The 144,179-nt window shown below is 33.4% G+C and overlaps 1 pseudogene; it reads left to right on the top strand.

Moving 5' to 3' along the window:
- The first annotated feature begins 21,281 nt into the window (after positions 1–21,281).
- LOC124079531 (U6 spliceosomal RNA) lies at positions 21,282–21,381 on the top strand (annotated as a pseudogene).
- Positions 21,382–144,179: the final 122,798 nt, after the last annotated feature.

Below are 144,179 nucleotides of genomic sequence, written 5' to 3'. Positions count from 1 at the left end.
GAGATGACACTAGAAGAAATATTTTTGAAATATACTTTGAAAACACCATCTGCTCATCATTTTTTAATGAGAAATACAGGCCACAGATCCACATTCTATCTAAATGCTTGAGGGTCAGGCAATGATAGGAAACCTAGATAAAAACACCTCTAATCTTTGTTCATGCCTAAAATCTCATTGCATGAAAATTTTTCATAGTCTTCAAATGGTGGGCAAAGTGACCTGAGTCTTTATGTTAGGGTGAGTATATCTGACTCATAATGACATAAATTGCCATAAACAATGGGAATTCTATGTGAAAATAGAGAAAATGGAATGACCCAATATCTTGGATAAGAGGTAAAGATATGAGGGTCAGAGAGGTGGAAGGAAAGATCAGAAGTTAGTGGGGTTCTTCCACTGTGCTTTACAACTACACTAGAAACTCAGGTGTGACCTCCAGACTTACATGTAACTAAACAGACTCAATGTGTTTGCATAATGTTTCCATTAATTGTGGGATGAATTTTTAATCTCTGACTCCAGTTTTTTTTGTTGTTGTTGTTTTAGTTCAACACATAGCTCACAGTACTCTTTATCAGTTCCTAATTTTATTGTTATCACTGTTATTTTCAGAATAATAGCTATATTCCTTGTGATTTTCCACCCAGAAGAAGAATGTGTTCACTATTCATTCTCTTATTTGGCAGTCTAAAGAAGATTTGAAGCTGCCTATTGACAAGAAACTACAGCAAATTTCAAGCTATCAATATAATATCACTGAATACAAACTGAGAAGAAATGTGTAATGGCATATCATTACATAACAAATACATTATATTTATACAAAAGTCATAAAACTCTGAAAGAATATATAACAAGAAAATGGAGAAAAATAATTGAGGAGTGATAAATTTTGATTATGTATAGTGTTGGCAATATAAATTATTTAATTGCAATTTTATAAAATTTATCTTAGGGAAGTGTTGAGCAGTTGCTGTTGAGCAGTTGCAATGTTAAAGTGCTATGTATGTGCACATCTGCTGAATTTGGCAGGTCAGATTAAATAGACAACAAAGACACTCCTATTATATGATATAGCATTTATTTTAGTAAACATACAGAAGCAAGAGTAAAAGCAAAAGTGATAGGTGAGAGAGCAAGAGAAGAAAATACATCACCAGACTGGGGGAAACACCAACACCTAAAGTAATGTAGCTGAGGGGTCTCAGGGCAGCTTTTGGGGGTCCCTACTGGGAAATCTGGGGCAGAGCATACTCTCCACATGTGAGACTCAAAAGTATTATTCCCAGTTATTCCCATTGGGGTTCCTTAAATACAAGTTAGAACAACAACAACAACAACAAAACTCCATTATAACAACTGGGTAACCTAGTAATCTCATCAAGGACAGTTCACCCCCTAAAGACTGGCCAAATCCCTGAAGGGAGGAAATGATAATCCATGAGATAATTGAATGGCTGAGTTCTCATGAGTAACCCAAACCCATGAGAAGTCAGCATTCTTTAGATGTTCCATCAAAGGTGTGTGAAGGTCACAGCAGGCACATGGACAGAGAAGATCTTTAATATTTTTCTTAGCCCTTTAGCAATCAAGCTAATTTTTTCCTAATTTAAATAACTCTTGTTTACAGTCCTAGAAAAAGCAATTATGATGTCATTATACATGAAAAGATTATTCATGAGCACATATTGACAAGGCAGAATGTAAATGAAAGCAGGTACCAGAAAGCCTGCTTTCAAGTTCCAGCCAAGTTACAGGAATACGAGTAAATTCCTCACGAAATCATCTTGTATTATCAGATCGTAAGATAGTGATGCAGAAAGTGCTTTGAAAATGTACACATTTCATAATTAGTGGAATGTGTAAAACAATGAGTGGAATTTCTTTTTAATTTGTGAAGTGAAGTTATACAACTTGAATGCCTTTTAGCACAAACTTAAGAACATTGTCTTTGTGGTATTCAAAGGTAGAAGAATTTGTCACTATAAACAGGTAGTATCTTTTTATTGTTAGTTCAAGTCAGAACTACACATTCTTCCTATACTTCTGAAGCTTTCAACTCACTGTTAAACTTATGTATGTTCATCTGTGAGTGGTAGGTAAGTTATAGCTGAGTTAACCCACACACATACATGATCTGAGTTGTCTCTAAGACATTCCCTTGTCGGTTCTATTTCTGTATTAAATCATTGAATGCTCACTCAATGGTCTGCATCATTTTCCTCCTCATAAAACACCTTCAGAACGGTACTTCTGGAGCTGCGATCAGCAAATTACAACTTCCAATCCAGATATGGTATAATGCCTTTTCTTACAAGTAAAGTTTTATTTGTACACATCCATATCCATTAACTTAGAAATTGTTCATGGATGCTTTTGTGCTAAAATGGTGAAGTTAAGTACTTACAACTGAGACTGCATGGTCTGAAAAGCCATTTTTCCCTCTGATTCTTTACAAAAGAGGTTTTCTCAGCACTGATCTAGACAGTGTGATTCCAATACTGACTGCCACTGTTAGGATGGTGTTGGGCAAGTTTTCAATGTCGTGTGAATCCCAATAGTTTACATCATTCCAGGAGCATTAATGGGAGTATTATTTATAATATACAACTTCAAAGATATCCAGGCCCCACTGAATTACTTTGGGACTGCCCTGAACAAAACACTGAAGGCCAGATAGTCTGGCCTCCATATCCAACCAAAGCAGTATAATTTTTATGAATAAATATATATTCATTTAAGGTTTCTTTGAAAATAAAGTATGGGTTACTGCTAAAAATGTATATATCCATTTAGAACACCAGAAATAACAAATAAATACCATCCAAACTAAATTTGAAAACTTGTTGGGCTGGGAAATAGCTCGTTATAAGGAGAATCATAAGCCAACTTGAAAGCAATCATCAAAGCAGAAATTGTGGCTAAAAATATATTGTGACATGAGTGAGGGAGGTTAATAATTAACTTCCTCATTTAACACATTTTTCTACATTTTCTTCACGTTTCTCAGATTTATCGACCACTATAGTGCATGAAATTAAATGTTAAGTTCAATGTCAGAAAATTAATGACTTATAATAGCAATAAAAAGATAATTATATTTAACATTTAATTGGGATTTTGCATGTGTGAAACTTTTACTTATTAATTCATTATAATAGCATTTTGTGTCATACATAATACTTTTTTTTCAGTCCAGGGACTGGTAGCTCCAGGTTTGTTTAATCTTTACTATGATAATAATCTACTCACAGATAGGAGGATGAAAGTTAAATTGCTTAAATTCCCAGGATTCCCTTAGAAAATCCTACCCCTGAGAATAAGAAATATAGCTATTGGCTTTGGTCTAGTTCTGACTTCATTTAGAAGAAATTAGACACTAGAGATTGACACCAATAGTGTCCCTGGAAGATGGGTGGCATGGGATGAAGAATAGCCAACAAATAAGTGCTGTTTATGTAAAGGAATGGATTGGAACAAAATATATTGTGTAGCATTTTCTATCTGGAAATCATACCCATTTGTTTCTTCTTATAATCCCTTTTGGAGATTTAAAAGCTTATCTGTCCACGACCCAGGAGGGAAGTGAACAGCTATGTGGGATGCCATTTGGTCCCTTCATATTATTACACAGGAGAAAGTTGTTTGATCCTTTACTCCTGACCAAAAAGCTGGACAGCTCTTTACTCAAATTTTCTTAAGAAAAATATCTCTACTGCTCAGATAGCAGAAACACGGAATAGAACGCCCAGTGGAGGGCTAACTGGGAAATCACAGAACATGCTATATATTCATTACTTAACATTACTTAAGTTGAAAATAAAAGGAACTCTCTGTTTAAAAATTAAAAATATGCAACAGAAAAATGACTAATATGTGTCTTTAAAATTTCAAAGCTTTCATTTCTGCCTCATATTTTAAAAACTAGGTAAAACATAAAGACTGAGGTGAAAAGAATCTCCCAAATGTTAAGGCAAAAGTTCATAAAATACCATTTATTTATAAATTTTAAGCTATACAAGGCTTTACCTGTTTTATACCATAAAGCAACTGTACAATCAGTGTATCCAGGCACGTGCAAACACACGCCTGAGAGGCTGTCTAAGAGGTATTCAGCAGACTTTGTTGAAAGGGAATTTGCATAAATGTCCAAGGCATTATATTTTTCTAATGTTTGTGAAAATACATTCAAGTGGATAAATTGAAAGGGGACATTGACATATCTTTTTCAGAATTAAGACTTTACAATGACCCGAAGATTGTCATAATATTTAATTTATTTTATAGTGAAATAACAATGCAATTTCACCTTAAAAAGCTCATTTACGTATAGCGCAAATTAATAAAGTTCTCAGGTATTTTCTTCTTTGAAGCTTCAGAAAAAAAAAGTGTGTCATTTTCTTTAACTCCTGTTTTACTTCCTGAATTTATTAAAAGGCATTGTGTTTCATGGAGTTTTAATTAACTATAGTCCTCATTCTTCAATTAGTCATTTAACTAACATTTCAATAAATTCCCACTGTTTCTACACCCAGCCCTTGGTTTGAGTAGATCCCACATCTAAGTAAGATCATGCAACATTTGTCTCTCTCTGTGTCTGGCTTATTTCATTTAGCCATATTGCCTGAAATGACAGAATTTCCTTCTTTTTTTAAGGTTGAGTAGTATTCTACTGTGAATGTGTGGTTCTTATGTTAATAATAATGTACTCCATACTAGAAAATTGCCAAGAGAATAGATGTTAAATCTTCTAAACACATATACACAAAAATCCTTTATGATTCGATTAATCCACTCTATCAATTTTAAAACTAACTTGCTTTCAAATCTCAAAGGAAAAATGAATTCCTTTATCATTTAAGCAGTATCTTGTTATTTGCTGGCAAATGCATTCTAACAAATATTCTACTATTTGCTTCACTTGCCACAGAAAAGATGTTGAACATTTCTGCAGGTTGTTTTAAAATCATATGATGCTTTGTGCTATATGTGTGTTTCCTGGTAAGGTAGACAATATTCTTATTCAGTTTTTGAGTCAGAACAAGAAAATCTCAGGGCACTGAAGAAACATTATCCAGGGTGTATGACAATATGCATAACTAAATTCCACAGGCCTGAAGCCTGAAATAAACAAGATTAAAATAGAAAGAAGACAGGTTTTAAGCAACAAAGGAAAATTCTGACATGCTAACTCTAGAGCATAATTTTACAATGTTTATTGGGCAGACTGGAAAATAAAGTTTCCTAGCTTTATATCTAACAGTTCTCTACTCCCTTGATCATAGTTACTACTAAGATTTTCTCTAATCCTGTTTGTCACACCCTGACATCTTTTTTTTTTCCTACTTGAAAAGTCAACACTTAACAAATGTAAGGAAATTCTTGCCCATAGTGAATTCAATTCACAAATATTGACCAGAAATGTTCTAACATGGAGGTAATATTTTCTAGGAGATGAATCCTTAGATAATCTCAATTCTATTACTATAATCTGAGTCACCTAAATCAGTTCAACATTAGCATTTCAGAAATTGTTTTTCTGGCTTTGATCATAATATAACTGCAAAAAATAAACTTTACCAGGTGAGCAATCAAGAGTGTGGAAGTATTACTCTCCAGTTCTATTATAGCCTACAATTTAGCTCTCAGCAAGAAGAAACAATATTTCTTGAATAACTAATGAATTTTCTTCTGAAAAGATTGGAGGGTATTGGATGCATTACTGGCTGGAAAGCAGTGCATGAAAAGGTTTTGTGATTTGTCAAATTGATGAGAAGCATAACAGTTGTCCACAGTTGCTGACCAAGGCTCTATTTGCAGTTACAGCGGGAGCTGCTGGAAGCCAAGTTCTAGTTGTCAAGGCAGAGAAAGTTTCTTTGGAGAGCACCATTTGAAGTGACAAGTGGAATTGCAGACAGCCAAAGCACTTGCCATGTTGATTTCTTCTCCTCATCTTACCTCTCCCTAATTCAAAGGTATCATCACTTAGGCTTACAGATGTAGTTACTCAAGATCTACTTGAAATATTATTGTATTCCAAAGGCTATGTAGGCTTAGAATGTAGCTCAGTGGTAGAGCACTTACTTGCCTAGCGTGTGCAAGGCGGTGCATGGTTCAATCCTCAGTACTATAAAAAAAAAAGGTCAAAGAATACACTGTATCTCTTGAATACAGTTCTCAATTTTATTAGTACATAAAAATAACTCATGGTACTTATTCAAATGCATATTTCTGGATTCAGCCTTTTAAGATTTCATCTCAGAATTCACACAATTCAAGGTACACTTTTTAACCATCACTCCTCCTACAATCGGTTCTTTATACATATTCTGACCTTCTTTGAAAGGCATATCTGACTGATGAAAAAAGTACATTTTATCGAAATATCAGTACAATTTTAAAAGGCTGTTATTGCCAACCTGGGGATATGGATTTTAAAGATATAAAACAAATTATATCAAAAGTACTAGGTAGAAAATTATGAGATTTAACAAATAAAATTAGAGGACATATAGTTAAGTTTGAATTTCTGAAACACAAGGAATTTTTGAAGTATGAGAATATGCCATGCAATATTTGGAGAACAATTATGTTAAAAATACTAATCAAAAATATTAATCACTTTTTATCTAAAATTCATATTTAACCAGGAAACTTATATTTTATCTGGTAATTCTGTCTAGGCAGGAGAACCTCGCCATGGTTTAGAATAAATTTGGAGAATAGTTTAAGAATAAAGTTACATAGGCTATTAGCAGAATTCCTTAAAAATTATGACATAGGGATCTATCTTCCACTAATATTTTCTCAGTCTGAAATCAGATCTCAAGCTTACATAATCTTCAGAGAGTTAGATTTCCTAATCCATTGTTGCTAACTAAATGTTTAAATTTAGGTTCTTAGAATATATTTATCAAATATTGACAGTTTATATCCCAAGAGGTTAGGGCAAAGTTAATGTCCTTGTGGCAATTTCCTACTTAATTTTCACCACCCTGCAACTGCATTAGTAAAAATAAGTGCATCAGAATACTACAGTGATACAGCCACATCAATGTTTATACCAGCCCAATTTACTATAGCTAAGCTATGGAACACACCTACGTGCAATTCAACAGATAAGTGGATAAAGAAAATGTGGTATACATACACACAATGGAATATTACTCATCCGTAAAGAAGAATGAAATTATGGCATCTGCTGGTAAATGGATGGAACTAGAAACTACCATGCTGAGTCAAATAAGTCAATCCCAAAACACCAAAAACCAAATGTTTTCTCTATATGTGGATGCTAACACACCATGGTGGCGGGTGGGGATGCCATGCAGATAAAAGTTCATTTGATTAGACAAAGGGAAACGAAGGGAAAGGGGATGGTGGGAATAGGAAAGTCAGTAAATGAATCATTCCTATGTTCATATATGAATACATAACCAGCATAATTCCAAATTATGTACAACCACAAGAATGGGAAGTTATACTCCATGTTTATACAATGTGTCAAAATATACTCTGCTGTCATGTATATCTAAAAAGGACGAATAAAAAATGTAAAAAAAATAAACTGTAAAAAAATTAAGGCAAGGTATTTTGCCTGTTTTTACTCTAACACTTTGATACTTCATTCATATTAATAGAACAACTTAATTTATTGGTGCTCAATGACACAATCAGTTTTATCCTATGTTTTAGACTCTCTCCTTTGAACTCTTGTCTAAAAATGTACCTGCAGCCTGCCTTTGAATCTTATTTAGATTGCCTTCTTTATTCTCAGTAGCACAGAAGTCAGTGCTGTGCTAGGCTGGAGAACTCTTGAAGGGAGGGAACAGAACAGTATCTTCTCCTTAAGCTTCTAGAGCAGTAATACTGTGAGTCCAGAACTACAGCTAGAAGAGAGGAAGGAACACAGAGAAGGCCACATCTTCAGGCCTTGAGGCATGATGCCTAAGATTTAGGACCATTAAGACTAGAGCCTATTCTCCTCTCCTGTGCTCACTATACAGCAAACATGTATCAATTCCTAATAAGGCAATTCTGCTTGGAGAGTTGCAATAGTATATAACCAGACTATCTCTCAGGCAAAATGCAAAGAGAAGACCTAAAGCTGAATGTAAAGCAGATGTCGAAAAAACAACAAAAGAAAGCCATTAACAAACTAGCTCCTATTCTAAACACAACATATTGATGATACATAGTGAGTATTCACAGTGCTTAAACTCAGCCCAGTTCCTACCCAAATTTATTCACACACTAAACTAGTTTTAGAAAGGGGAAAAAAAGTTGTTTTCATATCCAGAAATGATATGAGATATATTTAACTCAATTTACTGTCTTTTACAAAATATCTAAATTTCAACAACAACAAAAAAAGAAATTAGAGGCATCCAAAAAAACAATAAGAAAAAAAAATCATGCCATATGGAAAGAAATCAAGAAAACCAGATTCAGATATGACTTAGATATTATAATTATAAGACAGAATTTAAAATAATTGAGAGACAATGAGATAATAAATAACCAGCAATAACAATGACTATTAAAATACACCCGTTTTATTAAAGAGATAAAAACTAGAAGAAAAGATATATTGGCAATGCCAGATATTTTTAAAAGTTGACAGATGTGTGCCTTTAGTGAGCTCATCAATTGAGTTGACACAACAAACCCACTGCTAGGTATATCCCCAGAGAAATGTCCATGAAAGAATATGCACAATTAAATGAATGGTGTGACCTGTGAATGGCATTTCAATAAGTGCTTTGTTAAAAAAATACTGACTTAATAGGTGACCTAAGCAAGATGTTACTACAGGAATTCCCTTGCTTATATCCCTCCATAGCAGTAAGAGTTTGGCAGCCATTTACAGACAAACATGCTCTTGTGAGAGTTTGACAAAAAGAACTGTTCTAAAAGGGCAGATATGAACCTAAGTGGCAGGCTTGCTGACCATGGTGCAGGCTACAGACCCTGAAATATGTTTGCCCTTTTATCCCCATTTGGCTTTGGAACTACCACCAGAATCCTCCACTGAGACACTTGAGTCGCACCCTCTTGTGCCTTGGATAACAGGCTTACTCACATAGTTCCCAACAGTAGACCACGAAGCAGTCATAAAACTCAGCTGTACACTTTCTCAGCTGTGGTATGACAGTAGTCCTGCTTTCCCAGGGATCACCAAAGGCCATGTCCATCTTCCCCAGGATGTAGTTTTGTTGAACTTAACTGCATGTGGATTCTGAAATGTTTACTAAACTAGGCTCTGGTCCATCTCGGCTATCACCTGAGAAGAGATTTGTCTGTTCAGAGACCCAATGGGTACCAAATCTATCCATGCTTATAAAACAAGTTTGCTGACCTTGGTCATACAGCAGATCCTGAAATGGCCTCAGCCCTGGTCCAGGATGATCAAGGGTTAGTCCTGCCTATTGATCAATCCAGCAGAAGTTACACTTATTCATGCCCTGTAGGTAGACCTGGTGACCTCAATCTCAGTTGTGAACCTTGTAGCAACCTTTAATTCAGTTCCAGCCCTTCTTAGCTGTGGTCTAAAGACAATCCTCATTGCTCAGGGCCCATTGAGTGACATAGTTGGGTCCCTACCATGGAGCTGGAGAGAACCGCATTTGTTCATACACTTGATCACAGACCTACAGTCTGTAGACCTAATAGTGGACCCTTGTCTCATCACTGAGCCTATTGATCAAGTCCCTAGAGGTAGCTCAATTAACCTAGTCACTGAACAGAATCCATGCCTGCTCAAGAACCTTATAAAGGATCTGCCAACCGTGGACTCTACTATTGAAACAACAGCAGAATGTGACCTAGTTTTGATCTCAATCAACTGAGTTCCCAGAGGCAATATAATCAGTCTGGGATGCAGCAGTAAAAAAAAAAAAAAAAAAAAAATCCATAAAGAATACAAGAGCTGTTTACTCCTTCTAATGCACAGACATCAACATAAGTCTATGTAAATAGCATAAAAACAAGCAAACATGACAGACACCACCAATGAAAACCAACCAGGACCTAGTAACTGGCTCAAGGTATGGAGTTCTACAAATTACCTGACAAAGAATGCAAAATAGTCATTCAAAAGAATCCCAATGATAGGCAAGAGAAAATAGATAACTAAATGGATTCAGAAAAACAATGAGCAAGAGTGAGAAGTTAAGAGGAAAAAAAAAAGAACCAAACAGAAATCCTAGTGCAGAATACAAGAATATAAATCAAAAATAGGACATAGAACTTAACTGCAGACACAAACAGAAGAAAGAAGTAGCAAACTGGAAAACAGGTTATTTTGATTTAGCCAATGAGAGGAATTATAACAACAACAACAAAGATTCACCTGGTGAACACATATACATTATGGGAACCTAAGAAGGAGAAAGAATAGAAAAAGAAACAGAAAGTTTACTCAAATAAATAATGGCTGAAAACTTTCCAAATCTTAGGAGAGAAAGCGATATGCAGATACATGAAGGTAAATGAACTTGTAGCAGTAACTGCCCAAAGAAGAAAACCCTGAGACACATGACCAAATTGGTAAAAGTCAAGGATAAAGAGACTCTCAAAAGTAGCAACAGAAAGGAGTCTCTGTCTTTTCAACATGTAAGTGATCTATCAAAACTCAGCAGACTATTTTTCTAAGTAGAATCTCTACAGGTCAGAAGAGAGTGAGATGGTATTTTCCAAGTGCTGGGGCTGTGGGGCATGGGGTGAACTCCCAATGAAGAATTATTATACCTGGAAAAACTTTCCTTCAAAAATGAAGAAGAAATAAAAACATTTCCAGTCGAAAAGAAGTTGAAGGAGTTCATCGCCACTAGACAAAAGCTACAGGAAGTTCTTTAATATAAAAGTGTGCTAAGTACCAACATGAAAATATATTAAACTATAAAACTCACTGGTAATTCAGAGTGCTCTCTCTCAATGATGGTGGGTCTCATGTAAAGGTTAAAGGCAAAGTATTAAACTATCTATATCTACACTAATTTATAAATGTATAGACAGTACAAAAAGTTTAAAGTGTGACACCAACAACACAAAATTCCAGGAGTGAAGACAGCAAAAATGTACTTTTGAAAGAAAAAAATTCTGGGGGGTGTGCGTCTGTGTGTGTGTGAGAGATGTTGTCTCCCTATGCTTCCCTGCCTCATCTTGAAATAGTGGTTCTTCTGCCTCTGCCTTAGGTAGCTAGGTTTGCAGGTGTGTATCACTGCATCCACTTAAAAGTATATTTTCTATGGAATTAAAATTAAGTTGTTATCGACTTCTAAAACATTGTTATGGCTATTCAATATTGTAAATAAGTCCTTCTTCCCCCCAAAAAAACAAAAAGTAAAACACTTCTAGGAGATACATAAAACATAAATGAAAACATACTGCTATTTTAAAAATCAAATCATAATAAAAAAAGATAGCAAGGAGGAAAGAAATGAACTGAGAAACTATAAAAACAAATAGAAACAGTTAACAAAATGGCCATAGTTAAATCCTATCAGCAATTACTTAGATGCACATGGATTAAATTCTACAATCAAAATTCTCAAAGTAGCAGAATAAATAAAATATATAGCAATGTACTGCCTACCCAAGATTTACTTTAATCTTAAAGACATGGATAAACTGAAATAAAAGGAAGGAAAAAATATTCATGAAAAAGTTAATCAAAGAGAGTTACCTATCCTTACATCAGAAATAAAAAAAAAGACTTTCTGTGACAGGACACAAGCAATGTCATTATGTAATAATTAAAGAGTGAATCCATCAAGAGGCTATAATAATTATAAAGACATATGCATCCTATATTGGAGCTCATGAACATATAAACAAATATCAACCAAATTGAATGAGTAATATGCAACAAAACAATAATAACCCAGGACTTTAATAACCTAATTTAAACAATGCATAGATCCTCCAGACAGAAATTCATATATACAAAACATTCCAAGTCTATTTTGGTGCCAATGACTTTAAACTATACTACAAAGCTATTTTCTTGAAAAAGTAATATTAACAAATGTTTAGCTACACTAACCAAGAAAACAAGAGGACTCAAATTTCATATGATATCACAGAAATACAAATGACCATAAAAACTACTCTCAGCAATTTTATGCTAACAAATTGGATCATCTAGAAGAAACAGATAAATTTCTAGAAACATATAATCTTTCAAGACTGAATTATGAAGAAATAAAAATCTGAAGAGACCAATAATGATCACAGAAATTGAAATAGTGATGAAAAATCCAGCATAAAGGCCCAGGATTAGGTGACTTCATTGATTAATTCTATCAAATCTTTATAGAAGATTTCTGATCATTCTCAAACTTTTCCAAACAAATTGAAGAGAAGGGAATGCTTCCAAATTTATTTTGTGAGTCTAACATTACCTTTATATCAAAGCTATCTAAGGATTAAGAAAAAGGGGGAAAAACCTATATGGCAATATCCTTGATAAACATACATGGAAAAATAACAGCAAACTTAATTTAATATAACATTAAAAAGATCCAAATCATGATAGAGTGGGGTTAGTTCCTGGCTATAAATGTGGTTCAGTATACACATATCAATCAATGTGATACACCACATCAAAATAATAAAGAATGGAAACCATATGACTATCTCGGTAGACACAAAAAAAAATTTGGCAAAGTCCAGCATAATTTCATAATGATGGCCCTCAGCAGACTGGGCATAGAATAAAGGTCCCTTATAAAAACCACCTTCTGTGATAAACCCACAGCTAACCTTATACTCCATGGCTGAAAGCTGAAAGTTAGACTGGAAATGTAGGTCACTGGAAGAACATGTGTGAAGCCCTGAGTTCAATTCCTACTACTGAAAAAAGAACAAGAAAAAGCTGAAATATTTTCCTCTAAGGTGAGGGGAAAAAAAAAAAAGGTACCTTTCTCAGCACTTCCATTAAACATATTATAGAAAGTCCTAGCCAGGGCAATGAGTCAAGAGAAAAAGTAAACGTCATCCAAATCATAAATAAAGAAGGCAAATAATCTGATTGCAGATATTAGCTTAAATATAGAAATTTTATGGCCATTTATGCACCTTTGCCCTCTCTATCTTAAATATATACTTAGATTTCCAATCACACAAAGCAGTGTACAAATTTTTGCTTCAGGTATCAAGCTTATTTTAGAAATCTCAAGAGGCAAAGCAAAATATATTTACCTGTATTTTTGTTCCTTCCATTGCTTTGTCTTCACCCTTCATATTCCAAGAAATTTATTTTTAGCATATCATTTAATTTTAAAAAACTTTCCCTAAGTCATTCTTTTTAAGATAGTCTATTGGTGTCAAATACTCAGAAGAAGCTTTCCTTCTTTTAGAAAGTCTTGCTTTTTCCTTTATTCTGGAAGGATATTTTTAACTGAGTATAGTAGTTTAGGGTGAAAAATCCTTTTTTTATCAAAAATTGAAAAATATTGTATCACTTTTTTTATTAAATCTCTTTTATGTATGTGGTTAAACTTAGTAAGTTTTTAACTATTATTTCTTTGAACATATTTTCAGTCTCAATCTTGTTTCAGTCCCAATCCTCTGAGACTCTGCAGATAGATCTCTTAGATCAGGGCATATGTCCTTTATATCATCTGACTCTTTAGAAACTTAATAATGTAAAATATCTCATATATATCATAGATGGTGCTTAGGAAAAAACTTAAAAGAAAGAAAATAGAAATTATAATTATTATAGTTCCAATTCATGCCACATATACTATGATTAACTTTTTCATCTTTATCTATTTTTTGGTAATAAATTTCTTTCTCTTTGAGAATAAATATGCCCCAAAGTTCACACATATGAATAAATAAAATGAACTCTCATAGCAAACATTGTGTTCTATGATCTGCTTTTCACACTTATTAACAGTCTTTTAACTACTTTCCTAGTTAATATCAGAGTTATGTTAAATTCATTTTCTTTGTAATTCACAAGATAACAAACTGGTTCCATTTGGGATGGATCCACTACATAATTGTCCTGCAACAATCCTATTTTCTGCTTCCAGACTGTTTGGAAGAATTCACTGCAGATTTCTAAACCTTGATTTTATCAAACTTTAAGCTTTGCCATTACTCCCCACGGTTAGCAGCTGACTAACAAATATTCTTCCCAAAATGCTGAATATGGCTCTTGACATCTGTTCTGCTGCTGTGTCCCTGCCAGAAGCGTAAAATGAAGGGCAAAGCTGTTTTACTTTCTTATTTTTCCCTATTGTCCTACAGCACCTAAACAGGCAATATCAATGACAAAGAGTATATTATCTCTCTTGCCAAAGAAATATTCTATTAATTTTTTGCCATCCTATCTGAAATAATTCATATCAGCTTTTGCCTGAATCGTTTTTTTAGCTCTTAAAGTCTATGAAAAAAAAGGAGAAGTTTCATAGCAAGTTATCAATGAAACATGACTATGTCAGTTTAATTAAATAGTTTTAGGCAGTTAAGAGATGGCATTTATGTCAAAATTTATATTTTATTATGTTTACTCATGTATTTTTATGAAATCAGGTAACTCAGTACTTTCTACCTGACAGCACTTCTTAATATAAACCCAAGTCTGAGCATCTGTGTTCAAATTCCTCTTCTTTTATTACTGCAAATAACACATACAACCACACGCATCCTGGGACAAATTATTTGACTTATTTGAGCCTTAACTTCTTCATTTAAAAAAAAATAGTTTTAACTTGAATGCGATAGTCACAAACTACAGCACACTTAGTAGTTCTTTAAAATGTGTGTAGCTTTAAAGTGGAAGCTCTTCCTAATATTTTTGATTGGTTCCAGTTATTCTACACATGCAAACTAAATAAACTATATTTGCTTAGATCTTTATCTATCAGAATCAATAATGATAAATTCATTTTTATAGTTATATGTATTTCTCTAGCATTTCTTCCTAATAAATATTTTTCTCAACAACAAAAAAGCACACGAAATACCCTTTATTTCTTGAGTAGATCACACACAAACTAAGTCAGAAACAAATCCAGGGAAGTTAAGAAATCAAGGAAGAGGAAGAATGAAGAACAAACTTCACCATGACTCTCTATATACATTTTCTTTCACTAGGTTCTTATAAAGAAGGGGTTCATGAAATGTGTTATTGTCTAAATTTTCAGGGTCCTTGCAGAGTAAAAATTTCCTATGTCTCTTGTCCCAGATATCTCAGATGCAATATTGCTTCCCATGTAAATGCATGCATCTTAAAGACAATTTTACTTCCCAGGGCATATCTGTTAATATCTAGAGACAATTTGCTAGTAGCTGTCTGAGAGGTTTCTACTGGCATCTAGTGGGTGGATGCTATGGATATGGCTAACATTCTGCTATGCACTAGAGAACACCCAATAATGAAGAATAATCCTGGGCTGGAAAGTAGTTCAGTGGTAGCATGATTGCCTAGCATAGGTGAGGTTTTTGATTCAAGTCTCAGCACTACAAATAGGGAAAGAAGGAAGGAAGGAAGGAAGGAAGGAAGGAAGAAAGGAAGGAAGGGAGGGATAGTTAGTCCACCCCAAAATGTCAATAGTGCTGAGGATGAAAAACCTTGGGCTAGAGAATCTCACAGATTTATAGTTGGTTCTGATTAGTTCTTTCTACTAAAGTCCCAATGAAAATAAACCAATGGGAACCTCACCTCTTTTGCCAGAGTTGTCACTTCTCCATCATCCTGGCTGTTATTTCCAATAATCAATCAAGGATCAGCACCTTCTTAGCATCTTGTCTTCTGGGTTTGATTTAGTTAGTCATTTTGCATGTCATGTACAATTGACCTTCTGTATTCAAAATTTCTGTATCTATGAAATCAACCAACTACAGAACAAAAATATTTGTTAATTGCAACTGTAATAAGCAGTTACAGACTTTTTTCCTCATTTTTATTCCCTAAACAATAAAACAACTATTTACATATCATTTACATTATACTAGATATTAAAAATAATCTAAAGATTATTTAAGTATACAGGAGCATGTGCATAGGTTATATGCAAACACAACACCATTTTAATAGTGACTGAACTTGAGCATCAGCAGGCTGGTATCTACAGGAATCTGAAGACAATCCTCTGTGAATGCTAAGGGACAATTTTATTTGATTATTTTTAGAGAGAAACTGGCTAGGTTGGTATAACTTAGTCAAGAGTCTCACTAATATTAAATCATAAGTACTGACCTATAAAAATTATATTAAAGACATCATATTTTTCTGGTTCCTTTTAAGTTCTTTTTATTTCTATATGATATCATAAAGCTGCCTATAAAATATTTTTTACCACAATCATAGTCTCGTTTTATTATTTGTATTGACAAATGCAATTTATTTTTTAAGTGATGCTACTGGTGATGCATAATGAATGATCCTCCTTCTACCACAAAAATTACGAGTTTTAGAATTCTCTTCCTATTTGCAATCATCTGGCTTATGAAGGCTTTTTCCAGGTTCTCGGTCTTTGCATTATGAAGTGTTTTTGAGTCTTGATATGTGATATGGCCACTTGCCATATTTGTTATGTCCTTTAATGATGGAAAAATATGTTGATAGGCTGACTTATTGACCCAAACTGACAACTTAAGGAAATAGTCCACATCAGTAAAATTCTGAGAAAAAATTGGAGTCAGGAATTTCTACAAAGATAAATTTCAAGAAAGTTTTGTTGTTTTGTTTTGTTTGACTTCTGTTTTGAATCCTGAGACTCTAAAGTTAAATCAACTTTTACAACACTTACGACACTTTGCCAGAGTCACTGCCTCTATAATGGGCTACAGAGTGAATCTAGTCCAGGATTAATGTCTTTTCCTGTTAAAAAAAGAAATATCTTTACTTCAGATTCTCCAATTTGGTGATATAACATTCAACACTCAAAAACAATGCCCTTAATTAGCATACGCTCTCTATATAAGTCACACAGTGATTTGAGCATTAGGTTTAAAGAAAGTCCTTAGAAGTGAAAATACTTTTATTCTTTTATTTTAAAAAAGGATTTTAAGGTAGAAAATACTGAACAGCAAATTACAAAATTATTGAATATTTTTGGAAAAAATGTTAAATTTAAAAAAATAATTTTAAATTTAGATATAATTTTATAAATTTTGAAAAATACTACATTTTTAGTTTCACTAAAATCTCACCATCAGAATTAAAAAAAAAAAAAAACTTTTTTTTTGCAGTTAAATGTTATTTAAAGCCAGATTTCTCTCATATAAAGAGGGGTTGTAAAAGTTTATACCAAATTTGTATTAAAGCATCTTCAAGTACCTTTCCTTTTAGTTTCTAGTTTACTTGACACATACAATCTTATAAAGCCCTTTGTCAATCCTTATACTAAATTATTTTATTAACGTGTTATGGTTTGTATACGAGGAATCCCAGAAAAGCTATGTGCAAGGCAATGCAAGAAGATTTAGAGGCAATATGATTAGATTATGAGAGCTTTAACCTAAATAGTGGATTAATTCACTGATATGGATTAACTGAGTGGTCACTGAAGGCAGGCTGGGTGTGGCTGGAGGAGGTAGGTCACTGGAGGTTATATTCCAATATATTTTATCCCTGGTATTTGGGGTTCTCTCTGCTCCCTAGTTGCCATGTAGAGGGGGTTCTTTCTTTTGCCTTGTCCTTTTGCCTCACCTTGCGCCCAGAGCTACTGTGTCAGCCAGCCATGGACTGAACCTCTGAAACTGTAAGCCAAAAATAAACTTTTGCTTCTCGCTGTTGTTCTTGTCAGGCCTGCTGGTCACAGTGGTACAAACCTGACTAAAACCACAGCATTCAACACTAATTTTTAAAGATTCTTTTTCCTTAGCTTGTGTTCTGACAGTTCACCTTTCACTTCACTGTTTTATTTTTCTCACTTTTCACATTCTTATTTTTCTCATTTATTGTAAGTTTTTCAAGGTTGAATCCCTAGGTCCTCCTCTCTTTCCAAAATATTCTCCCTGGGTATTCTCATCAATACCCATAATTCCAAATGCTTTCTGTATGTGTGTGTATGTGTATGTGTGTATGTATGTGTGTGTGTGTGTATATATATATGACTTCCAAAATATGAATCACTAACTTTGAGCTCCCATTTCACTCAAGATCTATATTGATGCTTTCCCCCGTAGACCTTGAAAGTAATTCTACCACCCACTCAAATAGGATCCATAATTGGTTTTTTACAAGTTCACCATTCTCTCTTTCATTATCTCAGTAAAGGGAATACCCTTCATCTAGTTTCACAAGCCTCAAAAATAGAATAGTCAAGTGATTTTATTCTGCTTTTTCTTGCATTTGAAACTCATCAAAACTGTCTTGTAACTCATTTTAAATGTCACTGAATGTGTTCACTCCTCTTTATCTCCATCATTAATTTCAAATACCAACCAACCATAATCTTTTATCCAAATCATTGAAATAACCCTGGGAAGGGAGGAATGAGTTGCAGACCTCCAACAATACTTTTTTTCCCATCATCTTATACAACAATTTTTTTTTGCATGAGTTCCTCTCATCTCTAGCTCTTTCAAGACTGCCCCCTCCTTAGCAGCTACAGCTGTTAACACTCACAGCCTTTTTTTTTTTCGGGGGGGGGGGGGTTGGGGGTGTGCAATGCTGGGGAATTGAACCCAGGGCCTTGTACATGCAAAGCAAGCTCTCTACCAATGGAGCTATATCCTAGCCCCCCTCACAGTCTTTATGTAAGTCCCCACACTGGTGCTTTTGCACATGCTGTTCTATTGGCCTGAAATGCTCTTTCCTCTCCATCATTACCTGATTAATTTCCACTCCTCCAAAATATCTCAGCTAATATAACACCTCCGGGAACCTTCTCTGACATCTCTATCTCTATGTTAAACTCCATTATTATATTTCTTACAGAGCAACATGACCTCTTTCAGCCTTATTATAATAATTAATTTGTATAGTTGTTTGATGGAATTTGTTTTACATTAGTGGGATTATATAGAATAAGAAGAAATAAGCCTAAAAATTTCTTGACCCACAATATGTGCTCAATAAATATTTGTTGGATGAATAAATAAAGCCATGAGCCACTATTAACATTTAATTGTCGTGATACACTATCTTTTATTTCACAAAATTTTGATTTCAAGATATATTAACTTTATGGGGCTGGGGTTGTGGCTCAGTGGTGGAGCACTTGCCTAGCATATGTGAGACAGTGGGTTTGATCCTCAGCACCACATAAAAATAAAATAAAATAAATATATTGCATCCATCTACAACTTAAAAAAGTATTTTAAAAAGATATATTAACTTTATGATACACCTTAATTGTAGTTTATAATAACTATTTGTACTGCTTTTTTGTTTGTTTGTTTTGCAGTACTGGGAACTGAACCCAGAGCTCATGTATGCCAGCAAGTGCTCTACCACTGAGCCACAACCCCAGCCCTTTGCATTTTTTTGTTTTGTTTTGTTTTAAGATGAAGTCTTAATACATTGCTCAGGTTGGGCTCAAATCTGCAATTTTCTACCTGAGCCTACCCTGCCATTGGGATTAGAAGCTTGTGCCACCATACCTGGCAATATATTCATTTTATACATAGTTAACAAAGGACAATGCATAATTACTCAATAGAAAACAAAACATACTGAATATATACTTTAAGATACTTCTCATTTGTTTTGGGTTATACTTGTACAATATTTCTAGAAACCTAGAAATCACCATTACATCTGATAAATATTTCCCTTCTTTTTACCCTCACTAATAAATAATTTATGCGCACATTAATAAAATTACAAGATATAATGTAGTTCAATACACCATACAACAAAAATGCTGTCTATACATGCTGTTAAATTAACATACTGTAATAACTAATTCTAATGTGCATGTTTGATTTAAAGTTGCAAAACATTATTTTTTCTTATTATTAATGTTGCAGCATTTTTAATCTGTTTCCTAATACCCATTCTATGAAGATACTTGTGCCAATTATGTCAACTGTGACATATGATAAATCAATTTTCCATCTCTCCATTTTTTAATTTACAAAGTAAGAAATATGGTGATTTTGTATGATCAGTCTAGCTCCTGCACTTAATTTCATAATTATTGTTATGTAGGATTGATCTGACATGGAGCAAAATAATAATAATAATAATAATAATAATAATAATAATGATTAATTACTAATACTAATTAACTAAAAATAATAATTAACTAATAATTAACTAATAATAATGAATGATTAATTACTAACTGTATATTATAGAAAAGCTTCATCACCCTTTAAAATTTATGAAATACTTTCAAAGTAATTGAGCATAGAAATAAACCAAGAAACCCAGGACTGAGTCTTAGGAAGGTCTAAAGTCTAAGCCTAAAGTCTCTTTATTAATCCAAATTAATTTTTCCAAATGACTATTTGTGGGAGATCAGTTAAGGGAATGAAAGTTTACTGAGATTACTCATTACTGAGGATTACTGGTATGTTTCCTCTTATGGAAGAGGCACAGAACTGATTGTTAATGCAAATGTTCTGAGAAGACCTGCAGTAAGAGCAGTCTATTTGACTTTGTTTAAACCACTGTTTCCTAAAAGTATTTGTTCTTATGACCCCATTTTATGTACCATAACATATTATGTAATGTGATGTATTACTCAAAAACACATTTTACATAACATATCACTAGCTGGGAAATGACAGCTTGTCTTGGGATTGCAGCTCTTTGGACCTTAAACAGTTGAATTATGTAACTTTCCTTTTGCTTTTATAAACTTGGTTGTTTCAACAAGTATAACCTGTGTCTGTGGGGCCCAGTGTAAGAAGTTTCACAGCATGGCCATCTGTTCCAAATTCTTGATATAAAATTTTCCATCAATTCAACTCAGAAGCATTTTCCTTACAGCAAATTTAACAGACTGGAAATTTAGAGTCAGTAAATTCAGGGTCATTTTGCTCAGCAACTCAGGTTTCTTTCCAGGGACACTGACAGGGAATAGGGGAGTTCTTTTGTCCTGCGGTCATCTCAATCTTAACTCCTGTAATGAGATATCTGGAGCCCAAAGGCTAATATCTTTAGCACTACTGCTTGCAGTTACAAATTCTCCTGATACTGCAATAGGGATAAACAGCATTGATCTCAAAATATTGCTTCAGTTCAGGGGCTAGCACTGAATTACAAGCTCAAGAAAAAAAACTATCATTTTACATTTCATAAAAGTGATAATTTCTTAACTTTTACTGGGCATTTTCTGTTATGTAAGTCATATTTTAATAGTGCTCACTTCGGCAGCATACAGTAAAATTGGAATAATACAGAAAAGATTAGCAAGGCCCCTGCACAAAGATACACAAGTCTGTGAAGCATTCCATATTGAATAAAAAATCTGAAATCTATTACATAGCATTTTTTAATTTAAAGTAGATTGGAATGTCTCTATATCTGCAAGTATATATTAACATGGAACTTTACAAGTACAACGTGGAAAATAAAAGCTGCCAATCTATTCTAATGGATTTTATTTTCTGGTAATGTAATTGCAGATTTCATTTCTCAAAGGAAAAAAAAAAGAGTAGTACCAACCACCAGAATTTGTTGCAGATACTATTTACTTTTCCTCAGTATGCTACAGTGTGCTACTTGCCCTTAGTGTGTGCAGGCATCCCTGTCAAGGACACACCCACCTTTCTATAGTCTCAAGGTCTTATTTTCCTTTCTTACAAAGTCAGGTAACCTTATTTGGGGTTTTATTTAATATTCATCCACTAATCTGTCTAATAGTTGCTGGAAACATCGAGATAAGTAGACTGGCAGCAAGGTTTGCCAACATGCTCTAATACAAAGAAGCGTACCAGTTTTTAATGTAGGAGAGAATGTCAAAAAGAATAATGAAAATATTTGATATTTCAATAAGCTTGGAAGCCAGAATTAAAAATGTTAAGTATAATAGATTGGAAAATTTTCAAAATGACTATGAGATGCTCAGAGACCTTATTATATACCCATATTCTGTGAATGTCTGACATTTTCTAAGCAGTCAATAAATGTGTGCTGATAGAATGAATGATTAATTACTAACTGTATATTATAGAAAAGCTTCATCACCCTTTAAAATTTAAGAAATACTTTCAAAGTAATTGAGTGTAGAAATAAACCAAGAAACCCAGGACTGAGTCTTAGGAAGGTCTAAAGTCTAAGCCTGAAGTCTAAGGCTTCAAGTTAAAAACTCAAAACCATTATGAAACACCAAGAAAGTACAGATAAAGAATGCAACCCATATATTTGTAGATATATTTTCCTTTCTTTAGAGTTCTATTTCTTATTTTGTTTGAACTTAACATTTTACCATTCAAATTTAACACATTTAAATCCCTATGTTAACCCCATCCAAAATATTTAACTTAGATTTAATTGATAATCATTATATTATATAAACAAGATTTAGTTAGATTGATCCCAAATATTTACCAATTGAAGCCCATTTAAAAGGAAGTTAAAAAGTGTGTCTTACTATTCAATATTACAGAAAAGTATATAGAGAGAGTTGTACTGATGAAACGTTATAGTGACTCCAAGTATTGACCAAGATTTTAATTTTATTTAACCCAAGAAGTGTTGAGGTTAAATTATCGAAAATGTTCACAATAACAAAATCATGAAATTGTCTATTTCATGTTGTTAACAAAATGGATTTCCAGGGCTTAAAAAATGAGATAAGTTTTGTTTTTCCCACCAGTCTAGAAGTAAATAATCAGGAGAATAACTCAGTGTAGTTGTCAAGGACCCATGCTCCCTTCTACACTTGGGAATACTTAGCATGGTCTCTTCGGGCTCCTGACCTTCTGTTGCAGAATGACTTCTGTATCTTCCAACTAGAAAAAAAAATACACAAAAGGCAAAACATGGTTAGAAGGCAATAGGAAGGAGTAGGACCCAAATTGGAAAACTTTCTGAGTAAATATCAACCTATATCTCATTTGTGGATGGCATGCTTCTCTAGATATAAGGCCATCAGAAGGAAAGAATTCTCTAGCTGAATACATTATTATAAAATAAGAAATTTAGGAAATTCCTTGGAATGAAGCATGTGGATAGGAGATAGAAGAGGCAACTGGCAATGCATGTTAAAATTAAAAAGTAAGTTTATGCCAGGTGTGGTGTACACTCCTGTAATCCCAGTGATTCAGGAGGCTGAGGCAGGAGGAACTCATGTTCAAGGCCAGCCTCAGCAACTTAGCAAATCCCTAAGTGACTTAATGAGACCCTGTCTCAATATAAGAAATAAAAAGGCTGGCATGTGGCTCAGTAGTTAAACATCTCTGAGTAAAATCCCTGGTACCAAAAAAAAAAAAAAAAGAGAGAGAGAGAAAAAAAAATGACAAAAGAAAAGTAAAGAATACAACAAGTATCACTGCAAAGACCCCAGAGATTGACTGTCTCTCAAATATTCCTGAAAGCATTCATTGTTTTCAGGCACTGCTTACTTCAGAGCAGTATAATCTGAAATTGCATAATTGTTTATATTATTACCCAGTATATAGAAAATTTTATATGACCCTATTCAGATCTCACAATTTTGGTAAGTTTTCATCAATGGTTCAAATTAAAATTCCTTTGTCTAAATGTTTAGTTTTTAGTTTAGTTGTTGGAACATAGATTTTATTGGCAAACTCACCACCATTTAGACAAGCATATTCAAGTAACATCAAGGAAAAATAAAGAAGTTCTACAACTCATCTTCACCTGTCCGATATATGAAACCTAAGAAAACCCACTGGAGTACCTGGTCTATCTGGCATCTTGCCCTTACCTGCCATTGCCTTTGGCCAATATTTGTTGAACATGACTAGTCAAGTCTTACATTCCTAATGACACAACAGATACTCAGAGCACTGAGATCCAGATGGTGGCCAGGTGTGCATTAAGGTAGACCAAAGAATTAGCTGAAGATGCTGTTTCAAGTGGGAAAAAGGATGGAAAATAATTCAGCCTTGAATCACTAAGAGACCTCATCAAGATGACCCTCATTTCTTGGTTTCTGTCATAAACATACATCAACCATCTTTCTGCAGGTAGCACTATACAACAAATTATTCACTTAATAAAAAATTATGTCACTCCCTGCCTACATAAATGGAAATAGTAGGCAATTTCATTTTCTAGGCTGATACTAGGCAGATTGAGAAGGTTTTGTCAACTATTTTATAAGAAATCAGACTTTCTGTAATGGGAGTTGGTACTATGCTGGATGGATCTATTATTTCTGTAAAAACAAAATATTTAGGCAAATACTGTCGTACTTCTAATGCATTTTTCAAAAACTAATATTTTAGTTAATATCAACATTTATCATTTTAATTAGTTTAAATATGCACATATATATATATATATATATAGAGAGAGAGAGAGAGAGAGAGAACTTTTAGCATCTTATTGTATATTTATATTTATTTCTGTAAAATAATGCATAGAATGGCTCTGTGTTTCAATACAAATAAAATAGTCATTTATTTATAACCAGCCACTCTACAAGAATGAAGTCAGGAGAAAGTAAGAAGAAATGAGCCATTGCCCACCATCAAAAAAACTTACAATGATATAAAATTTTTGTACTTTATGATTTTATCAGATGGTACTGGTGATCTGCTGCTTTAATTAAAATCTAATTACAAAACTTGTCCAAAGAAGGATTTTTTTTTCTGATAAGATGAAATCCAAAAATAGAGCAGTGCTGGTCAGCAGCTCCACAATACTCTCAATATCATAAGTCCCTTCCATTTTACTGATCCACCATCTTTTGCACAAAACTTACACCCATGATTCTCATGGCCACAAGATGACTGCTCAACCACTAGATCCTGTGTGTTTCATTGAAAGCAGAAGAACATGTCAAGAAGGTTCTGATAGTCCTTTATCAGGCAAGGAATACCAGTGCTTAAAATTTTATCTTGTTTGTAATGGATAACTAGGTTATTGGTCACAAACTGAGTGAAAGTAGATATTTTCATAAACAAAAATAAGGAGAGTGAATATTGTGAAATCAACTAATAGAATCTCATAATTATTTTCTCTTTTCATTATATTAATGTTTCTCCAACAAAGAATGAAATTTCAGCAGTTAGTTTAATGATCTAATTAGGTTTTATTAACAATTCATGAATGGGGCAGCATCCCATCTATCAAATAAAAAGGCATTCCAATGAATCAGGCAAAGGAGGTGGGTTTATAGAGAAAAGCACTGAAGAAAGGAGAAACAAGGTAAAGGAAATGAATTAGTCATTTCTAAGTTACTTTGCCAACAGGGGTTAGGAAGGGGAGACTTATAAGGTCAGTACTGGTTGACTGAATCCCTTCTAATTTGGTGTTTTGATTCTCTTGTTTTTAGAAAACTGGCCAAGTGGCACTTAGCATGTGTGACTCCAATCTGATTTTCTTTGATGTGTTGGGATCCAATATAGAAGGTTACTTCAAAACAATGGTCTCTCATGAGTTTTATTTAATATTGGGGTAATTAGGGCTGACTCCCTCACGGGAAGTGAAGTTGCCCCTTTTATTTTCCAGATTAAATATTTTCCTGTATATTTGTTCTCACTTAACCTGGAATTCATTTTTGTCATCACCAAATCAAAAGTACTCTCTGGTATTGTTTGGTGACTCTACTAGGACATGTGCGACAAACTCAGGTGAAACCTTATGGGTGGAGTCTCAGATATGATCCTCACCAGTGACTACGTAGCTGCCTGGATCCATTTTCCTCCAGCATTTCTGTGTTGGATAACCTTCCCATATCCCCAGCTCACTAATGTTTTTTTTTTTTTCTCCTTTCTTGCCCTTTAGTCAAAGATCCCTCTCTTTTCCCCATTTTCTTCCTTCTACTTTCTTTCCTCTCTAACATCTTTCTCTCTTCCACCTCATACAAATTGAAAAAATAACAGGCTTAAGCTTATTTCACACAATTTGCCACAACTCCCCTCTTGGATGCTAGGGAACAACCTGAACTGTGTGGATACAAATGGTGATGGTTGACAGAGTCCTGGGGATCTGGTAGAGTCTTTGAACTGTAAAGGAGTCCACTGGTCTTTTGCCGCCTTCTCCTCCTCCTCCTCCTCCTCCTCCTCCTCCTCCTCCTCCTCCTCCTCCTCTTCCTCCTCTCTTCTTCCTCTTCCTTCTTCTCTTTTTTGGTGGCGATACTGGGGATTAAACCAAGGGTTCTTTACCACTGAGATACATCCCCAGCCATTTTAGTTTTTATTTTGAGACAAGGTCTCATTCACTAAGTTGCTCAGACTGACCTCAAACCTCTAGTTCTACTGCCCCAGCCTTCTACATTGTTGGGATTGCAGGTATACACTAGACCATGTAGCTGTCATCTTCTTAAAGTTTTTTTCCTTTCTTTTGTTACCAGAGTCCTAGGCAAGAGGCCTGGCTCTGAAATCCAACAAATCATGTTTAGCCACTTTCCCCAAAAGCATTAAAGGAACTTCAGTTAGTGTAGCTTCACTGGAAAGTTAAGGAGACCCATGTTCTTAGCCCCATCTTTGACAAACTAACAATGACTTCGAGGTTTTACAGAAAGGGAAGTGAGTGCAAGGATTAGAGGGCTTACATAGCCAGAAGGTTTTCACAATTGCCAAAGCAGATGATCTCCATCTGGTGTGGTCTGTCCATCATCATTTCAGGATTAGTCAGTCGGGTCTTGTCCCTGATAATATTAGGCAGATTGATTAGGCATGAATAAGTGGGTAGGAGAAAGGATGATAAAAGGCAGACATTAGGCATATACATTAGGAAAAATCCATGAGTCTTAAAACTGAAACCACTGGGGACCTTACTGGAAGAGGCAAGTTTTTGGAAAATGAGAGTTGGAATGTCCAACCTTCCCCAAAATGTAAATAAGTCTAATCCTTTGAGGAAGTTATTACTTAAGACTATGGAGAAGCTTATAGAAGCAGTTAAGCTTCAGGAAAGTTGGACCTGGTATGCAGGAATCTCCAAAATATAGTTAATTATAATGCCTTAGGGAAATTGCCATTTCCAACTTATGTCTTGTCATCAGGTTATCAGTACCCTCCCTTATTACCCTCCCTATTACCAAAATTATGTTAAAATAACCCAACTACTCCTTGTAACCAGTAATGCAGGGCCCTTATAAAGAAAGTTTGCTGAGAGTAATCCAAAAGGCAACAAACCAATTGAATAGTGTGAGAAATTGAGGTAAGGACAAGAGGACACAAAAATCCTTAAAATCTCCAATGTTGCCAGATGCATTTGTCCATGCCTATAATCCCAACGTCTTCAAAGGCTGAGGCAGGAGGATCACAAAGTCAAACCCAGCCTCAGGAGATGTCCTAGGTAATTTAGCAAGACCCTGTCTCAAAATTAAAAAAAGATTAGGAATGTGGCTCAGTGTTTTAGTGACTCTGGGTTTAATCTCAAATATTAAAAAAAAATGCTTTAATTTCATGAAGGACATATATGTCAATCTCTTTAAGGTGGTCCATTCAGCCTATCTTAAATATCTGTACCCTCTTTCTTTCTAATAAATTTCTGCCTACTGTTTTGAGCTACTTCTTTGAAATACTTCTGGAATATTCATAAAAACAAACAAAATAACCAAGAACCACTCTGATTAATTTGCCTCTATAAATGGTCTTGATCTGCAATGATAACAAGTTTGTTGATGGAGGCAGCTTCAACTCATTATAAAATGTTTATCAGATCAAACCTAATTCCTGGAATCCAAAGTAACTTGGAGCAAAGGAAACAGATGTAAAATTAAGGGAGATATGGCAAGTGTTTGATCCTGTATTATCCACCCACTGTATATTTTCAAACAATAACAAAGAGGGTTAGTCTTTGCTACCATCTGTACATTACTATCTCAGGATTGGTCAGGCAGGCCTTGTCCCTGATGAGAACGTTGATTTTGCCTGGGGGTAGCTTAGACTCACCAGGAGATATTTATTAGATTAAACTTTATTCCTGGAATACAAGGTGACTCTGAAACAAAGATAATGGATATGGAAGCAGAGATGTCAAGTCTTTAATCTGACTTTTAGCCACCCAGTGTTGTGATCTCCACGGCCAAACCCTAGAAACTGGCGGGAAGCCATGGGAGATTAAGGAAGACAGACACACATTTAAAAAGAAAAGTGGGATCAGGTAGGACACTGATCTCTGATAGAGAAAACATGGCTCTGCATGTTTATTATATATGGTCTCACAATCAGGAAATTAAAGACTATAGAAGCATTGTTCTTTGTGCACTAGAAAGTTACAGGACTAGAAACACCTTTGTAGTTATTCCACTATTGCAATGCTAGGGGCTTCCTGTGGCACCTAGGAAGCCATTGTCCAAAGTTTCTACTAAGTGGGTAGGCTCGGAGGTCACAGCATTGATGAAATGCTGTGGTTATCTTGCTATAAGATCAAGTATACAATACTAGATATAACAAGGTGTAATTTAAACACTGTATATATATATAGTTATCCACATAAAATAATTTTTTTCTTGGACCAGAAAAATCAGCTTTCATATGAATGAGTATCTTAAGATTATAAAATGTATTTTATTTTGTATTCCATTAAACTTCAGTGAAGAAAAAATAACAACCCCAATTCATCTACAGTTCAATTATAAAACTGTAGCTGCACTATGATTAATTTTTCTAACTCAATTACTTTTTGAATTACACTGGACCATCTCTTCCAATAGTAGAAGGCTGTAAAAGACTATCTCTGGACTTGTTAAAGTTTGCTTGACTTTTCTTGTTGAGTCAGATTAACTAATTTCAACATTCTTTTATTTTCATAATTAACATCTCCTTTGCTGGAATCAACATGTGAAAGGTGATTTTTTTAGTGGAAAAATAGAGCAGTCAGTCTCAAAAATGAACTGTTGACTTTTTTATGCAAAACAAAGGAGATAAAATACACATAAGGTCCCTAGGAAAGATACATTTCCATAGACCACTTCAGTTGCAGCCTTGTAAGATGACAAGATAAAAGAAAAAAAAAGTGCAGAAAGATGATACTGGGAAAATCAAAGTATTACAGAGAATAGTGACCAAGAGTTTATCTACAGAGTAACTAAATGGAAAATCTTATGTATGTCTAAGATAAAATTAATAATTTATATAAATCAGTAACTTTCCAATTTTCTATTAATCCCTTTTTCTCATTTTACTATTTCCCTATTCCTTGTTTTTAGGTCTACAGGGTACAAATAGTTTGATTTTGAGTATGTGGAGGAACCTGGCCATCAATTAACAATGTGGAGTGTGCACTGTATGCATTAAAATGAGTTTTTGGACCTTATCTTCACTGAGAGGGAATGAATGCGTTCACTATGTAACAGTGGCTTTTAAGGAAAGTGTATGTGTGTGTGTGTGTGTGTGTGTGTGTGTATGAACATACACACACCCACACATTTAAACTTAGAAGACCACTATCTGGACCTCACCATAATTCAGTAGAAAATATTTAAGTAAGAGAAATATAAATTGAGCAAGAAGGAAGACCTTTTATATGAAGTAAAAGGGAAATTGCATAGCATTTAGTTGAAAAGAGGTGAAAACCACTCTAAAATAAGTATATATTAAGTCCTAAGGAGCTGGAATTTTTGGTGCGTCCAAGAACTAAGAGAAAATAAGTAGCTCAGAAAACATAGATAGAATATTACACTTAGATATTGAAAGGCCAAGGATTGTTAATTTTATCCAAAGAGAATTGGAAAGCCATGGATGTATTTAAGTAATGTTTTAATATAGGATTCAGAATACTACAACGCACTGACTAAATCTAGCCTACCAAAAACCCATTTGTATAAATAACGTCTTATTGGAACACACCCACACTCGTTCACTTATGTGTTGTCTATGACTGCATTTGTTTTACCAGAGTAGTGTTGAGTAATTGTGACAGAGACCATATGGTCAGCAAAGCCAAACATATTCACAAGCTGAATCCTCAGAGAATTTTGCTGATGCTTGGATTAATATATGTTCATTTTGAAAAAGTCCATCTGGTTGAAATATAAAAAATCATTTACTGATGGAAGAATTTAAGTATAAGTACCAATTAGGAGACTTTGGTGGGGATGATAGAGAACTGGATTAGGTTGGTAGCAATAGATATGGAACAATACAAAAAAATAAAATGAAATCCACTGAACCTGGTAAAGAAAAATCAAATGAAGAACAATTGAAAAAAAAGGGGAGCAGAGAATAAGTTCTAGGTTTATCTTTTGAAAAGTTTGATAGATGATAGTGATGAGATGACATCAATTTAGAGATGTCCGTTTGGAAGAACCTGTGAAATCTGCCAATAGAGATGTTGAGACAACAGTGGGATGTGTGACTCTGGGTCTCCCATGACAGATCTAGGTCGGGAAACAAACAACCACTAAAGAGCCATTGAAGTATCCAGGAAGTATTTAGAGTGAGAAGGCAATTGACAGGATAACTCTGCCCCTCTGTATAATTATATTTATTAATCTCCATGTGTTTCAATGAAACTTACACCTATTTAGGGGGGTTCAATTTCTTCATCAGATGCTACTCTAGGAATTTGAAAGGCCTTGTTGGTAAGTTCCTTACAATCCACATTTCCTTTTCTATGCCATTGTAATACAGCACAACTATTCACTGAAATAAACTCAAATTGAACTGTAGTAAGATAATATTTCATGAAGCTGAAATATTACCACAAAATTAGTGAAATAAATTATAGGAGTAAAGCATTGAGTCAACTGAGTCAATGCTTTACTCCTATAATTTATCTTACTAATTTTGAGAATTTTACATTCTGGTTATCATAACTAATGTTTATTTAATGCTACCCCTAATTGACATTTGTAGAGGGAAAAGTACAAAGAACTTGTCACGGTGAAACATTTTGTAAATGGTAGGTCTTGGGTATCCCACTTCTGGAGTTTTTACTCTTAACCTGTGAGGTGTGCAATCTTACTTTATTCATGTCCTCTAAACCCTGAGTTTCCTATTCAATTTCACCTGTGAATTGGGTCTTCCAGACTTTTTGGAATAAAATATATATTTAATGTTGTGTGACAAAAATCATACAGGGTTAAGAATAAAATTCCACACAGTCTGAAACATATTTTGTACAATGATTTAATAACCCTAAATTTGGATCCTAATGCATTAGAATATATTTTAAAATATTATTTAATATCATCTTTGACCTATCTATAGTTGAGAGTAATCAAAAGGTGATGTGATTGAAACACAATTAAGTATATATGTAAAAGGAATCTGAAAATATCTACTATTGTTAAAATACTTATGAAATTTAATTATAATTTTTTGTGGATCTGTTTTTGACCCAGAATTGAGTTGTTCCAAAATAAGGATGAAACAGCTGTTCTACAATTCATTTATTTCATCTTTCCAAAGGCAAACTTAGAGGAAAGACAGACAAGTTACTAGAGTTAATCTCCTTTTAAACATACTTAAAGCAGATCTCCTGAAGAAAATTAATGATATTTTCAGGCATGAGAATGATTCTAGCAAGATGGCCCTGATCTAAAAGTGCTTAAAATAATTAAAGCAGGAAACTATGAATTTATGGTACATGTTCCTTAACAAAATTTCATGAAGTCGTGAAACTGTCTTAATATAAAATGGATATGCTTTGTAATATAGATCATGAGTGGACAAAAAAAATATTCTGTAAAGTACCAGGTAGTAAATATCTTCAGTTTTACAGGTCATTACGTTCTGTCACTATTACCAATTCCACCATTGTAGTGTCAAATATATCACAGAACACAGAGAAGCAAACTACTATGGCTGTATCCAATAAAATCAATTTACAAAACAATAACAACAAAAAGAAATTTATTAATATATTTATTTATTTATTTATTTATTTATTTATTATTAGTTGTTCAAAATATTACAAAGCTTTTGACATATAACAAAAAGAAATTAAAAAAAAAAAGAAAGAAATTAACAGGTTTGGCCCATGAACCACAGTTAGCCTGTCCTTTTTTCTAAATGGTTCCCCTTGTGTAAGCAATGTGAATGTTTCTGGTCACCCAAAGAACTCATCTATTTCTGGGGCAAAGAACATAAACAATGTGGGAAGAAATGACCTGGGTCACTACATTGGAAATATTGGACCACTTTCTGTATCACCTGTATTTCAGGGTTATTTGAATCATTCAATTTCTTAGTATAAGACCAATGTAGTCTAAAAATCTCTGTCTAATTTGACAATCTAACCCTCTTTCTGTTTTGTGGTGGTGAGTAGGGTACTGGGAATTGGATGCAGGGCTTTTCTAGCACTAAGCTACATCCCCAGTCCTTTGTCCTTTTAATTTTGAGAAGATCTTGCTAAGTTACTGAGACTGGACTCACACTTGCAATCCTCCTCCCTCAGTCTCTCAAATTGCTAGAATTACAAGTGTGTGCCACCATGTTACCCTAATTTTTTTTCTTAATTCAGGTTTTCTCTCCACAAGGAAAAATGAAAAACTGATTAAAGGACCCAATTCAGTAAACCCATGCTAAAGAGATAGATGAATATTTTTACATCTATCTTATCATGTTGTAACTAGAGCAAGGTTTTCAAATTTTTGCAGTTTAAGATGTAGACTTTGGATTGCTGCCCTAATTTAATATATACATTCTCTAATTACACAATTGAATCATACTAAATTAAATATGACATTCATTTTATTTTTTATTTTTTTTAATTTTTTTGTTGGTTGTTCAAAACATTACATAGTTCTTGATATATCATATTTCACACTTTGATTCAAGTGGGTTATGAACTCCCATTTTTACCCCGTATACAGGTTGCAGAATCATATCAGTTACACATCCATTGATTTAAATTAAATATGACATTCATTTTAAAATCTCTGATTCCAAGAAGACTCTAGGAATATTTCAGTGTTGTCTAATTAGTCTTTTAACAATGACCCTTCAGCCATCATGAGCATGTGGATGCTTTGATCTCAACATTAGCTCTGGCCCTATCAGAACTTTTCATACTTACATGGTAGATAATAATAGTTACCAGGCACAGGGCCAACATTATATAACTCATGAAGCTATTTTCCCAATGAGTATAATTTGAACAGATTTATAATTTAATAATATAGAGTTGATAAATGTCTTATTTTTGAGAGTATTTTAGTATTGGTAGAAGATTTTATTTTTTTATAAAATTTGCATTTTCAGGAGCTAGAATCAATATTATTCCAGGATTGTAGAAAATCAAATAACATTTCATAATGTTACATGACATAGGTTTAACCTATATCCATGGCATTTCTGTTTGAAGAAATGAATTAAAATATTCAGACAAAGAAACATCAAGGAAAGAAAACTTCAGACCAATATCCCTGATAAACATAGATGAAAAAATTCTCAATGAAATTCTGGCAAATTGTATACAAAAACATATTGAAAAGATAGCGCACCACGATCAAGTGGGGTTCATCCCAGGGATGCAGGGTTGGTTCCACATATAGAAATCAATAAACATAATTCATCATATTAAAATAAACTTAAAAACAAAAATCATGATAATCTCAATAAATGCAGAAAAAGCATTTGACAAAATACACCATACCTTCATGTTCAAAACGCTAGAAAAAATTACGGATAGTTGGAACATACCTCAATTTTGTAAAAGCTATATATGCTAAACACAAGGCCAGCATCATTCTAAATGGTGAAAAATTGAAAGCATTCCCTCTAAAAACTGTAATGAGACAAGGATATCCTCTTTCACCACTTCTATTCAACATCATTCTTGAAACTTTAGCCAGAGCAATTAGGCAAAAGAAAGAAATTAAAGGGAGACAAATTAAAGGGATACAAATTAAAGGGATACAAATAGGTAAATAGGTAAGAGGAATTCAAACTACCATTATTTGCTGATGACATGATATTATACCTAGAAGATCCAGACAAAATGGTGCCTCCATACATCCAAACTATGCTATTAAACTAGACTATTAAGCTGTTCTGCGATAGTTTGTGTGAGAAATTGACATCAGCTGGCTGGGCTGAGGAGATGAGCTCTATTTAAAGGAGCTGGCTGCAGCAATAAATAAGAAAATGGTGAAGAAACCAGGCAACACAGAACATGAGTTTCAAGGGTGGGACTTCTATGTTTCCCCAAGGATCAGCTCCACACTGGGCAGCGCTGAAAAAGCGAAAGAGCACACCCCAAATCCGCCTATTTATTGGGAAAAGGACATTTGATAGAATATTTCACCAAATAAGGCAAGGAGTAGGGTTTCTCAAAGGGTAGAGTCTTTCTTGGTGATGTGTTGTGGTCAGCAGATTGATTGACATCTTGGCAAGTTACACCCATCTCAGGTGCTGTGTAGGACCATAGGCAAAGCAAGAGGAAAAGCACAATTACATCGCACAGCCCAATCATCGCACAACACCAGATCAGTCCCTTCATATGCTCAAATGTGCATAGATCTCACACACAGCCCATGGATGGCTCAGGACAAGAAAAGATTCTATCTTCCCAGTGGTAATCAGCAGAAGGGAGAATGAATACAGAGTGCTCAAGTCTGAGCATCAGCTTGATCTGCCATCATTATAGTTTCATTGAACTTAATGATCTGTAAATGAAGAAAAGAAACTAAAAAAAAAAAATCAAGGGAGATAAATGCATTTAGTCTAAAGAAATTATTAACTGCAGCAATTTTTGGAATAAGGAAAACATCTGGTAATGCTTTTCCCACTCAGGAGACTATCCCAGCATTGCATGTTTTAAAGGCAACATGAGCTAAGTCTATTGTTAAGACCCTTTATGAAGCAACCACATATTCTTACGATAACTGCAGGGTTCAGATGGAAAGCAAATTTCTGTTAAAATGCTATACAATTAAATAAAGCTTCTACTTCTATTCACAGCTTAAAAAAAAACTTTATATATGAATTAGAAAATCGTAGATATTAAATGTTCCCTGCCAAAGTCCTGGTACAAGTCCCTCATTTCTCATATGCAAACACGTGCCATAAAATATGTTAAGCTTTGTTATTTTGATTCATGCACATAAATTTATCTGGAAATTGCTAACAAAATCAACACTGAGTCAATTGTCAAATTGTTGTTAATAATTATCATCCACTATGATTTAAGAATATGGTAACAGGAAATATGAAATACCACATCTGAGGAAAAAAGTTTACTGGCAGAGTTCATAACTCCCCTCAAAATGTTCTGAATGAATTGGAGAATCCATCAGTCATTTAAATTCTTGTTCAGTTAGTCTTCCAGTTGTGCAACACAAATATGAAGCTGCTCCTATTAGTAGGGGATAAATTGAGTATTTTTAGAAGATTTTAACATGTTTATTTTTTTCGAGAACACACATCTCCTATTAACTTGTAGGGGAAAATTGTCAAAGTATCTTCTCCATTTCTCAAAACTAATACTTTAAAGAAAACTGCTAGGTGTTTAATTTAACAAAAGTTAAATTATGATTAGAATGGACAGGGTAGAGGCAGAAATAGAAGAGTAGCTATGAATAACCACTTCAATTCTTTTAACCAAGTAATTTTCTGAAAGAAAAGTAATAGTAGCCAGATATTAGCAATACAGTTATAATGTTTTCCTTGATGATTTCAGATGTCTGGGCTGGACATTACCTCTTTTTCTGGTATATTAGCACAAGTTCAGAGGAATAAAGAACTTTGAAGGAATTTTTAAAAATATCCCTTTCTAAAAAAGAAACATTCCTTCTTGTTCAGGAAAATAGCAACTTAATACACAGAACTCTGAGCAGAGAACTATTGTAGATGTTGTCTCCTTTCTAACCAGAGGTTACACTCTTAAGTAGCAGCATGAGCTTGGCATATCTTCAATTGCATTTAAGAGGAATGAAGGCACAAATAAAGGGCTCTGCATATAATGGTACGGAGTCTCATAAGTTAAAAAATATTGGTTTTTACTTTTGACAGCATTTTACATTAAATCGTGTGCTTTATGCAATTTACTTTTTATTGTAATTATTAAAGCACATTAATTGTACAAATTAATGGAATTCACTATGATATTCCTATAAATTCATGCATAAATTTGCTTTATTTTTATTTTTGGTGAAAGCCTTTAGGGGTGTTACAAACTGACAAAGGTCAATGATTTGATACATTCATAATTTCTTTTCAGTATATTTATAACATTCAGAAATAAGAGGTATATAGATGTTCTAACTGGACATTTAACAGTGACTAGGAAAGCAAGTCACAAAGTCAATAGTGTAAAAAAGATTTTCATGTAAATTGGGGCAAAATATCTTCCTATAACCTGTTCTTCACATTTAGTAAACTACCAATAATCTATCTTTCTAAGCACTAAGAGAATAATTCTTCACAAATGGTGGAGTAAATGCACATAGCTATGTGCCAGAATTCAGTCAAGGGACAGAATTCTATGTAAGCCAAGTAAGTCGCTCTGGCCAGTCATCCCCACAGCAAACCATTCCAAACTGTACTGGCTACAAGGACCTCTAGATTCTGTCACCTTATTTACACAAAATTAAATATATGTGTGCAATATTTGAGCCAATGAAATGATTTCTGTATCCATTATGCTAACTAATAAACCCACTTGCACTAATTACAGATAAATACAGTTGAAAATTTTGGTCTGAATTTTTCAACTTTGAAGGGCACTAATATTCCATCCTAGATTTTGTATTGTAAATTAGGAAACATCAAGGGTTAACTAGCCATTGATAAGGCATAAATTTAGATTGACACATTTAGATGCTTAATAATTATTGGCAAGTTAGCAAGAATACATATGAGTAAATTCTCAATATTATGAAAATTAATGCTTTGTTTCAAGAATACTTACTCAAAACCCATACTTTTGGACTAATGATTTTATTAAATAAAAAGATAAGTTCCATGTATATGACTGATAATTTATTTCCTTCCATCCTCAGAATTCCCATAATCTTCATTAAAAAAAAAAAAAAGAAAGAAAAGCTGAAGAGGTGTTGTTACATGGTTGTTGTGAACCTGATTGGAAGAGGGAAAAAATCAGAGACTATAAAAAAGGACAACTTGAAAAATATATATTATCTAGCTGAAAAAGGATGCGTCATACAAAATGCATACAAATTAAGTCTGCAATCAAGCTGTTCCTAATCCGAACACTATCTTCATGTAGTTGGCATTATGAAAATTAAGGGCATAAATATGTAAGTGTCTTGAAGACAAAATGAACTGAAATGAAACACATGATAAAGTTGGGTGGAATCTAAATAGTATATAGACAATGACTCCTCAGCTTGTGTAACAGGATTTAAAAGATATATAGTTTTAAAAGTTATTTTTTAATGGAAACCATGACTGCAACATTGATGATGAAGAAAGATGAACAACTATTTTAAACCCCTATAGTAAAAGGTGATTAATATTGTTCCAATCTAGTAAGTCATATATAATAAAGGAAAGTTGACAGGTTAAGCTTGTGTGTCTCCTAGCTCATCTGGTGAGCACATTTTAGCAATGGCTTGTTACCCTATAGTTATATTTTGTTGCACAATTATAGAATCATATGTAGGCAGAAGAAATATAAATACTTTATGCACATTCTGTAAAATAACCATTTTCCCCTCTTATATGAAGAACTCTTAATAAATTCATTAAAAGTAGCTCATAGGTCCCTCCACTAAAGGTATGGCAAAACAGTACTGGCCAATGATTATAAACTTCCAGTTATGCACAATGAATTGTTTCTAGAAATCAGCTGCACAATGTCGTGCTTATAGCTAATAACACAGTATTGAACACCTTAAATTGATACATAAAATTTGTTAAGAGCATAAATCCCATGTTTAAAATTCTTACCACAATTAATAATGATAAAAGAACATGGACTAAATGAAGATCATGGCATTGGAGACTGGGATCCAGTAACTCTCAGAGTTCCTTTGTATTTGAAATGGTTAAGATTAGACTTGTGTTAGACTGTTTCTGATAATATGAAAGATTTCAATTTTTTGAACTATAGTCTGAATAAGAGGTTCTTATAGACATTTTTATGTATCTTCACTTTCATTTTATTTTATGTCGTTTATGCTAATGTAAATAATAGTTGCTTGATTCTGTGATGATTGGTAATTTTGTTTTAATTATAATTAGATTTTAAGCCAGATAAATAGTATATTTGAAGGTGGATGGCTTTGATTTTACTCAGTGAAAGAATTTAGTGTAAAATGGCTGTCCTCTCCCACTTTATTTAAAAAGAACCTTCTCTCCTTCCTTCCTTCCTTCCTTCCTTCCTTCCTTCCTTCCTTCCTTCCTTCCTTTCTTTCTTTTTTTCCTGTACTGAAGATTGAACCCCGGGCCTTAGGAATTCTAGGCAAATACTCTTGTGCTGCACCATATGCCTAGCCCACTTTCTATTTTGTTTTGAGATAGTCTAAATTGCCCAGGCTGGCCTGGAACTTGTGATCCTCCTGCCTCAGTCTCCCAAGTAGCTGAGATTACAGATGTGTGCCACCATGGCCAACTGAACCATGAGGTTTTATTTTAGAACTAAGCAGAAATTGATTTTTAAGTCAATAACATAGATGCAGAGAAATTATATATAATGTAAACATTACATTTGATAAATGTTCCTAGGGCTTTATTTATTATGACCCAAAACCTGCCATTTAAGTTCTCTTAGTCAAAGCTGTTCTGTTTATAAGGTGAAAAAACGGTTAAATAAATCAATAAAAGCAACAGCTTGTCTTCCCTTTTTTGCTCCTACTTAACACCTACATTAAGCATGAACATTTCCTATGTTTATGTGTTTTATATAAAAGGAGTTCTCCAAAAATTACCTTCATCAAACAAGTATTGCTTTTGATTCAGTACTATGTTGCTAGGTCTTGTCCCTTGATCTTATTTGAATGTTTCTACGTAATATTATTCTTGGATGATTTATCTTCTAATAAGTTATTTTAATAGTTCTTTTTACCATTCATTGATTCATTTATTTAATGCTTATTGAGCTCCAGCTATGACAGAAGTTATCTATTCTGTGTTCAGTGAGTTCTGACTCTTAAATAATTGCTTTCTCTCTTCTCTAATAGAGAGTTTAGAACTTTTTCCTCTATTTTGCAATCAGTATCTTGGGTACTACCAGTTAGGACCACACACCACATTCTGCATGGATATGAATTTATTTTTTCCTAAAACTGTTAGTTTATTTTTTAGGTATAAGAAAATATTTGCAAAATATAATGCAGATAATTGTCACATACTTTTAGTCTATGTTCATGTTATCTTATATAGTGATACCACAATTATCAGAATGAGGAAATTATCATGTAGAACAACACTATTAAGTAATTTGCAGACTTTGCTTGAACTTTACACAATGTTCTTTTTCTGATTTAGAACCAAATCAGGATCATACATGGCATTTGGTTGTCATGTTTTCCAGTCCATTTTATGCTGTGACAACTTATTAGCTTTTCCACATCTTTCATTACCTTGACACATTTGAAGATCATTACTCAGTTACTTTGTAAATTGTTCTCCTATGGTAAAATTTTCTCATGGTAAAAATTGAGGTGATTTGTTGCTATTTTTATTGCAATAATAGTACAGATATGATATACTCTTCTCCATAGATTGTATCTGAAATACAAAACATCTATATTTTATTATTGCTGATGTTAACCTCTATCACTTTATCAAAGTGGCCTCTCCAATGCAAGTTAGTATTTTTGCCTTTTTAAATAGTAAACATCTTGGGGATATACTTTAAGACTGTGTTGGTTCCTTTCAGCTTTTAGCAATTAATTTAACAGTCATGGGTTGATCTTGTCTGCAACAATTACTATTGTGGTATTTGCTTAACGGTGATTGATTTATTTTCCTCTTTTCTGTTATATGTATTAATTGAAACTCTCCTATACAGAGAAGCTCTCTTTTCTTCTCCATTTATTAACTCCATTACTTATTTAATCAGTTTTGATTCATGGATATTTAATTTATTCTGTGAAATATAATACCATAATATCATTGCTTTGCTACTTATATAGCAATCTTCCTTGTTAGGTTCTTTTGATGTATCCCCACCACTTTTGAATACGTCTTATATTCATTCCAGCACCATATTTGTAGGAAGTTAGCTAGACATAACTGTAAGACACCTTGATGGCACCTAAGCAACATAGGTTAGTTGTATCCACATAGTTTCCAAGCATACTATTAATGTACAGAGCCATTGGAGTTGCTGGTATGTGGAGCTTCATGAACAGACCTTGTCTGTTAAGTAGATATCAGTCAGTAAACACAGTGCTCGTGAGCAAGCCTGACCTTTTAATTACTACTGAGCAATCTTCCTGTAGCTCAAGCTCGGATTTGTCTATTTTTAAGTTTTTGAAAATGTGTGTTGCTCACCAGACTTAGTTTTAGTGCCTGATTTCTTTCTGCTTTGCTCATGTAGCTTTTCCACCCCTTGGGGATTGCCAAGTTACTTCTGTCTGCAATGAAATGAGATACCACCCTCCTGCTCACTAGCAAAACTTTTGAAAAATAACTGGGAACAAAACTTGATCTCTTATCTTCTCCACCTCCCTCAACCAAGATCTTGTGAGGAAATAACTATAGAACTGAATAAGCTGCAACTTTGTGCAAAAATAGAAGTTTTAGAGAAAATCCATATTAACCCAAGAGAGTCACTGGAAGCAGGATATTCTTAGTAAGCAGAGCCATAAAGATGCTTCACATATAGATATTTAGTTAATAGGTACTGTAAGAACTCTGAAAGAAAAGTTCTAAGAGTGAGTCAGGTGATCATCTGGTTGAATAAATAAGAGGATATGATCATATCGGTTCATTGATGACACTCCTTTCCTACAGAATGAGCTGAGGAATACCATCATCTCCTCTCTCAATTTTTGTTTCTTTCCTGGTCTCCTGTAACAAATTCCTTGATTCTAGGAGACAAGGAGGTCCTCTTTCCTGCAATGTAGGATTCAGAGAAAATACGCCATTTCCAGTGCCTTATGGGAGGTGGTAAGTAGGTAAGAAAATCCCAAGGAAGCTGTACATTTCACCTTCACAACTACTCCAGGCTTCTCTGGGTTTCTTGATCTCCTTATCCATTAAATGGAGGAAGAAATCTTTTCAAATCTCCACCATGGGCTCTATTCTGTTTTTAACCATTAGCCAAACACACTGATTAATCTAAATACCATTTTTTGTACCCGTCCTTGATAAATACCCTATATCATCAATTATAATACTTTTTCTTCACATTCTAATACCTCTAATAGATGGATAAATGTGCAAATCAAAGTCAATTTTCCTTTTAAAAGGTATGTAAAATAATGGTGCATGTCAAAATCAAAATCATTTAGCTATCGAATATGTACAACAGTAGCTTATTTAGATACTCACTTCAATATATCAAAGGAAATTCTGACATGCATGGCCTAAGATCAGGCTTAAAATATGATCCTTTTCATTTTCCCCTCTCCCAGTCAATAATACCATCATTCCTCCAGCTATAAAAACCCTAAATCTTGTAATCATCCTAAAAGGCTACCCCTCCCTCTATCTCTATATCCATTTGTTTTCTGTCCCCAGCAGCTTTTCCTCTTCAATACCTAATGTTGACATCATTTTCCCCTTGAGTCTCTTTCAATCTTTGATTTTTTTCAATCATTGTCTGTTTTAATCAACTTTATTAAGGTATAATTTACATAAACACATCTGTTTTAAGTGTAGGGATCATTGAGATTTGACAAATGAATATACTCATATAATCACCACCATGATGAGAATATATATATATATATATATATATATATATATATATATATATATATATATATATAACATGTCTATCACCACCAAAAATATTCTACTAATCTGCATTCATTTCCCTACCCCATTCCCCTGTCACATGCAACCACTGAATTTCTTTAGGTCTGTAGCTTATTTTTATCTCTTCTAGATTATCATATAAATGGAATCATATAGCATGGATTTTTTTTTTTCGTGTGTGTATAGCTTCTTAGCATAATGCCCTTGAGATTCATCACATTGTGGCATAGGCCAGCATTTTCTTCCTTTTATTACTAAGATTAGTTATATGACTATGCACTAATATTTACTTATTAATTCACCAGGCAATGGGCTTTTGTGTTATTTCCACTTTCTAATTTGTTTTGTTGGGTTTTTTTGCTACTATGAATAACACTGATACAAACATTGGTGGAGCTCCTTTTGTAGTTATGCATGGTCTCATTTTCTTTGCTAAATGTCTAGGGATAAAATTTCCGGACCATATTCAGGTAGGTGTTTAATCTTTAATAGTTGTCAAAATGCTTTGTAAAGTAGTTGTATTAAAGTAGTTAGCTGTTCTTTCTCACATTTTATTTGATATTTTTTGTTATTTTTTTCAACTGTTAATCACTTAGCTCTGTAAGATTCTCATTTATCAATGTCTTTTTCTATGGTTACAGTTCTCCAAAAAACTAACTGTCCACCAACTGCCCAGAATAATGAATATATGGTACATATGAGCCAACGAAGACTATCTAGTCATAAAAAGAGAATGAAATCCTGTCATTCACAAAAACATGGGTGGAACTGGAGATCATTATGTCAAGTGAAATCATCCAGACACAGAAAGGAAAGTTCTGCATGATCTCTCTTATTTGGATTTCCAAGTCTAAAAAAGTTGATCACATAGAAGTTGAGAGCAGAAGGGTGGTTTACAGAGGCCTAGGATAATAGGAACAAAGGAATAGGGAAAGGTTGATTAATGGGCACTACATTATAGTTATACAAGAGTAAAGATTTCTGGTGTGCTGTTATTGAATAGGGGAACTCTAGATATTGTTAATATACTGTAAGGGTTCTGTGTTTGGGATTGAGGTCTCTGATAGCTTCATTACTGTGGCATGCTTGGTGGCTAGGAAGTTTCTGTGGAAAGACACAGAATGCCTGGTTACTGGGAAAACTTCTGTGCAGAGACACAGGAGACCTGGCTGCTATAGCAATGTCCTTCATGAGGAGGCTCTGTGTTAGAGTCTTATCAGTCTTGATCTTGATATCAGGCACACAGCTCCTGGGAATAAAGAAACTCTCTTATTAGACAACCACAATGTTTTGCTGAGCCTAAACCTGCCCACATAACAGTAATTTTATGCAATGGATTTTCTTGAAAGCTATACAAAGCTCCTATCGTTGCAAATTGCAGCTTAGTACATAACTGCGTAATGTTCCTAATTCTGTAACCAGCTTAATAATACAATGAACAGTATATACTAAGGATGCCAATGACCTAAGGTAACATATGGATAAATAAAGCTAGCAGCTTGGGCTAGCAACATTCTGCTTTTGCCTCTGCACTTTCCTCCTGTCTCCTTTTATTTTCTTTACATTGTACTGTATATTTTCAAAACCCAAAATAAAGATTTTTTTTAATGTTTTCACCGTAAAGACATAATGTTTGAGAAGATAGATATGCTTACCCTGATTTAATCGTTATACAATGTGTACATGTGCTAAAACATCATATGTTACCCCATAAATACATAAAATTTTATATATCAGTTAAAAACTAAATTTAAAAAATATTTTCCAAAATCACTATCATGAATTTTATCAGAGTCTTTATTTTTATAAGATGTGGAATTTTACCTCAAAGTTAATTAATTTGTGTTATAGTATCAAATGAACAATTAGAAGCTAACCAGCTAGGATTTGGACCCAAGATGTCTATTAATTGTTTGATTTTTGACCATTAACTATTCTCTACCTCTATGACCCCTCTCCACTTTTGCCATGCATCTAGGAGAGAAAACAAAACCCTCTTTCTATAGATGCCAGAGGAAGTTACAACACCATGTAAACTCATTCTGCTTGTGGAAACTTTTAACATGGATGCCACCTCTCAGCCACAATGTAAAACAGAGTACATGCATCACCAGCTTTATTAAGACCTTTCTTCTGCACCTGCTAGGCCCAGCTCTTCTCCTCTCCCTAGAAGTTACTTGTTCGAGCTGCTAATTGTGAGAATTTGTAATGACTTCACAGGAAAGGTCACCAGAGTCTAGCAAGTAGTTAAACTCAGAAGGGGGATTGAGTAGAGACTAACATTGTGTTAGCTCATGCCTTTGAGTTCTGGCAGCATTTGCTTTCTCAGCAATTGCATAGCTTCAGTAATGACAGTCATTTGTACTTAATCCTTCTGTTTTACTAGGAGTTTTTCCATGCAAATAAGCCTTAAGGTGGATTTCCCATGAGTTGAAAGAAACAAAAAGGGATGATTTTTTTTATAATACAATACATTTGAATAAGTCACTAAACATATGAAAATATCAAGATAATTAAGATCAGGTCCTTTAAAATACGAAGGATTACCTAAACCAGTTCAGCTTAAGGTGTGTCAGCTGGGAGCTTTTTAGAAGTGCAAATCCTTAGGCCCCACCACTTCACCAAATCAGAATTCTGGGAATGGAGCTGAGCTTGATGATTCTGATGCCTGCTGAGGCCTAAGAACTACTGCCACAGAGATATAAAAAGCAATTGATTGAACAAGAGTTGGAAAAGATAAAACCTTTGCAGACACGAGGTTTATGAACAGTCCCCATGAACATAGGCACCCTTTCAAAAGAAGATAGATTTAATAAAAGCTTCCAAAGAAAATAAATTATGAAATGAGACATTAAAAAGAGAGACTACCTTTAGTAAAAAAAAATTATGCATATTAAAGGTCAGGAAATCTTAAAAAGGGATATTGTATGAGCATGGTTACTATTGAAGTGGAAGCTTCTAATAGGGTATTTGTCAAAATGAATAAAGTGATTAAAAGAGAAAAGGGGCTTAATCAGCATAAAATCATTTTTGAGTGAACACTTTAAATATTTTGTCTACTTGTATATTACTCTCTTACAACAAATTATTAAATCCTAAATTTTGTATTTTTTTTTTCATTTTTCACTAGCACCATCCTAGACTAAACCAAAATCTCTCTCAACTGATTCCTGCAAAAGTGCCCTAATAGACTTTATTGATTCAACTCTTGCTGTTCTCTCATCTGTTTTCCACACAACAGTCAGTTTAAATTATATCATGACAATTACTAGCTTATAACTTTCCCAAATTTTACCAATATACATAATATAAAATTAAAACTTCTTACCATAAGTTAAATAGGTCCTAGACCCTAACTCTACCTGCTTTTCTGATCTGATTTTATCTATATCTCTGATTCAACTTTTGTCCTTACTTATTTCATGACATCTACAGTGAACATCTATTTCTCCAACCCAACTAACTTATTGTATCAAACCTATAGCCTTGCTTTTTCCTCTTCCCATAATACTGGGCTTACAGAGTGACATTTGGAGAAGCCTCCTTGTCATTCAAGTCTCATCACCATGTTTCTAAGAGAATTTTCCTGACTACTCACTTCATTTATTCTTTCTAATACTTATAAATAGTACAACTATTTTATTTATACCTTTATTTATTTTTTCTGTCTTATAACAATAAAACATAAAATAAATAACATCCCAGGGCCTTTCATGTCAGCAAATTACTTCCTCAGTGCATAAAATAAAACCTGACACATAAAAACTATTCAATAAATCTTTGTGGAAATATGTAAAGCTTAATCTTAATACTATTCTTTTGTTACGCATATGTTTTCATTCCACTTTGTATTGATAGTTCTTTTAGTGTAAAAATTCAAAACATTTTATTTCGTGTGCCCCAAACCTAGAAGAAACAAGTAGGATAAGGTAAAATTATCAATAAATTGACCATTATATACATATTTTTAGCATTATACAATGAGTGTGTTTACTGGTCAATAACGTAATTTGAAAACTATATATAAATCACTGCTATTGGACCTTTATAAAAACTCATTCATTAGGTTGTAAAAGTAGCCTAATGACAAATATCTTATATGTCAGTGTGCCCTTTGCATTTATGAGGTTCTACATTTGTTTGGTGAATGTGGATTGATACACATTCTCATAGTGTACTCTTCTCTAATATAACAAACAATATGCCTTATTAAAAAGGTTGTGTTTGTTTCATATTCTATCTTGTCTGTTAAACAATAAACTCCACAAAAGAGGCACTGCATGCTGAAATGCCTACCACCTGTTTTTGCTACTTAATATTTGTGAAAAGTTTGAAGAAAGAACACATAAATTTAAGATATGCAAACATAAATAATTTTTCTATGCTATGTTACCTTAGGATAACTTTTATACAGCTTGATATTCTTGACAAGAAGGAAAACTATCTTGTTATTTCAGATGTTAAATATTCTCCTTCAATTACTGACATGGTTATTTCATTACAAAAATGAACTCTGAATTCCTTACATAATACAAACTACTACACATGAGACAAGGTTAAATGCTGAGAGCTTTCAGCTTAATTTTTTAAAATATTAATTCCATTTATTTAGATGAAGCCATCTATTATCTTCTGGTATTGAGCTACTTGTAATTATAAGACACTTGAATAAAAGAATTCAGAATGGACTTATTGATGAGTAACTGATTATTCTGAAAGATGATCAAAGACTGAGAGTTAAATCTCTGTAATAGAAAAATTATCCAGTGAGGTCTATATTCTGCTATTCAAATGTTATTATTTGAATACTCATTGTTAGAGTTAAAATATAATTAGTTGAAAGCAGAATTAAAGCTTAGTCTTTCTTTTTCTACCCAGAATGACTACGATTAGTAAAGAATCTTTCAGTACCAATATTCATTTATGAAGAAAAGGTGAAGGGAATAAAAAGATTAAATGATTCAAAAAAGAGTCAAAAGATTGAGATAAATATACTAAAGAAAATGCAGGCTTGTTGAGTTTATTTTTTTCCTCTTATCAAATTAATGTATATTATTCAGATGTTTGCATATCGAAGTCACCTAAGAAGCTTTCCTGTTCATATACATACTATATTAGTTCTTATTATTTATAAGAGATACTTAGTAAAGATTTTTTTTAATTATATGAATACAATCTATATGGTCCATTCTGTGAACTGGTAGATACAATGTAAGAACCCATTTTTCCTGTTTTGTTTAGCATGGGCATGTTTATGTTCTTTCTTGCTTACCAAAAATTTCTCTTCATTTATAGAAATTCTGAACCAAGACTTATGTTCAAGGATAAATGAGATGTAAAGTTATTCCAGTAACTGTTATTTTAATCAGCTTTTTGAAATATTTCTTATTCCTCTAAAGGAGATAAACATGCTTGAGCTGTACATTCTACTTTTCTGAATAGGTAAGCTGAGCATCATTGCTACATCTTGAAATATCACATCTCTCCAAACAACAGCAAACTTTTCTATTGTGTTATGCAAGAGATGAATCCAGAATGCAACAAATTGTAGTTACTTCCCCACCCAAGAGGAAAAAACTGGCATGAAAGAAACTTTATCTCTCAAGCCAAAGTTTAGCCTTAGGCATACAGATTTGATCAGAGGTCCATGGGGCTTGGAGGACTATTTATTAAAACCTCAGGAGGTATAGTCATGCATTATCTCAAAGAACTCAGATCATTTCTGAAAGCAAACAGAGTGTGATCCAGAACTCAAAGGGATTTACTGCCCCCAAAGTACTTCAGATCACAGAACTGTGAAACTAAAATGAAAAAGGATTTATTGATTTGTTCAATATCCTACATCTAGTAATTACATTATTCTGGGCCTAGCCTTTGATGTTAGCAGACCAAATAATCAATCCATCATTTCTTCTTTTACTATTTATGATCTTTTGAAATATTTGAGACAAAAGTTCTATGTACTTAACCATGGGATGGGTGTCAGCAAGGTAGAAGGCTCAAGAAAACATTTAAATTCTCCCACTCTGATTCCATATTAACTTCAAAGCACTGTATTTAATCAGTTATTCCAAATTCATTTTTCTGGACACTCAGAATCTAAGTACTAAACTTTATAAATAAGTTTGGAAATATCAATATGGTCATAGACATTAAAAATATATACCAATTTTAATATAAATACATATATGTTTGCTCTCTGATTCACTGGGGGAAATTATGCAGTTCGGATAAAAGCCTCTGCCTATAAACTTAACTTTATAATGACAGGCACTGAGTAAATCCATAGGAAAAAGAAAGTTCTGAGTAATGGTTATTTATTTAAGTGAATTGGTAATACCTGCACTGAAAACACTTCGACAGTTATTTGAAAAAAATTCCCTCCCTCCCTCTCTCCTTCTCTCCCCCCACCACCTCTCTCTCTCTTCTTTCATATTGCATAGATAATGTTGTAAGGATTCATTGTTGGGAAAGAACTATAGAGTCTCAGAAATGATGAAACTGCACATTGTCTGTGATCAGTGCTAAAGTCCTATCATACTAGCAGTAATCTCAAAGAAGCTTGATTTCCTTAACAACTTCATTTTAAAATATCTGGAAAAAATATTTTCAATAAATTTCTTTCCTAAAGACATAAAGCTCTGAAACATTCCTGGTTGAGTCTACCTTTGCATATTTAACAACTACACAATTCTACAGCTTTTGTTTGTTTGTGTGTTTGTTTTTGAGGCAGGTCTCCCTCTGTCACTCAGGCTGGTCTCCAAACCCTGCCTGAACTCCCAAGTAGCTGGGACTACAGGCCCTTACCTCCATGCCCAGCTTTGCCCTTTTAATCATATTTTCTCTTAAGAAAATCAGGAAAACTGGAGACTTTGGGGGCATACTTACCAAGACTAAAGTTTAAAGGACACCAAGAAATTGAGAAAATGCACTATATTAAGGAGTATTTATTTTTAAGTCTCTGTCTTCTAGCTAGACTCAAATGTTACAGCATTTTTAGTATAAAAAGAAGAGTAGGGTACAGAAAAATTAGTGGATTGTACAAAGTAATACAGTTAATGATAAAACTGTAACTAAAACTCAGGTTTTCTAACATTCAGATTCCTAAATTTTCCATAGAACAACATGAAATAACGTCTAACATTTTTATGGAGTCTTTATGGAATTCAGGACTTCATACCCAATAGGCAAGCATTCGACCACTGAGCTGCATCCCTGGAACAGGGCCTTATATTCATAGAGGTAATTTAAAATTTTATTGTTTAAAAATTTACATAGAAACTGTTTAAGAAGATAGTTCAAATATGCCAATAATCAAATCTAATTTTATGAGTGAATAAAATAAAAGGCTGAAGAAGGTTAAGTGACAAATGCCATCTGGCAAGTACACAAACTCATTCTTTTTAATTCTTGTATTTTTAAAAATTATTTATTTATTTTTTATTTATATATGACAACGGAATGCATTGCAATTCTTATTACACATATAGAGCACAATTTTTCATATATCTGGTTGTATACACAGTATATTCACACCAATTTATATCTTCATACCTGTGTTTATTTCTTCCAGGTTCACTTCATTGCTGTCAGTTCAGTGGCTGAAAACATTTGGTGGGCTTGCCCCCGGTAAGCATCTATTTATTGAAGTGAATCTTCTAGTCCTAAAATTATCCTGCAAGAACCACCACATTCACCTGTTGTGGACTGATCACTCAGAAAATACTCAGTCTGAATTTTGTTCAAATTAGAGAGTTTTTTTATTTAGCCTGCTCCCCTGCAGAACCCAAATTGTTTCTGCCAGAAACAGAACCAGGTCTGAGTTCTATGGGGTTTTTAAGAGGAAAAACCACATCCTCGAAAATGTAGGTGCAGGCAAGGAAGCATGATACAAGAGTTGAGAAAGCAGTTAGCAGAGCAAAAACAGACAACCATATCCAGAGTTTGAGCACAATTGTGGACACATGAAGAATAAACAATTTTTTAATATCTTAGAAACAGCTTATATAACATTTTCACATGGGAGTCATAAAAATGGAGCTATGATGGCTATATTTACTTATACTTGCCTATAGTTATACCTTATACTTAACTACTGTTCATTAAATATACTTATCTGTAACTACATTAACTTATGGGCTTATTCTTATCACCTTACACTGTTTTATATCTTATTTCTAACAACGTAAATTTTATGTCTTACAGTTAGTTACACAATTATGTTGTCCTATTATCACTTCTTAAACAAGAGCAGTTTAATATTATGTATTTTATAACACTTATCATATAATCTTATTATCCAGCTTATTCATATTTCATAACCTATATTCTATAATTTATAATCTATCTTCTATATTGATTAAGCTCAGACCATAATATACCCTGTTGAAGATGCTTCCTGTCACTTGATGAATCTGGGTTGCAGTTGTAATCAAAGAAAAGGAGAATTTGCCTGTTTGCGGAGTCCAGCACTTTCTACCTGACTGAATTTGGGGTTGAGGCAAGATTGATTGAGAATAATGTCCTTCTCCTTTGATATTTTAGTGATGTTGCTTGTTTGCTTGTTATAGTTGTCTTTGAGAAAAATCTATTTATTTTCCTCACATCACTTTGTATGAAAGAAACTCCCATTAAATATGAAGCCTCTGCCTCTTACTAATTTTACAATCATGGAAAAGTTATCTTCTTTACGGCTTATTGGCCTCTTCTACAAAGTATGATGTGGCTATCTTAAAGGTAATAATGAGAAGGTGTATGAAAATGTCACTGTGTAAATACTATGTAAAACATTAATTGTGATGATGAGGAGGAAACAAAAGAAAACGTACTTCTGTTGGCAAAGAAATATTTTCTTTAAAACGTGCATTCCCTTTCATTTTCATTCCTTTTTAAAATTTTTTTTTAGTTGTAGTTGGACACAATAGCTTAATTTATTTTTACGTGGTGCTGAGGATTGAACTCTACCCCTGAGCCACAACTCCAGCCCCAATTTTCATTCCTTTTTTACCTCTCTATATTTGACTTTTTCAGAGTGACCTTCAGCTAAAACTGGAATGCTCATTCTCTCATTTAGATAAAGAACTCAATATCAACTTTATGAGTCAATTGAAGTCATGTATGTTACACAAAAATTATAGAAAAGATGCAAAAACAAATGCCAAACACATTATCTGTTCCTTAGAAAATTTACAAAATGGTTTTGTCAAGGCACTTAATTATAAATGACTACAATTTTTCAAAAGTTAACAGGGTTGCTATTGTACTTTAATTTCTGGCCAATGGTTTTTAAATGTTCTCATATATAATAAAGTGAATTTGAATAGTAGTTAAATTGCTGAAGAAATCTTTTAACTAGGATTTTTTTCAAAAGTTAATTATAGCCTGTGGAATACTTTAAAAACTCATTTGTTCTCCTCAATTGTAGTAATAGGATTTTGATCTACTCCATAATTTAAATATCCTAGAAATGTGTTACCAAATAGTTATAATAAAAAAGACATATTACACATTGTTATAAAGGCCCTCAGATTTTTGATGAATGAAAGAAGAAAATGAGTAAATGATTAAATATGGTAGATACATTTTAAGATGCCTCCTAATGATCCTGACTTCTCATTAGTTATTTTTATCTGTTAATACTAATTGTCTATTTCACCATGTTTGCATAATAGTAAAATTATAATGCTTTTAAATAACATAATATGGCATTATGAATAAATTTTATTTAAAGGAATGAGGCTATATTTAAATGTTAAAAATAGTGAAGGTTATATTATATATGTATATATGTATAATAAAAAGATATATCTCTATATATTTTTGAAAGAGATAATTCACAAATAGAAAGTTAAAATATATATTCCATTTGAAAGTTAAATGTTTTTGAATTAAGAAAGAAAAATGCAAATTTATTTTTAATGAATGGAAAGCAAACTGACAAATTCAGAGCTTCTCAAGTCTAAATGTCTCTCAGAGGTTATTTAAATTTTCCTGAAGTTCCTCCATACCAAGTGAATCACAATTCATTTCAAATAAAGTCTGATCTTAAACCAACAAACCATCTCTAATGGAATTAAAATGGAACTAGACATTCTCATGCTAAGTACAATAAGCCAGCTCCCAAAAGTAAAAGGTCCAATATTTTCTCTGATATGCAGAAACTAGTCCAAAATAATGTGTAGGTGCTGAGAGAAAGAGGGAAAAAAAGGGGGGGGGGATCCATCAAAATAAAAGAAAAATCACAAGAGTAGATGAGAGGGTTGCAGGGGGACAGGATAAGGGAAGAACAGTGGAATGAATCTGAGTGAACTTTTGTAGGTACATAAACCACAGTGAATCTCAACATCAAGAATATCCACAACACAGTAAATACAAACAAACAAACAAAAGAAGTGTAAATAAATTACAGAAAGATCAGTAAAGTAGAGGGAGGGGAACAGAGTGGGGGAGTGCTGGGGACATATTCCATGTTTTTGTAATTATGTCAAAACAAATTGCAATGTTATATATAACTAAAGAATCAATTGCAAAAAAGATCATGGTGACAAAACCAAAATTACAGATATAGGAATTGTTTTTGTAAAGGAATTTATAAAAAAAAAATACCCTGTGCTAATGACTGTGAATACCCTCATCTCATACATATGCCATATATTTAAAAAAGTATTTAGAATTACAACTTCAAAGGTATCCTTTGTTAAACTATTCTTAGGTTGTCATTAGTGAATGGGTTATCTGAATGATAAAATAATTTTCAGTCACATTCTCAATTGAGGTTATGACAGGAATGTCATAAAAAAAGAAATGTGATTTCAAATTTGCTGAATAACAGCATAGGAGACCTTTCACAGGAGACCATGTGATGTAGTGGATCTCAGCTATTAGTGACTTTATGATGTGCCCTTAACTGGAAGCTATTTCAGATTGACCTAAGGGCACTTCATCTATTCTCAGCAATGTCAATATATCAATTAAGCTCAAGTTCACAAAAGAAAAAAGGCAATGTGAGTTATATTTACAGACGTTTTATTTCATTCTTCAACTTTTAAAAAAGATATGGAGACTTGCAACTTGAAGATTTTTAATAATGAAAAATATTTATTTATAAATTACTTGATGCCCATTGATAAACTGAAGCCCTTGAAAGATAGAAAAGCTGAATTAAACTCCAGAAGATACTCAATAAAGACTGAGAAATGTTACGAGTGATAAAAATTCATTAAGACTCAGTTTTGTGACAAAGCTTAAGGCTATAAACTATCCACCTAAGAGTTAGTATGGCTTATCACAGATTGTGAGAGAGAAATACATGACAGAGAAGAGGAAATAAATCAAGGAAATTAGGAAATCTCTATAGGATTGTGTTTCAAATATGGGTAATGATGGGGGAATTATCTGGAAGGAATTGGATCAGAAGTTGAATGAATGCTTGAGAATTTTACTGTTAGAGATACTATGTTCATGTACTAAAAGTTTTTTTTTTTTAAGCTTATAATAGGAGCCTAAAAAAGCTTTCACATCTGCAAGCATGTTTCAAATTAGCATGAGGAAGACATAGGTTGTAAAAGTTTCAGATCCTGCTAGAAGGACCTCTTCTCCATCAGAGATTGGAATGATACCTTGAATACAGATCAAACTCAATGTTGACACAAGGAGTGGATAGGTATTTTAAAATATAATTTGTGCAGTGCAAAACCATAAAGAAGTACCTCCAGATCTGAGGGGGAGATGTACACATTTATTAGGATTTTGGTTCTCAATCTGATTTACTAACTGCATGGAACTTCAGAGGATATTTTCTTTTTCTTTTGTTTTTTAATTTTTTTTAAGTTTCGATGGACACAGTACCTTTATTTATTTATTTATTTTTACTTGGTGCTGAGGATTGAACCCAGTACCTCATATGTGTGAGGCAAGTGCTTTGTCACTGAGCCATAATCCCAGCCCCAGAGGATATTTCTTAAAAAGAAAGTTTTATGTCTGGGTGAAGATGAAATAATCAAAAGGCAGGGTTAAAGCAGAGGTAGTTGATCACAAAATAATTTCCATTTTCTTCTAGGCCATAGTGCTGGACCAGTTCTCCTAGACTACTTTATTACCGTGGGGTGAGTTTTGGCTGCTGGGGTTTTAGTTGTGTCATTTCCACATTTGACCTGTGCAAGGTTCCACATATTCCTCTATGGTCTCTCTTTCCTGACCTTCTATAGGATTTTAATTACCAAGGAAACCTTGAAAGCCAACTAACATAAGTTTGTGTCCCTAAAAGATTTTTATGGAGTAGAACTTCCTCCACCCTCCACCTTGACCACAAATTGGATTTTTGGACAATAGGAAATTTTCTTGTGTTCCACCAAAGATTTTGTAGGTTCCTCTTTTTTTTTTTCCTTATTGGAAGCTATATTCATCTGAATTTAATAACAAAACAGCAAATCTGTGAGGTCATTTGTAAATATATATGCAGCAAATGCTTTATCTCTGATTTTACATATAAAATGGAGAGAGAGAGAGAGAGAGAGAGAGAGAGAGAGAGAGAGAGAGAGAAAGGATGTTTTTAAGTGCTGGGGATCAAACTCAGAGCCTTGCAAATGATAGGCAGGCAATCTAAAATTAAATTATACTATAACCCTGGCCCAGCAATAACTCTTAATTTTTACATAGTTAAATTTGTTAATCTTTTCCTGGGTAGCTAATGTTCTCTATATCATATTTAAGAAATACTTTCTTAACCTAAAGTCATACTCAATATTTTTCTATATTATTTTCTGAAAGACTTTCACATGCTATTTCCTAGTCTACTTGTAATTTATTTTTGTATAGGGTGTTAGATAAGGGGTAGGAACTACAAATCTCTCATACAGGAAAAGAATTCAGTCTAAACCAGGCATAGTGGTGCATGCCTGTAATCGTAGAGGCTGAGGCAAGAGGATTGCAAGTTCAAAGCCAGCCTTGCTGAAGCCCTGAACAACTTAGCCAGACCCTGTCTCAAAATAAATGTAAAAATGGGCTGAGAATGTGGTTCAATGATTCAGTGCCTCTGGTTTAATCTCTGGCCCACCCCGGACACTAGGAAAAATAATAATAATAATTCAATCTGTACTATTCAAAGTCCATTTTTCCCCTACACTTATTTGCATTGAATCAATTGTCTATCTAATCACATTTTAATTTTCTGAATTTTTACTTCTCTTAGATTTAACTTCTATTTCAAAGCCCATAGTGCAATTATGACATCTTAAAAATAGCTTTGACCTGTGATCTGATATATCTTCCCCCTCTTCTATAAGAACTCTTCTTGACACTTTGCAATTTCATGTATGCTTTCTAATTAACTATTTAGTGCCCCTAATTGCTTCATGCTATTGGGATCATGAAGAACATAAAAATATAAAGATTTGGATATTTTTGCTTAATTCATTTCTTGAACTAAGTATAAAACTTAAATATTCTAGGTCTTAAAAAAATCTCTGAACAATTTTATAACTTTCTTACATGACTTTTTATAAAATGTAAGCCTAAATACAAAACATATTTTACAATTTATATCAGTATACCTTTTATAGGTTTCTTTTTGGATAAATGGGTATTTGGGTATTGATTCTGAATTAGTTATTATTCTACACTTGAATATGAATTTTAGTAATTAGTCTTTATGTTGCAGAGGTGTTCTAAATATATACTTATAGTATTTGGGTACTCTGCTCTTTCCAGTCTTCATGCATTTTATTCCTTTTTCTTCCCACTGACACAGGCAGTCAATATAATGTTAAATAGAAGTGTTCAAAGTAAGTCATACATGACCTGTTTTTAATCCCAAAAGTATTACTATTAAAATTTCACTCACTAATTATAATGTGTGCTATTGATTTTTTTCTAACCATCCCATATTTAATTTAGAAGCCTCTCCATTTTTATAATCCTTAACTTTCTAAAATCAGGAGTAGGTAGTAAATTATTTTTCTACACCACATAACTATGTAATGATCATGTTTTTCCTCATTTTATTAATAAAATGGTGCCTATGATTAGTATATTTAAAGACGTATAATGTTGAACGTCCTTGTATTTGAATTTCTAGGGAGAACATTCTTTCTTGTTATATTCCTCCATTCAGCCCTGACTTTCCTTATTCAAAAGGATACTAGTAATGTGCTTACAAATTTTGTGTCTAGTTCATAAGATTGATAATCTTATATCTCCATGTATTTCATACGAGTTAGGGATTTCCTTTTATATATTCTCTGAAAGTATTTTTTAAAGTATTTTTGTAAAAATAGGATGATTCTTTGTTGGATTATAGTTGAAGTCAGTGATGAAGCTATCTAGATTTGAATTATGAGTATGTGAAGAGAAGAAATTTGGGGTTACTTGTTCAATTTATTAAGTACCAATATGAATTCCTAGGATTTCCTTTTCTTTTTAAACCAAGTTTGAGAATTTATATTTTACTATAAATTTGATTATTTTATCTAAATTCTCAAAATTCTTGACATGTAACAATTTATATTATTCTCATATGCATTTTGATATAATTATGCAGCATGAAATACATCTTATTCTAATTATTTTTTTAGAAGGACTTGATTATATGTCCAGGCTTAGAGCTTGGCATCCTTTCTAAACAACATACCTGGTTGGGGTGGAGTGAGGACTTGGGGATTAGAATAGTTACATTCTAGTGAATTATATACTACAATAGATTTTGAGAATATAAAGTTGAGGTCATGAGGAATTACTGATGTTATAATAGATAAGCTTTATAACACATAATACAATGGAGGCTATGTTTTTGAAGTTTGTTTTAACCAAGTGATTAACAGTGTCAAAGAAATTAGCTATACTCACCTGAAATCCAATAAAATTATGTTATGTACTCTTATAGCTAAAAAGTTTTACATCAACAGGCCCATTTAATGTTTTCATTCCATACCATTAGATAACATAATTTTTTTCCAGGAGCTTGTTTAACAAATGAAGTTATCTCAGAATATGAAAATAAGAAAGGGATGCCTGCCCAGGGGTGAGGATCCAGTGTTGGCTATTCATATGGTGTTAATACTGATTATAGTTTTAAAATTCTATTTTATTCTTTTTCTTTAAAATTCTTTATAAAATATCACAGTATAATTATATCAAAATGGACTCTAGTGTCATTCATAACTAAAAATAACCAATAAAAATAAATGAATATCATTTAAAACTATCTGAAAAAAATATCACAGTATTGCTTAAATTGCTTTATCCTTTCAGAAGCCATTCTTTATTTATGGGATGTTTGTTTTTAAAAAATATTAGATGTGTATTCCATCAGAGCCTGTTTGCATTGAGATTAAAACAACCAAGCAATTAGAAAAACATATCCAGAATGCCTAATAGACTTTACTGAAATAATTAATAATTTAATAATTTAAGGAATATATTGAAAAATGAATATATAGCTAATATCTATCATGTTCACTATTTTCAATAATTTGACAACATAAACTTATCCAAATACTAATGCCCAAGATAAATTTTATCCACCTATGTATTCCACTTCAAAAACTCCAATTTTATAAAGCTATTGAGGAAGCATGTAAACAGAAATAAGCTATTGGTCAAATGCCAAGAGTTAATATTTCAAGTCTTTTTTTCTAAGTTTATCACTTCCGATTTAATAATCCATGATTCTTGTTTTTAGAAGGCATACAGACATAAAGCTTTTTAGCCTCTGTAATGAGGAGGAGATAGAGAATTGTCACTAAATTAGAGATAACATTATTTTACCTGGAAAAGTATAGCGAGAATCTGTAAAGTACAAAAGTGATTTGTTTATCTCTTTTGCCTTTTCTGATTTTCTGAAATAACTCTTGAACCCATATCAGAGACTCTACCAAATCCCAGAAGCAGTAGTCTATTTCTTTAATGCTCTCATCAGAACATACTAAAGTATGTAATAGATTTTCTAACAAATTTATGTTTAAACAAGGTTTTTTATTTCCAGGAATGAGTGAGATCCATGCTGAGAAGGGATGTTCTGGTAGGAGTATTTATGTCAGAACCCCAATAAACACAATGACTTGGGATTTACTATGAATAGAGAAACATGAATATCCTGTATTTAAAATTATCCTTATGAAATGAAAAATGATCATTTTTATAGTTCACTTGCCTGTAAATCTTAATGAAGAAATAACTGAGCTGGTAAAGTTTCAGGGAGTGGTTATAAAACATGATCTCTTTAGCCTCTAGTGGCTGTTATTTGAAGCCCAGTTACAGTCCACAGTTAACCCTCAGGACCAACTGCATAGTGAACCCAGAGCAAATCCTGACAGAGGTAAGGGCCATTCATGTTGCAGCCTCTGCTTCTGGTGGGGCTTCATATTAACATAGTCACACAGATGGTCTACCTGCTAACTGACATGTTATTTATTCTCTTGGCTTTTGCTCACCTGATTCATAAAGGAAAGATTACTTTAGAAAATACTAAGAAATTTCTGAAAGAATAACCATCACTATATTAATGAGCAGAATAGCCTGTCTTGTCAAACTCCACCCAAAATATTGTATTAAGGGAATTATTATACATCGAGGGGACATTCTAAAAGTTCATTTTATTCCTACTTCAAGTAGGAAGGCTTCATAAGGATTCTGGGATTTTGCTTCTGTCTCTCCTGTCTCTCCGCTATTTGAAATTCCTTCCATTTACTGGAAGTCCAGACCCAATTATGTCTTCTCTGAAATCTTCCTCTGAATCCAGCCTACAGTAATTGTTCCTATTTTTCAAACTGCTGAAGCACACTGCCTCAACCTCTGATTGAACATTTATTAAGTTGTTTTTATTCAATTTTCATATGTGCATCCCATGTCACAAATGAGACTTAAAGGCAGCACTAGTCTCCATTATTTCTTTGATTGTCTCCTAACACTTCCACATAACAAGCATTTTAGATCTAATAAATGGGTAAGCATCTTCCCGTTGCTCATTTAAATCTATGACAATACCAATTCTACTTATTAATCATATGGTTAAAAATGTATATGGAAGTGATCTAAGAGAATTCTGTTCAAATTTCTAAATTTAACTTACCTTGCTACTAGTACTGAGATAGGGGGGAAAAGAGTAAGACTAGGCATGGGATGGTAATAAAATTATTTGGAAGTGTTGATAACATAGGTCTAAATGGTAGATTTTAAAAGAATCATGAGTGCAGGTTTAAAATTAACTTCACAACAAGAGACAGGAACTTTCACATTTATTTTAACTTTCACTGTTCTTTATTACTACCAGTCTTATTGATGTTTCACCAATTCCAGAAGGAAAAGAAATATAAATGGCACTTATGATTTCACTATAATTCTAAGAGAAACATTCTGTGTAAGGCCAGTTCTTTTGACCTTGCATAAGTGTTTCTCATACTTTAAAATGCATAAAAATTCTGTTAAGAATTTGCTAAGATATTCACTTATAAAGAAACTGGTTTAACTAGTTGAAGATAGGACCTGGGGATCTGCATTTAACAAGAGCCTGTTCACCACTAATCCAAAATGCTATCCTAAATTCTGTAAATAATATTTTCTCATGTATTATTGAATTAACTGAGCCACTCCTGGGTATGCAAAAAGAAAATAAATAAATAAAACACACAAGAAAACAGATGCAGATACAGATACAGTAATAAAAATAGATATAAAACTCAGAGATTCATTTCTCTTTACTTACCTGTAATTCCTAGTGTCACCTATATGAGCTAAATTTAAAAATCAAGCCACTGTGTTACTTTCTTCATTAATAATCATTTGCTCAGTAGTTTCCTTTTAAGAGTTGAGGCTGAGTCATGGAGTCTTGAAGAGGTCTAAAGAATGTAAGACAGTGAATGGGAGTCACATAGAATTGTCATTCTTTCTGAGGCTCAGATGATTATCACAGTGCCAGAAGGGTAAGAAAATAAATGAACCTAGAAAAAAAATATGCTTTCTCACCACTGCATTGTCATTATTTTTTGCAAGGTCAAAGTCATCCATCCTGATTTCAATTATATACAATAGGTAATAAGTTCCCTGACTGGGTTGTTAAGACTAAAATGAGAATATGTATTCAAGTCATTTGTAAATAGTAAATATATAAAAGAAACTAAGTAAAATAATATTTTAAGTTTGGGAATGTAGCTTAGCGGTAGAGTGCTTGCCTATGCCCTAACAAGTGCTAGACTCTGAGTTGGACCCCTGGAGGGTAGGAGTGGATTTAAACAGTGACAATGAGAAAAAATAAAAATAAAAATTTAAAATATTTTCATCTGTGACACTGTTCCTTTTGGGACAAGATAGATAAAATAGGTTTGAAAATTTAACAAAGTGGCTAGGTTTGGTAACACAGGCTGGTAGTCTTAGAACTCAGGAAGGCTGAGGCTTGAGAATCACTAGAGCCCAGAGAGTTGCCAGGGCAAACTAGTGAAACCCCTTCTCAAAAGAAAAGCAAAGTTAGCCTGAGAGGTGGCATATGTAATCCCAGCTACTATGGAGGGAGGCTCAGTTCAAGAGGATTGCAAGTATAAGACCAGCCTCACCAATTTAGTGAGGACCTGTCTCAAAATTTTAAAAAAATAAAAAGGATTGGGGACATAGCTCATTGGTAAAGTACCCCTGGATTTAATCTCCTGTACCAAAAGAACAGAAAAAATTTTAACACTACAGCAGTTACTGAAGATGTTTCCTTCTATATTATCTGACCAACTACCAAACATTTTATTTATATCCTGAAGTTATTTTCTTTTACCATGTTTCTATTTGAATAGGTTTCACAATAGGAAAAACACTCCTTTAATTTTTCCCTTGAAAATTTTGTAATAGCCCAGCACGGTAGCATAAGCCTATAATTCCAGCAGCTTAGGAGGCTGAGGCAGGAGGATTTTGAGTTCAAAGACTGGGAGAGTTGCTAAACAACTCAGTGAGATCTTGCCTCTAAATAAAATACACAAATGGGCTGGGGATATGTCCGAGTGGTTAAGTGCTCCTGGGTTCAATCCCTGGTACCAAAAAAAAAAAAAAAAATCGTTATAATCTGGTTTATCCAGTTTTACATTATTCTATTTGAAAAAGAAAAAAAAAAGGATTCAATGTTCTCAGCCTGAGAGCAATATTGCAATGTGTTAACACAGAGTCAAACACAGAATTTAGTTATTGCCTTAAATTTTTAACCCAAACCAAGCCCTTAGAGTGTTACAGTATTTGAGCAACTTTAATGAATAATTTTTACAGCCATGTCATCACACAATTCCATAGCTAAGGGCCCAGAGAGTGCTTATGGGTAAAGTTTAGACACATGCCAAACTTCCTGAATGAGGCATGTGTACATCTTATGACTCTTCCCTTATGATATAGGAAACCTTATATTTCAGTACAATTCAATTTAATATCATATTTGAACAGTTACAGCTAGATGTTAAATATAAACAATGTGAATATTTATGGCCAAAAATAATTTTATTGCCATGCAAAATAAAGAATTTTGCCCAGAACTTGTAAATTTTCAATAGTGATGTGATAGCCACTATAGTATATCTTTTAACAAACCTGTTTTCAAGAAAGCAAAGGAAATAATTTATGTATGCCAGCCTTTTAAATGTTTTTATTGAACTCTGAGTGAATAACACATTCCATTGCACTGATGTTAAATACAAAGCATAAACAAAGTAGACAATTATGGGCAAATATAATTTTGTTCCCAAATAAAGAAATGTTTTTGATTCACCTTTTCTAGATTATCTACTATGCTGCTGGCTTTGTGATTACTTTCAAAGCGTGCTTATTTCCAAATTATTGATTCTATTACCTCTTTTGTTAGTCAATTTTCTGTTGCTGTGACCAGAATATCTAACATAAACATCTGAGATCAGGGAAAGTGTATTTTGGCTTAAAGTTCCAGTTTGGTACATGGTCAGTCAATTCCATTGCTCTGGGCCCAAGGTGAGGCAGAATATCATGGTGGAGGAGCACTGCTCCATTCATGGCAGGAAGGAAACAGAAAGTAGGGGATAAGCAGCCACACAGTAGATGACTCCTTACATGGCAAGGTCTCAGTGACTTACTTCCTACAACCACAACCACCTGCCTAGAGTTACCACTCAGCGCATTCAAATTAGGAAGGACTGATTAGATTACAACTCTCACAATCCAATTATTTTACCTCTGAATATTCCTGCACTAACACAGGAGCTTTTAGGGGACCCTCATACATAAACCGTTAACACTTCCTTATTTTCATAATCTGCATCTCTGGAGACTGCAGTATCAGGGATTCATGAAATTCCAGCTTCTATCCTATTCTCTCAGTGGGATCACTAAGTGCTATTCCAGTAGCTGAGATATTAAAGGAAAAGAAAAGAAACAGAAAGACAACCATGGAATATACATGCCAACAGCCTAATCTCAACAAAGCCAAGCTATTTCACATTTCAAAAGTTTCCTAGAGATATGGATTTTAGAATCCTCTTTATGGATAAACCTCTGATAGGTGCAATTTTATTCTCCAGATCTCTACTGTATGACCTTGGGTGAGATATTTTGAGAATAACATTCACAAAAACAAAACAAAAAAATAATTGTAGAAAATTTTCTATCAAATATTCAGACTAAATGTTGGTTCAGAATAAGACTGTGTGTGACTTTAATCACAAAAACAAAAGGCTTATCAAGATTTTATAAGATAATACATAGATGTTGTACATCCTCTGTTTACAGAAAAAGAAAAAAAATATTGACAGAGATTTAAAACTATACCCCAAAATCTAAAATTTGTTTAGAGACTGAAGCATTTTTTTTCATCTTTAAAGAAACTAGAACCTGAACAGGAATTATCTGGTTTAATTTTCAGATTCTGAAATATTTAGGTAAAAATTCTTTCAAAGTCTACACATATTACATCTTTTAAGTAATTCAGACTCACCAAGCCTGCTATACTAGAAAGTTCAAGCCCAAGATGTTGAATTTGAAACCTCTGGATACAAACCTAAAGTCCCTGAGACAGAGGTTCGGTTTCCTCATGTGTAAAATGGATGTAATAATATTTTCTCTGGCATCCTTTTGAGGCCTAAGTAAGATAGTATATGTGAAAAATCCTGAACAGTGCCTGACTTATTACAGGAAATAAATGATACTTTCCTATTCTTAGGTTAATTAGTATAGGATACAGATTTCTGTCAGCATATTCTTAATAGAAAACATCACACTATTGAAGGTTATAAGAAAAAATACATATGATCATAAGTGCCCAGAAAACTTTGAAGAAAAATTAAATAGATGAAGTTCAACAAAGGGCATTTTTTTTCCAGAAACTGAAATGAGTATTGGAGAAATTGCTGAGCTATGTGTGCTGTCTCCTGATGTAAACACTCAAACATCTCTGACCCTCAGCATCTTTATGCATGAAGCAGTGATAGGAATATTTACCAAGGAGTGCCACCATTAAACTAAAAGAATACAGCATTTCTTAGATAATTCTATATGTATATGTTAATTTCGCCCATTTTAGAAAATTGCATAGCAATTTGAACTTAGTAAATTACATCTTATATATGTAGATTTCATAAAATTTTCTTCACTTTTCTTTTTGCAGATTTTTTGAAATTTTAAGAATAAAATATTAATACATTTTCGGAGACCATATTATATAGTATAGTATTATCATAGCACTTACTATACAAATAGGTATAGGAATAAATATGTAAGTTTGTTAGCTTGTGTATCTTATTTAATCTTTCTCACACTCTTAGAATATGTGCCAGATAAAATTTTCCAAAAAGGCTTCTGTTCCACATTTTCCTGTACAATATGGCTTCAACATGGATCCATTAGGAGGGATAGTGTGATGACATCCCTTTGAATCTGAACAGGCTTATAATGCTGCAAGTAGGTAGAAAGGACACCACATGATTTCTGAGTCTAGTCATAAGGAAAGTTTCCTCTTTTCTGGCCAGAACATTCATCTTGGAACTCTGATCCCCATAGGCTACCCTGAAACCACCATCCTATGAGGAAGTCATGCCACATAGAGATCACATGCAGGAGCTCTGGTCAGCAAGACAAGCCCTTAAGTAATCTTCACCCAGGTGCCAGATATGTGAAGAAGGCTTTACCCGTTCCCATCTCCCAGCTTCCAATTAACTCCCACATTGAAGTCTTTCAATGGAGGTCCCAGTTACTGAAATAAGCAATTCTTGGTTTGCTCTGAGTCACTCTTGTCTCGGAATCTGTGAATCTAATAAAAATGACTGCTTTAGGCTCCTAAATTTAAGTTACTAATATTATGCAGCAAGAGTAACTGGAACAAGACCCTTGAGTACCTTAATTTTCTCTTAACCAATCCGATTTCAATGTACTAGTAAAGTTATATATAAAGCAGGAATGTATTTTATATCAGCAAGGACTAGGATAGACATAAATTATCTTTCTGACTAGGTTGGAGTTATTAAAACAAATTAGGAAAACTTGTTCTGAAATAAATAAATAAATAAACCAAATAAGTCAAATTAGAAGTATCTGACTTAAGTGCCCTCTCTAAATAGAATCAATGACTATCTTACTAATAAGAGGATAATTGAGGTTAACCATAAAAGAAATCCCTTCCAAGTCTGTGTCTCTTTTCTTTTACAGGAGTGTATTGATGAGGCTGTGGTATTCACCAGTAATGAGATTTAACATTGAGCTTTATTTGGTGTATTAAGACCAGAAGAATTGTAAAATATTCAAAGAGGTGTCATTTAGCTCTTATTGAGGCTGCTGGGTAATGTATACAAAGGATTTCCTTAGGTAAATGTTTCTTTCTGTTTTAGTCAGTTTTCTCACAGCTGTGACTAAAGGATCTGACCAGCTAAACTGTAGGGGAGAAAAAGTTTATTTGAGGCCTCTGGGTTTCAGAGGTCTTAGTCAAAAGAAGGCCACTCCATTCCTCTGGGCTCAAGGTGAGGCTGTACATCATGGCAGGAGAGCGGGGCAGTGGGAAGCAGAGAGAGACTTTACCTCCAGATACAAAATATATACCCTATAGCCACATCCGCAATTAATCACTTCCTCCAGACACACCCCACCTGACTCTAGTTACCAGTTAATCCTATCAGAGATGAATTCAGTGATTGACTTTCAGAATATAGCCACTTTTCCTCTGAAACTTTTTGTATTGTCTCACAGGTGAGCTTTTGGGGGACACCTCACATCCAAACCATAACAATTCCTATATAGGGGAACCAAGCCATGATTCAAACAATGCAAATCATAGATAAAGCACCCCACAAACTTCACATGGATTGTTAGTTCAATTTGATTTTGAAAACTAATAAAACTGATATTTCTGATCTACAACACAGAAGAAAAATGCTTTAGATGATTGTGTGTGCATTTTTTTTTTAGTTGTAGATGAACAAATACCTTTATTTTGTTTATTTATTTTTATGTGGTGCTGAGGATTGAACTCAATGCCTCACACATGTGAGGCAAGCACTCAATCGCTGAGTCACAATCCTAGGCCCTGTTTTCATTCTTTCATTCCATCTTTATCCTTATTGTTACTTTCTTCTGATATACATTTAAAATTGTTTCTTATACTAAGCCTTTACATTGTTTCTTTGTCATATTATAAAGCACATAGTAAATAATAATAACAACAACAACAACATTATCTGAAACTGCTACTTATGTAAGTATAAGGAGGGTAATACTGGGTAAAGGTTTGACCTCTATTTTTTCTCCACCAATTTAAATACTAGTTACAAGATAGTAGCAAATACAATTTTATTTCCATTTAGAGTCCAAAAACTTCAAAGATGTTGGAAGTGGACAGATTTTCTTGCACTTTATGGAAGTTAGTTACTACTTCGAAGGCTAGGTTTTAAGAGGTTTGTGATTCCCAAATGTCTATGAGATCGAATTCCTAAATTGCTGCAATACAACCCTCTAAAAATATGATTATTCTCCCTCTACTCCAATGCATGATTATATAGTTCAGCTCCAACTATAATACTAATTTCTATATTTTGAATCAGAAGTTACTGTAAAATCTTTAAGACTCCTCAATTCTAATAGCATGCTTGAAGATTTGAAGACTTGAGACTTAAGTGAGTTTCAAATTAGATGAAAGAGAAGAATTTGTATAAAATATACAGTGAGCAACTAAACCAAATAAAAGTCCATTTCTTTATTTAAATGTAGTATTTAGTGTAAAGCTAATGATGTTTATTGACTGAAATTATCTGTAAAGAAAAAAATGGATTCCTTTGATAATAAAAAATAAGGATGCTAACAACAACAACAGCAACAATTATTTTCTTACCATCTGCAGATCATTCTTATAATCACACAGTATGGCATCTCAAGGAGGCCTCTGGCATAAGTATTATTATTACCCATGTTTCCTGTATAAGGATACCAAAACACAGAGTAGGCAGTCTATACAAAGTCACAAAATAAATGGTGTGGCCTGATTTGCCTCAGGAAGCTGGATTTGAGAGCTCAAACACTATGTGGTACTGCCTCATGAAGAAAATGGGATCTGGACAGTTAGCTTAGGAAAATTACCAAGGGATCATCAGAATTTCTCATTTAGAATTGGTATTCTTTCAGACAATTAAAACCTAAATCCCTAAGGCATTCCTTGATGTAGTGAACTAACTGCTGTCCCATGCATTTAGAATGATACTAATTGTGTATCATCTTTGGAATAAATCGAGAATACAGTCCTTCACACACTTCCTGCATATTGTAACTCAGTCTTCTTTGAGAAAGATTGCAGGATTTTTGGAATCAATATATAATTTCAATTCATCTTCTTCATTAATGAATCACAGGAATCTCTTAACTGCAAATGACAAAAGCCCAAATGAAAATCAACACATGTAGCTGTAATGTCACATACCTGTACTCCGAGCTGGTAGGAGGGTCACTTGAGAAACTAAGTTAAGGACCAGCGTGGGTAACACAGCAAGACCCTGTTTCAAAACAAAACAACAAAAAAGAAGAAGAGGAGGTGGGGTTAAGAGAACTGGTAATTATTCAGTTCAGATAACAGGGATAAATATAGTAATTGATCACATAATTAAACTAGAAAACACAGACTTTAGAGTCTGAAATAAGAAACAAATACCAAGAAGTTAATTCTCCACCCCTGACCTCACCATTTCCCATTCTTATTTACCTCTGATGTTCTTACATTTTTTGGTAGTTTCTGCATTAAATTTCCATTATAGCCTGTGAGTAGAACATATCTTTACAGCCAAATTTCATGTTTTTGTTACGAATACCAGTGTTCACCTTAATATTTATTTCTACAATAAAAATATTATGTCATTGTGAAAAAAAAATCTAGGCATAAAAAGAAAATGGAAGAAGTTGTTTGGGTACTTTTTATTTGCCATGAAATCAAGTCACCTTTATGAGGCCAGCACTGTTCCAAGAAATACTAATGCTTTTATATAACTTCAGTATATTCTGGCTAATAGGTTTCAAGGAATAACATTACATCTACTGATAAAGTTTCTTAATGAAATTCACTGTGAAAATACACAGTCTCCTATGGCCTATAAAAACATTTGACATTAATATGTTTGTTATAAAGTTTATATTGGAGACTGTGGGAGGTACTAGTTGGCTTAACTTTTTTAAAAACATAATTATTTTATTCATCTATTTTTAAGGAGCTAATTTTATTAGAATATAAATATGTATTGGGATGAATGTAAGAATAAGTAGACAGAAAAAAAGTTAATGTTGTCAAGCCATCTATTTTTGACCCTAGACAGGCTATGAATGAGCAAGAATAACAAATAATAATAAATTACAACAGATAAAAGTCTTGAATGTCATGTTTTTAATTATGTGATTAATTATTATATTTATCCCTGTTTATGAATGAATTAATTACCAGTTTTGGCTTATTTTATTTAAGTTTTTTTTTTTCACTTGAAAGTAAAAGGTTCCTGACCTTCATCAATCACAAAGACAAACTGGAATAGAATAGTGGATAAAAAAGTTGTTTCATACCATCCAGTCCATAGCTTTAGTAACATTTAGACATATCTTTAAAAATGCCTATAATTGCCTTGGTATTAATCCTTTACTTTATTCATTTTAATTTATATTGATAGCATCTATAAGGAACAATTTAGCATCTTACATGTTTATAAATGCGTAAATGAACACAATATAAAATCTAAGAAAAAGTGTGATCTCTTGAAAAATTCCACAGCTGTTAAAAATTAAAAGAAATTAATAACAAAGAACTTTCATCACAAATTTCTTTAATAATGGTCTTCTGGAACCATCTACCTAGAGCAACATCATAGTTTTTAGAGCATCTGGATTAGATTGTCTTGAAGGGTATTGCAAATTTTTTGCAAGAAATCATCTGTTCAGTTCACTACTGGAGCAGATTTTGGAAAAGTGTTCTTCTTCTGAGTTGGCATTATCTATAAAAACAGAAGAACTTTAGTTTAAGATGCCAAGATCCAAAAGCAATTTGCTTTGCCATATATTCCTTCCCCATAATTAGTCTCATTAAACATTGTATTTATAGTCCACTAACATCCTATCACTATTTCAAACCTATGGCAGAGAGAGTCTTAGACTAATTTCCACCAAAAGGGCTGGCCTAGATAGCTTTGAAGGCATCAAAACAGAAAAGGCAACTCAAATATCAAAATTTATGATACAACCCTCATATGGAAGAAATTTTGTTCAGGAGCAAGCAGAGGCAAGATATTGAAATTTGCAATGGTTCTTACAGCTGGACACCTAGATAATTTTTCCAAATGCTCAGCCCAAAGTGAAGGTATGCCCAAAGAGAGTGAGAGACTTAAAATAGCAATCTGAGAATTACAGATAAAACTGAGAATGTTCTCCACAAACAAAAATACTTGGTTTATGAAACGTCTTACTTTGAGGAGAAACTTCTTAAAATTAACTCAAGTTCTCTAATCATAATAGGTATAATAGTAGCTATAGGGGGTAAAGAATAGAAACCAAAATCAGCTATAAAAATGGGAGACTCAGAGGAAGCAAATTTCTAAAAACATAAGGCAGAAGTATTGATATACATACTGGAAACATGTTGATGAATTTAAAAGTTACCCTTGAGCTGCAAAGTTATGAAAACTGTCCTGGTGCATTTCCTACCCCTACACAAGCACCACCTCTTGAAAGTATAAGAACACTCATATCATTTAAGTGCTAGAAAAGTAAGAATTCTTCCTATCCATATATGTTATAGGAAAAAATAAAAAAGAGAATAACATCTTCCTTTCCCATAAGAATGTCTTGTTAATGAAAGGGTAAGTTAGCATAGCCATATTGTAAAATAATATGGAATTTCCCCCAAAAAGTGGATATACAAATGTCATATGATCCAGCAATCCCACTACTGGATATACATCCAAAGAAACTGAAATTGGTATGATGAAGAGATATCTGTAATCCTATGTACATTTCATCATTATCAACAATAGCCAAGCAACCTGTTCATGTGGAATCCATGAGTGGTTTAAAAATTGTGCTCTCTCTCTCTCTCTCTCTCTCTCTCTCTCTCTCTCTCTATATATATATATATATATATATATATATGGATAAAGTGAAGAAAACTCTGCATTTGTGACATTTTAGATGGAACTGGAAGACATCATAATAAGTGAAATAAGCCTGGAACATAAACACACACACACAAAAAAAAACCCAATGATGATACTTATATGTGGACTCTAAATATGTCAATCTTATAGAAACAGAGAGTAGAAAAAGTAATTACCAGAGGCATGGAGTGGGGGACAGGATGAATGGAGAAAGGAAAGATGTCAAAGTTTCTGTTAGTCTGGAGAATAAGGTTCTGAGATCTGTTCACCTCATGGTGACCATAGCCAATAGCAATAATATTACATATTTCAAAGTTGCTAAAATAGGCTTTTAACATCCTCATCATACAACAGTGATAAATTGTCAAGGTGACAGATATATCAATTAGTTTGATTGAATCTTTCTACAATGTATACAAAGATCAAAATATCACCTTATATTATATCACAACCAGTTAAAAATTTAAAAATCCTTTAAAAAAGAACATAGTAATGTGAAGAGCCTACTCACAAAAAGACAGAAATTAGAGAAAAACTGTTATTTAATTTCATGAAATAATCTAAGGAAATTACACAAATAATAGAATAAATCTAAAACAAATGAGTTCAGAAATAAGATGTCTAGACAACTAGAAGGTATAAAAATGAGCTCATACACCTCAAGGGAAAATTAGAAATATAATAAAACTCTTACATAAATGAAGATTAAAGTAGAATGATAGTAAATAGATAGGCTTATGCATATAAAAACATAAGATAGAAATAAAAACAAAAAATTAAACATAAATTATAGGGAACAGAAAAGATTCATAGAAAGTGAAAGCTAAAATTATCTAATATCCATGTTATGGTTCACAAATGAGATGTTTCTCCAAAGTTCCTGTGTTAATGCAGACATGATCAGAGGTAAAATGATTGTGAGAGCTGTAACCTACCTACTCTGAATCAACTACCTGGGTATAAATGTTGGGGGTCATGGCTAGAGACAGTGGGTCACTGGGGGCATGTCCTGCAAGGGTTCACCTTCCCTGCAGTTCCTTGCCCCCAACTCTCTGCTTCCTAGACACCATGAGCACATCAGTTTTCATTTGCCAGGCCCTTCTACCAACATGTACTCCCTCACCCTTGGGTCCAGAGCAATGGATTTGATTGACCAAGGTCTAAATCTCTGAAACTGTGAATATTTTTTCTTCCTTTAAGTTGTTCGTGTGTGGTATTGTGATCAGGGCCATGCAAGCTAACAGAAATCGGGGTCTAACAAGAAGAGGGGTCATCTTTGTGACTAACCTGACCATGTGATTCAGAAACCTTTGGAACTAGTATGTATAAGGTGTTGGAAAAATATTGAGATACAAGAAGGAGATGTTTTAGAAAGTTATTGAGTTTATTTGGTGATTCTGGTGGGATCTCAGAAGACCAGAACAACAATAGGAATATATATAATAAGCACTGTGCTACTGAGGTTTCAGAGGGGAATGCCGATTTTCTATTGGAAATCAGATTAGAGGCCATTCATATTATATTCTGCCAAAGAACTTGTCTACATTTTGTCCATGTCTTGGGACTTTGTGTAAGGATAAATTTAAAGATGATGAACTAATTCATCTGATGTTAGAAATTCCAAGGCAGCACAGCACTCAGGTAGTGGCATGAATTTCACTCAAGCTTTTAGCCAGGTTTACTCTGAGAATCAGGAGCAGAAAGCACAGAAGCAGAGATTAGGATTTTTTAAAATTGCAATTCGACCAGGAAAGAGCTTGTAAATTTCAGGCCAAGGAAGTTGTGCCAGTGAAAGAGATTGCAGAAACTAAAGAGATGCTAAGTATTTTGTACAGAGACATTAGGAAACATGGCTTGAGGGCATTTCAGAAATGCAAACTTTACATTTACCATTGTAAACTCAAAGGTGTAGAAGTGAAAAGACTTTTAAGAGATCATGAAGGCACCCTGTTCATATAAGGATGCCCCAGGATGTGTTTTACTATTCCTAGATACTCAGGCACCCAGAGGCCACTACAACCATGGTCAAAGAAGGCTAGGCATCACACATCTTGTGCTGGTTCTTCTGAAGTGCAGAATGTTTGATGTCCTGATGGGACTCAGACCTTGAAAAAAATAATTTGAGATCCTGGCAAGTAAAAGAAGATGTGAGACACAGTTGGCATAGTCCGCATGCTTTATTCAGAGGCAGCAATAGCCACCAAAGGCCTTTTTTTATGTGCAGGCCAAACAAAGAAGGCACAGTGCCAACAGATTGCATATGTGAGCATGTGCTCACTAACAGATATTTATCACCTTTAGTACCCATGCTGAATCAGGGGGTTTACGACCTTGACTACATACTAAAGATAGCTGGCCAGAAATCTTAGTGAGGGAGCCTAACTATAGCCAACTTGCGACTGCCCCACTTTGGAGTTAAGGGTTCATGGAGGTATCCATTGAGATTTTAAAGGAAAGTCTTGGAGGCCAGGCAAAGTGTAGCAGGAATCACTGTGGACTATGCCTTGGAGGGTGACTCATGAAGCTGTGAAGGTGAATCCAAAGCTAGAATGGAGATCCCAGTATTGAGATGACAGTAACACAAACTGTCCACTGAGGAAATCTACTGTCTGCAGAGAGTGCTGAGCTATGTTGGTTGCAACATGCAAGGCCAAAAGGACAGTTAGTACTGCCCAAATACTTGTAGAGTACATCTCAACCTCATGTGTCCTATATGTTATAGACTGTTTGCTCAACTGTGTTTCTTTTCTTTCTATGTCCCTATTCTTCCTTTTTGAAATTTCAATGTTTATTCTGTGCCATTGTGTATTGGAGACACACACACACACACACACATTTGGTCTTTACAGGGGCTTACAGCCAAAAGTCTGCCTTGAGTCTCAAATGAGACTTTGGAATTGGACTTTTGGGTAATACTGAAACTGTTAAGACCATGCATATTCTTGGAGATAAACTAAATGTATTTTGCATTGTGAGATGAACGTGAGTTTGGGGGATCTAGGGGCAGAATATTATAGTTTAAATATAATATGTCCCTCAAAATTTCCTGTGTTAATGCAGGAATGTTCAGAGGTTAAAATGATCATATTCTAAGAACTGTAACCTAATCAGCCCATCCTAGTTTGAATGGACTAAATGTGTGATAACTACTGGAGAAAAAGGATCAATGGTGGTGTGCCCTGGAAAGGGTTGCCTTTCCTGCAGACCCTTCCTCTTATTGTCTTTGCTCTCTGGCCACCAGAAGTGGAGCAACTTTCATCCATCACATCCTTCCACCATAATGTTCTGTCTCACCTGGGGCAGAGCAAATTAGTTGGTTGATTACAAACTAAATCTCTGAAACTGTGAGCTCAAAATAAAGGTTTTCTCTTCTAAGTTGTTCTTGTCAGGCGTTTTGCTCACAGAAACTTAAAGCTGCACTAAACGTCTGCATTAAAATAGTCTGCATAAAATGAGTACCTGAAAAAAGAAAAATAATGCAGTAATGGAACAAAATACTAAAATCTTTAACTGATATGAGCAAGATGGTTGGATAGGAGGTCGTCTGCTCCTATCCCCTCCACAATGATAAGAATTCTGCACTGGGGTCTGGGGATATAGTTTATTGGTAGAGTGTATGCTTAGTCTGCACAAGGGCCAGAATATGGTCTTCAGCACAACGCACACACACAGGCACACACACACAATTCTGCACCTACCGATAGACCAAAGGCTCTTTGTGGGAGCCAAGATCCATGGTAGATGCTGAGAGGAGCTGATCCCAGCTGTGGTCCCTCTTGCAGTCGGCAAACTATTCCACCTTGTCAGGGGACCTCTGGGAGACACTTGCCTATCTGGGTGAAAAGGATGGGCTTGTCTTATTCTATACCATAGTAGATCCCAAAGAGGTCCATTCTGGGCTCCAGAGCCTCTTTTTACATCTAGGGAACTTCCTTTTCCTGTTCAGGGAACTGTTGAAAACACATACCCTTCCCACTAGGGCAGGGTTATGGGGCCTTCTTGGTGCATTGTTGCATGGCAGAAAGCAGAAGAATAAGAGACCAAACTCACTCCAGCAAGCCCTCTGAATAATGGCACTGATCTACACATGAGGATAGAGCATTCATGACCTAAATAACTTCTATTAGGTCCCACCTCCTATAACTATGGAATTGGGGATTAAGTTTTTAACACAAAAATTCTTCGGGACATGTTCAAAATTGGGATTCTTGAATGCTTCGGATAGTGATATCAATAGTAGAGCTGTTATGGAAAAACAGTCTAGATCTTCCTCAAAAACTTAAAATAGAATTAAATTTGACTTAACAATTGCACTACTGTGTGTGTGTGTATAAAATAAATATATATATAAAATTAAATCTGCATGTTGAAAAGATGTGTGCACTTCCACATCATTGCATCATTATTCACAATAGGCAAGATTTGGAACTAACCTAAGTATCAAGTAATGGATAAATGAATAAAGAAAATGTTGTGCATACTGATGTTACAGAAATATAAAGTATTATAAGGAAATATTTGACCAATGTATATTTACAAATTAGGCAACCTAGATATATTGAACAACTTCCTAGAAAAATACAAACTACAAAAAATTATCTGGAGAATAGAAAAGCTATAGCATTTTGAGTTAATAATTTAAACATTCATACAAAGAAAAGTCAGGGTCCAATTGCCTTCATGTCAAATGCTATTAAATGTTTAGTGAAAAATTAATATCCACACTTCCTAAAAATTTCCAAAGAAACAGGATACACTTTCGAATTCATTTCATGAAACCAATATTACCCTGATATCAAATCAAGCAAAGACATAACAAGAATAGAAAAATCACAGACCAACATGCCTTATGAATATAAATGAAAAATTCTGAAGAAAACACTTTCAAAGCAGATCTGGCTACATATAAAAAGGATTATAAACCATAGCTAAGTGGAATTTATGCCAAAAATGAGAGATCAACTTGACATTCAAAAGTCAACCAATACATCATGTTAGTAGAATAAAAACAAACATCACATATTCATCTCAAAGATGCCCCCCACCAAAAAAGGGCATTTAAATGTTCTTCCTCAGTAAACATACTCAACAAGCAAGAGATAGAAGGTAACTCCTTCATCCTGATAAAGAACATTTAGAAAAATACCTATCCAATATCAGACTAAATAGTAAAAGATTGAAAGCTTTCGCCCCCAAAATCAGAAATCTGACAAACATGCCAGCTCTCTTAAATTCAAACTAGAAATTTCTAAAATACAATTCTTGAACTTCTAGACAGGAAAATAAGCAAGAAAAAGGAACTTGACTGCATCCAGATTAGAAAGGAATAAAAACATTTCTATTCACAGATTACTTGATCTTTTATAAAAAAGACCCCAAGGAATATGTACACAGGGACATGTACATGGACAATTAGAGTTAGCAAATGAATTCATCAAAGCTATAAAACATAAGAGTAATGTACAAAAATAAATTGTATTTATATATACTAGTAATGAACAATATAAAACTGAAATTAATGGTTGGAAATGTAACAGTGGAGTATAGCAAGGTTCTAGATTTGATCCACAAAACCCCAAAATAAATTAACTAATTAATTAATTAAACAATTTTATTTAAAATCAAATAAAATATAATAAATTTTCTATAAATAAACAAAGTATCATTATTGTACACTAAACTAAAAACTACAAAATGTGATTGAAAGAAAGGAAAGAATATCTAAATAAATGCAAAGACATCCCATATTCATGGACTGGAAGACTTGGTATTATAACAATAATCCCTTAATTGATTTATAGATTTGGTGCAATTCCCATAAAAATCTCAGATAACTTTTTTTCTTTCTTTTTTTTTTTTTGTGTGTGTGTGTAAATGAAGGAGTTAATCCTAAGATTGATGTGGAAAAGCAAGGAACGCAAAATAATCAGGCAATCTTGAAAAAGAACAATGAAGTTGAAGAGTTTACACTTTCAGAAACTACAAAGTAATAAAGGAAATATGGGACAGGCATAAGACAGATATAGATCTATGATATAGAATTGAGAATCCAGAAATAAAGCCTTATGTTTGTGGTCAGATTATTTTTGACAGGGGTTCTAAAACAATAGTTTTTTTTTTTTTTTTTTACAAATGATGTTGGATCACTGGATATCGTGTGTGATAACAATAAAGTTAGACCTCCTACCTCATATTATATATGGCAATCAACTCAAAATGGGTCACAGACCTAAAGGTAAGAGTTAAAACTGTGAATCTCTGAGAAGACAACAAAGGAGTATATATCTTCATGACCTTTGATTAGGTAAAGTTTTCTTAGATATGACACTGTCAGAAGTATAAGTGTTAAAAAATATTTAGATGGACTGGACTTCAACATGAAAAAAAAAAGTTTGTATTTAAAGCTTTCTATTTAAAAAACAATACATAGAGAAAATATTGCAAATCATACATCTGATCAGGCTCTAGAATCTAAAAAAATTTCTTACAACTTAACAATAAAAAGACACATAACCCAATTCAATAATAGTCAAATGACATGAATAGGTATCTCTCCATGGAAGATAGACAAATAGAAAATAAGCACATGAAAAGCACTTAAAACCTTTAGTTATTCCAGAGATACACATCAAAATTACAATGAGATGTCACTGCATAACCTAGGGAAACTAAAATTTAAAAAAAAAAGGTCAGAAAACTTGTGAAGGATGTGTAAAAATAGGGACTTTCATACATTGCTGGGAATATAAAATGATGCAGCCATATTAAACAATACTTTGGTAGTTTCTCAAAATGTTAAACATAAAGTTACCATTAATTCTATCATTCCATTGCACTCAGTGATTCTGTTATATAGCAAGAAAAATGAAAACATGTTTATATTGGAAGTTGTACATGAATGTTTATAGTAGAATTATTTATAATACCCCCCAATTAGAAACAACCTAAGCATATATCAACTGAAGAATAGAAAAATGGAATGTGACATACAAAACAATGGAATATAAATTGAAAACAAAGAATCACTAATATATGCTACATTATGGATAAATCTTGAAAGCATTATATTATGTGAAATAAGTCAGTCACCAAAGACAATGTATAATGACTTCATTTAAATGAAATGCCCACAATAGACAAAGTGATAGAAACAGAAAATTGATTGGTGGTTGCCAAGGTGCTGAGGTGAGGGGAAAATTGGAAGTGAAAGTGAGTACAAATGGGTAAAATTTTTCTTTAGGGAGTGATGAAATTTTGTCATAGTTACCTATGATGGTTTTATAATTTTAAGAATATACTAAAAAACACAAGCTGTATACTTTAAAAAAATTTTAGTTATACATGAAACACAATATCTTTATTTTGTTGTTTTTTTTTTTTTAATTTTTATGTGGTGCTGAGGATCGAACCTAGTGCCTCATATGTACTAGGCAAGCGCTTTGCCACTGAGACACAACCCCAGTCCGACAAGCTGTATATTTTAAAGGATGAAGTTACTGTAAAAAATTGCATGCTAAAATCACAAGTCAAAAATTGTAATTTGGCTAATTCCGTCAACACTTACCACTATAGAAAAACTCCATCTCAAAAATAATGCAAGCACTAGTCCTCATCATTTTATATGCTTCTGTACAATTTGTACCAAATTATTCAATAAGTATCCACTTATTCAGCCATGACATTTGACCACCATATTTTTACATTTTTAGCCAAAAGCGAGAGTGCAAATACAAACTGCAAAAATATAAGCTTATAATATTGGATTGTATTTTCTTCAAATCATTGGGATTTCAGGGGGGAAATGCATTATTTGAACCTAAATTACTAAGGGATTTGTTTTCTATAAGGGTCATCCTGTTCTGCTCTAGTAAAGTGATAAATTCTGATTCCAATCATCTAATTTTTCCCCTGATGCACTCCTGGAAATCTTTAGGCAGTGTGATTACAGAACAGAATTTGTGTTGCTCTACTTCTCCCATTTAATTCCCCCAAATGACTAGGGTCTTACTGTTTAATCACTTCAGAGAAAACAGTATTCATATTACACCTATTACAGAGGAAAGACTATTTAAAAAACTGAAATATCAAATGTATAACTCTAATTTGATCATACCACAACAAGGCAAAAAATAACAACCAAAAAAAAAAAAAAAAAAAGCAAAAGAGGACAAGAATAACATTAAAAAGTGATCTGCCTTTGCATCCAAGCTCCAACACAAATTTGCTCACATTTTGTATTTGTCAGTCCAGGAGTCCATTACCTTCCCTTCTAACAAAATATTCTGATCTGCTTTTTCAGGAATGATATGGGGGAGTTTAAGAAATCTCCTTCTAGGGCTTGGGTATAGCTCAGTTATAGAGCACTGTGCAAAGCCTTATGTTTGATTCCCCAGCACTGAAAAAAAAAAAAATTGTAGTACTACCACATCTCTGTTTAGAGTTAGAATCAAGATCAAGGAAGAAAAATGTTGTTAAGGCAACTTTTAAAAGAAATGATATGTTGTATAATCTTAAGGCATCATCAGTGTTAGTTTGGCTCAGAAGGAAAAATCATAAATTGATCATGTCACAGGAAGTTGGCTTCCCCCTTCTTTTTAACACCCAGTGTATTAGGCCAAAATTAACGGGGACAAAAATGCTTTTTAAGACTTTGTAATCCAAATGTAATGAAGAAAGGACCTTGGAAACTGTTTTTTACAGATACCTTATTCTTTATCTCTAATGAATACACACTGACTTTCCTGGAGCAAGACAGGATTACACTGCTGGAAAGTAAATGCTTTGATAACTTAGGTTTCAATACATTTTTTCCTTGAGTTCATAATGTCTGTCATGCATCCATATATAATACGAGATGAAAAATATTAGGAGAAATTATAAAATACAAATTCTACAAGTCTTTTGTGAAAAAAGAATAATCATCAAAACAGTAGAAACAAACACAAAAATCAATAGGCTAGATCATAAAATAATATTCTCACTGTAAGAAAAATCAAAGCTTTTTTGTTTAACAAAACTAATGTAAAATCATTTTTCTGGTAAAAACAGGAAAATAATAATGGCACCCTTGTTGAGTCTTCCAGAATTCCCATGAAACATTAATATAAGAACTAGATAGAATTTCTGCATGCTTCTGGTTAACCTGTAAAGTTTGATAAATTTGACTCAGATCATTTTTACAAGTTTTTTGTTGTTGTTATAGTTTTTATTGGGGGAGAGCAGATTTGGATTTCCTTACCCTGCCCATTATAGCTTTATCTGGATGAGTGAGGAAAGCCTTTCCCTGAGGCTTCTATGTGAAGATGCCTCCAAGCTCAGGAAAGCACAGGAGGCAGCAAAATACTGATGGCAGTCGCTGCCCAGTGATCCCACTCACATACTGGGGAGCCCTGCAGGGTATTCTAAGAGTGGCAGAGCACAACTCAGTTTCATGGACTAACAGAAAATGAGCAGCTGTTTTTATCTGTGTAATCTCTGAAGCCAGACTGCACTCATGAGCAAAATGGCAACTTTGCTGAAAAAAGCTATTTTCATAGGTTTTAGGGAAAAGGAAACACTGAAATAGTTACTATGGAAACCATGAGAGTGAGATAATGTCAGGAAACACTAGATTCTTTTAATTTAGTAGCAGTAAAACTTTTTTTAAGCCCAAGAACAGTCATGAGGTTATCTATACTCCTAACTCCTGGCATCTGGTCTGAGTCAAAAGACTATGGCAGTCTTTCTCTAGTCAAAAACTCTTGTAGGTACAAAACTTCTTGTTATATAGCTTAGTATTGCCCACGATAACTTATACTATCATCAGAAATTAGATGCCTTATAAATTTGCACTACTTTTATTTCAAAGTACAAGAGAACTCAGAAAAAAACTAAAACTAGGGTTTTCATAAGTTTCTAGAATACATGAAAGATAAGAATTAAATGGCATTGGAGTTGCCACCATAGACACACATGAGCCCTGCTCTTGATTGCTTTCGACTAGCCTTTCTTCCTAGAATAACAACAGGAATATATCAGTACCTTTGACCTAGACCCTGTTTCTCAAGGTTACTTGAGTGCCTTTATTTCTAAATCAAATATGTCTTTCCCACTTCAAAAGGCTTTATTTTTGTCAAATGAATAAATATTTTTCTTTAATTTCTCTGGTGTCATCTTTCTTTTTTTGTCTTACAAGTAGTGTTCATTAAGTATGTTTATTTGGTCTCTTTAATGCCTCTCCCATTCTTTTACTCTCTCCATGTAATGGTCCTAGTCCACACTTTCATTACTCACATCTACTCACAGCTAGACATTTGTAATAATCTTCTGACCTACCACTACCTCCATTCTTCCATCTGTTCCCCATGTGTTTCCAAACCATTGCATTCAAAGACGACAGATTGTCTTAAATGCCAAAATGTTATGGTGTATCCTTGCTTAGAATATGATTTGGGTTTCCTACAGGAAACATATGCCCCTTTCCCATACCATATCCACTTATCAAACATCTTCTATTCTCAATATTCTGCAATGCAATGGAGTCAATGTTGACCTCCTGATTCAACAAGAACTATGTGCTACGATTTGATTTAATTTGAATAACAGATCCCAACACATAGTTTAAATTCAGATATTGAAGACATTCAGTTTTTTGTTTGTTTGTTTTGGGAAGAAGAGAGAAAATGTGTATTAGTCAGCTTAGTATTGCTGTGACCAAAATACCTGACAAAAACAACTTCAGGAAGAAACGTTTACGTGGGACTCACAGGTTTAGAGGTTCAGTTCATTGTCAGCCAAATGTCTCTGGGCACAATGTGAGGTACAGCATCATGGTGGAAGAGTGTGGGAAAGGAAATCTATTCAACTTATGACAGCCAGGAAGGAGAGAGTGAAACACAGGAGTCAGGGACAAGACATAGTCCCCAAGGGCATGCCCCCAGTGACCTACTTCTGTAGGTCACATCCCACCTACCTACAGTTACCACCCAGTAATTTACTCAAATTATTAATCCATCACATGGGTTAATCCACTGATGACATTATAGCTATTATAATTCATCCTTTCACTTCTGAACATTGCTAATCATGATCTCTTTGGGGGAACACTTTAAGATTCAAACCAAAACAAGATGCTATCAGATTTCTTCTTAGTAAAGATTAGAATAATTAACTTTTTGGGACCCAGAAACCTTGGGTAAATACTTTAGCTAGGGAAATTTCTGAAAAGATACAGTGCTTAACTGTATCTCAATCCTCAGCTACTTTAGAATGAGAAAAATAATTTTATGTGTGGGAAAATGATAGTAGAAAGCAAAGATTTTTTAACTCAGTTGCTTGATCAAATCATTATCATAGGAGCCAATTTCTATGGGTAGCTTTCACAAAACAATATAACCACACGATCTATAATAATTAATTTATAACTGTCCTGAAAAGTTAGAAACCATGAGTCTTTTCAGCTATTTGAGTTATCTCACAAATTAGCTGGCCTGACTAAAAGCAAAATCAAACAAAGCAAAACTCTTTCAGAGAAACATTAAGGGTCCAAACACAAAATAATAAGGCAATGGAAAGGTTAATGACCCTGATTTAATCATAATTTTTATTGTACTGACACACTATACTTCCTGCATGTATAGATTTATTTGTGTTAAAGATTTAAATAAAAATTTAAGGAGATGAAAATAATATTTACTCTGATTTGACCATTACTCATTATATACATAAATTGAATTATCACACTGTACCCATAAATTTGCATACTTAAGACAATTAATTTTAAAAAGCCTGTTCTCTGGTTGGTAAAGAAATATATACCAGTATGAATATTTATTTGAACACATGCAACACATTCAAAGTACAATGGAGCATAAATTTGTAGATCATGTGTTTTGATGACAACAAAAAGCATGACAAGAACAACTTTCTTCTTCTTAGAGTAACTATTCTGAGGAAACTAGAATGAAGAGCACATGTCTAATTCAGTACCTACAGCTAAGGTGCTGTTTTCTAACCCAATAAATAATAGCTTGAACTGAAATACATGTTCTCAGTTTTGTGGGGATCAAGTGCTTTTGAGCATGCTATAAATAAGGAATCTTTCTGTTCAGGAAACAGTATACCTTAATTTATACCTCATTCAGATAAAACTAGAGTAAGTTACTGGAATTAGCTTAAAGTTGCCTTTATTGTCTGACAAAGTATTTTACTCTGCTATCTAAATGAATAGTGACATTTCTATGGTGGCTGGAATTCAGTTTCTAACAATGTAAATTAATCAGGTGTTAGAGCCACTTAAATGGTGATATTTATCTAAAAATTGCAATTAGGGCCTAGAAAAATGACCTGTATATTCTACAACTGCCTCCCACGATATTGAGTAGTATTGGTTGTCATTTTCAATGACAACCAGAAAGAGCAGAACAAAATACATGAGAGTTGTTGAAGACAATGCAAAATGAGAAAAACAGAATATACTCTAAATAAAAGCTGAGCAGGGGCTGGGGTTGTGACTCAATGATAGAGCAGTTGCCCCGCACATATGAGGCACTGGGTTCGATTCTCAGCACCACATATAAAATAAATAAATAGAAAAAAAAAATTTTAAAGCTAAGCATATTAAGACCATGTTTTTGTTGCAAAATAATAAGATTTGATCTATACTCATGCAGATAATATAACAAGCGCTACCCACCAGGTGGTGTAAAAGCAAATGTCACTATTGAATATCAGGGGAAAAATAGATTCTATTACCCAAAATTAAGTATCTATTTCTTATAAACAACTAACATGTGTTCCTGATTTTTTGGAAGATAAAGTGAATAGACATAAAAATAAAATTATTACTGATACTAACAATAAAAGAAAGCAAACAAGATATAAAATGCAAAAGCAAACAATCTATCCAATGGGAGATGGCTTATTATAAAGACAAATCCTAGTACTGATAGGTCATATTTTATAGAAAACTTATAATAAAATGGCAACAAACTAGATTGATAATTTTTATTATACAAATAGCATGAAAGGAAGAATGGGAAATAAAGATACACTAGTGATATAAACAAAAATACAATAAAATGGAAAATGAGTTCTGGTATAATATAAGAAACACAATGAGTGAAAATGTTGTTATGCCCCTCACCGCTCACTATGAAAATATTCTCAGTTGTGAGTAAACATCACAAAATCAAAATTAAAGTTAGCCAAAATTCTACAAACAAGGCAGAACCATTTTAAAATGTGCTTTTAAAATGATCTACAGTAGAAGCAGGGACCAAGGGAAAGGAAGGAGGGGAGAGAAAGGAAAATGAAGTTGACCAAATCATGTTATGTGCATGAGTCAATATGTCACAATTCATTTCAATTTTATATATGCTTATAATGTAACAATTATAAAAGTAAATAAATATAAGGAAGACCAACAAAGTAGAGGAAGTTGATCAGGGGAAGGAAGCAGGGGAGGACCTGAAAAACTACTGGGGATTGAAATGGGGTAAATTATGTTATAAGCATTTATGAATATATCAGAGTGAGCCCTGCTATTATGTATAATGTTATGTATACTATATATGTTATGTATACTATAACACACTACTAAATATAACAAATGTATAGACAATTGAGTACAACAACTGATAATTCAGCATCACAAACAAATAAATGGTTGTTTTCAGGAAGAGATAAGAGAGGAGAAAGAGAGTTCAAGTCAGTGAAAATGAATTTAAATCTACCTTGTATTCCATTATATGCTCAGAAGTACAATATATAACTTGTTTCTGGTTATCTCCATGACCAGCATTTGCAGGGCTTAAGTCTGTACTCAACAATTAGGTTAATGAGTGCATAACTAAAAGGAGAAAAAATAAATAAAAATGAAAAGCCATGGACTATACTCTCGAATTTCTTCATCTGCTGATTTTGAAAGACCAAACTCAGTACACTGAGAGGTTCATTCCCATTCAATCATTCCCAGATTTGACATGTTCGCATACCTTGTGCTTAGTTTTGCAAGTCATGGCTCTTAGTTCTTCAATTTTGGATTTTCAATTTTAAGTTAATTGCAATTTTTCTATTCTAATTTCTCAGAAAGCTTAGGTCTATACATATTAAATAATCATTGGTGCAGAAAGATTCATTGTTTGGCTATCTTGCTGTATAGATGCTGTTAATGGCATCTTGTCCTAGGCAGTCCTGTACGCTTGCATCTGGGAATGTGCTCAAGTTCCAGAAAGAACCAATGCTAATCTCAGGGAAACATCCATTTGAAATATTTTGATCAACTGCCAGTGTTCTGTGAACAGTTTTTGCTTTGAGTGATTGATAAATGTGCACTGATGGCAATGCACTGTTAATGCACTGTTGTCCAGAATGAGGACTATCTAACTGATTCTGATACTTGCTTCCCATTGCTGAATATCACTGGCTTAAATAATGTCTAAAGTTACTTCCATAGGGTTAAGAAGGAAAATATCCCAAAAGGCTATCTATGTTTTTCTAAATAACAAAATTGTAATGGTTCTCAAGATGTAATACTTCCTTCCTCAGGAAAATTTCCAAGAGAGAAAGTAGTCTTCATATTATATTCACAACACCTGCAAGAACATTTAGGAAGTGCACTTTCCCAGGGGGAGCAAAATGCCCCGTCTTTCTCATAGTTGCCCGAAACAGCTTTAAAGCTCACAGGACAATGCAAACATTTTCAATGAATTGCACAGAACAATTTAGACAAGAATACTAATCAAAATTGTATCCCCATGTGCAGCACATATAACATAAGCACGCTGTCACCTCTCAGCTGCAGTGTCTCACTGGCTTCTAAGTTGGTTTTGTTTATACTCATTCAATTCCTCTGGAAATAGACAGATTGCAAGAGGGTATAAGTGGGTAGAAACACATTATATTCATCAAAATTTTTACTTTAACATCCCACTGTTATGTTCAATTGCCATGTTATGTTACAAATTCTAAACCCTATTTTATTCTTTCAGTGAAAGAAAAAAGAAACATAATGTAACCAGTGTTTTTCACAGAAAACATTTTTTCCTGTATAGAAGCAACATAATAACAATGATAAAATGAAACCCTTCTGTTGCAAGACCCAGTTTGGGGGACTAACAGAGCTTGCATTGTTCTGCACTAGCCCAAGAGCCATACCTTAATCATTCTCACAAGTCCTCTCTATCTGTAATTCAGGGCAATTCTTGCTATTCCTACATTACACATCTTAATTCATTTACTTTTGAGGGGCAGAGCAAATACTATCCACCTCTATTTATGTAAGGGGCCAAGAAAGCAGTGATTCCTGGATCAGTCAGATCTTATGAATATCCATAACAGATAGTGATGTTAGTATTTTTGAACTTTATTGTGTGGACTTGAGAATGAATTGCAGAGAGCTGAATTAGTGAGTAGTCCAAGTAGTTGCTCTACAATCCAGACACTTATAGAGGTCTTGAATTCTGGCTTTTAACTTGTAAAGTCTTCTCTGTAGTGCTCAGCATTCAAGCAAGTCTGGATTGATCAGTCCTCCTCTTGACTGACCACCAGGCCAAGGACCTGTTTTTCCAGTTTGATTGGAAAGGACTTGTTTTCAGAATTCTTATTCCTCAAAAAATGAGAAGAGGATATATCCTGAAAACTTTCTAGACATTCCTGAGCATATCAGCATTTACAGCAAGTGTAAGCCAAACCCTTATTTCATTATACTAAAATGAAATATAAATATATTTATATTTTTCAATATTTTTACCCCTTTATGTACCCAGTTAGCAGGGAAAGACCACTTAAATGAGCCCATCACCTAGCAAGTGTTGAGATTTAACAATTTACCTCCATAGGAAAATCTTAGCAGTATCAACCATAAGAACCTAGGACGAGATGAAACATGGATTTCTGATCTCCCATACATTAAAAAAAAAAAAAGCTTACCACATAGAAAATAATAAGCCCAATTTCTAAGAAATTTTCTCCTCTTTTTAGACAAAAATTAATGTAAATAGAATTCAGATGCCTACAAACCATTAGATAACCAATTCATCAATTTGCCAAAGAAGCCTTGCCTTGTGTAAAACATGGCAAGATTAAACACAATGTTCAGCATCTCACTGGCTCCTAAGTTGGTTTTGTTTATACTCATTAAATTCCTCTGGAAATAGACAGATTGCAAAAGGGTATAAGTGGGTAGAAACACATTATATTCAACAAAATTTTTACTGAGCAAGGCCCAAGAAACATCTTCCATTGCCAAACAAGGATGAGAGAATGTTGGTATCACTCAGCAGCATGGGGTGGGCAATGTCTACTTGTTTTATTTCTCTGCCTAAACTTGAGATGTCTGATCTATTATTGGACACCTCAAAATATAAACACATTGCAAAGTTCTGTAAGTAACATTTTGACAAGAACAGAAAACAAAACAGAGTTTTAAACTTATGATCCTTTCTTCTCTGCTTTTAAATGTCAATTATTGTGAAAGAATTTAGCTTTATTTGTCATATAGATAGAATACTGTTTGTGGAAACAAAAATATTTCATAAACCCTCTAATATGAAACATCAGTCTCCCTCTTGGGTGGGAAGTCTGGATAAATGTTATCTTGAAGAATACTAAGTTTTTCCTGTGCACCCTGGGAACCAAAGCAACTTAGTTTTATCTGTATAAAGCTACTTTCTTTCATACACAGCAGGACATTTGCTCTTTGGGATGCTGCCAGACAAGCAAACTAAAGGCAATGATATCACTGCTTCTGCAGGTTAACACATAAAACCTCACTCTGAGTGGGTATGGGCACTGAACTGAGGGGACTCTATAGAGGATAAATGTCACTCATCTAACCAGCTACCACTAGATATAACACTGTGAGAGAACAATGCTGTTTGGCAAAGAACCATGTGGAATGGAGGTGCTGTCAGCCTGTCACCTCTGAACTCTTCAGTCTCTAATCTCTTTTAAGCTTTTCCCAATGAAAAATGTTTCCCTTGCAGTCTCTGGACACTTTCTTTGGCCTGTCTGCAACATACCACACTGCCCTGGTACATCAAGACATCATTTATGGGTTCATTTGTTTTCTTTCCCTTCTAACATCCTGAGGCTTAAAACCAACACATGCTAAAACCTGAAAGCAGGCATCAGTTTCAAGAGAGCTTCAAGTGCACCTCTTTAGGAGGGTCCTTGAAAGACAAGAAAGTGGTCTTTTAATACTCATAGCCAATGGTAGAAACTTCTCATTTGTTCTTTTGGGTTTCTACCCCCCCCCCTCCATTTTTTAGTGTCCCAGCTACGAAACAATCTTTTGATGATAGCAGTAATGATATCAACAACAACAAGGACTCAGGAACCTAAAACCCTGGTAGATGGAGATCTTCCTCTCTGATCATAATAACTATGCTGCCAGGAGGCTGGGTAGAAAACAAGTTTTCTTTCTCTCAATAAATGCCCTTCCTCCTCAAAAAGGCTTTTTACACTACATGTGTTTTGAGTCTTGTAAAATACATACAACACTGCAAAAGGGGTCTTCCAGGAAATTATTAGGTAAAATGATAATTCTTGAGGAGGGAGGCATTGAATAAGCTCAGGTTTGATAGAGCTTCCTCCAGTGGCTTCTAAGCTGCTGGTTCTCACCAAATACTGGCTGTTAGGTTTTGAGGCTATTGAAATACCTGAAAACAAATGAAATTGGGACAAGTTAAAACACCACAAAGTTCACAGATTTTACCATGATGCAACTATTTTTCTTGAATAAACTCTCCCTGATAAAGTTGACTCTGATCATTTTTACAAGATATTTATTGCTTTTATGGTTTATGGCAGGGGAGATGTGGATATTTTTTTTTTAGCCAGACACTTTCACTAACATGATCTAAATGAAGATGCACTTTTGCTATTTAACTTAACATTTTTGCTTAATTTGGCTCGTCTTTCTCCCATCCCCTTCTTCTAACCCTCTTTCTGCTCTTCTTCTCTTTCCCAACAGCTTTACTTATTAATTTTTTTAATTGTTATTGGACCTTTATTTTATTTATTTATAGGCTGTGCTTAGAATTGAACCCAGTGTCTCACACATGCTAGACAAAGCACTTTACCACTGAGCCATGGCCCCAGCCCTATTACCATTCTTTCTTCATTTCTGGCACTTGACCACTATTTAATAACCATACAAACTTATTTGCTCCCCTGTGGCCCTTATACTTTTGTGTTCTCTGCTTGGAGATTTTCCTTAGTCCCATGGCTACCAGGTTAAATAGTTCTGTTACTGGTTTCAATACTAAGATTCAACAGACTCTTTGGATACAAGAATTTCCCCCACTCATTAAACTCAGGTAATAGCACCATTTAAGTCATAAGGTGTTTCAACAGATAAAAGTGAGCTCTATGGTCTAGTTACATCCTGTATGAAATTTCCTATTTCACGGTTGCTTAACTTTGGGGATTATTATTATCAAGCTCAGATTTTCCATAAATTTTTGTTTGAAAATGAAATAATCTCTTTTTTCTGTGTCACCAAAACTAATGTCTAGTCATAGAATATATTTGATTTTATCATCCTAAAACCTAAAGGAACAATTTTTTTCATTGATTTGCTTTTTTTTTTTTTTTTTAACACTTTTCTCCTCAGGAAACTGAGATGAACACAGAAATGTAGACCGTTAGGATACTGTTTAGTTTGAATTCCAAAGAATGTTGTTACTTTTGCTCTGTTGATTTTCTAAAATTTGATTCTGGAACTAGAAGAAAAGGGAGCTGACTGATACAGTCTTCTCTTGATTAATATATACCAACTATAATTAACCTGGACAGCAAATAGATAGTTACATCTACAGAACAAAATTCTTGCTATATATCAGGGGAAATACAAATCCTTCATTATTTAGCGATGTTTTTCTATTTTTGTAGAAGCCTGCAAACATTATTTTAAATGCTAACAGGATTTACTTGAATTCTCCTAGACACAGAAGAGATTCCAAATTAAGTCTCAGCAGCTGTAGGCAAGCATCAAACTGAATTACCTGGAGGAATGTAGGAAGAGGACAAATGCTGGTCAATTACCATAACCTAATTGAAACAGGGACCTGGTATAGATAAGCTAGTAAAGTTTTTATTAGGCTGGAAAAAAAAACTACCATTTGGGGGGATTTCACGCTGTTTCTGCCTACCAAGGAGAAAACTAAAATTTGCCTTTGAGAAAGACTCATCTTCTGAGAGGGGCCTTTTAGCAATGCTAGCAGGTTTCTATTTACTATTTGGAGAAAACCTTCATAAGCAGTAGAAAAATGCAAGTTTTAATGTTTCAAATAAGCTTAATAATTTGAATTGAAGAGCTTTGACAGAATTGTGACAAATAAGAGTCATTGGCTTTTTTTTTTCCAAACCTGGATTATAACTTCCTATCACCTTAAAATTATTACTTGTCTTGATAGGTCTGTAACTCTTGCCCAAGATATTAATTAGCCACTGGATATCAGGAATAGAGACACTGGAAGAAAAATGTAAAAAGGAATTGAGTTGACTTGGCACTAAAGAGTCTAATTACAATGTTGTCACTGAAAGCTGAATAACTGAGATTTGTGAAAGGGACCTCAGTGATTATTCTGTCTGGGTCATAGGAAACTATCTCACAGTGATGGATAGGTTTGTGTTTCTCAGAGAAAGAACTGATATTATGCTGTCAATCATCCTCAGGAAAGTTTAATTATGAGGCAGAAAATAAACACTGAACTAAGGAAAAAAAATGATTTTTCATTGCTGACTGAGAACATTTTGGCTGGGTGTAAATGTCTGACTGTGAACATTTTATCTGAGGTATAACATCTCAGGAGCAGAGATATTAGAATTGCTCCTGATTGTTGAAAGCAAATCAAAAGCAGAAAGGGATATAAACTCTGAAAAAACTCTAAGGTCGGATCTAGCCAATGATATCTTATCATTCCTATTTTCCCCCCACATCTCTTAATTGGTACATTATATTTGTACACACAAATGGGATTTTCTGTTATATATCTGTCCATACACAGAATACACAATATAATTTGGTCAATATCACTCCCTAGCACATCCCCCTCCCTTTCTACCTCTCATCTCTTTTTCCCTTTCCTCTACTGATCTCCCTCTGATTTTCATAAAATTCTCCCCCCGCCATTTTTTTTTCTCTAGCTTCTGCACATGAGAGAAAATATACAGCCCTTACTCTTCTGAATTCGACTTACTTTATGTAACATAATTGTCTCTAGTTTCAGCCATTTTCTTGTGAATGGCATAATTTCATTTTTCTTTATGGATGAATAAAATTCCATTGTGTATATAGCACATTTTCTTTATCCATCCATCCATTGATGTACACACCAAGACTGGTTCTGTAATGTGAAATGTGTTGCTCTAAACATGGCTATGTATATATCACTGTAGTATGACGAAGTGAACTCTTCAGGATAAAAACAGAGGAGTGCCATGTTTAGTAACATAAGACACATTTATGAATTTTGCTAACTTATGTGCCATATTTCATATCTAAATTTTTCTAGTTCTATCCTTTAGTTCCATTTAAGTAAATGAAAGACATGATACATTCAAATTGAAATTTTATAGACTACTAATATGTCTGATTATTTTTAGCAAAAACATCATATCCTGTAATTTTAAAAACTGAGATACAGAAATTTTAAATAATTCGAAGTTCAAAGAAATTACATTATTAATATATTTAACTTTTTAATAAAGAGCTATGGAAGGCTATATTTGTTATTCATTTGTTATTTATTTTCAAATAGAGTAAAAAACTAACATAGCAATTTGGCTTGAAAATATCTTACAACAGGATTTCAAGTGTAAAGAATACACATGTTAAAGCCTCCTGTAATTGCAAAAACATAATGAAAAAGTACAAATTTTAGAGTACAATAAAAGATATTAAATAAAATATAATAGTTTACAAGAATGACCATGGTATTGTGGGAACCACATTTTATTATAAACATTTGACAAAAATTGAAAGAGAAGACATGGAAAGCATGGGCATGGTTAACAGACAAATTCATTCAATGTGGGCACAAATGTTCAAACAAGAGAAATGAGTGCTTGTTACAGAGACAAAGATGGTAGCTCAATCACAGTAAGAAACTTTGTTTGGGGGCAGAGTGAGTATAGCAGGGATTGAATTCAGGGGGACTTGACCACTGAGCCACAACCTCAGCCCTATTTTGTATTTTATTTAGAGACAGGGTCTCACTGAGTTGCTTAGCACCTCGCTTTTGCTGAAGTTGGCTTTGCACTCCCAATCCTCCTGCCTCAGACTCCCGAGTTGCTGGGATTATAGGCATGAGCCACTGCGGCTGGCCAGTAAGAAATTTTTAATAGAGATATGCAAAAATGGAAATAGCTATCTTGAATGTTAATAAATTTTCACAAATTTTCCATGTTAAAGGTGATCAAGCAAAGTCAAAATTGATACTCATTATGATGCTGGAGGAAAGAATGAAACATGGTGGGGAATTACTGGAGAGTGACATTGGCCAGATTATTTTATTAAATTGTGTGCATATATGAATATGTAATGGCAAATCCCATCCTTATGCATAACTACAATGTACCAATAAAAAAATGTGGAGAAAAAAATGAAACATGGAAATCTGGGTGAGAGGAAGTTACATCAACTCTCAGCATTCTAACAACCTCTCAAGCACGGATGCTGATATTTATTATTTAAGTGCCCTGAACCTTTTTTCTATTGCCTTAGAGACCATGACAAAAGGGCTTTGTACATTGTTCTTCATGTGAAAAATAAGCAATAGGCTCAGGTAACTTAAATGACAACAGATGTACCATCTCCATTCTCTAAATTATATAATCCCATTTCTCTTGTGAAATCTTCCATCTTTTTTGTCATTAACGAATACCATTCAAATGAACTAGTGCAATAACTACAACTTAGCAATGCTTAGATTAATTTTTAAGTAGCACAAGCATAATATCATTGATAGCATAATATCAGTTTCCCTGTGAGCTGCTAATAATTGCACTTAGTATCTCAGGAAATGACTATTAGTCCTATGTAAGGTCAGCATATTTGAATGTCAGGTTCCTCCAAACCAAATACTTAAAACATTATGGAGGCTCCCTGTTCTATTCCTCATTCGTCTCTGTCTATTCTCTTCCTTCCTTTTGTATTCCATTGTTTCCTTTACTCTTTTTACAAGTTAACTTTTCATATAAAGAAAAAAATATGAGGAACTTACTGCTTCTTCCACAGCATCCCTCCTTAGTTCATTTTCTCTTATTTGCTATTCCTATTATCTTCTTCACATTTCTAATAGCTTTTCCTATGCTAAATATTATTTCCTTCCTTACTACTTCTCATCCTTAAGCACTTATTAATATGTCTTAGGAATACAAAGAGGTATATCTACAAAGAGAGATAAAACATGGCTTCTTCACTCAGAAAAGTGACATACACTGTTTCTTTCTCTGTATCCCTATGTGAGCAAGAGTTAAAAGATTTGAGGGTAAGAAAAGGAAAGCATAGAGACAGCAAGTTTTGGAAAAATAAACCCAGTTATTATCATCACTCCTATCCTGTAAAATGATATCTATTTTTAATAAGGATAAGCATATACTTCTCCAGAAAATGAAAGTATAAAATAATAAATTCTGTGCTAAGTTAAGCAAATAATTTTAGAGGATCATAGAAATCTCACCTCATTGCAAATCTCGTTCTTAATTTTTAGAAGAACATCAAAATATCTCTTTAAGATAACTTGCTTTCATTAAAATTACTAAGCAATGTAATTAAACTATTTGTATCCCACACAGAAAAATAATTAAGTTGTTATATGTAGCCCTGAGCAAATTGGAAAGTCTTAAACCAAGTGGTTCACTGGCTATGTTGACACAACAGAGTGAAGAAAGTCAATAGAACACTATAGGTGGTCAAGTATCATTGAGAAGAAATCTCTACTCAGTAACTTTAAAATTTATCATTTTAAAGTAATAAAACACTTTCTTTGCCTCTCACTTTCAGTACTGTTTTTATGGATCTTCCCCATCAATATTTTTTTCATATTTATACTCCCTTTCTTTGCTACTAATGATGTACTATCTCAATTATTTTTTAAAGAGAGAGAGAGAGAATTTTTTAATATCTATTTTTTTTTTTTTTTAGTTTTTGGCAGACACAACATCTTTGTTTGTATGTGGTGCTGAGGATTGAACCTGGGGCTGCACGCATGTCAGGCGAGCACGCTACCGCTTGAGCCACATCCCCAGCCCACTATCTCAATTATTTATGTTCATTCTCCCATATTTATGCAATCTTTCATATTATGAAAAATATATAGTACTAAAAGCGTGTATTTTGTTTTAAAATACAAACATTTGATGACTAGCGGATCTTTGAGGCGATCAGTCAAAATTTCTTATAATGTATGCACTGCTATCTTAATCTGGGTAGTGTTTATTGATTATTTTAATATCTATCATACATTGTGCTAGGCCCATGTGATAAAAGAGTAAGCAAAAATAGACATAATGGGATTCAAAGCTTAATACAAGAAATGAAACCTCATCAAATAGTCAATCACAAAATTAAATCAAATAAAAAAAAATGCTATATGAGTTGTCAAGCATGGGAATTGGGCCTTGCTAGGAAGGTTCTCTTAAGTACGGAATGCTTAAACAAAGAACTCAAAAAAATGAGGAAGTAATAATTTTCTGGTATGAGAGATCATCACACTGAAACAAATTCTAAAGAAAGTCTCCTGACTGCCCAACTGGAGTTCTGGAGAAAGTCCTGCATTGGCAGAAACAATAAGATTCTTTACTGCCTCCTTGCTTAGACATTAGTTAAGGCCAACTTCCTTGAAGAAGGTAACCAGGGCCTGAAAATGCAATCTGTTGAGGAGTGACATTAACAAGATAGTAGAATGTTAATTTTCTATCATCATCTCCCCAAAGTGCACCAGTTTTGAATACAATTCACAATAAGAAAAGTAGTACCAAATGATATTTTTTTAAGTTGGTGAAGGTGTCCTTCAAAAAAAAAATTAAAGTTAAAAAAATTAAAATGAAAAAGGAAGGAGAGATAGTAAATTTCCAAGACAAATAAATTGAAAGAGTTCATTTCCACTATATCACCTTATAAGAAATTTTGAATAGAATTTTTCAAGTTGAAATGAAAGACCACTGTATGGTTTGAATGTGAGGTGTCCCCCAAAAGCTCATGTGTGAGACAATGCAAGATTTCAAGGAGATAAGATTGGGTTATTAAGGCTTGAACCCAATCAGTGAATTAATAATCTGTTGGGATTAACTGGGTGGTAACTAAAATTGGGTGCAGTATGGTTGGAGAAGGTGGGTCATTGGGGGCATGCCTTTGGGGCATATATTTTGTATTTATTGAGCACAGCCTCTCTCTCTGCCTCCTGATCCTCATGTAAGGCACTTCCCTAAGCCACACTCTTCCACCATGATGTTCAGCTTCACCTCTAGCCCTGAGGAATGGAGCCTACTGTCTATGGACTGAAACATCTGAAATCATGAGCCCCCAAATAAACTTTTCCTCCTCTTAAATTGATCTTGTTGGGTCTTCTAGTTACAGCAACAAAAATGTTGACTGAAACAGAAATTGGTACCAGGAGTCAGACAGCATTGTTGATCTTCTGAGGCTTTAGCATCTTGGACTCTACAAACTAACTGATTCCTCCAACTCTCCAGCCTGAAGATGGACATTGTGAACTATTCAGCTTCTGGTTGTGTAAGCCAGTCTAATAACTCCCATTTTTTGTAATACTTCCTGTTGATTCTTTTCCTCATATACCCAGATAAATAATAAAGTGAGAAACTATAGAATTAAATTACATTATTAGCCAAAAATACTTAGAGACATCTACAGAATACTCTAGCAAACTGCTGAAGAATGCACATTCTTTTCAGCATAACATGGAATTGGTTTCCAAAATATATCATATATTAGGCCTTAGAGCAAGTATTGACAAAATCAAATTAAATTAAAAAAACATAAACAATATCTTCTTTTTAGAAGATCACAATTGAATGAAAATCAAAACCAAGAGCAAAAAATATTGCAGATATTAGGAAAACACATGGTGATTAAACAATACACTATTGAATGAACAGTGAATTTTTGAAATCTTGGGGAAAATTTTAAACATCTCTCAAATTTAACAAAAAATGAAATAGAATATACCAAATCTATTGAACACAGAAAAAGTAGCAACAAGAGAAATATTCATAGCAATGATTTTCTATATCAAAAGAAAAAGGAAAACTCTTGAATAAATAATGTAATGATGCTTTTCAAAACCTTTGAAAAACAAGAATAGTCCAAATCCAAATCAATAGAAGGAAAGCAGAAAAAAATGAAATGGATACTAAAAGAACAATACAAAACATAAATAAAACCAAGATTTGTTTAAAAAGATAAACAAGATGACAAATAATAAATTAAACTAACTGAAAAAATTAAAAGTGAAAGAAAAAAAAAACCCAAATACATAAAACAGAGCTCAAAAAGTAGACTTTACAACAGATACTATAAGGGGAAAAAAACTTTATGGAATATTTTGAAAAACTATATGCTAATGGAAAATCTGAAGGAAGTAGATAAATCTCTGGACATATATGCCCTATTAATATTGAACCAAGAATATACAAAATAACTGAATGAAATATGTAATAAGTAATAAAGTTGAAGCAATAGTGAAGAATCTTCCATCAAAGAAAAGCCCAAGCTGGGTGGATTCACTGCTTGATTTTACCAAACTCATAAAGAACTAATCTAAATGCTTCCTAAACTATTCCAGGGAAGTGAAGGGACACTTTGAAACTTATTCTGCAAAACCAGTATGACTCTGCTACCAAAATTTGATAAGGATACAACAAAAAAGAAGACTACAGACATATATTCCCAAGTAATATGTTTCAATCAGCTTATTTGCCACTGTGAACAAAAGATTTGAAAAGAATAATTAGAGAAGGAAAAGTTTATTTGGTTCATGTTTTCAGAGGTCTCTGGAAAAGCAGTATGGAGATTTTTCTAAAACAGGGATGGAAGGAACACATGATCCAGCTATCTCACTCCTCAGTATATGTCCAAAAGATTTAAAGTCAACATACTCTAGAGATGCAGTCACATCAATCAATGTTTATTACAGCACAATTCACAATAGCCAAGCTATGGAAAAATCTCAGGTGCTAGTCAACAGATGGATGGATAAAGAAAATGCTACTTAGGCATAAAGAATGAAATTATGGCATTTGCCAGTGAATATATGGAATTGGAAGCTATTATTCTAAGTTAAATAAGCCAATCCCAGAAAACCAAAGGCCAAATCTGATATGCAAATGCTGACTTACAATAGGCAGGGTGGGGATGAAGAAGTATAGGTTCACCAGAGTGGACAGAGGGGAATGTGGGGAAAGGAGAGGGAATGGGAATTGGAAAGACAGTAGAATGTATCAGATATAACTTTCCTATGTTTATGTATGAATACACAACCAGTGTAACTCCAGATCATGTACAACCACAAGAATGATAAGCTATACTTTATGTATGATATGTCAAAATATTCTACTGTCATGTATAACTAAAAAATAAAATAAAATTTCAAAAAAATAAAAAAAAGAACTTCCTGGGAATATTCTTTTTCTGACATGTACTTGGGTTATACAAACCTATGTATTTGTTAAAGCTCAGCAAATGTAACAAGATATGTACATTTCATTGTGCATAAATGTTCCATCAAAAGACAAAATTATAAACAAATATTGAACTCTACTAATGATCTGCCTGAAGAAAACTGAAATGAAACCATGCTAATGCATTTTGCTTTGAAATATTTAAAAAAGTAAAATGAATTAATGGATAACAGAAACATATAGATAGATGTAAAAGCATGTATATAAAAAAATAATGGTACCATCTGGGTGGTGGCTATGTAAGTGTGCACTATAAAAAAAAAAAAAAACTTTCAACTTTACTTTTTGCAAGTTGTCAAAATAAAAGGTTGTGGGAAAGACAGTTTAGAAACCATTGAAAGAAATTTAATAAAGATTGAATATTAGAGGAAAAAACAATCTGAAAGTATTTAAGGTACTACGAGGCACTGGGAAGGTGGTCCAGGGAAATTATTATTAATAATAATTAATTATTATTAATAATAATTATTTAATAATAAATTAAAGTAACTGAAAAAATTAAAAGAGAAAGAAAAAATCCCAAATACCTAAAACAGAGCTCAAAAAGTAGACTTTACAACAGAAGGTGGTCCAGGGAAAAGGGAAAGAGGGGTAGACGAGAGAGGATAGAAGGGATATGGCCATGATCAATGTTCAATATATGTGCACATGGAAATTTCACAATGAAACCCATTAATTTGTGTGATAAATACGTTAGTAAAAATAATTTCTTAGAAGAAAACCTCATAATTTCATTCATGTGTTTGAATGAATTGACTGTTAGCAAAATATTAAATACTTAAGGTACTTAAACTTTATAAAATATTTGTCTTAATTATATAAGCTATATTATATAGAAAAATATTTAAGTTTTTATCAAAATACATTACATTACTGATCAAAGTGAACACATGAAGTCAAAAGCCCTTTGAATGTTTAAGATTTCAACAATATGGCTAAGACAGGACTAGCACTCCCACCTGCTGAGGGGTCAATTCTAAAACATTGGGTGCATCTTTTCAGGATTGAAGGTCTCATGCAAAATTAATAGTTGGCATTTTTCCATGTGTTACTATCAGAGCCAGCACAGCACCTGGACCAAGCAACTCTTCAGTAAATGTCAGTAGAATTGATTATCTTATAAAGGACATAAGATGGAGATAAGCTTTTTTATCATCACTGTCAATAGAAATAGTGAGACTAGTATACATTTGTGTTCCAAGTGTTGGTGTGATCAAAAATTATCCCTGTGTAAAAACAAAGATGGAAATGTTCATCTCAACTCTGGTATTACCCAATGAAACAATAGTACTGTGAGCTGTCAGTATGACACGATATCTGAGCAGGAATATCCCATGCTGATAATTGGGAGTAAGATTATCAGGTACAGGTATGCACAAAACTTAGAAAATTCAATAATTGACCACAACACAAACTGCAGAGGGAAGGAGAGAGCAGAGAGAGAGAGAGAGAGAGAGAGAGAGAGAGAGAGAGAGAGAGAGACCTCCACAGGAGGTGGGAGGAAAGAATGGAAATGATAAAATCCAGAAAAAGGTATTAAAAAGAAATAAACCTGAATCAAGTGAAGCAAGCAATGTTAAACTGTCCCCTTGTACTCCTAGTTATCCACAGTCTGACCCTAGTTACTCTCACTCAGGACTAAGTCTAGATGTCCATTGGAAAAGATCTTGAATGTCCAATAAAAGGGGGCAAAGAAGACATCATAAATTTGCACACCACTGAAATCTTCAGTTGGAAGCATCACCTATTTCATGTTTGGAATTGTTCTGGTAGTGGAATCCAAAGAGTTAAATGTTTGATACCCTGGGCTGAACTCCTTCTCCCTTTCTAAATTTGTATTCCCTGGTGAGAACCAGCAAAAAGTTACAAAAAAAAAAAAAAAATCTGGTGGAAGCTGGAAGAGAAGCTTTCTGTCTCTTGGCAGCCCTGTAAATGGAAGTTAATTCCTGATTACCTGGCATTGTGAGACAGTTACAGATCTATCACAGCCTCCTCTCAAGCACTGAGTCACACACTTACCAACTTTCTTAGCACCTGTAGTAATACCTCACTATTTGAGAAAGAGAGGGGAGGTATTCCTGGCTAAGAGACATAGTAAACAATCTGTCACTTTTCCTGTTTCATGTTTCAGTAAGCCTGAGCACATTAATGAAAGATAAGGAAGTGAATTCTTTAACATATTTGATATCAAGGCTAACTTTGGGGAACCTCTGATTCCCTACCTGATCTACATTTGCTCTGATAAAGTATAAAGAGATGAAATCTATTTAGAAAATAGGTCCCATGTTAGGTGTGGATCAAATAAGGAAGACAACATGTCATACACACAAACATTCATCATTCTCACACACAGAGAGATACCATTTGAAGTGTTAGAAGTGAGGAAAGAATCAGTTTTAGCCAACAGGCAATTGCTGACTGAGACTCCTCAAATTCCCACTCTGACATTTGCTGCTTGAGTGACCCTGGACACATAGTCATGTGGTTATCAGTTTCTTTCTCTATAAAATAGAGTTAATAGCAGTACTTGGTAGTACTTAGTAGTTGTATTAAAATTGTTTTAAATGTACATTGTCAGCCAGTTTTTATTAATCAAAATGGCCAAACAATAACTGTCAGGCAAATCAGTCTTTAAATAAATTTACCATTAATTTGTGTCCATTGGATGGATTTGTGGATTTGTAACATTCGTGGTGTATTTTTCATGATTTGGAGAAACAAGGAGAACTAGCTTTGTTCTTCTCATGAGAAATTATCCGGGAATTTGTAATTTGTTTTGCTTTTCTCTGCTCCAGAAAATTCTGACAGTATGAAGTAAAAAAAAAATTATATATATATATATAAAATTTTCCATTGTATCATACTATCTGTATGATAGAATTCCTTATGAACCTGAATCTGTAAACTTTGCTGTAATATTTTAATAATCAAATTAAAAATATATCCTACTTCATGAGCACGTTCTCTTTTTCTTTCTTCTACAACTGAATTCTGTTGGTTCATACAGAAATAGGTGAAAGAATGAATCTCTGAATTGTGACACTGCTTTGTATTTTTAAAGTCATTTTCCTACCATCAGGAAATCATGATCATAATTTTAAATCTACTTACAAAGAACACATTATATAATATTAAATGTCTAAATTAAGCTGACTTTCAATTTAAGTATGAAAAATATAAAACCACTAACCATGTATATTATTTTCTGTAAAATTTGCAACCAAATTATAGAAACTATGGGGGGGGGTCTCTTTATGCAGCTATAATTTTTCTTCAAGTGTGTGGTCAGTGCATCACTTGAAGAATAAAATTCTTCACATGTTAAATTGCAAAGCTTGTGACATGAATGCCAATGTAGGAGATTGCAATGTGCATATTTCATAAAATGTTCATTAATATAAACTAGATTTTGAGAGTTTGATTATAAAAGAAGAAGCTGTTTTCTTAAAGCCAACTTTAAAAATACCATGTTTTCTGTGTTCATCTATATTTAAAAGAATTCTTGATAAGTCTTCTTTTCTCTTCTTCTGCCTTTTGTTTTAAATCCAGATAATCTTATCAGACTAAAACCTTAATCACTTTCTCAGATTCTCTTGGTTCTGGCAGCCTCCTGCACCCCAGTACAAGTCTGAAGCTGCCATGCCAAATGGATTTTGCTGGAATAATTTCGTCCTTGTCTGGAACAACCAGTCACTTGCCACAGGAATTCCAAGTCTTGTAGCTTTGCCTGCATACGCACTGCCAGGACAATCTGCTACTTGACGGGACTTATGGTTCTTCCTTCCACTTCCAAACTTTGAAATGCCACATCACAGAAGGGGATTTGGCATCCAGAATTTCTATAAAAGGAGCCAAACTTTGTATCCCAGAATATAAGACAATAGCTCTCACCATGAATGAACTTTGACTAATAACAGAAGCAAAAAAACAAAAGAGAAGTAACAAACAAGTTCTCTCTTTTCTCCCTGTTGCAGATAATCACAGTCATTAGTCTGGATAGTCCCCTGTAAGATCTCCAGAGCAGTTCCTGTGTCCAGCAATGTCCCTGCTAAGCAACCACAATGTCTCTGTCTAGCTGCATGAAGTGGTAGCCAGTGTGGCCACTCACCGCTGCTTCACCTCCTTTAACCTCACTCATATTTGCTGGGTTTTAGCTTCCAAAGTGCTGCATTGAAACATGTGTCCTTGCCTCAGCCCTATCTTCTGGGGAAAACTGGGCAGTGACAATTATATTTTGTGTGTGTTTGAAAATGGGAGTTTTATCCTACTGCTTTGCTATTTTTGTCTTCTTGAAAATAATTGTTACTTTTGGGAATTAGAAACATTAGGCTCTAAAATTCCCAAACAAAAATGATCTGAAATACAGTTACTTGCAATAAGTATGAATAACTGGATAAGGCCTGGAAAAAGAAAACCAGACAATTAGATGTCTGCATTTACCTTACTGAGAAATGAAGATGATACAAAGCAAAAAAAAAAAAATGTATCTGTTTATAATTAATCTGAGGACATAGGAAAAATACAGGTCATGCAACAAGGTTGGTGCCTTTTACTTTTCCAAGAGACAAATCAAGAAACTAGCCCCTGAGGTGATTGGAGGGAGAGTTGGAAGGGAAAGGGTAATCACTCAGTAGGATGAATTCAGCCAGGTGAGAAATGGAATATGAGATTCATTTTGCTTTTGCAGCTAGAAAAAAAAGTTTTAATTCATGCAAAAGTCCAAATTTTTTTCTAAATGTTTATGCTTTTATAAACCTGTGCTCAAAATATTTGTGGAGAAAATGATGGAAATAAAGGAAGAGACAGATAAATATACCATATTGTTAGAATATGGGGTTTCAAGAGCCCACTTAGTAACATATAACTCAAGTAAAATTAATAATAGTAATAATGATTTATAAAAATAATATTTTTGTCAGCTTTTTCATTGCTGTGACTAATCGACCTGACAATATCAATTTTAGAGGAGGAATATATAACCTAAAGCCATGCCCCCAATGTTCACGTCCTTCAGACATACTCTACCACTTCAGTTACCACTTAGTTAATCCCTATCAAGTAATAATTCACTGATTGGATTAAAACTCTCACAACTCAAGCATCTCCTCTGACCCTTCTTGTATTGTCTCACATTTGAGCTTTTGGGGTATATCTCAAAAAACTATAAAAATGAACAAAATATCATAAGCAATACAACATGTGATTTTCAATGATAGTAAATATCGTTTTATAAAAAAAATCAATAAACCCAATTTATTGACCATATGACAAGACACTGCATATGTATAAACCTGAGGAGTTTGCTTCTTTGTTTTTTTTTTTTTTTTTTCTGTTTGTCTCTGGTTGTTTTCTTGGGAAAGGAATATCTTGGGATTTACAACCCTTTCCTTCCTGTAACTCCATTCCTTGAAGGAGGAAACAGACCCTTGAGCATGGTCCCTCACCTACCGCAACTCCTTCTCACAACAGAGAGGACAATGGCAGCCCAACAGTGGCCTTTCAAAATGTGATTTAAAAACCAAGGATGTCAATCTTGAATTGTCTTGAATCTCAGAGAGGAGCAAGGGAAAACCCCTTAGTTCTGCAGGTCCACCTTGGTTCCAACTCATCTAATAGTCAGCACTCCTGTTGACTGAGAAGAGTTCCATCACCATTGACCTTTACCCAGCATGATTTGATTCCTGATCCACTTTTCCACCATTTGTGACAGAATCAGTGGCAATAGCTGTAACTGTGAACAACTGGAGTCATCAGCAGCTGATGTGCATTGAAGAGGAGACAATCACTTGTCACAGGATGCAGCAATCAGTTGACAGGATGTAGCAATCAAAAAAAAAATGTTCTTTTCCAATTCTGTGTGGGTTGTTTGGCAATAAAGATCATTTCATGGTTTTGGACTATGATATAAAAGGAAGTAGTTGGCTTATGTTTTCACATAAAAATGAAAAAAAAATGTTTACAATCACCCTAAATTACAAATACTTGGTCTTCTTCCTAATTCAAATTTTTACATTTTTCTCTTCGAAATTCTTTCTTCATTCATATTCAGAGATGCTCTGCTACCCTGCATGCTTCTCCTTTACCTGAACTCATTTCATCTAGTAAATGTTAGTGTTCTTGAGAGTTCTAATCTTAACCTTGTTTAAATAAATAGATGAAGTATCTGACACTGTGTCTTGAGCTATTTAATTCATCCAGAGAGTAATAACAAAATGTCATAAACTTCACTGATGATAAACCACAAATTTATTTCCTACAATTCTAGTGACTAGAAAACCTAAAATCAAGTCATGAGCAGATTTAGTGTCTGACAAGGGCCTGTTTCCTGGTTCATAGATAGCAGTTTCTTTTGTCTACACAGGGTAGAAAGGACAAATGAGCTCCTTGAGGCCTCTGTTACAAGGACACTGATACCACTCCGGAGGGTGCAGCCCTCATGACTTCATGACCTCCCAAAAGTCCTACCTAATAGTCTCTCTTTAGGGGCACAGAGAGGAATTTTCATCTTTAACGTATGACTTTGGAGGATACTAGCATTCAAACCATTATGAACTATATAGACCATAAACAAGGTTTTCCTTTCTTCCCTTATATTGAGGCTCTCCCATCTCAGCTCCAAGAGGACTTAATTGTTGCCAGCTATTCAATTACTATGTCCTTCAGAAGTCAGAAAACATGTCTTCAGTCCCACAAGGTCTACCAAAGTCCAAGATCATGAAGATAAATCTGTTCTAGTCACTTTCTCAATTTTTTAAAATAGTGTCAAAGTCAACTTATGCCAAGCTGAAATGTTTTATCTCAACTTCCTTAAAAACTTTCCCTTCTCTTCTTTTTTTTTCCCCTCACTGCTAATAGTCTGTTCCTTGGATGAGCAATTTCTTAATAGGACAATGGCTCCTAACACTGGATCCTGTTTCCTGTCTTCCTCATCTCCAATGTGCCCATACCATTACACCAGAATTATACTTTTACAACCCTTTCTATATCATCCCAGACATTTGTTCAGAATACATCTACAATTTCTCATTGTCAGTCGTGTCAGATCTCTAGTTGCTATTGTTGATACTTCCACATCACAGTCACATTGCTGATGCAACTTCTGCCTGAAATTCCACACTTTTGACTTGATAAAATCTGTGTCACAGGGTAGTTATATTTTTAGTCTCTTGAGGACACTTCCATACTGTTTTCCATAGGGATACTAATTTATATTCCTACCAACATATATAAATTTTCCTTTTTCTCTACAACCTTGCAAGCATTTGTTTTTTGACAATAATCATTCTAATTGAAGTAAGATAATACCTCATTGTACTTTTTAATTTACACTTACCTAATGCTTAAATGATACTGAGCATATTCATATATTGTATTAATTAGGGTTCTCTAAAAGAACAGAACTGACAAGATATATATTATACATATAATATACGTATATGATTATAAAATGGATATTTATTAAATTGACTTACAGGATAAGAATCTGGATAGTCCCATAATGGCTGTCTGTAGACTGGAGATACAGAGGAACGAGGAGCTGCTCAGCCCAAGAAGCTGGAGCCTCAGAAGAAGTAGGACCAATGATGAGTCCCCAGCAAGACTGAAGCTCTGGAAACTAATTGCTGAAGGATTGCTTGTCAGAGTCTTCTTTGAAAGACAGAGGCAGCTAGAGTCCAATGTCCTTTGGTGTTCCCAACAGAGACTGAAACAACTGCTTTAGAAGAATCAAGCTGTGTCTGCCTGAGCTTCCTCCTTTTGTTACCTTTAATTCCATTCAGTCCCGCAGCCTATTAGAGAGCCACCCGCATTCAAGACAGGTTCAGCCTCAGTTTGCTGTCCCACTTGCCAATCATTCCTGGAAACACCCTCATTAACACACCCAGAAGCATCTTAATTTTAGGCACCTCTTAATCCAATCAAGTTAACATCCATATTAATCATCATACACTTGTTGGCCATTTGTATTTCTTTTTTTGAGAAGTATAATTTCAGAACATTTTCCCAATTATAATTGGATTCATTATTTTTTGTTACATATTTTGAGTTCTTCATATAGTCTAGATATTAATCCTCTGTCAGACATATAGTTGCAAATATTTTCTCCCATTTTGTTGGTTGTGAGCATACATCAAAATGAAAACAGCATATCAAAGAGACACCTGCACACCCATGTTTCTTGGAGCACCATTCAGAATAGCTATGATATGTAATCAGCCTAGGTGTCCATCAAGACTTGAATGGATGGAGAAAATGTAATTGTGTATACAATGACATATTATTATTCAGGCATAAAGAGAAATAAAATCTTGCCATTTTTAGCAAAATGAATGAAACTGAAAACACGCTAAGTAAAAAAAAATAATCCTTTGAGATGAAGTGTGAGCTCATTTATTTGTTGGTTTTTCCTTTTTTTGAGGAATGACCTCCAAGCGATGAATTTCCCTCTTAAAACTGCTTTCATTGTGTCCCATAGATTCCGATATGTTGTGTCTGTATTTTCATTTATCTCTAAGAATTTTTTGATTTCTTCCTTTATGTCTTCTGTAACCCATTGATCATTCAGTAACATATTGTTCATTTTCCATGTGATGTAGGATTTTTCCTTCCGTCTTTTATCATTGATTTCCAGTTTCATTCCATTATGATCAGATAAAATGCATGGTATTATCTCCACCCCTGTATATTTACTGAGGGTTGCCCTATGGCATAATATATGGTCTATTTTTGAGGAGGATCCATGTGCTGCTGAGAAAAAAGTATATCCACTTGATGATGGTTGATATATTCTATATATGTCAGTTAAGTCTAGGTTGTTGATTGTGATATTGAGTTCTATAGTTTCTTTATTCAGCTTTTGTTTGGAGGATCTGTCCAATTGTGAGAGAGGTGTGTTGAAGTCACCCATAATTATTGTGTTGTGGTCTATTTGATTCTTGAACTTGAGGAGAATTTGTTTTATGAACGTCGCAGCACCATTATTTGGTGCATAAATATTGATAATTGTTATGTCTTGTTGGTGAATGGTTCCTTTTAACAGTATATAATGTCCTTCCTTATCCCTTTTGATTAATTGAGTCTTGAAGTCAATTTTATTCGATATGAGGATGGCCACCCCTGCTTGCTTACGAGGACCGTGTGCATGGTATATTTTTTCCCAACCTTTCACCTTCAGCCTGTGTATGTCTTTTCCAATCAGATGTGTCTCCTGGAGGCAGCATATTGTTGGATTTGTTTTTTTAATCCATGTTACCAGCCTATGTCGCTTTATTGGAGAGTTTAAGCCATTAATGTTTAGAGTTACTATTGATATATGGTTTGTACTTCCAGCCATGTTTGATTATTTATCTTCCAATGTCAGAAGACAAGCACTATGTGTTCTCTCATCTGTGGAAACTAAAAAGTCAACATGAAAATAAAATAGTTATGACTAGGGATTTGGAAGGTGGGGAGAGGTATAGAAAAAGGGTCATTGGATTTGATAAGTATACTCTGTATGCACATATAAACCCCATTAATACATACAATTAATTCATGTTAATAAAAATAAAATAGATTGGCATCACCATTGGAGTTCTGACTCAAAGTTTTTCATTCAAAATATTTAAAACTTGCTTCCTTAGATATGATGCACTACTCCTTTCTCTATGTTTCTGTAGTAAATCATTAAATTTTTCATAGATTTGAGGGAACATATTTGACTAGTGCATTTCAGTGTTTTTCTTTGTCAAATTTTATCATCATCTGAAGTTACTTCGATTACATCCCTCCCTGCACTATATCACTGACCCATATGTTAGATCCTTATGGAAAGGGCAAAATCTTTACCACAATACTCTGTCTCTGTTTCTCTGCCCTAGATGGTCCTGATAATTTTGTTTCTCAGTAAGCTTTCTTAAAGAAGAATTGAAATTCAGTAAATTCAACTTTTGTGTGAGCATCTCATTTTTTTTTCTGATGGTTCCTCCTGATTGTGCATCCCTTATTATTTACACTTGAAAAATGGACCATACCTTTTCCAGTCCAAGTGAGACACAACTGAAGTTGATGAATAGTGAAGATTACTAATTTAATCAATCATGTCTGTGCCTTTTAATTATAAGATGGATTTAAAATACTTTCTTGTGCTGATTTTTTTATTTGACAGACTAGGGCAAAATCTCACATTTAAAATATTATCCACTAATTTTATTAGATTCTTTCAATATTATGGGTACAATATGCAATGATTATTATTGTAAAGGTATAAGCATTTAAGTACAAGTAAGACAGTGCCTTTACCTCCCAATATATTAACAGAGATGTAAACAACTAACATTCAAAGCCAAATGAAGTAAGTAAGAAATAAAGGTATAAGCAGCACTATGAAAGGCAAAACTAGAAAATTGTTTCAGACTGAGAGATGGAAAATATTTCATGAAGAAGGTGGCCCATTAGAGGATATTTACACAATTAGCCTGAACTGCTCATTTGTAGCAGTGATTGGCTCACTTCAGATTCTCTCATTGAAGATTATTCTGTTTTTTTTTTCCTTCCTCAAACAGCAACCCATTTCCTTTTCTTCTATCCCTCTGTCATCTCATAGGATAATAGGAGTTCGCATGTCATTTTTACTTGTTAATTGCTATTTAACTCCTGTGGAAAGCAGTTACTTGGGGGTTAGATACTACTAAGCACCACTTAGCAAGATATATGGAACTTTCATCAAGTTAATTCCCTATGGCAAGCTATGAATTGAGCATTTCTGAATTTAGGATTATTTGCAACAGCTGTTTGGAGGATAATTCTAAAGAAACACTGTATACTGCTTTAACCATGTCTCATGAACAAATGTCAGTTTCCTTTATGAATTCTTAGAGGCTGAAAAAATTTTAACTGTTTCAGGTAGTTCAATCCACTTTAAGTAAATACTGGATAACATTAATCTAGAAGTAGAAATTAGGTATGTCTAAATAGGTATATCTAAACATTTATTAATTGATTTTAATTGTAATATTAACGGACTTACCTCTTTTGTAGACTACCTAAAATTGCAGTCCTAAAGGATGAAAATGTGAAACAAACAAACAAATTAAAAAAAAAAAAAACAGGTATTAAAATGACCTAACACTGAGTCCTAAATTTTTTCTTAATAAGTAAACTACTGATTTCTATTAAGATAGCTAATAGTCAAATTTATTTACTTTGTATTCTCTGTAACTAGTATAAGTGAATGCTTTAAAACATCTTCAATTACTTTTGACTTCTTCCTTGCATCCCTAAAACCATCCCAATTTTCACAGCATAATTTATAAGTTTCTCACACAATCACAAACATAGGGAATCTCATTGTTAGATTAATTTATTCTTAGAATAAATTAAAATATAGGGATTTTTTAAATGCCCATATAACCACTAAATTTAAAAAAAAAAAAAGTGTGATGATTGTGGCAGAAGAGGCAGTGAATAGGGAAAATACACTGTGCTCTCTAGGCATTCATTAAAAATTATTTTCCTAAACTTCTGAAATAGTAAAAATATCCTCTTCTTTGTTAATGTATTTATGTAGGAAAGGGAAACACTCAAAGAAGCTTCCTAGATAGCACCCTCAAGCAACATGAAACACACAGAAATAAAGCGTAAACTTCTCATTAGAGGCACTATTGATAGCAAGAGCTGCTGTTTGAGACTTGCTTAATTCTGTGTTAGACAAGAAAGGTGACCTCTCTGACTCAATTTTATCAAATATAAATCATGCAAGTTAAGTTTCCAAAATTCTTAACAATGAACACTTTTTACAGGTTTCTCTAGGAATGAACCCTAATACATCAAAGTAATGATCATGCAATTTTACAATAACACATTTTGTAATTATTGTGCTTCTACAGATTGTATGCACTGTTTTATCTACCTTTTATGATTTAAGTAGCTGGAAGTAAAATGAAGGGAAGGCAAAATTTTTGAAGTGTTTAATATACCTTACATCAGACCTTTGTGCATTCATTCCCGTGGGAAGGTCCTCACACCACTGGAAATGAAGACAATAGAACAAATAATATTTGCTTTTCCTCCTTAATTTCTCATGCTCAGGATAAGCCAGGGAAGGCAGGGAGTATTCTAATTCCACAGAGAAAAAGAAAAAATGTGACCCTCACAATGAGAAAGCTTCCTGATGGCGTCCATGGGCCCTGTCCCCAACTCACCATGACAGGTATTTTATCAGCTTTTTTATTGCTGTAACTAACGGATCTGACCAGAACAACCGTAGAGGAGGAAAGTTTCATTTGAGGACACACAGTTTCAGAGATCTTAGTCCAAAGAAGCCTGGCTCCATTCCTCAGGGCTTGAGATGAGGCAGAACATCATGAAGGTGCCACATCATGAGTGTGGCAGAGGGAAGCAGCTCACATCATGGTGATCATAAGCAGAGAGAGACTCCAGCTCCAGATGAATATATATACCATAGCCACATCCTCCATTAACCACTTCCTCTAACCACACCCCACCAGCCTCTAGCTACCATTCAGTTAATCCCATCAGGGATTAATTCACTGATTGGGTTAGGACTGTCTCAATCCAATCATTTCTCTTCTAAACCTTCTTCCATTGTCTCACACCTGAGCTTTTGGGAGATACCTCCCATACAAACCATAACAACAGATATGACTAAGCATGAAAAAAAAAAAAAAAAAAACCTAACCTAGAAAGTCAGACCTTTCCTGAAGTGAGGGAGAATGAGTATCTTTCTTCATTCTTCATGATGTTTCAAGTTCACTTTTATTTTTATTTTTTCCATATTTTATTGGTGCATTATAGCTGTACATGATTGTGGGATTTGTTGTTACATATTCTCACATTCATTTTAAGCAAATATTTTTATTTTCTTTTTAGGATAGGAACTAAAAAACACTTAAAATTATTATCTGAACCCAATTCTTCACATACTATAGGTGAAAAACAATGTCAAGGGGATATATTTTTTGAGCTTTGGTGTCTTTATATGCTCAAAATGTAACCCAGTTGCATCTGTGAGGATGAATTATTATTAGGATAACAAGAAGGGTTTTAAAAAAATAGCAATGGCTGAGCATGCTGGTTTTCTATGCTCGAATACAGATTCTAACCCTGCATGTGTATTCTGAAAGTATGGACCCAACATCTTCTCTAATATTATTGTTAGTTCTCAATATTACAATTCTTGCCTGCCTGATATCTACTACTGAGGCTAAGTCCCTATATAAAGTTGATTCAAATGACTCCTTTTCTCAGAAGTTCACTGGGTGTCCTCCCAAACAATGAGAGGATGTAAATATTAATACATGCATTTTTATTTTTAGGATTGGATAGTTAAACAAGTAACATTTTCTTTGAAGAAGATGGATTCCAACCACAGATATTTTTATTAGTAAAAGAAAAATTAATATATAGTTACAGAGAGAATTGACACAGCCCAGAGACTCATGGAATAATAAATAGACTGCTACAGCTATGTGGGACTCCAAAGATCATCTCCTATCAACCCCTAATTTTTTTGGATAAGTCAATGAGAGCCTGGAAAAGAGAAAGGACTTGTGTAGGGTCATGATCTTGAGAGATAGGGACTGAAGTGACAACTTCCTGACCACAAAGCACTGCTGCTTTCATTATATTACCTTCCTTAACTCACTGTTTCAGATCACCTTTCTTTGGTCAGACCTATTGCAAACCGCTTTGTTGAATTATTTGAAAGAAGAGAAGAGATTTGAACTAACTTGCCATATACAAGGCAAAGGAATTATGAAAATAGTACTTATGAAAGTGTGTGTGATACACATACACATAAATTATTGTAATTAAATATATATATGCTAATAGCATAGGAATAGAACTCAGTAGAAGAGAATAGAGCATCCAAAAGTAGTTCTCAATGTATGTAAGATTTTTTTTTTTTAGATAATAGGGATTAAATCAGGTTTCTTTACTACTGAGTCACATCCTTGGTTCTTTGTTATTTATTTATTTATTTATTTATTTTCCTTTTTGAGACAGGGTGTTGCTAAGTTGCTGAGGAGTCTTGAGGCTGGCCTTGAACTTGCCATCCTCCTGCCTCAGTCTCCTGAGCCACTGGGGATTACAGACATGAGCAATCACAGCTAGGCATGATACTTTAATAAAGGCACAAATCACATTTTAATTTGAGAGAAAACAAAGAGATTATAGAACATCTGGTCATTTACCTATTGAAGAAAATATATGTCTTTTGTACCTGTTAAGATTTCTTTCAACTTTAAGTACCCAAAATTTTGTTATACACTTATCAAAACATATGAAAGTTTACAGACTCACCTACATTTAGTGATGTGTAATTTGGCCCAGAAAAGCTGCTCAAGGACACAATCCCCTTTCTACCTTTCTGTTCCACTATCCTTAGAGTGTGTGTTTCTTCACTATGAGATAGCTCCAGAAACAGAAGCACAATACCTATTTTACAGTCATTAAGAAGGGGAAAAGAACATAGAGAAAGGGACTTCGTGGTGTTTTGTGTCTATTCTAAAAGGCCTTTTTAAATTCAGAAAAGGATTCCTTCCCCAAGGATTTTACCTACTCCAACTAGAGTCCTGTGGCTCCCAAACTATAAAAAATCTGGATATCAGGTATCTGCTGCTACTTTTTTTCTCTTTTTAAATATTTTTTTAGTTGCCAATGTACCTTTATTTTATTTATATTCTGTGCTGAGAATCAAACCCAGTGCCTCACACATGCTAGGCAGGTGCACTACCACTGAGCCACAATCCCAGCCCTTGCTTCTGCTTTTGATAATTAAAAAAATAAATGCCAAGAGAGCAGAATTTGAGTAAATGTACAACAAGCCAGTCCACAGATTCTACCACATATGGAAAACAGACTTCAGATTCATTTAGGAACTAAATGTAAAATAAAATGAAATTAGAGGTTTATTAAAAATTTGGGAAATTGTGTGTCTATCAAGTACTAGAAAAGACTTCCTTAAACAAGAGTGGAAATTTATGTGTAATGAACAGGGAAATTTACTTAATAATATATGTTTTTTAATTTACCAAAATTAAAATCCATGTTAGTAAATTAAAAAAAAAAGATTAAGATAAATGTCTGTTATGCAAATAGTAAACACAGACCTGTAGAAATACACACTCACTTGGGCACACAATGAACCCTTGTAAATTTATAAGAGAGATAAAAAGCTCCAATGACTAAATGAACAAAGGACATAGTTTGAATGATTCATAAAACAGTAAATTGAAAGAGCAAAATAACACATAAAAGATGTTCAATTTCTCTAGTCATCATCAAAATGCAAATTAGATGATCAACAAAATATCAATTTATATTTATTAGGCTCACAAACATTTTCATAAGAAAGAAAAGTATACTCCCTACAGTGAGAACCCCTGGAAAAGGAGTTTCTTTCTGTGGCAGAGGAAATGTCAAATTTTATAGTTTCAGAAAGCCATATGGCAGTATCTTTTAAAATCTGAAGTGAATATACCCTTGACCATAGGAATAGTCTTCTTGGGAACCAATCTTGAATATAAAACTCTAAGGATACTACTGGCAATTATCCACAGTGGCAAAACACGAGGAAAAGAGATTAATATTAATCAAGATGAAAGTTGGCTAAATTACGTTATACTTACATTCTGGAATAATATATGCAGCCCACTATAAGAAAACTAAAGTTTTACCAATTGACTTGAAGAATTTCTCTGATTCTTTTAATGAGAAAAAAATATTTTTATTAAAAACATGCATGATCACCAGATTTTAAACAATGACAAATATATATGTGCATTTATACATAGACAATATATTATTTATACATAGACAATATTATACACAATATACTTGTGTATTTACATGAATATTGTTATATATAATTGGAAACATGTAAAAATATAAGCTGTGTTGTTGTCATAAATGACAAGGTTGGAAGTGGCCTAAGTGGAGAGTGGGAGGAGATGGGTCTGGTTAGCCAAGTAAAAGTGCACTAAAAAGAACAATATAACAGCAGATATGATCTCCTGCTAATTGTATCTTTATATAATATTTGTGAATACACTTTAAATTTAAACAACCACTTTAGAATAGAATGATGCCTGGAATATTGTGGATGGTTCTAGGCAAATGTTTGAGACTTTTTTAAAATGGGAGAAGATCATGAAAAATCAACACATTAAATCATCAATAAGGGCAATTTTAGTCTTCTAGGAAAATAACAGTGAAGATGGAAGGCGTTGCTCCTCTTGTCTTCAACAATCTCAGTCCTCACTTTCTCCTCAGATTCAGCTGATGACTTTACCACCCGCACTAGACAAAACAAAATCAGTTGACTAAAATTGCTCACTGCCCTCTGTAGTGCCTATGAACTTAAACCTGTCTGCCTCCACACACTCCTCCCTCCCTCCTGCTCTCTTTAGTTAATCCCTGGGGCTCCATCATCTATAGACCCCTTCCCAGAAATGTCTTCTATTTATGGCCCTTCCTTTTTCTCACACATCTTTCAACTTCTTTGGTTGCACTTTTTAAAAAATTAATTCCTATATATAAATCTGTTTAAAAAAAATCATCCCAGGTCCAGATGAAGAATGTGGAAAATGAGTCTTTAGCACTTTACAAATTTGAAAACCACCAAAGACAAAGAGCTCATTAAAATTACATTGTAATGGGCTGGGGTCATGGCTCAGTGGTAGAGCACTTGCCTAGCATGTGTGAGGCACTGGGTTCAATTCTCAGCACCACATAAAACAAATAAGTAAATAAAAGTCCATCAATACCTAAAAAAAGAAAAATTACATTGTAACTATAAGAGTGTCCCATAAGCCATGCATGGTACAATTTGAGCATCAATAATAATAATAACTGTAGTGGATATACATGTGTCAAGTAATTTTAAATTATTGAGTTTATAATGATTGATTTCACAAAAGAAAAAAAATTAAATTGTGATTGCCTTTGAATAATGGTCATTAACTTATAATTGTAACAGCAGTCAATAAAGGAAACTAATCAAATATTTATCCCATTTTATACAAACTATACCTCACACCAATGAAATACTTAATGAGGGAAAGTCTCTCTTTATAGACTTATTCCAGCTAATTTAAAAAGCTTATATAGAATTGGAATATTATAGTTTGCAACTCTTAATAGATTAATGGACCTAGACAGTGATTCTCAAGGGTTACTAAATACAACAAAGAAGCCCAACATTTTGTGCTTCCAGGTGAGGGAACTAATCACTATCTATGAATCAATCTTTGAAAAGAATTAAACTAGAATAAGATCAAAATTCGAGGTCTAAATACCAATTTATAGAATACAAAGGAGTTACAACAAACACGTTGTACAGCAATATTCAGCCAAGAGTAAAATTCAAACCATGAAAAATCAGCAAGAAAATCAATCCAGTTCTTTGAACAAATCAATATCAAGGGAAAAAAAGAGGGATAAGAAAAGAGAAATCTTTAATTTAAAAGAAATGTGAAGTATGATCAATAACTGCAAAGAAAGGGCTTTCTTTCAATCATGAATTGCATAAATTATTAATAAAAACAATCACAGGAAAATGTAAACACTAATTCAAAATATTAAAAATATCACCAAATTTTGCTAGAATAATGGTTTTTGATTGTTTTTACAGATTTATTGTGTTGTAAGGATACATGCTAAAAGACATGTTGAAATTACAGGATGTTTAGAATTTGTTTCAAAATCATAATGAGGGAAGGGTTGATTTGAGTACAAGTGAAACAATATGAAAACAGTTTAAGCTTAATGATGAATACATACCATATGGCTCATTATATTATTTTTCTTTTTGTATATGTTTAGAAATTTACATACTATCGTTTAAAATAATCCTCCTTTGTCTTCTCCTTACCGCTCCAGCAAATATTCCATATTTCTGCTTTCCATCTAACAAACCACTGACTGATAGATGAATATCATTGCTTCCCCACCTCCAATCTTTCCTCTTCTCCCTCTCACCACCAGTTTTTGATCTTACTATCACACTTGAACTGCATTTTCCAATCTCAGTAAAGGGCTAACTTTACCTAAACTCAGTAAATAGTTTCTGGACCTTGTAATGTTTAACTCTTTCTCACAGTCACTACTATTATTGCTTCTTGCCTATCCAACATTTTCTCAGAGGTACATTTTATAATTTAATCCAATGTAAATATATGTGAATAAGAATGCATATATTATTTAATTAAAATGTATACACACATGTGTTTGTGTCTGCATGTATGTGTGTATTAGAAGAAAATGTAACACTGTATCTTTTTTCTGTGAATAGTAAAACTGCCAACTACTTAGGATTAAAGCAACAAAGGACATTAAAGTAAGAATGATTCCGTAACCAGCAGGAGAACTTCCGGTGATTACAAACAACCCCTGCAGAAGCAATTAGTCCTTTTTGATTATGGATTTTAATGAAAATGGTAGTGTCTAAAGCAACCTGGTGAAGTAAGTTCCATTCCTATTTAAACATACTATGGAAAAATGGATATGCACTTTTTATAAAATCACTTTGACTCTAAATAGATGCATCTCTTAATTGAGGCCAAATTAACCATAGAGTAAAACCCATTGGCCATGCTATGCCACAGAAGGTTTTGGTTTTCGATATGCTCTTATCTTTCCCAAGAAGGAATGTATATAGTACCTAATAATCTTTTTAGAAGAGTGTGAAATTTTTCTACCAAAATTTATTCACATCTTACTATTTTTCTAAGACCTTTTACTCTATCCTTATTTCTTCTCTGCCTAAGCACTGCTGCAATGCATGGACTTGGGTTCATGAATCTTTCCCTATTCTGGCTTTGAAATTCTGACATCATTTCTTTCTCTCCCCCTCCCTCTTCTACCACCCTCTTTCTTTCTCTCTCTCTCTCTCTCTCTCTCTCTCTCTCTCTCTCTCTCTCTCTCTTATATAATTACTTTTATACTTTTTAATATTTTAAAGTCCCCTTTCTGAAGTTTCAAACAAATTTGAAATGATGTAATGACATGAAAGAATAGGTGGAAAGAACACAAAGTTAAATATTTAGCCCATGAGAATATTTTTACTAAGGTTTTCCCTTATTTACTTTTAATAATCACAAGGTACTCTTGCTGTTTTGAAGGCATGAAGGTGGAGAGACAGGTGACTATAGGTTTGTAGCCATCTATCAATTGTGATAGCCGAACATATGCTGCCTAATCACATGGCTAATTCAACAGGTATTTTGAAGAAAGAAAAATGATGGATCATGAAAACTATTTTGATGTTATTTGCTAAAGGAGAAAAATTGTCCTCAAGCTAAAAAAATAGGTAAAATGTGTATTGCATCTTTGTGACTTAAGAAATATAGCTGGCAATGATGGGTTTAAAATGTAATTTTGTTACTTCCTTGGAGGTTTGGACTTCTACTTGACAACATTTCCACCCTTGACATTAGTTGACCCAATGAGCAGAAGATACTGAGCTAAATTCTTTTTTAAAGGATCATATTTTAAAAGCTGAATACGAAAAAAGTGACAATGTAATCTTGATTTACCCACACATTTAATATTTTAGCACAAAACTAAATTGTCAATATTTTTAAAATCTCTCATAGAAAAATCAAGGTTAGAAGGCCATGTCTTACACCCAAAGATTATAAAACCTATGATGTAGGTAGAAAGAATTCTTTATATAAACTGAAAAAGAAAGAAAAAAAGAAAGAAATATGGTAGCCTTATAATCCTGTATGCTTCATAGCATGAATCATCATGACATAACCTTGAAGCCTATGAAATAAAGTGAACTTTTTAGAAATATATTTGGGGTGAAATCTACTGTTTCATTAAACAAAGTGATTTTCTTGTATGATGTTTATAACCAGTTTTTCGGTTATGGACACATTTTTAAATGCGTGTGCCATGATGGCTTCTGACCTGAAAAATGTGCTGGTATCAAAATAATTAAACTTAATTTATTACCCAAACAAATTCCTACTACGGTGTTGATATGATTTAGGACAATATCTAGAACTGTCTCATTTTGTTATAGATAATGGACTAAGACACTGATTGACTAAATGTGTGCATGCACAAACTCTTGGTAACCTCATAATGACTACACTTGTTTGGTAGTAGCTATTAGAGATACCCTGATTTAAAAGATGCTCACATATAAGTATCCAAAGGAAAAAAAAAAAACTTCCTTGTATTCCAGATAACTCTTTTCATATTTAATTTGGTATAACTTTGAAAGTGTTATCTAGCACCTCAAATTTATACAGTTGCTAAGTGAACCTACATCCTTGCCTTCAAAATCATCTTTGCACATATCTTCCCACTTAGTTAAAAAGCAAAGAAAAGAAAAAACAAAAGCTATGCAATTGCTTTTGTTTGAACTTTAGAAATAAAAATTAATAACTTTTCACTCTATCTCCTACTATTTTACTAGTACTCAAGAGTTAAATTCTACCTGTAAAAGAATCTTTTTCACTCCATCTTTTAATCACTATGTACTATCATTATAATAATTCAATTCATGCCAAGACTTGTAGTATTCAATTTTTAGGTACATTTTTCACACAATGTTTCTGAAATATGGTGTTAGTATACATAAAATGTGGTTTTCTCTCCTTTTAGCGAAGAAAGTTTAATTAAAATAGTAGTGTATTTCATGATGGATGAATTCTGGAATTGAATAAATATAGTCATGTAGACCCAGGATATCACTTGATTCCTAGATAATTCCAGTACAAAGCATTCCTACTGCTGGGAGTTTAATCTCATGAAAACAGAAAGAAGACCATTAGTGAGAGAAAGAGAGTCAAATGGAGGAAGGACAGAAGGGCAAGTGGAGGAAATGGGGAATGAAATTGATCAAATTATGTCATATTCATGTATGAACATGACATAATAAAATCCACTATTCTGTATAATTAACATGCACCAATAAAAACAGTTACAAAGTAGGGAAGGTGTCTTTTATGTAAGAATTTAAATATAATATTATAAATTCTACAGTGTCACTGTATGTATATTCAAAGAACTGTAAAGGAAAGCTAATATAGCCCAGTAATGTGAAACACAAGATGAATGTAAAAGAATAAAATGGATTAAATTGTAAAAGAACCAGAAGAGTCTTTGCAGCAGGAACTACATGAATAAAAACACAGTGATAATTTAGAAAACATTGAATTTAAATATTCTTTAAGAAAAGAAAAACTCATCAATGAAAATTTCTGATACAGGTGACTTTTTAGGAACTCTTAATCTCACATCTCAATATTTCTCAAATATCTTGTAGTATATTAAAGTACTTTCCATTTCCTGGGTCCATGTTGGTAGTTGATATTTGATGAGAAATCATTCCTTTCTTCCAGGTTTAAAACTTGCTGTTCTACAGTTGAATGTAAATAACTGTTACTATTTTTAAATCAATCCTATAACTGTGGTTGTCTATCTTTTTGTTGTTGCTCATTTGTTCTCTTTCCTTCAATAGGACTTACAAAGAATTTATCTCTTTTATATACTTTTCAAGGAATTAGGTTTGGATTTATTTGTTTATTCTTTCTACTCCTGGTTTTTGTACTTTGATATTCATTTTAATCTGATTGCCTTGATTTATTTTGTTGTTTTTTCACCTGAATTTTCAAACTATTTACTGATAGTCTTTTTGTCTTAAAGACTGGGTATCTTAAATTCTATTATTTTTTGTTTAAAATGTTTTCATGATGTAGCTTAAAATCTGGTTTGGCAAATTCACTTTTACCCTGATAAGAAAATACTGATTTTCTTTCTTTAGATACTTTTATTTTTTAGGACTATTCTTAATATTCCAATACTTTGAATATGCTTGGTCATCTTCAAGTTATTTATAAATTTATGATCAATAAAAGGTCTACTCTAATATTTATTAAGATCCTCGTGTCAATTCTATAATTGATTATTTTTCATAGCCGTTGCACTTAAACTATGTTTTCTCTCTCTGAAGGATAAAATGCAATCTATATATCTAGTATATCATATTGATAATATTTTATTGTTCTCTTTTAATTCTTAGATCTCTCTAATTATAATGAAAATTTCTTTTTTAAATTTTTTTTTAGTGGTAATTGGACACAATACTTTTTTTTCTCATTTATTTTTATGTGGTGAGTAGGACAGAACCCACACATGCTAAGCAAGCGTTAGACTGCTGAACCATAACCCCAGCCCATAATGGAATTTCTTATAGGTGTGTTTTATCAAGTTCCATCCACCTCTAATAGTTTCATATTAGACAATTAGCTGTGGTTAGCACATACACACCTTTTTCAGCTCTGCATATTATCATTGAACAATACTTTTTATCCTATTTGGTATTCTTAGTCATAAATTCCCCTTTCTATCTTTATCTGGCTCTTCTTGTATATCTTGTATTTCTTACTAGCTCTATAGCTAGTAAGAAATTTTAACACGGTATAGAGACCCATTTAGCAAGAACCAAGCATCATTAGATAATATTTTCCCTTTTCTCTGTTATTAAAGACTTCCACTGTTATGTCAGTACAAAAATTTTCTCCAGCTTAAAATAACCCATGGTCCTTCCAATCTTGGTAAACTGTCTCCTCAAGGCACTTCCAGCTTTCTCTAACATCAGCCTTTCCTATCACCTAATGCTAAGTGGTTTAGTTTTGTGTTATAGCTGCACTCCACTTTAATGGGAACACCTCAAATCCTATTTTAGTTATCTGTTGCTACATAGCAATCAATATTTAAGCCAAAAGGTCGGTTAAAAGAAAAGCAATCTTTCTTTTTTCTCACATAACTTCCATTGGGGTGAGTTCATTGCCTGTGGGACAGGTAACCTGGAACACCTGGAGAGCTTTTTAAAGTTTTCATTTCTCTTTTTAAATACTGAAACTCAGGTCTATATTGTCCACCTTTTTCTCTAAAGGAATCCCTCTTTCTATGGAAAACTCTTTCTTTTCTTGTGATCTCAAGGCTTCTTCACAAAGCCTTCCCAGTTTTACAGCTTAGTATTTTAACTCTTCCCAGGACTTCTCAGGTGTCTGACAACAAGTATGCTAAGAAACCAAGCAGTGCTTTAGAAAGTACCCATTGTTATGCAGGACCACCCAACACAGTGAGAAAAGAGATTCCACAGGGTATCAATACCAGGAGAGAGCATGCCTGAGAGAAAGGCATAACCTGAAAGCCAACTGCCAAATTCAGGTTTTCTGCCCCACAACTCACCAGTAATTATTTTAGCAATTTTCATAGTACCTTAAACATACACCATTTTGTTTCCTGATTTATGCCAATATCCTTTCTTTATATTTTCATTTTTTCCATATTTGTTATTGGTGCATTATAATTGTTCAAAGTGGTAGACTTTATTGTTACAAATTTCTACCTCTACTCAATATAATACAATTTGACCAATATCATTCTTCAGTATTTGTGACAATATTTCTTTTTATTAAAGTGACCATAGTCCCAGTTTACATTTATGATTAGGTGTATTTATAACTGTTAGTAATATTTAGAAAATTATATATATATATATATATATATATATATATATGAATTATATATAAAAGTTGTATAAATGTAATTAATCATCCAGCTATCATAGTGTAATCATAGACATTACATGATTATAGACAATATTATAAAATTTAAATTATGTTTATTTAAATAATTTTGATTTGGGTAGAGTGATTTATAGCACTCTTTCAAAAGTGTCTCATTTTGATGATGAATAATTTGGTAACTCCTTAGTATTATTATTCTAATATCTCCTACAATATATAAACAATATTTAAAACATATATAATAAGTAATTACTGTTTGTTAAAATACTCATTTTATAAATATGACTTCCAGAATGGAGAATCACACACCTAAATTAACCAATAATATGTTACCAATACAGCATTAAAGCAAGAGAGATCATCCTTTGTTGTGACAGAGTAGCTGTAAAGTTCTTGAGGTTACTAAGTGGCTAAGGTTGAAGGTCAAATCAATCTGCCTATCTGTTAAATAGTCACCATTTCTGAAATTTTTAAAAATATATTCAAGTAACATTGTTCTTAAAGTCTCCCGCAAATAAAACATGTGGATATTTTTCTATTTTCCAAACCACTTTTTTTTTTCTACTGGTCATTGTTAGAATTTACTTGTATTTTTCCCTTTGGAGAATACAGGATTAAATGTTAGAGAACAGAATTTCTAATTACATGCATTCTCAATTCCTTTTTTAAAATGCCTAAAACATGTTTTTTTCACAAATATATACTTAACCATTGAAATAGAAATGCTGTCATGTAATTTCTATGACATTTACCCTTTTTTCAATATAATCCTTGAAAATAACAAAAGGTAAACTTTAGAAAAAGGCAGACTTAAATTCACTCTTGAGATTATTTTGTCTATACCTCTAGCTCCAACAGTTCCCATTCTGAGTAAACACAGGCATATAATTGAGTTATAATTTTTGTTACAGTGTTTCGTAGGTTCCTGGCAATCAATGAGTTTTTGTTGAACACTTGTCTAACCTCATCTGCTGTTGAATTGCCAAGATTGCAAATGAATTTTGTCCATCAGTTCTTCATATTTTGTGTCCTAATTGTTAATTAATACTAGCAATTATATTTGTTTGTAAGAGGTTTTCACATTTCTTTAATGCTATTAAACATAGAAACCTAAGAAGCTAGGATTTTTAATGCAAACTATAAAAGAACTACTTGATTTAGTAATTTCATTGTGATTAAAGAGCAGTTCAATAAATTCAACCACTCTCACATGAAATAATGCCTTTACAGCACTATTTCACAAAATGTTTCATACTATATCATGACTGCCATAGGAACATGTTAGTAAGTTCTCACTAGTGAAAAGATCACTTTTATATCTGTAGAATGCACAAATAACAACTTAATTTGGGCTTTGGTTTTTTTAAAAAATCAGTGATCCAAACTACCTAGGATATAGAAGATTCCCAAATATTGTTATTCCTGCTGTGATAATTTTTTAAACAATATAGTATTATATATTTTTTTTGCAGTCCTCAGGATTGAACCTAGATTTCCCATATGATAGGCAAGTGCCCTACCACTGAGTGCCCTACCACTAAATGCCTAGACCCAGATCATCTTTTTTTAAAACAGTAATCTTCATGAATTGAAAAGAATCATAAGCAGAAAGCAATAGCACTTTTCCTTGTAGTTAATTTCCTAGTCTAGATTTTGGCACTTAGAGGAGGATAAGAACTTTACTACAAGAAGGAAAAAAAATGGATAAATTTTAAAAATAGTGTAGATTAGTATAAGAAATTGAAATTAATAGACGTCCCCAAAGAGACTCTTCTCCCCAGTCAACAATTGGCCTCCATAAGACTTTTGCTGAGAAAGCAATAGCATAGGAAACTGAAGCTTAGACTGGAAAATAAAGAAATATTTTTAGTCTTACAATGTTCAGCTTTGCGGAATGGTCCCGATTCTATCCCATGAATGTTTAATATCCGAAATAAACCAAATTCTGTAAGGCTGAAGCCCATATCCAATGCAATTCAATCTTAATTTTATCAAGGAGTTCAGACTTTAGAGGGAACAGTCAGACAGTGGGAATGGTCAGCATTTTCCAGGGGAAATACTACCACTTCCATTCTTAATGTTATACACAATGTTTGACAAAAATTTGAAAATAAGAAGAAATAAGAAGCAGAAATTGTCACTTGATTTTAAGTAATAAAACAATCAAGATGAAAACACCAACAACCCAGATGTCCAAATTATGAGGCATGGTCTTTAAAATATTATATTTAGGGAAAAGAACAAAATGAGACAGGAATTAGAGTATTCAAATAAAAATTGAAACTAAGAAAAGACCAATTAGAAATTATGCAAATGAAAATTGTGTATTATTTGAAATTAATAATTTATCAAGTAAATTTTGTATAAGATTAGTAACTCAGACAATCAGACACCTTTTGGAAAGTATCAGTAGTATAGATTGTTTTTAATCATTGAAATACCATAAAGAAAAAATCAAAAACTGAATACAAGAGATTATGACTAATTTTTTTGCAAAATACATGAAATGCATTAAACACACATTCATGAACCTCAGGGAAACCCAAGCAGGATAAACAAAGTCAATCACAGGTGGACACATCAGAACAAAACTGCTGAAAATCCAAAATCAAAACCTTTAAAAGTAATCAGCAAAATAACATACATATTACATGTGTGCAAAATATTTAAAAGATAAACATTTTTCATCAGAAATAATTGAAGTAATATAATAACACTTTAGTGTTTCAAAAAAGTGAAAAGAAAAAGCTTCAACCTATAAACTTACATAACTATAGAATTATAATAAGTCAAATTCAGCTATGCTTCAAAAATGACAAAATGAAGCTCTCAGAATATTTAAGCATCAGGTGTACACTACAAGAAAAAAAATCTGCAGGATATATTTATAGGTATATTAATTTCATATATTTATATAATTACATATATAGGCATAAGTATATATATGTACTTTCATACATTTGAATTTACAACATCAGAATAAAAACCATTTTAAGCAATAAATATGATTTTAAGATTCTCAACTTGTTCAAGTAATATATTGCTAATTGTTTGCATAAGATGAATATGCACAACCTGTAGATTAATCATTATAAAAATAAAAAAAATCCAGAGCAATAGTTAAATATTTGATAGAGGAAATAAAAAGGAACACTAATAAATATATCTTTTTTTAAAGACAGGCATAAATAAACAACATATACATGCAATCAAAAACTAAGAAGATGGTCTTTACTGTTAAGTATACTTAAACAACAACAACAACAACAACAACAAAAAGAAGATGCTCTTAAGATGAAAATTTTAAAAATTAAATAAATAAATAAAAGTTACTGACTTTTTTTCATTATTTATCCAGATAGGCTATTTAAGTCAGTATATAAGTTGGTTGGTAAATTGATTTGTAGATACAGAGAGTTAAACATGTACATATATATTCAAATATTATAACTCATTATTGAATATATAGTCATATATACATTCTACCATTTTGGTTCTAATATAATTATATCTGTTTTTATACGTTGTGATCCTCCACAAAGAATAGATCTTCTATCATTGGGAGTATTAAACACACATATCTCTTTAATAATCAGAAGCAATAATTGTTAAAGAAAAATCACAAAACATTTTGGACAATGATTAATGTGTTAAAATTGATGCAGAGGCTTCTATGGTGACAACTTTAAAGTGTGACAGCACCCAAAATTTCTGCAGTTTAAAATTATTCTCATCTAAGGCTTGGTGATAGACATTTCCAGGCCTCAGGGGTGCATTGTGAACGCTGTAATTCAACAGTAGCAGGCTAAATGTTCAACTGACTTGTCAACTAGAGCCTGCCTGCTATAATTGCCATAATTGTGATATAAATCAATATGACCAAAACAATTTGCATTGGCTGGTTACATTTGAAAAGGACAGAGGAGTTATGGATAACAACAGTAAATCTGAATGTCCCTATAAAAATCTACATTATGGCTTCCTCTCGTGGATAAATGGGAATTACTGGCTTTTGCATTTCAATTACAGCACAAAAGCACTTCTAGAGTATTAGCAACCAGCTGGTAATGGCCTTTTTCTTTTCCTGGCATAACACTGTGTAATTTTAGAACCATAATCATGTTTTATGTCATGCTTTGTGTCACTTTCAGTCATTATTTTTTCCCCCTTTTGCCCCCATCAATCTAGGTTATTCTTACTTCTTACGTAAAAATCTACTTAGTAGATCTTTCATGGCTTAGTTGTTTGGAATATAAATTTAGTATTATGTACATACTGGAGAATATAAAATAATTATTAATTGACTGATTAAATTTATTAATCAAATAGAAATACATATTAGGAGAGTATTGTCACATTTTTTGTCTTTTTGCATTATTTTTTTCTATATAAAATTTACCATAATTATATTATTCCAAATGCAAAAAGTTTGAGATGTCATCTGTTTTTATTCAAAATGCTTGTACTTTGTACCCTTTATAAAATAAAATAATTTGGGGATCCTCTAAAAAGGATATGTTTTAAGCACAATAATAAATGATAAAATCCTATATTGATTTTATATAAGTTAAAAATACATCATGTTTCATTGAATAGCTGGCTTCAAACTTAAGGTTTGTCTTACATATCCAAGTACAGTCTGCTAATTTTTCTTCTACATACACACACACACACACACACAAAAAAAAACAAAACATTTGAATCATTTAGCTAATAGAAATAATAATGCATATTTTTAAAGTATTTTGTGGTTTAGAAAGACACTCTTATCCTGTCATTACATAGATAAGAAAAGTAACTACTATACAATTAAACGTTTTATCCATATTTATGCAAATTCAAAGTGAAAGAGTAAAGGCTAAATGCCTGTTTCCTTATTATGGTTAAGGAAGAAAAACATCCAAAAGACAATTTAGCTAAAGAAACTACTTTTCTAAGACTATTTATCTTTAAAAAAAAAAAAAAAAAGCATTCTTTGGCAATCAAGCCAAGTTATGGATTTTATATTTCAGGCATACACATAAGAATCATGACAAATGAGATCAACCCTAGCTCCCATGCTTTCTGCCTGGACGTGAGGGCTCATTCTTCCCAAGGCTACATAGTTTTAGTCAGCTTTTTCCTTGCTCTAACAAGATCAATTAAAGGAGGAAACATTTATTTGGGGGCTCACAGTTTCAGAGTTCTCAGTTCATAGATACCTGACTCCATTACTCAAGACAGGAAGTAAAGCAGAACTTCATGGTGGAATAATGTGGCAGAGGAAAGCAGGTCAGGACATAGCCACCAAGAAGCAGAGAGTGGGCTCTGCTCAACAGGACAAAATTTATACATCCAAAGGCAAGCCCCGTTGACACACTTCTTCCAGCCACATCTTACCTGCCTAGTCACCACCCAGTTAATCCCTATGGGAAGATTAATGCACTGATTAGGTTGAGGCTTTCATAACCCAATTATTTTACCTCTATACTTTATTGCATTGTCTCACATATGAGCTTTTGGGAGGCCTCACATTTAAACCAAAACGCTTGCTTAATCCAGTTTATTAACTGATACAGAAGTATTGAAGATAGATGTGCAGACCTTCATTCAGAGGTTGAGACTGGTGGGCAATGACTGTGAGTATCACACTGCAAGAATGGCTCTTCCTTTTTGGCCACTTACAACCATTCTCATGGTATGACCTCAGGGGCTCTAGCACACTGGATGGTAAATTTCATACAATTTTTACCAAATCCTTATGATAAGTATTATTTAAAGTCATTTTCCTCTGCTTTCACATTTTCTGTTCAGAAGTCAACTATTATTTTTATTATAGACCCCATAAATATAAGGTACCCTTTTTTTATATTTAAGACAGTCTCTTTTATTTTGTTTTTCAGAAGTCTGAGCATGGTATGTCTAGATGTGGTTCACTTGAGCTGAGGATTTGAATCTATGGATTGCTATTTCAATTTGAAAAACGCTTGTTCAATGTAACTTCAAATAGCACTTCTCTTCCATTCTCTTGTGTGTGTGCTTTCTCTCTCTCTCTCTCTCTCTCTCTCTCTCTCTCTCTCTCTCTCTCATTCTGCCTCTCTTCTCATTACAAGTCTTCAGTTAAACATATGTAAGATATTTTGACGTTCAACTAAATAAAACTTAAGCGTCAGTATTTTCAATTCTGAGTAATTAATTTAAACTGTTTTCTGCATCCATGATTCACTTATACTGATTTTTGCTGTGTCTAATTCTATTTATAAACCTGTCCAATGAGTTCCTTATTTCAGGTATTGTACTTTTTCATTGTAGAATGTCCATTATTTATAAGGAAATACAATCCTCTGATGTGAAAATACTACATATTTTTCTCCCTTTGGTCATATTTTCCATCTTTTCTTTCCCTCTTTTCTGGAATCTGAATTATCTTTTCTTTTTCCTTTTTTGAAACTCATTTATTGATTATTTTCTTTATTCAGGATTCAACTCAGGGGTGCTTTACGATTGAGCTATATCCTCAACCCTTTATTTTTTAATTAGAGGCAAGCTCTCTCTAAATTTCCCAGGCTGGTCTTGAACATGTGATCCTCCTGACTCAGCCTTCTTTGTCATTGGGATTACAGATGTGCACCACCATGCCTGGATTGAACTTCTTGAAATTTTGATAGACATTGCAGATTAAAGGTGCTGAGGATCTCAATTATGTTATTGCTTTGAAAAATATGTACCTATGTTAGAGAACATAGTCAAATTATCAGCAGATGACACTGATCTTCAGAAGGTTTACTTTTAGGAATTGGTGGGGTGGGTTCATGTCAGGGTTGACCTTAGTCTGTTGGCGTAGTCTTCGCTCCTAAAGTGTGACCTTATTCCTAGAGTATGGCATTTCTGAGATCTTGCCTAGTAAGATCAGAGGGCTCTCCTTTCTAATTGGGCAGGAACTCTACATCTCTCAATCTTTGCAACTCTGACCCAAAAGGAATTTAAGGTTTTGGGGTGTTTTTCCCCCTCTGTTACTTTTTGTGCTCTGGTGACCTGTCTTCCAAACCCAAGCTGTTTTAATTGCCCTGACCTCAGATCTTCATTTTTTTTTTTTTCCAAACAAGAATTCTACTTTTGGCTTAAGTTGTACTTGTCTGGAGAAATCCAAGGTGATAGTAGAGTTGATCTCACATGCTTCCTTCTCTCTAGGATTGTAGGTCAGCATAGGCCACTCTTCAACACCTGCAAGACATTGTTTTACATATTAATATGAGGTTGCATGTTTCTTTATAATAGTACAGCAAGCTCATGACATTGATTTAGTTACTCTCTCATGACTAGAAACAGAAGTTTATAACTACATTTTAAGGGGATATTTTTTATCTGATTTGAAGATACATAAGTTAGAGTTTCTTAATCTTCCCTTTGATATATCTATGGCAGAACTGGGATTTTATCAATATAGTCCTCTTTTCCCACACAATCAGCAGTGCTTCATTCTGACTAACTATTTTTCTTAAAGGACTGATATTTGTTCATCTGCATGCATTTGCTCATGAGATTTCTCAAGTTCTGAATATTTTTTCTCCTTCTCTACCTAAATATCACTCATCTCTCTAGGTTTATAATCATTCATAATTTTTCTAAGAAATAATCTCTGGCAATTCTATTCACATTAGTTATTCCTTTCTATGAATCACTAATATAGTTTTGGACAGTACTAACTGATTTATTGCCCCCTGATTTTACCATGATAAATTGTTTTCTTTCTTTTGGAAGATTGCAAGTCCTATGAACTGAAGGTCCAACATTGGTAGTAATGTAGAACATAAACTTCCCTTTATACTGTGGGAATGTAGGCTTAATATTCATAAAATAAAGATTGCTGTTACAGAAATGTAGCTTACATATTTATAATATTGGCAAATTAGTCAAATAATATGTGACTGATATACATTTTATTACTAAGTACAGCTATTTTATATCTCACCCTGGAGTGGAAGGGATTATCTATTTCAGCATGTACAGAAAATGGCTTATAACAGAGATATAAATATGCAATTTGGTGAGAGTGCAGTTCCTGGATTAAAATTCAAAGTAGCAGGAAAATTATTTCTAGGGGTAAGGCAGAGCCAAAGGGTGGTGTTTGCAAATGCAAGGAAATTCCATATATTAGTTGTCCTTAGTATCTACCCTCTTTAGCAATTAGGTGTTTGGTTCCTGGACCCTACTGAGATACCAAATCCCACAGATGTTCAAGTCCTTTGTAAAGAATAGCATGGGATTTTATTTAACTTATACATAGCCTCTCACATACAGTGTCATCTCCAAGTTACTTATAGCACCTAATACAATGTACATGCCATGTAAACATGCTGTATGGTTTAGGGATAGAGACAAGAAAGAATCTTTACATGTCCAGTACAAATACAATTTAAAAAAACATTTTGGAGAACATTTGATTAAATATGTGGATGAAAAAACCCAAATGCAGAGGGCCACTTGTGTATAGGTGTGCACAGACCTGTGAGGTACTTATACAAAAAAAAAAAAAAGAAGAAGAAGAAGAACATAAACAGAGTTCCAGAAGAAGTGATTTTGCAGAATCCTAGGCATTATGAATTTAGCTTTTTAAAATAGTAAGAGCTCACATTGAGTAGAAATGAGATAAAAGGGGTTATAAAAGAAACCTAAAACTTTGTTGTTGGGTACGATGATACACTCATTATTCATATTATGTCTCTCTTTGCTACAAATCCTTGGATCAGTGCTACAATTTTAGTTTTAAGCAGTATAAAGTTTACAAAAAAATTAAGAAGAAAGAGCCAAAAGTGGCCTTTCATTTTCAAAGATATTTATTTTTCATCATTTCTTCAAATATTTTTTTCTGTTTTATTATCTTTCCATCTCCTTCTAGTGAGTATTCCTATCACACATGTATTTTTATTTTTTTTTAATTTTTTTTTTTTTGCTTTTGCATTCTGCTGGGTTTTTTCCGTCTTTACGTTCACTTAAACTTACTCCTTTCAAGGCTATTCCATGAATATTTTATTTCACAGCCTTATATTTTCTTATTAAAATTTTAATGTGGTCCTTTGGTTTCTATTTTTTTCTTGAGAGTGCTTATTTATTTGTTGGGTTTTTTTATACATTAAAAAAATGTTTTCTTACTTAGGAGACTTGTAATGGATAATCTATAATCTTTATCAGTTCCCGCACTCAGTTTACCCTAGGGTCGTATTTGATTGATTTTTCTTTTTTGGGAATAGTTTTCATTTTCTTGGTTCTTTATCTATCAACTAATATTAAAGAGTATCTTGGCTGTTCTTAATTTTACTTTGTAAAATTCTAGATCCTTTTCTTTTTCTCCAGTGATTATATTATTTCCTTTGTATTTCCCAGGTATTTTGCTTAGCTGATTTTGAATTGCAATCACTGGTCTTATGTGTCAACTCCATTTTCAATTCAGATATTTTGTCTTTAGTGAGTCTGTTCTGAGTTTGCTCCTCATCTGCGTGATTTAGGAGTCAGAAGTTTGAATGGACAATTTAGTGATAATTTCTCTGGCTCTTTCTCCTGCAGGATTATCTGATGACCTTGGGTGTTGCTGGTTTCCCAGCACCACTTTTTTCTTTCACAGGACAGAAAGAGTTCAGGTAGTACATGTGCTCCACATATCTGCTGACACGTGGACTGTACTTTTTCTCAGCACTTTAAACTTGAAAATCTTTTCTAATGAGAAATAGTCCACTTTCCAGCATATAACATATTCAAATCATATTTGTTAATCTAGAGGAAAAATCACACTTATTAAATTTCTAATCTGTGACAGGCACTATACTGTTTTGTATTTTATTTCTTCTAGCACATTTCTTATACTACCAAAGTGCAAATTTGACTTGAAACATGTGACACTCCAATTTACTTTCAGCTTGGATGTAAGTGACAATAATCATAGTGACAATTTCTCTTAGAGCTGATATCTCATCTGCCAATTAACTTCCAACCTGACAGTAGAATCATAGGGTGGCTTATAATTTTTTTTTTTGCATAATTAATGGTTTTGCACTGATGCAACCAGAACTCTACATCACATTACATCCTAGTGGCTTTACAAGCTACTCTTCTATTTCCTTCAATTCTATAAACTATCCTTGGAGTGACTTTGTAGTTTGTGACATTTACATCACTCATTCTGTCCTTGGTTTCACAAACATATGTCCTACTTGCTCTTTAAGAGCATTGTTTTCCATCTATAGTGCTAAAATCATTTTAAATTTTAACACATAGTGATCTTGTTCTCTTATATACTTACAGTGCCTATAGTACTATTACCATACTTGATTGATGCTTTTCGTTTCTTGAAGATGTTTTGGAAAAATTCCTTCAGTTCTGACATTAGTAGCCTCCTAAGAGGAAAATCAATTTATATTAGTAAACAGAATGATTAACTTAGGAGTCATTTCCTCACAATTCTCGGTATTACAGGGATATCTTTGGAGCCTATAGGGAACATGTTTTATCCTCTTGCTTTAGTATCCAAATCTAGTTTTTAAGAGACTGATTGTTAATTGTAAACCATTTGTTTCTGCCTCCAGAGATCATCACATTCTATGCAAACACAACTACTGGAAGTTAAAATGTGCAAAGGTCACTGTTGAGTTTCTTGCAAAACATAATTAATTCAGAGTTCACCATGGGTGTTTGCTATAGACTAAAGTACAATAAGTAGCTTCAAGGGATGATGCATCAAATATTTTGAATGAGATGAGTGGTGCAGGGAACAAAGGATCAACACAGCAATTAAATTTCCCCTGAATTTCTCTAAGACAGATCTAAATGGAGATGCTATTGTAGAAATTTCAGCACAGAAACCACACTTGCACTGCTAATGCTGGGTACTGGATACTAATATTATTGCTGGCAGCCTTTGATAGTTGAATGGTTCTGAAGCCAGATGAACAAGATGGATTCCAGGACACCTGATTTTAATGTTCATTTCTGAATCAAAGCTATATATGCTATGTCTGATGGGTACACCTGAATCACACAACATGTGCTGTAACTTCTAGGAAAGCAGAGAAAATGATTCTGACATCCATCTTGAGAAAGCACAGACAAGTAACTTTGGAAATTCCCCCAAGCAAAGGATGCCTTTTCAAAGGTATTAAAAACTGAAAAGCCTGGTATATTTCCACTAGTCATTAGCATATGGAAAGGTCTGAAGGGCATTTATTTATATGCAGCCACCTAGGAAAAATGAATAATGTTACTATACACCTTGCTCATTCATTGTAACCAGTTTCTTCTTTTATTCCTAAGAGATGTACAGGATGCTACTTGTTAGGGTAAAGCAGAATATTTTGGGACATGTGAAGATCTAGATATAAAAAGAGATAATCAGTAAAAGATTTGGTCTATGCAGAATCCAACGGAAATGTAGATTTCAGCATAGGATGGCTACTGGCTTTTATATTCCTAAAAGCATCCCCACCAGAGGAGATAGAGTGGAACTTCATTTCTAAAACATTAGGGCTATTCGAGAAACTTCAGAGGAGATTACATGGCATTTTTCACAAGCAGTTCCTCTTCAAATTATTATTTCTGTCTTCAAAAAAATTTTCATATCAATAAAGAAATGAGTACATTTTCACAAGAAGCAGAGAAGAAAGTCTAAACACTAACAACTGAAAAGGGGAGAAGAAAGTAGCAACTACAAAATTAGCTTCACATCTTTTCACTAGTTGAAACAATGTTAACTCTGATACATTTAAGAGTTAGGAAAACTGTTAACTTCTTTGCAGATCATTTTATTTTATCAATCTTGGAAATAAAATTGCAATGATAAGTTGTCACATTTTCTTCTAATGGAATAGAAAATAACCCAGGCCTCCAAAATAAAAATCCCCAACTGCCACAAAAGGCTTCTGTACAGCATCCTATAAACATGTTTGTTCTTTAAGGAAATTGAGTATTCATATAGATTGTGAGATAAAATTATTATGACTAAAAAAACTGAATTTCTTTTATCTCTCTTATAAGTTTTAATGCAAAGCTCTATAAAGAAAACAATTAAGAAGAAAAGTCAATATTGGAAAAGCAGTTTGTTCATATGCTTAATGTTAGTAAAATTTTGTTTTGTTTTGTTTGTGTTGGTCCAGTTATATTGAAGACTCCTAAGTCTATGAGAGATTTTCATTGACTAAACTACTATGTTAGTCAGCTTCCAATCACTGTGATAAATTTCTGTATAAACACCTTATAAGGAGAACAGTTGCATTTTGACTCATGCTTTCAGAGATTTCAGTCCACAGATCTGTTGCCAGTGGCCTGTGGTAGCACAGAACATCATGACAGGTATATGTGGCTTCCTCTGAGGCCTTTTTAATTCATGGTGACAGTGAAGCAAAAGAGAGCTGAAGAAGCCAGTGTTCTGACATCTCCTTCAAGGGCACACCCCAGTGACTTAACCACCTCTCTTTAGGTTCCACATCTTAAAGGTTCTAACACCTAACAAGAGCATCTCATGCTGGTGAATAAGCCCTCAACACATGGTCCTGGGGGGACCTTCAAGATCCACTGCTAAATTAGTAGAACCTCCTGACAAGCTTGCTGTATTACTTCTCAGGTGTATTACTGCTCATCTATAGCATCTGTTATAGCCCAAACATTAAACCCCTCTCTCTATAAATGTAACACATTTTATATGAATTTGTATACATAGGAAATTTCTAGCACATTTAGATCCAAACATATATACAAGAAGTGGAAACTCAGAGTTAGTCCAAATAGCTAACAAAAAAGCAAATAAGGAAAAAAACTCATCCTATACATTTTATCAACTCATGTCTTTTAGGAAACAGAGAGTCAGCTCCCTTGACCTCTTCACTGCTGGGAAATAATCTGTCATGTGCACTGATTATTAAGATTATAGAAATAATGCCTAGCAACTTTATACATGTTGTAGTATGCTTAATTTTTCACTATCCAAGTTGATTATTGAAACTTTTCTCTTCTGTGAATCATTCCACCTCACAAATCTCACAAGGAAATAGCTTTTTCTCTTTATTAGAAATACAGAAGCTCCACAACTGGCAATCACATATCCAACAATCCTTCTGCATTTCTTTTCACTAAACCATACTCTGCCCTGTACTATAATGACAAGTGCAGGGCTTTGGTCCTTGGAGTGTGAATGGCATTTAAAATAAGACAAATGAAGCCCTCTGAGAGATCCACACTCTGCACATCTCGTCAATTTAGAATTCCTATTCCTTCTCAGGAATCTCTCCTTGTATTCTCTCCCTTATATCTTGCAATATCTATTTTTATCTCTAGTGGAGTGGACCATTCTCAATAGTAGCATATATACTTATTAACTCCTACATTAAAGAAATAAAGCATAAACAAATATTCTTTTTCCACATTGATCTAACATCTTAATTTTTCAAAATGGCTAATAAATAAATATAACTGAAAAATATTCTTCTCAAATGAGATTTCATATGTCTGAGCTGAGTTTCATGTCACCTATTTTTCCATTTTCTCCCATGCTGGATATATTTTTGCTGAGGAGTCTCCAAATTGTCCTCATCCTCTTTTCCTTTGCTCTCTGTTATTCCTCCTATTTTGCATGACATACACAATCCAATCAATCCCAAATCCTTCTCTCTGTAATAGACCTATATCTATATGTCAAAATCTTATAAAACTTCCATAATGTTTTCTTGAATGTCTAAATGTATTAATAACTTAACATGGTGAAATGAGAACCTTCACTTTCACCTCAATCACTAACAGTTCATCTTCCTCTGCTTAGTAAATGCTATTACTGTACATGTACTATTGTCAGCCAAATATGCATGGGTTATTCTTGGTTCTTCTTTCACCTATACTGCATTTGCATACTAGATACATGGTTAACTGAACTACATAGAATAGAAAGAATTTATTGAACAGTTTATGATCAAACTAGACTTAAAAATAAGCTTAGATTAAAATCAGACTGACAAATATCCTTGGCCTCTTTTCCAGGCCATTTTTTCCGCATAAACCTTTCAAATTGCCATAATGACAGAGTAAGAATCAATACATGAAGGAAGAAATGTTGCACTAAGAGGATAGGGGGAGTCCATTTGTGCCAGTATGATCTTACCCACTGCAGCATAGGCTTATTCCCCATAATATATTATTGATGTATTAATCTATTATTGATAATGCAGTTAATGTTCATGTGAATATAGGCAAGCCAGATAACTCTGCTTGTGCTACTTTCTCTGAAGTGGAATGAGATCAGCCAGAGGGAAGAACATGTCACTCTCATTACAACTCCAAAACACACACACACACACACACACACAGAGTTTACCTCTTCATTTTTTAATGTGTGCTTACTTTGTTTCCACCTTGCTTTATATATTGGATGGTGGCTTGGGGACACATTCCTGTCTCCACAATGTCTCAATAAATTAAAAATTATAATGTCTTGGTTTTTATTGTACTAAGCTAAATTGTGTTTATTTTCTATTATTTTTCATGTTTTTCCACATTCAAAATTACAGAGCTGTCAACTTTAAGTAATAAAATGTTCATATAAGCTCTATATCTATCTCAGAGTAAAGAGGTGGAAAAGACACTGGATATCAGAAAATCATATTTCTGTCCCTGTATTTCATTTTAAAGAATGAAACTTTTTGTATATGACAGTTTTCTAATATTTATCTTATCTCTTGCAAGGCTGATAAGAAAAGAAAAGGTAAACACATAAGTATAACATACCTACATGAAGATTTTTGTTAAGATTGCCACAAGGAAAAGTGACATTTGTTTCCCATCTTCCCTAAGTCCTACAAGATAAGACCCATCTCAATTATTCATAATTAGATAAAATTGCGGGACATATTTCCAGAACAGAACAAGGAAGAGAGTGGAAACAAAGGAGACTTTTAGTGCAACTACACAAATGAGCTTCCCATTCACCACCTCATTGAAAATACATCAAAATCTTTCTATTTAATATTTATTGTGAACATGGAAACTATTAAAACTTGCTCAAAAGAGGAAAAAGGAACAGCATTCACTTACTGAAAATCTACTCTTGACCATGTCACATTTGGTGGTTTGGTATATTTTATAATTGTTTACTATTCCACTTAAACACAGTAGGTAATATCATGGACTCTGGAATATACACCTGTGTTTATCTCATCTCAGTGACTAGTAATGTAGCATTGTACACATTATTTAACTTCCTGGAACTACCATTTTTTCCCCTTGGTTATGTGTGGCTAATAGTAGTCTCTATCATGTAGGATTGCTGTAAGATTTTAATGTGACCATACATATGAAATTCACAGACTCTTTATACTTTAAGTATTCCCAAATGTGAAATAGGACACATCAATCTTTCATTACACTCAAACAGGGTAATTTATAGGTCTTTTGAACTTCATACCTTTTAAATTAAAATAATGACTTTTACTTATCTAATTTATTTTTGCATACATTATAATTTTCAAGCTTTTCAACCTCATGAGATTAATGTTATATGACAAATTCTGTCAGACTGAAAGTGATAATGTTCTTTGCCTATTTGCAGAAACCACTAATGAGCTATTTTGAGACCCAATGTCAATGCAAAAACAAAAGTCAGAATGCTAAGGAGTGAATGCATTCCTAATGCACTCTGTGACTAGTGATGATGGATGTTAAACTGACTCAAAATGCCAAAGAGGAGAAAGTAAAAACCTCAGCATTATCATTCTCGTGTGTTTATTTTGGGCTATGTCATATTTACATAATATTTAGAAGCAGAAAGTGAACTATCATGTTCATTTTAGCAGTATATGACGTCTATTCTAAGTACTCACTTTTTCCAATTTTGGCATCACAGTGGCACAGAAATAAGGTAAGAGTAACAATCTAATTATTGTACAGTAAAGCTTTGATTTTTCTCAATTTTTTCTCTACAACAGTTAAATTTGATCTGAAAAGTAAATGGGATATTATTAAATTATTTATTTTATGTATAATTATTGGATATTAAACTTTAGTAGGGATTCTAACAGTTAATTTGGAAAAGATCTCATTGACTATTTCAAGGAAAAAAAATGGAACAAATTAAATGTTTCTGCTTATCCACATTACATTCCAATGATTTCAATCATGATTTAAATATGAATCATTTAGGCTCATAAATTTTAATCTCATATATTTAAGGATTTATAAACATTTTATATATTAAAGATGAACTCAAGACAGATTTAGAGAACCACTAACTTCCATTTAGATTAAGATAATGCATACTTCCAACAGAATGCCTAAAAAAGAAAAAGGCTATGAAACAAATGTTTAAAATTTTCAGTTTCATCTATAAAATGATGATAACTTTTAAACACTTAGCCAGCTGCAGCCCCAGTAGTTAATTTTCTCCCAGAAAAGGAGATATGTGAGGCATCTTTTGGCTAATAAGCAACTATTCCAGAAATTATTCAGCAAGAGAGCTGAGAGTGATCTGTTATTAAATTATAAAATGGTCAGATTTATTTAATTTTTTCCCAGACTGAGTATTTTGCTCAGATGTTTTTAAAAGTTATAATAAAACATTTTTTTCTCAAATATTTTTAATGTAGAGAACATTGATTCAGTGCTTAGCCATTGGTTATTGTGCCCCAGCATGATCTCTGTATTTGTAATCCAAAGGCTAGAACTTGTGTTTAGATTTTATTTACTAAGTCCATGAACTTGGGTAAGCCACTTAGATATAACAGGTAAGGCATACTGAAATAAAGTACCATGTAAATAAATTACAGTGGTTAGAGTCTTGCACCAGCACACAAACATGGCTAAGACCCAGTCTTTGGTCATGTCTGTGTGATAATTTCATTGGACATGTGTGTATCATGTACTTGAATGATATTAGTAATAGCTGCTTGCTCTTATACTAGCCATGGGTAGTTTATTTGTACTCACACAATGAGTGCAAATAAACACATGCAAATGAGTATTAGCCTGAATAAATCCTAAGAGATATTTTGTGAAGAAAATCAGGTTAAAGTTAGCATTTCTCTTCTCGAAGCCTCCTTCCTATTGTTCTTTGCACTTCAATTCTATTACTGTTTCCATAGAAACAAAAATCCTGGGGAAGAATAACTGATAAAGCAAAGATGGAAGATGAGCCCAAACCTTGAAAGACTGACCACAAAATTCTGATGAGAAGATCCCACAAAGGTTCCAGTCATCAGCTCTGATTAAATGACTAACAAGCCGTTAGAGCCCATACTAGTGAGTGAGTTAGTTTTGTTGTCCAGCTGGTAGTTTGTAAAAAACATTTGAAACACAGTGTGCTATGAGGAAGAAAATATCACAGAATAAAATGCAATACTATAAAATGTCATTTATCTAATGAGTCTGGTGGCCATTTATCAATAACTTTTTTTCTACAGGAATTATTATTCTTTAAATTATCAACTTGCCTTCTGGAGCTCCAAGACACAAATATATCTGCAGAATATGGGATACACATTTGGCCTTAGAAAACTATTTGCACTTTAAAAGTTTGGAAAGGGAAAGTTCTGTGGGAAACATGGTGAAATGATTTAATGATAAAAGCCATCTGGAAAGAAGAGGCATGGGGAAGGTGAACAAGCAATGTGTTATGGAGAGATGATGAAAACCTGAGCTTAGACCACTGTATAGCTTCCCCAATCAGTCTGTTTGATTCTGTGTTTTCAGGTTTTTTTTTTTTTTAGAAACTTCCTCCATTCCATTTTTGATGCACTTTAACTTGCAAAACGTGAAAGCATTCTTTCTCTCCCAGTGAACTTTAAGGCCACCTATGTCAGCCACTGCCTCTCAGACACTCTTTAAGGACCTGTTGTCCTTCAGACATCTTCCACTTGACTTTGATTGTGGGTATCTTTCACATCAGTTTTTTAGTTCTTGATATTTGAATCATTGAACAAATTAAAACAGCGTCTCAAATGAGCCTCCTATTACAAGGGCAAGAAAGGAGGCATTCATCATCCACACATTTGTTCCTGAAATTTATTGAAGATACACTCTGGTTTTGTCCCTAGAACAGAGGAACAGGAGTTGGCCTTGGTAAAAATGTTGCTTCCTCCCACAGAATAAAAAGAAAGAAGTAAACTATGGCTATAGATAGAGATGGTTTATAAATTTGGTGATACTTTAAACTGATTTTTACTCCCATCCAAAACATTTTCCCTGCCAACTACTTATGACAAAGGAAATTAAAATATTATCAATTGCACAGGATGAGATCTTGGCAGGAAAGTTGCAGCAAATAGAAATAAAGCTATTGTAACAATTTTTGACCACAAAAATGCTATTGATGTTGGTTGAGATCAACTATATTGTAAAGCATAATCATTAACTCAGTCTTTTTCTTACTGCAGTGCAAAAATAAAGTAAATTGGGAAAATTGAAAGCTACTTTTTTATTTTTGCTAAAAGTCAGCATGTGAGGGATTATCAGTTTACTATCCTCAACCAAGATCTTTAGGATTGCAAACTGATATTCTTCTAATTTGCATTGTACCTCTCTAAGGAACAATTAAGAGAAAACATTTGTAATGTACAATTGATGTCTAGTACATTGTGCAGTGATACTCAGAGAGACTTATTATGTATTCAACATGGTCTATGATGGGGCACTCTTTATATCTTGCTATGCTTTATTTGTGTTTGGCTAAAAAATAGAAGGAATTAAATTCACTACATTGTGCATGCTGAAGAATATTTAATATTTTCAGGGTATAATGTGTTTGCACAGATGCATGAGATATTTCATTAAGCAGTAAAGAAAAAAAAAACAACTTAAGTCTCTGAAGTCTCTGGCATGTGAATGACAAAGGAAAAACTTTTCTCCTCTTCCAAAGAGAAAATTCATAGAATTATGAAATTTAAAACCTTTAGAATGTCATTAAAACTGTTTTCTTGTCAGAACCTGCCTAAGACTTCAGATTGCAAGAAAGGAATCATTTAGAATCATCTCAGTGATGTCTCAAATCACGCCTCCAACACACAGACAGGAATAAACATTCCAGTATGTGCTGTGACTCTCAACTCTTTGATAAGCTGTAGTACCTACTTCTAACATCATTCAAAGGCAGAAATGCAATTAAGAACATAGACTCAATAGCAGCAGTGCCCAGGTTTGCATTCTGCCCTGCAAACTCATAACTATAGGACATTTCTATCCTTCAATTCTTTCATATGTCAAATAGAGACATTAATGCCCTTACCTTGGAGAGTTGCTGGGGATCAAACTGGAACAGAGAATGATATATACCAAATGCTTTCTAAAAAAAAAAAATAATAATAACCCTTAGTATTACTGATGGCTCATCACCAATATCCTTGTGCTACCTTTTTCCTTTTCTTGTATTTATACTTCATGCTAAATTATCCCTCACATCGTCAAGTCAGTGTCTTTGTTAACCCCTTTAAAGTCAATGCACATGATAGGTATTCAGTAAAATTTTTTCAAACAATACAAAAACATTTGTATTCAGAAACATCACATTTAATAACTGTATTGTGTCTTGATCAAAAGTGACAAAAATAGTTTATCCACAAAGAGGCAAGTTCACTATCAAAGAGACTCTAAAACGATTGAAGGAATATAGTCTAAATCATAAAAAAACAGTCACTTGAAAAGGCCAAATGATAAAGGAGGCAAGTCAAAGAACCAAGAAAACCGAGTATGAGAATTTTTGTGAACTTACAGTAATAAAATATAGCAGGATTTGTTGTTGTTGGTTGATTGGTTTGGGCTTTTTATTTTTTATTTTTTTGCTTTAGCTTTCTGCTTGATCATAAGTTTAAGGAAAGGGAACTTAAAGCAGAAAGTAAGCCCTTTACACTGAAAAATTTCTACATTGAGAATAATCCAATAAACTCTGAAAGAAAGTTAGTCAATTCCTTTGAAAGAATTTTGGAAGAAAATTGCTCCAAATCTCTGAAAAGTATTGTCATTTTAGAGGACTCTGAATGTATTTTCTTTTTAAAGTAAAAGATTCAGAGTCAGTTCGTAAGACAAAATTAGGATTACCTCAAACGTCATTCATAAAGCAAATTTGTCCTTGTACTTACATGCAACCCTTATCCCTAAATCTTTTCATAATGATACATCTAGCACCTAGGAAACCCTATGTCTTTAGTTTTAAAATACATTTGATTTGCAGCATTCCTCAACCTACTCACACCGTGTTCCCACATCAACATCTCTGCCTGCTAACTGGATTCTTTTCCCTCCTGAGAATCTACCCATGAGGCCATCAGAGTTGCTCTTTTTAAAATGTAAATCAGATCCTGGCTTTCATCAGAAATCTCCAGACTCCCTACATCATTAAAAAAATCCTAGATTATGAAAATAGTGTACAGGGTACTATATGGCCAGCTGCCCAACACCTGTCTACCCATCTGTACAGCCCTCCCCTCACTCACTCATTGTTCCTCAGACACCCAGGCAGCCTCCCAGGGCCTCTCTGCTACTCTAGCATCTGCTGGAGTATATATATGTATATACTTGCATATATATGTCCTGTCTTGCTATTTCTAGTCCCACATGTCTCTGCTCAAATATGATCTTCTCTGTGAGGCTCCCATGATCATTCTAGACAATACCCAGTTTCTTTACATATATATATATATATATTTGTCTATAGTACATAACCAGTTTCACACTGTTCGCACACATATATGTCTCTGTGTATTTGTGGCCCTGCTAGAGTATATTTTTCATGAGGCAGATGGTTATCTGTATTTGTTAATACTGTGTCTTTAGAGTCTTAACACTATTGGGATTACAGAAAGCACTCAATAAATATCTTCAGGATTAATTGATTAAAGCAATATTTTAATTGTGCATTCATTTATGATAAGGTGGGAGAGTGGTATAATTGATTATTTGGGAGGGAGGCTGTCTAGTCATACCTCCAACCCCTAACTCTCTCTCATCTACTGTTAACATGGGAGAAGTGTTATAGATCTGAAATAACAATCTTCTTAAGGGGAAAAGGCCTGTGCCACTAGAGATAATTTGGAGAGAGAGAGAAGGGGGGTGGGGGACACAGTTAAATGATGTCAGAGATAGGGCTGCTGTAAAAATCCGAGGACTCCCAGTTATATTTGAAATTCAGATAAATTGTAGGTATATATGTATGTATATATGTATTTGAAGCTACCAGGGATTGCAACCAGGGCATCATGTGTGATAGGCAAGTGCTCTACCACTTGGCTATATTTGCAGTCCTTTTTAAATTTTATTTTGAAATAGTCTTACCAAGTTGCCCAGGCCAGGCTCAAACTTGCAATTCTCTTACCTCAGCTTCTCAAGGAGCTGGGTTACAGGCATGAGCCACCATGCCTAGTTTAAATGATATTTAAATTTAAACTTAGTATACTTTAAATCTATTTCTTATATGATTGTCATTAAGTCTTTAGTTAGTACAATTAAAAACCTCATGATTAAATCAGTGAATCATTTGGTTGTTATTTATAAAAATGTTATGGCTATAAAATAAGAAAGTTCAAAAAATTAGCTTGATAAATCTAAACTTGAATCTAAAGGTATTAATTTACTCTGATGATAAAATGGATGAAAAGAGGTATACTTTTGCTATCTGAATGTAGAACTATTGGCCCAATACTTATTGACTTCATTAGATCTACAAGTTAATTACTGATATGATTTAAAAAATGACAGAACTAATCATTTTACTCTAAAATTAATATTTGCCATTATATATGTTATGGTTTGGAATATGAGCTGTTCCCCAAAATATCTTGTGTTAATGCAGGAATTTTCAAAGGTGAAATGATTATATTATGAGAGCTGTAACTTCATCGATGGATCCACTTGATGGATTAATAATTTGGAAGAACTATTGCACTGTGTGGTAATAGCAGAGAATGGAACTTGGATGGAGGAACCACATCACTAGGGTTATGCCCTTGGGGATTACATTTTGTCCTTGATTCCTTGCCTTCTCTCTGATTCCTGGAGCACAAGAGTTGAGCAACTTTCCTCTACCTCACCCTTCCACCATGATGCTCTGCCTTACCTTGGAGCCTGAGCAATGCAGTCTGCCAACCATGGACTAAGACCTTTGAAACCATGAATCCATAAAAAGCTTTTTCTCCTCTAAGTTATTCTTTCAGGTATTTTACTCAGTGACAAAAACTGACTAACCCAATGTATCTGCCATTTACAATTTCATAATTATCTCGAATTCTTTTTTTTTTTTCCGAGATTGGGAAACTGGATTTTTTTTTATTCCTACTATAAAAGGCTTTCTTTTTCAAACAATTAAACATAAAAAAAAAACAAAAGCAAAACAGCACTGACCCATCTCATAAACTTTTGAAATGACTAGTTTGGCAAAGGCTAATTGCATTCCTGCCAGTCACATGGGACACTTGTTATTGAGATCTATCTCAAATTCTTAAAGAGCCCTTGGACTGAAAACATTAATTCTAAAGAGAACCAAAGTCAATAATATGTCAAGTAACCTTTATTTTTCATTTGAGTTAAAGAATTTCTTTTATTTTTATAGAACTTATTTTTAATTAATACATAAAAGCACACATATTCTATTAATGGGATACAATGTGAAACATTAATACCTATATATGTTTCCTTTTGTTTAAATCAGGGTAAACATATCTATATCCTCAAAAATTTGTTGTTTTTTAGTGACAAAAGCCTTCAAAATCCTTTCTTCTAGTTTTTAGACATATTCAATACATTTTTATCTATACTAACCCTACAGTGCAATTGAACACCAGAAATTCTTGATTTTATATAACTGCAACTTAGTGCTCATTGATCAATCATTCTCCATTGCTCTCCCCAGCATCAGGTAGGCATCATTAAGATTTCATGTCCAGAACTTTTTCCTTGCAGGCTATCATGTTAACCTTAGGAGTGAAAACCCTATACCTCGTATTTTATGAAATCTTAAAGATTGCTTTTTAAATTGTTCTTCAAACTAGTGTCATTTTCACATTCAGAAGACATATTGAATACCAGAATTTGAAAAAGGAATTAAAATACTCAAATGACATTAATAGCTGATGTCATCCCTATTCCAAGAATGCTAAACCATTGACTCAAAATTATTTAGAATTTAAAACAAAAATGATTTTTAAATAATTCTTGTTGACATTCTTATTTAAATATCTCTATTAGTGCTATCAGAGTAGATTGGCAAATTAATTGAAGAAAATAGAAGTCTGATTTAAAACATTTTTATCATGTAGAAATTTATTCTTATAGGTTTAGAATGAACTTCTTCAAAAGTCTCTAATAAAAACTTCAGGCAATTGCATTCTAAGCTGAAGTTTAGATGCCTCAAATAATCTCCCTTTTGAAAACAACTAAAAGTGCAAGTAATTAATATGTAATCTATGGAGTTTTTAAGAACAGGAGCTTTGTTTTTTATGAAAACTTGAAACATCAGAGACCAAATATAAAGCCTGGGTCAATAAGACCTAATAGGAAAACTATAAAGTTGATAAGTTCAGAGAAGAATAAAAGTAAAGTATAAATAGCTGACATACTAAAAGGGACTCCAAATAAATTCTATTTAAATTTTAAAGCATTGAGGAGAAGGGGTGGTGCCACCCTTGAGTGTCAGACCCCATGCCCATTTTCGACCTCACATTGTCCATACTATTCATGCAGACCTGTAGATCTCAATCACAGACTTCAACACAAAATAGTTTAGAATAGTAGTATTGCTTGATTCTGCACCCCCAAAATGAAATAAGTCAAATCCTTAAGTTATGTTCATTTGAAGGGATGTTGTAGGCATGGGAACCTAGCAAAAAGAATGTCAATGTCCTTTAAAGGATCTTATCTTCAAAGAAATGTCAATGCCCTTTAAAGGAACTTATCTTCAAAAAAAGTTTCAAAACTGAGCACTAATAAAATTCTAAGAACTCAAAATTTTTTAAAAAAAGACATTGGTCTATATATTTTTTAGACATTACCTCAAAGCATAAGTAACAAAACAAAAAATGAACAAAATGGGATTAGGTTATATTAAAAATGCTTCTGTATAGCCATGGAAAGAATCAACCAAGAGACAACAAAATGGATGGGAGGACCTATTTGCAAACTGTACATCTAATAAAGGGTTAACATCCAAAATATGTAAGGAACTCAAACAATAGCAAGAAAACAACTTGATTTAAATATAAGCAAAGGACCTTAGTACATATAAATGTCCAACAGGTATACAGAAAATATGCTATTAAGAAAATCACTAATTATCAGCGAAATGCAAATTAAAATTAAAATGAAATATTACCATATGCCATTTTGAATACTTATTATTAAAAAAATAAGTGTTATTGAGAATGTGGACAAAAAACAACTCTTGCATGGTATTGGGGGAATGTAAATTAGTACAATCAGTATGGACAACTGTATGGTTGTTCCTCAAAAATTAAAAATAAAATTTCCATATGATGTAAACATTTCGCTGGGCGTGCATCCAAAGGAAATAAATTCAATATGTTGAATAACT

This window comes from Marmota monax, unplaced genomic scaffold (genome assembly GCF_021218885.2).
Source record: "Marmota monax isolate L192 unplaced genomic scaffold, Marmota_monax_Labrador192_F-V1.1 WCK01_AAM20220418_F8-fsc00355, whole genome shotgun sequence".
Taxonomy (NCBI): domain Eukaryota; kingdom Metazoa; phylum Chordata; class Mammalia; order Rodentia; family Sciuridae; genus Marmota; species Marmota monax.
The sequence above is the reverse complement of the archived record's forward strand: the minus strand, read 5'-3'. Positions and strand labels throughout refer to the sequence as shown.